General features: G+C 38.1%; 2 protein-coding genes across 2 annotated transcripts; one reads left to right on the top strand and one right to left on the bottom strand.

Moving 5' to 3' along the window:
• Positions 1-29,821: 29,821 nt before the first annotated feature.
• On the top strand, positions 29,822-124,120 carry ZNF292 (zinc finger protein 292). Its single transcript, XM_047101231.1, has 9 exons — positions 29,822-30,372; positions 30,574-30,770; positions 78,470-78,624; positions 78,810-78,888; positions 81,120-81,255; positions 97,258-97,460; positions 103,868-104,004; positions 106,314-106,455; positions 115,102-124,120. Exons 2-9 carry the CDS (start codon positions 30,603-30,605, stop codon positions 122,254-122,256), a joined length of 8,175 nt encoding a protein of 2,724 aa, XP_046957187.1. The 5' UTR covers positions 29,822-30,372; positions 30,574-30,602; the 3' UTR covers positions 122,257-124,120.
• A 16,338-nt stretch (positions 124,121-140,458) lies between these two features.
• GJB7 (gap junction protein beta 7) lies at positions 140,459-141,322 on the bottom strand. The gene has a single exon (XM_047103014.1). It carries the CDS (start codon positions 141,320-141,322, stop codon positions 140,459-140,461), a length of 864 nt encoding a protein of 287 aa, XP_046958970.1.
• Between the last annotated feature and the right edge of the window lie 2,857 nt (positions 141,323-144,179).

The following is a 144,179-nucleotide window of genomic DNA, read 5'->3' as shown; positions in this document are numbered from 1 at the left end:
TAAGAAGCAGTAGTTTATGTTCATCTTAATGCATTCCTGCAGACTAAAAGTCAATAACCACTTGACATTCAGAAAACATCCGTATGCTGGCAAGCCCAATTCTTCTGTCTTAGTTTGTTCAGGCTGTCAAAACAAAATAATTGGTGGGGTTTAAACAACAGAAATTTATTTTCTCACAGTTCTGGAAGCTGGAAGTCTGAGATCAGGGTACCAGCATGGTAGGTTCTAGCAAGAATCCTTTTCCTGGTTTGTAGACAACCACCTTCTCATCATGTCCTCACATGGCAGAAAGAAAGAGCGAGCTGTGGCATCTCTCCTTAAAGGGGCACTAAACCCATCACAAGGGCCTCACTCTGACGACCTCATCTAAACCTAATTACCTCCCCAAAGCCCCATTTCCAAATATCATGACATTGGGAGTTAGGGCTTAACCATTAATTTCAGGGGGACACAATTTAGTCCATAGCAACTTCCTAATAACCTTTCTAAGTAAGCAATGGAATAGTTATGCAGAAGCTGAGCTTTGTGGGAAAACTACCTGGAGAGAATGATGTAGCAGGTACAGGTGCAAGGGCTTTACTGTGAACTACACACACACATACACACACACACACACACACACACACACACACACACATTCCCAATTTTACAACATGGCATCTGAGAAAATCCCGTAAACTGCACTGCTTGGTTCTTAACATGAGCAATAATGGGCCTTCTGGTTTGATGATTCCGTTAAAGAAATTTACATTTCAGAATAATTTTTGGTGTTTTTGACAATTCCACCTGAAGACTAGCCAGAGAAATAAAAATAGGAGGCAATAATTCTCCCCTGGCCCTTTTTCCCGCTGAGGTGATCTCCTTGCATATCCACATGCACCACTGAGCCTTCACAAAGGCACCCTTTGCCCATTACTGGTTTGAACAAGTTGAGAGGAAAGGAGTTGTTGTTTATTACTCATTTTTAATATTTTCAGTTTCCATATGTCCGTGCTTCAGTGATTGGTTTCAGCCTACAGGGATTCCAGGAAGAAAAGATTCTTCTTCTGAAGACCTATTCCTTCCTTGCCTGGTTTTTGTGTTTGGGGTATGTTTTATCTTTACTAAAACCCAGTAAGTTTCCACCTCTCACCCAAGATTTATCTCCTTCATGAATCTTATTTCATTCTACTCTGAATTTTCCCTTTCTCTGCCTCTTAAAACATGGGTTACATGTGTGGGCTGCACAATAACTTTCTCAAAAGTTTTCGAAGGTGGACACATACAACATTCAATAAATATTTGATTTGTTGATATTCCTTATAAATAGCTCTTCATCTATTAATTATGTATCTATTTTGTACAGTTTTTAAAAAGAAAGAAGGAGCAAGGTGAAAGGCAGGTTTTGTGCACTTGGATTTCTTCCTGGAAGCCCCTTTATTGTCTATGCTGCCCAAAGCATATCATCTGACCCTTTGGGCCACCCAGAAGAAAGCAGGACACTAGACACACCCACTCTCAGATACCGAAATTTATCGGAGAGTCTATTAACATCCCTCTCCCAACCCAGAGTGTTGTTTGAAGAGGTGCAGACCTCTTTTCAAGGGAACTCTCACTGACACCTGCCTACTGTTTCTTTCCAATGTTCTCTTCCTCTTCTCATGCAGGATGAGGTTCTAATGGGGGTGTGGTTTGGTTTGGTTGTTTTGTTTTCATTGCTATCAGGCAGGAACAAAGGGAAGTAGGGGCAGAGTGAAACTCATTGATCAAGTATTGTTTCCAATCTTTTCGCGTTATACTTGGTCCTGGAGATTTGAAAGCAAACAAAACAGGAAGTTGCTGCCTTGGTTCTCTGGTTCACTTGTCCTTGGGGCAATGATGACCTATTGTGTGCTATTGGGGAAGAGTTAAGGGAACAAGAACAAAAAAAAAAGGGGGGGGCGCCTGGGTGGCTCAGTCGGTTAAGCGGCCGACTTCAGCTCAGGTCATGATCTCACGGTCCGTGAGTTCGAGCCCCGCGTCGGGCTCTGTGCTGACAGCTCAGAGCCTGGAGCCCTATTCAGATTCTGTGTCTCCCTCTCTCTCTGACCCTCCCCTGCTCATGCTCTGTCTCTCTCTGTCTCAAAAATAAATAAACGTTAAAAAAATTTTTTTTAAATAAAAAAAATTAAAAAAATTAAAAAAAAAAGAAGGGGACCACATCCATCCATATTTTGAAACATCATCTAGTTGCAGATTATGATAATTTGGTTCAATGTCGGTGGTACTGCAATAATTATTGAAGAAGTTATTAAAATAATACTTCCAGGTAGGGCACCTGGGTGGCTCAGTCAGTTAAGCATCTGACTTAGTCTCAGGTCATAATCCTGCAGTTTGTGACTTCGAGCCCTCCTTCGGGCTCTGTGCTGACAACTCAGAGCCTGGAGCCTGCTTGTAATTCTGTGTCTCCCTCTCTTTCTGCCCCTCCGCAGCTCGTGCTCTCTCTCTTTCAAAAATAAATAAACATTTCAAAAAATTTTTCACTAATACTTCTGGGAAGCAGGATTTTATAATAAATTTAAATACTACTTTTAAATGAATCAAAATTAAGTTTATTGAATTTTGTAATAAATTTAAATAATATTTTTAAATGAATCATAAAATTAAGTTTATCCTGGATTCCTTCAGGATTCCCCACGTCTTAGCTCAGGCAACAACTTGACACTATCAACAACCTTTATTCCTATGAAAATCCATGTGCAATTTCTATCTATAAAGTGGGGTTTTGATCTTTGATTGCTGTGAAAGCAGTGGGTTGCTTTCAGCAAAGGTGACATTTTGCCCCTAATCAAGTAAGAGAATAGTTGTGTAAGGCGCTGTTATCTTGGTGTTAAAAAACGGAGACAGTGCATCTCTGACAAGGAATGTATTTGCAAGTTGTTGATCTCGGGGGAGTAAGTTAATATTTTCTTGCTAAAATTTCTATCACCATGAACTGTGAACTAATTGTAAATAATGCAAAAGCTTGTATGAGTGAAAATTATCTGTATACGAAGAGCTGTAGGAAATTAAATTTAGCTGCTGAAGATATATGTTATAAAGACTTTTTATTAAAAAGTGGTTAATATTACATTCTTCTCCCAATAGTTTCTACATTCTTATTACTGCTAGTCAACTATGTTATAAGAGGAATTTATTACATTCATTGAATTCCTATTCATCTTTTTAAAAATAAATATTATAGTGTTTTCCATTTTATCATTTCACAGCTATTGTTTTCCACTAAGCAATGATTTTTACCATATGGCTGGAATCAACAGACATTTCACAAGTAATATACATGGGTATATCATCAATCAAAAACCCCAAGGACCTAACATAACACTTACTAAATTGAGTTTGAATGCACCCTTGCTATTGTGTGCTGTGAAGTCTTTTTTTAAAGGCTCTGATTTGTTTTACTGAGAAAATAATGCGATTCTCAATACTCATTGACAAAAATCAAAGGAAATATAATTCAGAAAAATAATTATTTACTTCACATAGCTGGAATGTGAAAATTTGGAAACGTTTTCCTTCCAAACTTGCTCCGTCTCTGGTAACGCAGTACAGCAGAATATTTTGAGACTACTTGGATTTTCTGCAATTTTTGCATAGAAAACCTTCACTTAGAACAAGGGTTGGAGGTAGAGTCTTTGCTTTCTAAGAAGGCAAAACCAAACTCCTCTCTTTAGGAAAAGCTGTATGAACATGAATTGCTTGTGGTTATTTGATTATACCACCTGCCCCCGAGTCAAGACAAGGTCCAGGGTACCTGGCTGATTCACTCTGTACAGCATACGACTCGATCTCAGGGTTGTGAGTGAAGCCTACTTAAAATAAAAATTAAAAAAACTTAAATATTAAATTATTTAAAGTGATTGTGGCACCTAAATTAGAATATGACACTAATTCATTTGAGAGTAGAAGGGGAAATACATAGCTGCAATTAAGGAGATTTAAAAATGTGGCTATGGGGACACCTGTGTGGCTCAGTCGGTTGAGCGTCCAACTTCAGCTCAGGTCATGGCCTCACAGTCTGTGAGGTCGAGTCCCACATGTTTAAATAAACATTTAAAAAAATTTTTAGGGGCACCTGAGTGGTTCAGTCAGTTGAGCGTCCAACTCCAGCTCAGGTCATGATCTTGTGTTTATGAGTTTGAGCCCCACATAGAGCTCTGTGCTGACAGCTCAGAGCCTGCTTCAGATTCTGTGTCTCACTCTCTCTCTCTGTCCCTCTCCCACTCATGCTCTGTCTCTCTCTCAAAATAAATAAACATTAAAAAATTTTTAATAAATAGACAATTTATGGGGCGCCTGGGTGGCTCAGTCGGTAAAGCGTCCAACTTCAGCTCAGGTCACGATCTCACAGTCCGTGAGTTCGAGCCCCGTGTCTGGCTCTGTGCTGACAGAGCGTGGAGCATGCTTCCGATTCTGTGTCTCCCCCCTCTCTGCCCCTTCCATGCTCATGCTCTGTCTCTGTCTCTCAATAATAAATAAATGTTTAAAAAAAATTTTTTTAATAAAATAAATAGACAATTTAAAAATTAAAAGAAAAGAAAAGAGAATGTGACTGTGGATGGGTCCATATATAAAAGAATCTAAGTATCACTTAGAGGTCCTGGTAATGAAACCCAGACAATTCCAGGTATAGAAAATATGGAGATCACAGAAATCAGCTGTTGCTATGCCAGGACCTCAGACTTTTCATACATCAGTTTCCATGTTTACAGAGTGCCTGGGAATTCCTGATTCCTATATATAGTATAATGCTCCTTAATACGGGTACCTAGTCCTTTATCACAGCCTATCAATCCAATCTGCACTACTGCTTTGGATTCTGGTAATCACCTGCAGGTTTCTCCCACCTGCCAGGAGGAATTTCATGGCTGAGTGTTTACCAGAGAGTAAGTCTCACCTACACTGATATGGCAGAGCATCACCAGTACTATAAGCACTCTTTCTCAATTTAAAGAAACTTGCTGCAAGGCCACCCAGCTGGCTCAGTCAGTGGAGCACGCAACCCTTGATCTTGGGGTTGTGAGTTCAAGCCCCATATTGGGTATAGGGCTTACTTACTCACTTGGTTTAAAGAAACTTGCTACAATGATTTTTACACATTATCCTCATGAAATTGAACTTGGTATTATTTGGAATGGCAGTATGCATGTACATGCACACTTACAGTTCTAAAGGAACTCACTAGGGAATGTTTTGATAGTAGAGAGAAGGAAAGGAAAGGAAGGGAGTAAACACTTGGTACAGAATTAAATTTAACAATTAGCAATAAATCGCTGCAAGATACTGGGAATTTTATAAAATAACCATAAACTCTCTGGGCTCACAAATCATTTTATAATCATTCTGACCTCTCTCCTGCCTTTTGGTATATAAATTAGAATCAGAGGTATTTTGTTGAAAAAGACCAACAAACCAAAGGGGATAAGGATCATTTGAAATTTGCAGTTTGAAGAAAAGTCAAAGCCAGAAACTTCCTGACTTCTCTATGGCTAATCTTATTTTTGCAGAATATGATACAACTTGACTACACAGTAACCCATAAAATGTTAGAAGCATAATTAGGGCAACAATCATCACTTCAAGCTTTAGTTAGTATTCCTTTAGAATAGGGTGATTTTTCAGAAACTTAAATGCTTGCAGCTGAAAACAGCTTTTATGAATAAGAATAAGGTAGATTCTTACCAGATCAATACCTTGTTTTCAAGGAGCCAGGTTCTCATTCCATGTAACTATGGAAATCAGATTACACAGGAAGGCAATCTTCCCCAGAGGGAGCTGGTTACAGGTGAACTTTCTGATACAGCCAGTGAAATTGAAATTCTAAATCCAGCCATGTTAATTGAATTCAACACACTCTAACGGGCATACACATCATTTTAGTAAGTTTTATTCTGGTAAAGGGAAACAAAGCACAAGAAATATAACTGAAAGGCTTACTTATCCTCTAAGTATATGCTACTGAACAAATGTGGAAACATTCTCTGCATCAAAATCTCTTGTCTATTTAACACAGCATCTTTTAACTACTTCCAGCAGTAACACATTAGCAATTGATTTTTATAAATCGTTCTGAGCCAAATTACTAACACCTACCTTAAATATGTCTATTTTAACGTCTACCAAGATGTTGTTCCTAATTATACTAAAATTGACCAGTTTAAATACTATCTTCCTTTTATGACACTAGCACTTGTATTCGTTTCCTATGACTGCTAAAATAAAGTAATCACAGACTTGGTGGCTTAAAACAATGCAAACTTGTTACCCTATAGCTTTGGAGTTTGGAAGTCCTAAATGGGTCTTACTGTGCTGAAATCAAGGTTTGGACAGGTCTGCATTCCTTCTGGAGGCTCTAGAAGAGAATCCATTTTCTGGTCTTTTTCAGTTTCTAGAGGCTGCTACATTCCTTGGCTGGTGGCCCCCTCACATCTTCAAAGCCAGCAATGCTTTGTCAAGCTTTTCTCACATCCTCCTCTTCTGCCTCATTCTTGTACATTTAAGGGACACTTGTGATGACATTAGGTCCCCTCTGAGTAATCACCTATGTTAAAGTCAGATTAGCAACTGTAATCCCGTCTGCAACTCTAAATCTCCCCGGTCTCGTAACCTAACATATTCACAGGTCCTGGGGATTAGGGCATGGACATCTATAGGTGAGAGGGCATTATTCTGACCACCAGCATACTCCAGGGCTTATTGTAATTTATCACATCCTCAAAGACTCATTTTTGGACTAAAATACATTTCAACTTTAAAAGATCTTTGTAGGCATATCAGAGTGGCTCAGTTGGCTAAGCGCCTAATTTCAGCTCAGGTCATGATCTCACGGTTCGTGAGTACAAACAAGCCCTGTCTGGCTCCATGCTAAGTGTGGAGCCTGCTTGAGATTCTGTCTCCCTCTCCCTCTGTACCCACTCCCCCCACCTCACGTGTGTGCGCGTGCTCTCTCTCTCAAAATAAATAACTCAAAAAAAAAAAAAGATCTCTGTAGGTCGTACCCTGTTACAGGTTGGATTGTATCCCCCCAGAAAGTTATGTCAAAGTCCTCACTTCTGTTATCTGTGAATGTGACCTCATTTGGAAATAGGGTCTTTGCAGATGTAATTAAGATGAAGTCATTAAGGTGGGCCCTACTCCAATACGATTGGTGTCCTTAAAAGAAGAGAGAAATTCCTTGTGACACATAGATACATAGACAAACCACCACAGAGACACATGGGGAGAATGGCATGTGATGGCAGAGGTAGAGACTGGAATTGCAAACAAAGCAGTATCAAGGACTTACAGCCACCACCACCAGAACCTAGGAAGAGGCAAAGAAGGATTCTCCCCCACAGCTTCAGAGTGAGCATGGTGCTGCCAACATCTTAATTTTAGAACTCTAGCCTCCAGAACGATGAGACCATACATTTCTGTTGTTTCAGGCCATGTAGCTTGTGTTACAGCAGTCCTAAGAAACTAATGCTTACTCTCGGTTCTTATCACCCTCATTGACTCTGTACAGATTCTTTCTGGTCTATCAGTGTCATTCTTCTAATAGGCTCCAAAGTACACAAAGCTTTACGCAAAATGGAGAGTTTTACCAAAGATGAGTTGAGATGACTTCTTGCATTTCTTCAAAAGTCCCTTGTCTAGACTTGTTCAAGTATTTCCTCCATTTTGTGGCAAAAATTTCCATTGCGTTGTGAGGTCTTCTAACTTCCAATCAAGCCTGTATCATTCACTGCAGATTAAGTTTGTTATAAATTTAACTTCACTTTTGGGGCACCCACCTGAGTGACTTGGTCAGTTAAGCATCTGATTCTTGGTATTGGCTCAGGTCATGATCTCACAGTTTTGTGGGTTCATGCCCCACATCGGGCTCTGCACTGGCAGCTCAGAGCCTGCTTGAGATTCTCTGTCTCTGTCTCTCTCTGCCCCTCCCCTCATGCTGTCTCTGTCTCTTTCAAAATAAATAAATAAACTAAAAAAAAGTGGCTTTATGAGATCAGAAGTGGAAGGGAGGAGCTTGAGCTTCAATTCATGAAGGTCTTTGCCGCAAGTTTCTGGGCATCCTACACGACACACTCGAGGCACATGTATTAATCCACAGTCATCTTTAACAGAACCAGGTGATTTACTGTGCTTTGAAGGGAAAGCATTTGGAGTAACTGTGAAAATTCTTAGTGCAAAAAAAAAATTATACAAGGAAGTGATGGTAATCAGTTATCCTTTTAAAAAGTCTTTTGCTTCCCATATAAATAGTTCAAGTGTAGGGGCATCTGGGTGGCTCAGTTGGCCATGCGTCTGACTTTGGGTCAGGTCATGATCTCGCGGTCTGTGGGTTCAAGCCCCATGTAGGGCTCTGTACTGACAGCTCAGAGCCTGGAGCCTGCTTTGGATTCTGTGGCACTCTCTCTCTCTGCTCACACTCTGCTCCTGCTCACACTCTGTCTCTCTGTGTCTCAAAATTAAATGAATATTTTTTAAAAAAGACTTCAAATGTATGAAAGATGCAAAATACTCCAAAAGACTGAGTTCGTTATAAAACTAGTTTTTATAGTTATATAACCTCAAATAAAAAGTACAGGATAGTTTCTAATACTTCTGTGAGGAGCAATACATATTGATCATTTGGAAGTTAAAAAACCATGCTTTGACTTTAATATTGGAAGTTCCTTTCAACCACATTTGGTTCATTTTTAAGTCCTGGTTCTATGCATTTGACAGGAAACTCAAGGAAAAAGAAAACAAATTTCTCATGGTTCCTCCTTTCAGCTTGACTCCCCTGCTGTGTTGTGCCAGTCAGTGCTCTGCGAGAAATGATTCTTGCTTTCTAAGTGATGAACCAAAGCTGCAGACAGTTGAGTGCTTATACCTGATCTGCTACTTTCTACACTTAAAATAGGGCAGAGCACCAGAGAAGGAAATGCTGCAGCGGAATGGAGGCGATAGCAAGACTCAAGCATCCTGAAGCAAAGGGTAAAGGAAGTAGCTTCCTTCTTTCACATTATATTGTATGCATAAAATCAGTAACTCTTCCTAGAAATCAAGCCATTTATCTTTGTCACATATTCAAAAGAGGAATAATACACCAGAAAGCTATTCAATTGGCAGAAATATTAAATAAGAAAGAAACATTAGCTCCATATCAATATTCCTCTATTGACTTAAGGGTAAATTATTCCTAGGGCGCCTGGGTGGCTCAGTCGGTTAAGCATCCACTTCGGCTCGGCTCGGGTCATGATCTCATGGTTCGTGGGTTCAAGCTTCACGTTGGGCTCTGTGCTGACAGCTCAAAACCTGGAGCCTGCTTCGCCTGCTTCGCCTGCTTCGCCTGCTTCAGATTCTGTGTCTCCCTCTCTTTCTGCTCCTCCCCCATTCGCACTCCGTGTCTCTCTGTCAAAAATAAATAAATGTTAACAAAAATTTTAAAAATGGGTAAGTTATTCCCTTAAGGGTATATTTAAACATGTAACTTAATAAACAATTCCAAGCACACTATATTTATGAAATTTTATATTAATGTTATACAGAGTTAGCAATTGCTTAAAATAGTCTCTGATTTTAATTGATTATATCCTTCAGAAATTAATAGGAGCAATGATCAAGTCAAGAGATACTCAATTCGACCCAAAATTTAGAAATGCTCGTCAAAATAGGATACTATTTTTAAACTATGAAGTTGTTTTAAGAGTTTTACAAAACACAGTTCTACTAAGGATTTAGAGAAAACGGGCTCTCTTCTACTCTGTTGATGGGACTATAAGATGGTCCAACATTTTGGGAGGGCAATTTGGCAATATCTGACTAGACTGAAAGCACACGTTGCTTTTGATCCAATAATTCCTTGTTGGGGAATTTATCCCATAGATATTTACTTGCTCAAATAAGTAGATACATGCACAAGGAAGGTCACTGCAGCATTTTTATAGTAATATAAAAAAGGAAATAACTTAATTGCTCATCAATGATATAAGTAATTAAATTATCTTCATTTATACCATGGAATACCACACAAATACCACAGCAAAGAATGTTGATATGAAAAGATTTCTAAATAAACTATTTTTTTTTAATATTTATTTTTGAGAGAGAGGGTGCACGCACACAAATGCTTACATACGCTGAAGAAAATTCTTAATTATTCGAAATATAAATAAATTCTAAAATTACTTATAAGAATAAATAAACTGTTACTAAGTGAAGTGATAGACTAGAGGTCATGAATGAGGAAGATTTTTTAAAAATTCTATGTCTGTCTTTACTGCTTGAAAAATATATGCAAACATGAATTATGTTTGTAATTTTAAAATAAACAGCACCTAATCGGTAATTATAGAAACTGATGGAACCATGGATATTTGAAATTCATAAATCAAATTTTATTATTAAGAATTTTTTTAATGTTTACTTATTTTTGAAAGAGAGAGAGAGAGCACAAGCAGGGGAGGGATGGGGGTGGGGCAAAGGATGTGAAACAGTCTCTGTGCTGACAGCAGACAGCCCGATGTGGGGCTTGAACTCAAGAACTGTGAAATCTGACCTGAGCCTAAGCTGAATGCTTAACCAACTGAGCAACCCAGGCACCCCCCCAGAAATCAAATTTCAAATTAAGTCTTTCTTCCCTTTCTACTTTCTCTTACATGTATTTAAAAATGCAGGGGCGCCTGGGTGGCGCAGTCGGTTAAGCGTCCGACTTCAGCCAGGTCACGATCTCGCGGTCCGTGAGTTCGAGCCCCGCGTCGGGCTCTGGGCTGATGGCTCAGAGCCTGGAGCCTGTTTCGGATTCTGTGTCTCCCTCTCTCTCTGCCCCTCCCCCGTTCATGCTCTGTCTCTGTCCCAAAAATAAATAAACGTTGAAAAAATAAAAAATAAAAAAAAATAAAAAAATAAAAATGTACTTTAGGGGTGCCTGGGTGGCTCAGTCAGTTGAGTGTCTCTTTTTTTTTTTTTTTAATTTTTTTTTCAACGTTTATTTATTTTTGGGACAGAGAGAGACAGAGCATGAACAGGGGAGGGGCAGAGAGAGAGGGAGACACAGAATCGGAAACAGGCTCCAGGCTCTGAGCCATCAGCCCAGAGCCCGACACGGGGCTCGAACTCCCGGACCACGAGATCGTGACCTGGCTGAAGTCGGACGCTTAACCGACTGCGCCACCCAGGCGCCCCAAGTGTCTAACTCTTGATTTCAGCCCAGGTCATGATCCCAGAGTCATGGGGTCAAGCCCCATGTCAGGCTCCACACTGAATATGGAGGCTGCTTAAGATTCTTTCTCTCTCCCTCTCTCTAAAAGCATAAAATAAAATAAATAAAATAATAAGTATGCATTTTATCTGAGATGCCTGGCTGGCTCAGTTAGTAGAGCATGCAACTCTTGATCTTGGGTTGTAGGTTCAAGTCCCACATTGGGTATAGAGATTACTTTAAAAAATTAAATAGGGGGGCCTGGGTGGCTCAGTCGGTTAAGCCTCCGACTTCGGCTCAGGTCACGACTTCGGCTCAGGTCACGATCTCGCGGTATGTGAGTCCAAGCCCCCTGTCGGGCTCTGTGCTGACAGCTCAGAGCCTGGAACCTGTTTCAGATTCTGTGTCTCCCTCTCTCTCTGACCCTTCCCCTTTCATGCTCTGTCTCTCTCTGTCTCAAAAATAAATAAAAACGTTAAAAAAATTTTTTTTAAATTAAATAAATAAACTAATAAAAATGCATTTTATCATAACAGATAAATACAGGGAAAGTTTTGAACTCTCTTTATTCTATCCCTGCACACCTCTGCTTTTTTTTTTTTTTAAGATTTTTTTTTGAGTAATCTCTACACTAAACACGGGGCTTGAACTTCCAACTCTGAGATCAAGAGTTACAGTCTCCACCAACTGAGCCATCCAGACACCCCTGTACACCCCTGCTTATAGAGCTGTTAAGAAGTAATAAAGTTCTGGGGCACCTGGGTGACTCAGTTGGTTAAGTACCCAAATCTTGATTTTGGCTCAGGTCATGATCCCAGGGTTGTGGAATTGAGCCCTGTGTCAGGCTTCAGGTTCATCATGGAGTTGGCTTCAGAGTCTCTCTCTCCCTCTGCTCCTCTCCCTAGCTTGCACTGTCCCTCTTCAAAAAAAAAAAAAAAAGTAATAAAGTTCTTCTCAACAAGTAACCTCACTAGAGAATGCTTAAGAAACGTGTTGAGAGGTGCCTGGGTGGCTCAGTCGGTTGGGCTTCCGACTTCAGTTCAGGTCACGATCTCACGGTCCATGAGTTCAAGCCCCGAGTCGGGCTCTGGGCTGATGGCCCAGAGCCTGGAGCCTGCTTCCGATTCTGTGTCTCCCTCTCTCTGTGCCCCTCCCCTGTTCATGCTCTGTCTCTCTCTCTCTGTCTCAAAAATAAATAAATGTTAAAAAAAAATTAAAAAAAAAAACGTGTTGAAAAATGCACATTTGTTGAAAGCACAACAATTATGTGCCAAATTGAACTAAGGGCTTAGGATTCAAATGATTCACAACACAAAGGCTTTGGGTAATTAGAATGATCAGAACAAATTATGAAGGTTGGCCATAAGTTTTTAAAAAGTGCTTTGTGCCCATTGGTGGGTGAAGGTAGAAGGAGGATGTTTAGGCATTTTTTACAAAATTGGTAGAGGTGCCTGGCTGGCTCAATTGGTGGAGCATGCAACTCTTGATCTTGGGGTCTTGAGTTTGAGACCCATGTTGGGTGTAGAGTTTACTTAAGAAAGAATTGGTGGGGCACCTGGGTGGCTTGGTCTGTTAAGTGTCTGACTCTTGATTTTGGCTCAGGTCATGACCTCATGGTTCATGAGATTGAGCCCCACAGCAGGCTCTGCACTGACAGCGTGGAGCCTGATTGGTTTTCTATCTCTCCCTCTCTCTCTGCCTCTCTCGCACATTGTCTCTCTCAAAACAAATAAACATTTTTTAAAAATTGGTGCACAGGCCATGAGTTGGAGGAAAGGAAGAAAAGGTGGAAGTAGATAAATATAGGTCTAGAACAGTATGATCTGAAGGCCCTTGAAATTATAGCTAGAAATGTAGGTTTCCAGGGCCCAGCCCCAGTCTATTGAATCAGACTGTCTAGAAGTGTAGTCTGGGAATCTGCATAGAAATTACATTGTCCAAATGATCTTTACCACACTGAAGTTTGAAAGCTTTTCTCTCAGAGAATTCAGATCCTGAAGAATAGGTCCTACCTGGACCCAGAAATAATCTCCTTGCATTTATTTTCCCTTTAGATTTCTAGGAAGATAGTGAGGGCTCCTATTAAGCAGTGCACTGAATATTAGCTGGTAAACTCACAGTGAAGAAATTGCAAAAAGAACCAGTCATGTTAAGAAAACAATTGGATTGGAAATTTAGAATCTCTCAAGAAGGCAATAAAAAAAATCAATATTGTGACAAAATGTAAGAGCAAAGACAAAATTAAATGAGACCTACAGCACAGATTAAGTTTGTGAAAGAGAAGGCTAGAGCCCACGTATTTGCAGTTCATCCATTAAGTTGTAACAGCTCAGTAGATACCTTGTGTTCTTTTGATTCTACTTGAGTTATAACTTTGACTATAGACAATTTTATTGTTAAAGTATAGATCCCCCAAATATTTGAAAGACAGTTGTAAATAAGCTCCTACGTTTGGAGAGCATCTGTTCTCCCTGCAGAGTCTAGGACATTTTGGATAATGAGGGTAAGTATAAATCCATATCCCATATGGCTATAAAATATAAACTGAATTGAGTTTAATTCAATGGGCATTTATCGACAACTTATTGTGCCAAAGGGTATTAGAGAACAGGGGCTGAATGTAAAACACAATCCCTACCCTCAAAGGGCTTACAGCCTCTTGACCAAGGTTCATCTATATATTAACTGTAATAAAAAGCAAAATGACAGATTCCAAACCAAATACAGTAAGGTAGCAAATCAAAGCTATAGGAGTTTTGAAGAGTTGCTACTTCTGTATGGGAAGGGCAGATAAGGGAAAGCAGAACAAATGAGTGAAATCTGCTCTCATGACAGATGTTATGCCTAGACTTCAGCAGACCAAGGAAGACCAAGCAGACCAAGGAAGGCTTCACAGGGGAGGTCTGGTTAGCGAGGAACTCAAGAGGATAGGGATGTGGGGAGAGAAATAGTAAGAGAACAATTTTGTAAAGGTTATGACAGAGGGTAAGTGTTTAGTGGGACCAAACCTGCCCAGTATATGAATACAATACTAAATACTCAAATTGATATTTATTGAATGATTGTTGTTGTTGTATTGAATAATGTCTGTAAGAATCACAGAAATCAGCAAAACTACTTTTTTTTCTTTTTTCTTTAAAGTTTATTTATTTATTTTGAGAGAGAGTGAGAGAGAGAGAGAGAGAGAGCAAGGGAGGGACAGAGAGAAAGGGAAAAAGAGAGAGTGCCGAGCAGGCTCTGTGCTCACAGCACAATCCAAGTGCTCAATCTCACGAGCTATGAGATTATGACCTAAGCAGAGATCAAGAGTTACATGCTGAACCAAATGAGCCACCCAGGTATCCCTAAAATCAGCAAGACTTTTTAAAGCAAACCTTAAAGTTGATGTCCTAAAATGGGAAGAGGGACCTGAGCATTTCCAAGTTCATCACACTTTGACAGTCCTATTTTTATTTTTATTTTTATTTTCATTGAAATAGCAATTAATTTTATTTTTTTTTATTTTTTTTATATGAAGTTTATTGACAAATTGGTTTCCATACAACACCCAGTGCTCATCCCAAAAGGTGCCCTCCTCAATACCCATCACCCACCCGCCCCTCCCTCCCACCCCCCATCAACCCTCAGTTTGTTCTCAGTTTTTAACAGTCTCTTATGCTTTGGCTCTCTCCCACTCTAACGTCCTTTTTTTTTTTTTTTTTTTTCCTTCCCCTCCCCCATGGGTTCCTGTTAAGTTTCTCAGGATCCACATAAGAGTGAAACCATATGGTATCTGTCTTTCTCTGTATGGCTTATTTCACTTAGCATCACACTCTCCAGTTCCATCCACGTTGCTACAAAAGGCCATATTTCATTTTTTCTCATTGCCACGTAGTATTCCATTGTGTATATAAACCACACTTTCTTTATCCATTCATCAGTTGATGGACATTTAGGCTCTTTCCATAATTTGGCTATTGTTGAGAGTGCTGCTATGAACATTGGGGTACAAGTGCCCCTATGCATCAGTACTCCTGTATCCCTTGGGTAGATTCCTAGCAGTGCTATTGCTGGGTCATAGGGTAGGTCTATTTTTAATTTTCTGAGGAACCTCCACACTGCTTTCCAGAGCGGCTGCACCAATTTGCATTCCCACCAACAGTGCAAGAGGGTTCCCGTTTCTCCACATCCTCGCCAGCATCTATAGTCTCCTGATTTGTTCATTTTGGCCACTCTGACTGGCGTGAGGTGATACCTGAGTGTGGTTTTGATTTGTATTTCCCTGATAAGGAGCGACGCTGAACATCTTTTCATGTGCCTGTTGGCCATCTGGATGTCTTCTTTAGAGAAGTGTCTATTCATGTTTTCTGCCCATTTCTTCACTGGGTTATTTGTTTTTCGGGTGTGGAGTTTGGTGAGCTCTTTATAGATTTTAGATACTAGCCCTTTGTCCGATATGTCATTTGCAAATATCTTTTCCCATTCCGTTGGTTGCCTTTTAGTTTTGTTGGTTGTTTCCTTTGCTGTGCAGAAGCTTTTTATCTTCATAAGGTCCCAGTAATTCACTTTTGCTTTTAATTCCCTTGCCTTTGGGGATGTGTCGAGTAAGAGATTGCTACGGCTGAGGTCAGAGAGGTCTTTTCCTGCTTTCTCCTCTAAGGTTCTGATGGTTTCCTGTCTCACATTTAGGTCCTTTATCCATTTTGAGTTTATTTTTGTAAATGGTGTGAGAAAGTGGTCTAGTTTCAACCTTCTGCATGTTGCTGTCCAGTTCTCCCAGCACCATTTGTTAAAGAGGCTGTCTTTTTTCCATTGGATGTTCTTTCCTGCTTTGTCAAAGATGAGTTGGCCATATGTTTGTGGGTCTAGTTCTGGGGTTTCTATTCTATTCCATTGGTCTGTGTGTCTGTTTTTGTGCCAATACCATGCTGTCTTGATGATGACAGCTTTGTAGTAGAGGCTGAAGTCTGGGATTGTGATGCCTCCTGCTTTGGTCTTCTTCTTCAAAATTCCTTTGGCTATTCGGGGCCTTTTGTGGTTCCATATGAATTTTAGGATTGCTTGTTCTAGTTTCGAGAAGAATGCTGGTGCAATTTTGATTGGGATTGCATTGAATGTGTAGATAGCCTTGGGTAGTATTGACATTTTGACAATATTTATTTTTCCAATCCATGAGCAGGGAATGTCTTTCCATTTCTTTAAATCTTCTTCAATTACCTTCATAAGCTTTCTATAGTTTTCAGCATACAGATCCTTTACATCTTTGGTTAGATTTATTCCTAGGTATTTTATGCTTCTTGGTGCAATTGTGAATGGGATCAGTTTCTTTATTTGTCTTTCTGTTGCTTCATTGTTAGTGTATAAGAATGCAACTGATTTCTGTACATTGATTTTGTATCCTGCAACTTTGCTGAATTCATGTATCAGTTCTTGCAGACTTTTGGTGGAGTCTATCGGATTTTCCATGTATAATATCATGTCATCTGCAAAAAGCGAAAGCTTGACTTCATCTTTGCCAATTTTGATGCCTTTGATTTCCTTTTGTTGTCTGATTGCTGATGCTAGAACTTCCAGCACTATGTTAAACAACAACGGTGAGAGTGGGGACAGTCCTATTTTTAAAAATTCAGATACTTATGGGTGAAATTGCTGAAGAGCATTACGAGGCACAAAGTTGTAATGGTAAAATAAATAAGTCATAGAAATGAACAGTGTAGCACAGGGTATATAGTCTATAATATTGTGATAACATTGTATGGTGACACAAGGTGACCACACTTACTGGAATGAGCACTGAGTAATGTATACAATTGTTTAATCAACATGTTGTACCCATGAAAGTAATGTAACACTGTATCTTAATATACTTCAATAAAAGAAAGCATTAAAAAAAATCCAGATGCCTGAAAGGGAACAGAATTTGCCACCCCAAAATATGTCTCCTTAGCATGAAGATTATTTTAAACTGGTTATTCTTACAAACTGGTTAAGAAACAGCAGACATAGGTAAAGCTCTGAAAATTGAGTACAAGTTACTCTTTTGTAAGAGACATTGATATTTACAAAGGAAATCTCTGTAAGGGTGTCTCCCACTCTGTGCCAGGAAGAGGGGAATGACTCAATCATTGGAGAAGACTAGGACTTAAATCTGCATAACAACCACACCTGCTTTGCTGTGCTTTCCTGGTAACCTCCCATAACAGACTCCCCACGACCAACATCTTTTGTCTTTAGCTGAAGATGACACTTAAAGTGATGGCTTTGGCCATTTCGGAGAGTTACACACTTTTCCAGGGTCTCTCCCTTGTATACAGGAAGTATATAGCGGGGAGCAAGAAGCCTTGCCTGTGGAGGCCACTTCTAGGCAACAGGCTCAAGCAATGAAAACCTGAGTAAGGTAAAAGGGACAACGATCAGTGGGCTGCATGCAAACAGGCTCATTAGACAAACCACCCTGAACTAGCCATAGGCTCTAGCTGACCAATGGGCTGCTGACAACCAGGCACAGGTACCAAAAAAGGAAAATTCTATACAGTTCTGTACCTCCTCACCTTCCTCCCTTAACTACAGCACCTCACCACCACCTCCTGGCAGACAGTCTCTCCTTTACTGTCCCTCCCTTGCAGTGTATTCAATAAACCTCTTTCTTGTATGTTTTGCTTTGTGTGAATTCTTTCACCTCCTGTGCTGCCAGTCTCCACCCAATCAGATCACCCCACATTGTCCCCTCAGATTTGAATCTGGACTCAGATTCAAATGGACATAAGACAGATTAACAGGAAAAAATCAAATGTAGTAGGCGTATGCATAGGGAATTCACATAGACATGGAAATTCCAAAGACAGGTAAAATGGGCATACACGTCATTCTGAACTAAGGAAAAGAGGGTAGGGGTCTGGGACTTCCAAGGAAGAAATGCACTCCACAGGGTGATAGGAACAGCAAGCAGATGCCTGGTAATTAGATGTTTGCCGTGCCATACAGATGGGTCACTCAGATGGAGTTTATATCTGCTAACAATTCTTAATTCGGAAAGACCCCCAATTTAGATTCTTCTTTGTGGTTAAGGGAGGGATAAAAGTTTCTCTTGAGCCCACCGGGTCTCAAGTGCCTTCAGCTCAACATAATCCACATGTCAAAGTGGCACATTTGGGGAGGGGACTGTCCTGAACCCCTTCATATACATGTAATTAAACTTTATTTTTTGGGCACCTGGGTGGCTCAGTCAGTTGAGCATCAGACTTCAGCTCAGGTCATGGTCTCAAAGCTCGTGAGTTCGAGCCCCATTTTTGGGCTCTGTGCTGACAGCTCAGTGCCTGTATCCTGCTTCAGAGACTGTGTTTCCCTCTCTGTCTGTCCCTCCTCCACTCACTCTCTGTCTCTCAAAAGTTAATAAACATTAAAAATATATATATTTTTAAAAACTTTATTTTTCTCCTGTTAATCTGTTGTGTATCAATTTAATGATTAGGCCAGCCAAGGAACCTAGAGAGTAAGAAGGGAAAACTTTTCCAACCCTACAGTTTTGGCAATACAGGTGGGACTATCACTCTGGCAGGAGACTGCTTGTTCTGGGACCGCTGCAGCTGAGAGATTCTGGGACTTCTGACAAAAAGCTGGCAGAAGGTAAGAATTTTTACCATGTCAGTCTCCTGATTTCTGCCTCCAGGGTCTGGTGGAAGCAAAAGTGATGAGTCTTTTTTTTTTTTTTCCCTGCTTTTCTAAATTTAGATTAGCAGGAGAAAATATTTGCAGGGCTAATTCCTTAGGTATAGTGACTCTGGTAAAGATTTGTTTTGAGTACTCTTAGTTTTTATTGATCCTTTTCCTCCCAGAGATAGTCAATGTTTTTCTTCGTTCCTGTCTGTTGCATTGTTTGTCATAGAGAAGAAAAGCATAAGGTGGAACACAGGCAGAGAGGCATTCCTCTAAACCTGCTGTTTGATCTGGCCTCAGACTGGGAGTTCATGGTTCTCTACCAGACCAGACAAGTTTAGATAAACTTGGCCGTAGTAGTTAATGTGTGCATGAGGTTGTTGTTAAGGGACATCTTGGAAGCCAAAGCCACTATATCAGTGGACACAAATAGAACACTGAAGAGCTGTTCAAGTACTTGGCACCTAACCCAAAGACTCCCCTGTTAGGATAAGTTGGTCACAGAACAGGTTAGATTGACATTAGGTTACCCACCAACCCCAAGACAATTTCTGTGCAATGAGGGACCACACAGTCCCTCTAAGGTATTAGTTTGACTCCAAGAGATGCAAGGCTTAAAGTTGTTAATGTGCATATAAGAAAAACTGGATGAGGCTTTCCTTTGGTCTTCTTCTATGTCTTGGGTGCTTGGCTTTATGACCAGAGAGAATATTCTCACTGCCAACCATAAGATGCATTGGCAGACAGCAGAATAGGCTGTGGATCCAAAAAGAGAGGGAGTCATGGGAACCTCTGGTTTATGGCCAGATGGTCAGAAGTATAGATAACAACCTGGACTTACAATTGGCATCAACATTCTCTTTGTCCAACACTCAGTTCTCAAGGCAGTTGGTTATTAGGGGTCCTGGTCCATAAGGGACCTTGGTTGTCTCAATCTCTGTTGTCTTGTTAGTGCTGGAAAAGCTTCACTCTAGTAGCTCCTTACCAGTGTCACAGATCAGTGGGTCTGTGACTGGAGGCATCTCACATTCTCCTGGGAAACCGGATACACTTCACTACACAATTCTTACTACTTGTGCCAACGAAGTCTGCTTTCTGAGGCTATCTCTGGGAGTTAACTTTCTGAATCTTGTGAGGGCTGTATCTTTTGCACTTTCCTTTGGGAATGCCTCTTGTGTCCATGGTTAAGCCATAAAAAGGTTTGTCGTTTTGAGTCACTATTGAGATTAAAATAAGTTCCTACTCATTAATGGTCAGATGATGAATCCTTTTAACTGGACAAATTTCTACATGTAATTTTTTTTTTCCTAAAGAGTTCTCATCCTTAACAATTGTCTTATTGCTACCTATGGAAAGACCAAATTGAAAAGCAGATACAAAGGATGATGGCTAGCCTCAGAGACTCCCTTAATAGGATGGAAGAACAGAAATTGAACAAAGCATAAAAATTAGAGCCCACATCAAATGTAAATTCTCCTTCTCCACTCTTAAACACCCCTTTATCCCCACCTCCCTGTCCCTGACCTTCCAGAAGATATTTGTATCTCTGTGACCCTAGTCTAGCCCCCCTCTCAAAATCTAGCCCCAGTGCCCCAGCAAATTCCCTCAGATACCAAAACTCCTCTACCATCCCCAGAAAATCCCTTAAATACCCAGCTGCCTATTTTGACTCACGTTTCTTTAAGAGATTTATGGAGAGCACTCTAGCCTGATTTCCAGCCCCAGTGATAAGGGAGTGTGGGGGCAAGCTGAGGGCAAAATACAGGCTGGCAGACCCCCCCCCCCAGGTGGAATATGTGTGATATTCCTCAGACACTCCTGGCTACCCAAGAACAAAGGAAAGGGGTTTAAGTATTTGCCATGGTAGTGTGAGAAACTAAGGCAAATGAAAAATTAAGTTCCCTTACTGCCTATAGCCTACTGTCAAGTCCTTGAAACTGGCAGAGTGACCTTCCTCTAGGAGCTCAGCGGACTGAAGGATGACACTTTGCTAGGGACAAAAGAAAATCTTGGCTTAACATTATCCTGACCCCCCCCCCCCAGGAACCTGTAAGTCTACTTTAACATATAAAAATTCTTTTGGAAACTTAATTTATCTCAACTGCCCCAAGATATATGCTGGCAATCATACACCAAGCTTATGGCCTCCTGATATACATCTGAAGGGTCTCATGACTGAGGTTTTATTAAATAGTAGTAAATGGCATTTCCCTAGCAACAGTTAGCCCCTCAAGGTCCTGGAGACCTTGCTTCCAAAATACCTTAGAGACTTACTCTATTCCTGACCCCCCCACCCCCGAACCTGAGGGTATATAATCAGTTACCCTCACAACCACAGTGCAACTCTTCCTGCCCATGGGGTCTTGTCCCCATGCTTTAATAAAAATCACATTTTGCAGCAAAGATGTCTTCAAGAATTTTTTCTTGGCTGTGGGCTCTGGACCCCACCATTACCCCAAAAACTTCATCACTAGGGTATATATGTTACTCATGTAAACATTAAAAGTCAGGAAGTGAATTTAGCAGAAGCACCTGAGACTGGTGGTAGAAACTTTGCTGTTTCTTACAATCCGTCCTACTTTCCAGGGCTCTGTAGTCACACTGTGCCAACTTCAAGCCTTCCTATACAATGTTTTTTGTGGATGTATCCTGGACCTCCACCGCAAAAAATTCATGTCCCCTGGACAGTAACAGAACTTTTAAATTATAAAGCCCTTTACCTCCACTTTCAGAAGACTCTACAAAATTTAGAGAGGAGTTGGAAAGATTACTGGTCATTCATAAGCCCACTCACAGGGACCTAGATTAGCTCTTAAGAGGTGTTCTTCCCTCGGGGTGCCTGGGTGGCGCAGTCGGTTAAGCGTCCGACTTCAGCCAGGTCACGATCTTGCGGTCCGTGAGTTCGAGCCCTGTGTCAGGCTCTGGGCTGATGGCTCAGAGCCTGGAGCCTGTTTCCGATTCTGTGTCTCCCTCTCTCTCTGCCCCTCCCCCATTCATGCTCTGTCTCTCTCTGTCTCAAAAATAAATAAACGTTGGGGCGCCTGGGTGGCGCAGTCGGTTAAGCGTCCGACTTCAGCCAGGTCATGATCTCGCGGTCTGTGAGTTCGAGCCCCGCGTCAGGCTCTGGGCGGAGCCTGTTTCCGATTCTGTGTCTCCCTCTCTCTCTGCCCCTCCCCCGTTCATGCTCTGTCTCTCTCTGTCCCAAAAATAAAAATAAAAAAAATACGAAAAAAAATTAAAATAAAATATAAAAATAAATAAATAAACATTGAAAAAAATTTTTTTTTAAAAAAAAGAGGTGTTCTTCCCTCTCAAGATTATACTATAGTTATCAGACAAGCCAGATGGCCCTTTGGGGGGAACTCCCCCCACCCAAAAGAAACAGATGACCAGAATCTCTTCCAGACCCTCCTACAAATGACCAGGAAATAGTTCAGCTGGAGGCTGATAAGGGCTGAGAGGAGTAATATTAGAGGCTTTCCCTCTAAAGTGAATTGGTCAAAGGTTGAATTATGCATTCAGAAAAGAAGAGCATCCAAAGGCCTTTGTTAAATGCTTTAGGCAGACTTTTAATTTATTTTTTAATGTTTATTTATTTTTGAGAGAGAGAGAGAGAGAGAGAGGGAGAGGGAGAGGGAGAGAGAGAAAGCACACAAGCAGGGTAGGGACAGAGAGAGAAAGAGAGAATCTCAAGCAGGCTCCACACGGTCAGCACAGAGCCCGATGCAGGGACTGAACTCACAAACCATGAGATCATGATCTGAGCCTAAATCAAGAGTCAGACACCTAACAACTGAGCCACTGAGGTGCCCCTATGCAAACTTTTTAGACATAATACATTAAACCCTGAAGTTCTAGAACACAGAAAATTTTAAATTCCCATTCTATTTGTAATGGAAGTCTTCCGGATATAAAGAAACAAATTGAAAATAATTTAATTGGATGGGTAGGTCAGATCCTTGATATTCAGGCTGCAATCCAGTTCTTTAAAGGAATTGGAAACAATGGTATTTGTGTTGCAAATCTCTACAAAGCCAGAAATGTGGTTCTAAAAGCAATTCAAAGCTTACCATCCTCACCAATCCCCAAACCCCTATTCATCTTAAAATGCTTGTAGGTATTTGAAAAGATCAGGAAATTGAATACACAAATGTCTTGCACTTAAGGAAAGGAAACATTTTAAATAGTATTAATGTAGGGGTGTCTGGCTGGCTCAGTTGGTAGAGCATGTGACTCTTGATCTCAGGGTCATTAGTTCAAGCCCCACTTTGAGCATAGAGCCTACTTAAACAAAACAAAACAAATAGTAATTAACATAACCCTCTGATAATAGGCAAATACACCCTCAAAACTCCCATTGTATAGGCAGGCCAGGTCCAAGGACCTGAAGGACCAGCCACAAGGGTCCTTGGCTAGATGAAGGATAGAAATCAAACTCCAACCAGCAAAAAGTGAGCCCAGAGTTTACTGATGATATATGAAGAGAGAGCAAAGACAGATGGAGAGTCTGGAAGACTCAGAAAGGAAAAGGAGAACACGTCTCATTTTTTTTGCTTGGGGTCTGGAGTTTGTAGTGAGGACAGTCGTCCTGTGTACGTGTCCTCTCAGGCATCCAGGAATGGGTGTGGAGCAAGGACGAGTGTTCAGGTGTCCTCCATAAGTCACTTATGCCCTAAAACCAAGGGTTTTGGTGTCAAAGTGTCTGGAATTAGTGATCTTGGAAAACGTACATGACAACCTTGCCTGGTCACTCCTTAGGTGTTACCCATTGTGCTAGAAGTCACCAAAAAAAAATCCTTAACTCTGTGACCTTTATAAGGAGGACGTACATTATAGTGGGGGTGCAAGAATGATTCTAGCAAGAATAGAAGCAGGAAAAGGAGCAAAGAAAAAAATATATGTTGTTGTTTTTTCATGGAGTCCCTTCAGTTTCTCTCTCTCACCATCTTTTTTTTTTTTTTTCAACGTTTTTTTTATTTATTTTTGCGACAGAGAGAGACAGAGCATGAACGGGGGAGGGGCAGAGAGAGAGGGAGACACAGAATCGGAAACAGGCTCCAGGCTCTGAGCCATCAGCCCAGAGCCCGACGCGGGGCTCGAACTCACGGACCGCGAGATCGTGACCTGGCTGAAGTCGGACGCTTAACCGACTGCGCCACCCAGGCGCCCCTCTCTCTCACCATCTTTGAGAAAACTAGGATAATTTCTCTGTGACTTTGTATTGTAGATTTTCTACCTCCATCTTCTCTGGGACCCAAGAGCCATTATTTGAAATGCAAACTTAAGGAAAGGTTTCTTATCATAAGAAAAAGAGAGAAGGGTAGGTATTTAGAAAGTGGACTAATAAAAAAATCTTAAATGTATTCTTCACAAATATATTAAAAAAAGCTAAGTAGGTAACCTTAATTTATTCCATCTGCCAGAAACAATTTGGATCCAATTTCTTTTTTATAAACCAATGAGTTTTGCATTATTATACCCATCTCATAGTTAAAATTTTTTTTAATCTTTAAGATCTCTTTGTGTCTGTTTATGTGTGCCTATATATAGAGAGAGACATGTTATAGATGTGTGATATTTTTCTTACTAAAATTAATTTGTAGGAGAGGTCTAATTTAATTGGCTTAAAAACAAATTCTTCTAAACATAATTGTTGGAAACAAATTATTCAGATAGATGTAAGTGGGATAAGAGCTATAAACTTTTTAGCAGTAATTATACTTTAAGGTATGTATACCTAAAAACAGCTTTCCAAATTTCTTGGTAACCTGAAACTTTGCTAAGTTAAAATAAATGATGAGATATTTATTGAATACCTAGATCATTTATAAATAAGAGAAAATAGTGATTGTAGAAAGATATTATGCCTCAGTTGAAACTGTAAAACTTGCGTAGATACCAGATTTTAGTCCTGTTACCTCCAGTCATGTTAATTGTCTTTGACGTTTTGGTATTTCTTGTAAACTGGATGGATCCTAAATTCTTTTAGTTTCCTCATCTAGCTATAATCTCGAAACTAATGTTTCCAGTTTTCTCCCATCCTTGGATTTGGAATCACTGAGAACCAAAACTGTCCTTTGTCCTGAAGTCCTGCAAACTGAAGCTAGACACTGGATATAAATTTCAGAGAAATCGCTACCATAGCTCATATTTAGACAAGCTTCTTTGTGTTTGTTGCTATATGGTCCTTTCAGAAAGTTGACTGGTAGAGTGATGACTTAATCAGAAGCATTCAAAGTGCAACCCAGGAAAATCTCTCAGATGGTCACTGCCTCCCCTCACTCCATCTGAAGATGCTTCAACCCTGACATCTAGAAATCTTTCCTGGTTTACTGGCTAAGAAACTGATTTATAATTTGCTCCAATTATTAACCTTTGTTTTTCTCCCCCCCCCCCCCAAAGATATGGGCTCTTGTTAATTACCTGATTGCTTGCACAATATAGGCCTAACTTTAGGAGCCCACCTAGACTGCCTCCTGAAATAAGACAAGCATTTAGCTGAACTGACCAATTTTCAGGACTAAGAGACAACTTCAGTGAGATGGAGCAACTCATGCCACTTGACTATGAAACTTATTTAAAGTTTCAAAGGTGAGACTGAAGGCCAGCAGTATTTGCTACCCCAAAATGTATCTCTGAGCATGTGGATTATCTTAAGCTGTTTTTTAAAAAATCTTTTTAACGTTTATTTTTGAGAGAGAGAGAGATTGCTAGCTGGGGGAGGGGGGTGGGAAGGGAGGCAGACAGAGACACAGAATCCAAAGCAGGCTCCAGGCTCTGAGCTGTCAGCACAGAGACCCATGTGGGTCTCAAACTCACGAACTGCAAGATCATGACCTGAGCCAAAGTCGGACGCTTAACCGACTGAGCCACCCAGGCGCCCCTTAAGCTGGCTATTTTTAAGAAACAGCAGACACAGGTAAAGCTCTGAGAACTGAGTGGAAGTTACTCTTTTATAAGAAATATTTATATTTAGAAGGTAAATCTCCATTTGTAAAAGTATCTCTCTCCTTCACCGTGTCTGGAAAGGGATGATTCAACCTCTAGAAACTCTTATCAATAGAAAAGACTAGGCCTTAGATTTGCACAACAACCATACCCCCGCTTGCAGTTTTCCTGGGTCTGTCTCTTGTATACAAGAGGTGTTACTAAACTTTGTTTTCTCCTGTTAATCTGTCTTTTAGCAATTTAATCACTAGCACCTAGAAGGGAAGAAGGGAAAACTTTTCTGCCCCTTCATGCCACAAAAGTAATACTTTCTGATCGATCTCCAATGAGGTAAATGAGATACAGTGATTAAAACTCAGAAATATAAGAAAAGAGACGCACTTTGTAGATTTCTCTCTTTGCTTCTTTGCAGAGATACTGGGAACTACTCAAGGATTCTCTATAGAAACAGTGTATCAAACACTTTCATGCTTCCAAGGTTTTATTTTGCTTTATTTAGTGGTTATTTTCACCTTGCTTGATTTCTAAATTTGAATAATTGAGGCTGTATTAAAAGCATTTTCTTAAAGAATTGTTGCCCTTTCTCATTCACACCTGGCTTTTTCTCCTGTGGAAAGAAAAAATTATCCAAATAGGCAATAAGAATACCCCTCCTCATTTAATTACCTGTCCATCTTCTATCTGGGACAACCCAAGGAATAAAATTAATCCACCTAAATGTGGGTCCTATGTGCCCGTGCGTTTGAATCATTTCAGTATTTGGAACAGCACCTGCCCTATGTTTTCAACATGTTATTTGACTCCCTTCACTGTTGCTCTCAAGAAAAATGTCTTCCCTGTCAAAGTGCGGTATGCTTTTAACTGATGCCAATAGAGCTTTAAACCAATGGTCCTTCTTTGTGTCTGTGGGCACCAACGGTGGTTCCCAGACTCTACAGATACTTTCTATTGGACTGAACCCTCGACAGACTCCAGCCCTCACCTCTGAGTTCCAGCAGGCGGCCTGTGTGGGGCCGGCGGCCCAGCTCTTTGGAAGGGAGCGGGTTGAGCCTGCCGGAGACCAAGCAACAGTGCCCGCATCGCGGCCTCCGCAGGACAGACTGGAGCATCCCCGCTCGGTCGGTTTTCGGAGGCCCGGAGCCCCGCCGTGCCCAGGTTAGGCTCCAGCGTTTCTCTACCTGGAGGCCCCCGGCGGCCGCTTCTCCGGGGCCAGGAGGCACAACGCTCTGTGGACTTGATCTGCAGCGCTCGGTGGAAAAGCCGCCGTGGCCAATGCTAGCGCGCAGGCGGCGGGGCGGCCCCGGGACTGAGGACGCAAGCACCCCCGCGGCTGCCGGGCGGGCGAGCCCTGGGCCGCGGTCCGGGAAGCCCAGCATGGTCTCGGCCGACTGGGGACCCGCATACAGGGTCAGCGGAGCGGAGCCAGCCTTAACCCGGCTCTAGTCCTGTGGACCTTCTCGGCCGCCCTTGCCCAGGGAGGAAGCCGGGGAAGGGAGAAACAGCGACTCAAGGGCGGCGCGCTCTCTCCTCCAACTCCTGGCCTCGCGCTCTCTGCCTGCATGCTGAAGCGGGGGCCTGGCTGCGGTGGTTCTCTTGCGCCCGGCGTGGGAAGGACCTGCCGGCCTCAGCCCTAGCTATCCGTTCTCTGCAAACACCGCTCTCGCTCATCCCTAGCACGGCCCTCTGGCTCTGTTAGCTGGCACAACCCAGCTCCTTTCCTGCCCCTAGGCCCTGCTATTTCAAGAATTCTAGGGGGAAAATGTGCACCGGCAAGGTGCGGGCCAGGGCAGGCCGGGCAACTCGCGAAACGGGCAGGCACAGGCCGCCCGGATGCAGATACATCTGTCCCCTAAGGGTTTCCCCAGCTTTATTGATCGCAGAGGTGGGGTGGGGATCTATTACTGTCTCTCAGATTTACTCTGAAATAGAGTCTCTTGGGAGTGAAAGTCCATATGATTATATCATGTCCATAGCAGTCGCGCTGTGTCCAAAATGGGCAGGAGCACTCACTGCGCAGACACTGGGGTCCCCAGAGAGGTGGATTCTCTCCTCCCTAGGGCTTATTCTTGTTTCTCCATGGACCGAATCTCCGAATTCCCCCAGGAACGTCTCAGTAAGTAAGTGTCTGTGTGTGTGTGTGTGTGTGTGTGTGTGTGTGTGTGTGTGTGTGTAAGGATTCCCATGAACTGACCGTTTGGTATTTAAGAACAAATGGACTTAGGTACAAATAAGTGGTGTACTTGTTGATACACATTTTCTATGGATAAGAATGAGATTTCTGGGATATCCAAACAATGTAGACCTGATAAGGGATAGCATTTCCAATCCTCATTTAATTAAAAACTTGCACTTCTGTTGACACTCTATGGACATTCTAGTTAGCACTTCAGTTAGACTTTTGTGTTCTGAGTTGAATCTACATGCATTTTCATAACAGAATACTTGTCATGTGGTATATAATACCTTTGCAGGTGACTCTCCATCACAAGCGTAAGCTTCTTCAAGGCAGGAATAGGTTTTATTCACTTTTGATTTACCCAAACCAAGCAGTGCCTGCACATAAATACTCAGTAACAAATGATTAAGTAATTACACCAATCACCCCTAGTCCTTCCATTTCCTGTAGGCTCTAAATGGAGGAATGGGGAGGTAGAGCTCAAAGATAACATGAAGGACTTAGCCATCCATGCTAAGGGACATTTGCAAGACCTTAGTAGGGCTCAGAATCAATTTGCTAATCAAGTCTTGCTTTTAGGGCTATCCTGGGCAGGAGGAGGGAATGACCATTCTCAGACTATTTTTGTAAAATCAGTATTTGGATATATTTCTCTTTTCATGTATTTTCCTTTCTTTTCTCCCTTTTTCTTTTTATAGACTAGGTGTGGTATAAGCCATTATGCTTGAAGTTGAAAATATGCCTTGCTAACCTTTTGATATTTATCTTTGGATTTACTGATACATTTGGCTAATTTCATATTTCTTTTTAAATTTTCACTGTCATCCTAAAATAATATAAATTGGAGAAATCTAATTTTGGATGTCGAAATACTTCACTTGGGAAAGTGAGCTGCAAATATTAAGATCTATTAGCTGCCTTAATTGTTGCTTTTTCAGCTATCAGTGATACTTTAAAAAATATGCCTGGTCCTTAGCCTTTGAATGTACTCCTCAGATTCTTCCAGAAGTAAATATTTGAAGAACTTGTCTGTTACTATGTAATAAGAGTATACATATGTTATACTAATATTTTAGCTGATACTGTTTTTCATAAGGGGTTCAGTTGTGTCCATTCACCTTATATAATGGCATTTAACAAAGGTTGCCACCACTGATGCTTTACAAAACATTCATTCTAGACAACATACTATCTAGAATATTGTCTGTAGCTACTAGAAATCCCTGGAAGAGGATGCTGCACACAGAAGGGATTCATCTTATTTTGGATTCTTGTACTAGAAAAATATAGTTCACTTGGAATGATAGTGAAAAAAGTAGGTGCCTGATTAGTATTATTGTTTCTGAATTTCTGTAGACCATTCGGTTTTAAGAAAGATAAGCGTCTTGTCTAATTTTCTACTACTAACAAAATATTCATTTTATTATTCTGAACTTCAGGGTTAAGGACTTTTTTGTAGTGCCTCTTCTACTGTTTTGTTCAAGCGTCAGGTATTCATTCCTTCCAGGTTGTAAATAAAATATGGTTGAGAATGTCATGTCTATTTGCAGCATCAGAAAAAAATGCTGTTGAATTTATAATCATTCTTGATAACCTTGTTCTTTTAGCATCATCTTCCCCTCCTCCGTTGTGATTTTTAATGGAGTTATTGCTGGTTTTTTTCTTGACCTACTTTCTTTACAAAAGCTTTCATATAGAGTGTTTTCAGTGATGGTGATTTCTGTAGCGTGTAGGAAAAACTCTTAAATCATAGTGAAACAGATTAGCTGGCTATCACTTATTCTAGGAATGTTTTCGTGATTTAAAAATCGTCTGGTTACAACGTCCACAATTGCACAGAGTGAAATCTTTTAAGCTATGCTTTTCATGAATTCGCTCCGTTCTCCAGAGGGAGGATTTCAACCTCATTCTGTTCTGATCCAATTGTTATTTTTCTTTGTTGCCTCCACCCCCTAGAGAATTGTGTTTCCCGGGGAGAGGCGTCCTTGGGGCTGAAGGGGAGAGTCAAGTGGGGTGAGATTTAGTACCTTAGGCACTAGATCCCTCCTCCGCCCGCCTGGGGAGAAGTCAGAGACAATTTTGACAGTCCATAATCCCACTTTGGCTCTCACGCTTGTGGTCCATGGGTAGGTTTTACCTTCTTGCTTTTCCCCTGCCTCTGGCTTGCCTGCAGGCCAACCGCAAATGCTGCCATTGCCCCAGCCCACCCAGAGCTTTCGCTCACCCGTCCTCTTGGGGAATTAGGACATACGTCCGTAGAAGACTTCGGGGATTGGGGAAAGCCACGCCGGAATCGGGACACTCGAGAGGGCAGCCCCTCCCCAGGGTTCCCCCCCACACCCCGCCACGGTCGCAGCGCCCACGTGACCGACAGAAGGCCTCCACCAGCCCGCCCCTTTCGGCCGCAGCAGCCCACTTCCCGCTCGGGGTAAGTAAACCGCGGTTTTCCGCACCGCCCCAACCCCGCCCTCTTCCTTTTCCCTTCCCTTCACCTCCCTCGGGCTCCCTCGCGCCAATCTCCCCGCTCCCCCATCCTCCCCACCGGGCCCTTTGTACGTGCTCGGCGGCGTGCGAGCGCGCCCGGCACGTGACCCCGCCGAACGTGGCATTGTGTTATCACGTGACCCAGGTGCGTACGCGACGGAGCGGGGTGTGAAGATGGCGGACGAAGAGGCCGAGCAGGAGAGGTTGAGTCGCGGCGGAGGCGGCTGCGTCGCGGAGCTGCAGCGCCTGGGCGAGCGGCTGCAGGAGCTGGAGCGACAGCTGCGGGAGAGCCGCGTGCCGGCCGTGGAAGCGGCCACGGAGTACTGTCAGCAGCTGTGCCAGGTGAGGGCGCCTGGGGGTCCCCTCCCCCTTTTCCCCAGCTAGAGAGGGAAGAGGGCGAGCGAGCGCCTGGCGGCCGAGCGGTGGTCGTCGCTGCTGGGGCATCGTTGGCGCCGCCGCCCAGGCGGGAGCGGAGAGTACGAGGCAGGCGCCTTTGTGTGGCTGCCGTTGTGGCGGTTGTTGTCGGCAGTTCCCAACTGGGGGAAGGGAGTTGTGGTCAGGGCGGAAAATCCCCCCGCCCCTTTCCTTCCCCGAACTCGGGACTGCGCGGTCCCCGAGGCTGAGGAGATGTAGACGGCTGAAGACTGGAGCCCTCTCCGCCGCAGGGAGAGGGTAAGGGAGGAATGGAGTCCAGGTCCCCTTTTTCCTCCTCCTCTTATTGTGCACTGGGGATTACCGCGCCCCCCGCCTCTGCGCCTCTGGTTTCCCACTCCGACGGGCCTCCGCCCCCACTGGTTTGATTCCTTTGCTTCCCCCTGCTTTCATCCGTCCCGCCCCCGGCCCCGTCCTCCCTGTCTCCCGGCCTTTGTTGTTCGAGTTTCGCCTTAGGACTGAAGGGGCCTTTGTTGACGTTCTGGGAACAGTCCCCGCCGACCCCTTGGAGCTAGCCGAGACGTTCGGGGGTGGGGGGCGCAGAGGTTGCCCTTTCCTGCCTTTGCTTGCTTGGTGCACCACTTCCATGGTGTGAAGGTTGCTCTCCTCGGTAGAGGAGAGGAGCTCTCCCTGCTCCTACGGTCGAATGTTTTTGTGGGGCGGCTTTCCAGAGTCCGCTTCTCTTTTGCTTTCACCCTTGGAGGAGTACGGTTTCCTCTGCCCTTCCTCCCGCATCTCCCCGCCACGCTTATTACTTGGATCCTTCCCTATTTGGCCTTCTGGTGAAAAGGAGAGGATTGAGGTTCTTGTGGACCTGTGCTCAGGTCAGTTTCAGACCTTTCCTTCCTTTTCTTGCACAAGGACACTGCTTTCCAGTAACTGCGTTCTAAGCAGGATTTGGAATGCTAGTAACACTGCTTGATAGCAATCGGAGAGTTTGGGTCTACATTTGGATTTGATTAAAAACCCTCCAGTTACGTTTGAAATTTCAAGGTGCTGTTACTGGTTGTGGTGAAGATTTTGGCTAGATTGTCTTGAGGAGGAAAAAGACCATATATGCAGGTCCCATTTAGAGTTTATTTGTGAATGTATCATCATAGAGAAATTGTTTTGGAAACATAGTGAGCTTAAGCCAAACAATGGGAGGACCATTTTAGAATATTCGAATAGATTACGTTTTCACTTAATTTTTCACCTCCAAGTTCTGAAATTTTTTCTTTATAAGATAAGGGATACTTGAACACCTACAAAAAATTCAATATGCACGTTATTGTCACTATTTGGTAGTAGTTCATTATCTAAAAAAAAAAAAAAAAAAACTTTGTCAGATTAGGTGGTGACTTCTCTAGCAGTATATGCAATGTGAAAGCTCCCCACTTAGCGTACTCTAGGTCTGGTGAATACTTATGTGAAACTTAGAGATTCCATCATTCCTTTGAATCCTTGTTTTAAAGAATTGTTGAAATTTGCCAATTTGACCTGCCTGGAACTACCAACTTGTTAATTGGTCTTTTAGATGTATTTATTTTAGATATAAAAGAATACTTAACACCCTTTTAAGGGAAAGTCTTTCTTTATAAGTGAAGTCTGATTTTTAGCCTTTGAAAAGTATTAAAGTCTAGCTTTGCTTAAAGATACTTTTCAGATAGCAGTGTCCACAGATGGGTTTAAGGCTAATTAATGTAAACACACTTGGCCAGCAATATTTTTACGCAGGATTAATAATTCTGGGAAAATGGAATCTCATGCAGGTAGGACTTTTTTGAGTGTATGCCACATCATAAAGTTATCACTTTCAAAAGTATTTTTAATGGATGAAGCAGCATTTCTTTTTATTGATATGAAAAGAATTTCCTGTATTCCTTTTAAGCTATTAGTCTTATAATATGTAAATAGTTTTTATTGACCCATGCTACAGGAAACATAATAAAACAAATACTAGATTTGTGGATTTCAAGAATAATGAAATATTTCATGCATTAAAATCCCACAATAATTTAAATGCATTTAAAAGTAATCTCCATTACTTGAACAGTTAGAGTGTATCTGATATTTGATCCCTCTAGAACATACTCTTTTGTTTTGTTGTTGTTGTTGTTGTTTTTAAGTAACCTGTTACTGTTTAGTGATTTTGTTAAATGGGAGGTAACTTGAAACATAATTGTTTCTTTAAAATTGTATCCCAGCCATTATTACTTAACATTCTGATATGAGTTGAGCAAAGAAGTGGTTAACAAAGAATTTATTAGAGCAATCTAAAAACAGTACTTGAAATGCTAGGGAGCTAGAAATTATGTCCTGATTTCTAGCGTTGAGATTAGCTTTTTCTATGTAAGGGTTTCCCACAAAACTGGGATATTTACATGCTTCAGAAAGACAAAGATAAATATTTGTCAGTGGGCTGCAGAGTTAATATTCTCTATGTGTTAACGCTTAGTGCTTGTGTGATCCTAACTTGCATTTATTTTAAAAAATGAATTAGTTTAAAGAAATGAATTAGTTTATATTTTGAATTTTTACCTCAGCAACAGATGAGTTTCTGGAGAATATGGTGAAACCTACATAAGTAGAAGTTGCTTATACATCCTAGTTAGTAGATTTTTTTTTTAATTAAGTACAATAGATAGCGTTCTGAGAAGTAAAGTAGAAATAAAAGACATTAAATTTTTCTCACTGTTAACAGTATTGTTTTCTTTATATTGAGTTGAAAGTATGCCCCCTTTTTACTTTTATACCTGAACATTTGCTTAAAGCTGAAGTAGGAGGAGGGAAAGGTGGGAAAGGATGAGCGTAAGAGAGTACCTGTCAGAACTCAAAAATTTCCTTAAATCTTTGCAAGCTAGCTTTAATATGGGTAATGTAATTGACTTATTAATTTTATTTTTTTTTTTAAGTTTATTTATTTTGAGAGGAGAGAGAGAGAGAATGCACACTGGGGAGGGTCAGAGAGAATCCCATGCAGGCCCTGTACTGCCAGTGCAGAGCCCATTGCAGGGCTCATACTCCCCAACTGTGAGATCATGACCTGAGCAGAAGTGCAAGGCTTAACCAGCTGAGCCATCCAGGCACCCTGACTTACTAATTTTCTTAAAATCCGCTTAGAATAAGAATATAGGATAGCCAGAAGTAATTTCTTGCACTTATTTGTGTCAGGATAATTACTATATAAAAATTGATTATAGTTGGAACTTCTTGGGCTATTTTTTGTGTTAGACCTGGTCAGTATTCACTCACTCACTCACCATCGTTAATGAATACCTACACTGTGGGCCAGGCAGATGTGGTCCCTGGCTTGCAGGAGCCTACAGTCTTTGAAGGAAGGTAAACAACTAGTTGTAGTAAACTGTGATTTGTATCTTTTATTTCTGAGATCAGTGTAGTAAAATGGAAAGCTACTTATTTGGAAGTTTAAACAAAAGCATTTCAATAGAAGAATTATTCTTAAAGGATTTTAAAATATTACTTAAAAAGTTAAGCCATTGTAATAGTTGGAAGAATGATTTGTTGGGGCATGATGTTGACAGCATTATATACTGGGCTGGATGACTGGTTGATTAATACATGAATTGTGACTGGTTTTGGCCATTTATCTTCTGGTGACCGATAATTGTTTGAAAAGGTTGAATTGATTTGTGGAAATAAGTTTGTATTTTGTATCTGCATGCTTTCATTCATACAAGCAGTGTTTCTCCACTGGCATAGTCCTTTTCTTCCTGAAGCTCTCTCTTTTAAGGCATTTGAAAATAGGTGGGGTCAGTTTGTCATTTGCAGGATCTGTGGATGTGATATTGACATTTAGTGCCCATGGGCCATGGGTGCTAACTTTTGAGGTGATCAGGACAGTTACACCCCACTGAAAAGTATTCCTCTGCCTAAATACCCGGAATGTTCTTTGGAGGAACACAACAGAAAGAAAAATAACGTATTAGGAAGACTTTTAAAAGTTATTATGCTCTTTTCATTTTAAGATAATATAGTTAGCATATTAAGAAATGTGGTTAATCTGGAACAGGTCCAGGTAAATGCTTGGCCATATTTAAATTCACACTGAGCTTGAGAGGTCAAGAAAATTTCTGCTTCCTTAGTAGAAATTGCAAGTAATTACTTAAACAATTACTAAAACAATTCACTTTTACTGGGGTAAGTGGGTAGCAATTCCAGCATCCTTTATTGTCCTGATTAAAGCAGAGGTTTGACCTTTTGATATAATTAAAATTCTGTACTTTTAAGAAAGCATTTAATGCAAAGACTAGATTTAGATGTTAGCAGGGGATATAAGATACAGAAGACTCTAGTATATAAAATAATAAGATTTAAATGAAACTTCAAGATGGTAGTTGAAGAAGTGTCAAAAGACAGTGTATCATTAACAGATTTACTTTATTTTTTTATTTTATTTTTTAAATTGAAAATGTAGTGTACCGAATTTTTTTTTAAATTCAAACAGAGAAAGGGCATACAATAAAAACTTGATCTTCCAACCCCAGACCTCCTGTCACCCTCCACAAAGACAGTTCCCCAATAGTTTTTTATCCATCTTTCCAGAAATACATATTTCTCCTTTTTAAAAAATTAAGTGGACATATTATATACTGCATCTTGCTTTTATTCACCAAAAATATCTCTTCGAGATCATTCCATAGTTGCTCGTGTAAATCTGTTTTTCTTTTTTTTAATTAAAAAAATTTTTTTTAACGTTTATTCATCTTTGAGAGACAGAGAGAGAGACAGAGCATGAGTGAGGAAGGGGTAGAGAGAGGGAGACACAGAATCCGAAGCTCCAGGCTCTGAGCTGTCAGCACAGAGCCCGACGTCAGGCTTGAACTAATGAACTGTGAGATTATGACCTGAGCCAAAGTCGGCTGCTCAACCGACTGAGCCACCATCCAGGCGCCCCATCTTTTTAAAAATTTTTTAATGTTATTTATTTTTGAGAAAGAGAGAAAAAGAGTGTGAGCGGGGCAGGGGCAGAGAGAGAGGGAGACACAAATCTGTAGCAGGCTGCAGGCTCTGAGCTGTCAGCACAGAGCCCGATGTGGGGCTTGAACTCACAAACCATGAGATCATGGCCTGAGCCAAAGTCGGACGCTTTAACCCAGTGAGCCACCCAGGCACTCCATATCAGGCACCCCATATGTTTTTCTATTTTTAATGTTTATTTATTTTTGAGAGAGAGAGGAGGAGACATAGAATCTGAAGCAGGCTCCAGACTCTGAACTGTCAGCACAGAACCTGATGCGGGTCTTGAACCCACGAACCACAAGCTCATGACCTGAGCTGAAGTCCAGTGCTCAACCAACTGAGCCACTCAGGCGCCCCTATGTTTTTCTATTTTTAAACTGCATGGTAATTCCAGTCTGTGGCCATGCTTAGTTAATTATTGGTGGCTATTAGATAAATAAGTTAATTTTTTGCATAATAATTTCAATAAATTGTTCAAAGTAGGAGGTAAGCACTCTGGCTGGGGTATCAGAGAAAGCTTTACTGAGATAGGATTTGAGCTGGGCCTTAGTACTTGTATTAACTAGTGCCTTATTGGTGTAAGAAACAAAAATCAAAACTATTAGAAGAGCTACTGAGTACTTAAATTATATAGTTAAAATATTTTAGTGTATATTTTAGTTTCATCTGTTTGATACAAGTTCATTCTTTTGCTTATCTGCCTGTTTTCTTAGCTTTATTATAGTGGTATTTTGAAAATGCTCGCTTTCTTAAAAAAAGCTAAACTTTATTCTTTTGATTATTAGAGGATATCTTAAGTTAATTTTTAGGACACTTCTAATCAGAAGAAAAGATGGCTTGCTTGTTAATTAGTGATAATTACTTTAGGTATTGAGGGAGTAATAAGTCATTTAAACTTTAAAAGTGTAGGTAATGCTCAGGGGAAATAAATTTTTAAATGTTCATAATTAGTATGATTTCATATTAGAGATACTAAATTCTACTTTCCAGAATATGCTTATGCCAATTTTAGCAAAGGAAAACTTTACCAAATTTTGCTTGCCTCCTTTTTGACACTTTCTGGTCCTAAATTGAAATAGGGCAAGATAAGATGTATTCTGCAATTGCTCTTCATAATATTTTATATCACTAATCTGCAAAACCAAGGATCTTTGAAAATATATGAAATTGTTGGTCTATTTATTTGCCTTGAAATTCTGTCAAAGTTGAGAAATTACCTTGTTTTTTCCAACTCCCACACATAAATCCAGTTCATAAAATTAACCAGTCACCATGAAAGAAGCCTCATTTATAAAATGGAAAGTTTGTTATTAATGTATTTGTTACATACTCCCTGTATTGTTTTCCAGGAGAACCTCTTGATTTGCTATTTCTCTTTCAGCCTTGAGAGTTGCGCAGTGCACCTCAAAAACAAAATTTTTTTTCCTCCCCCCCTTGACTTTACATTACAAAAACTTAACGGTCTGTAAATACATACATTTAGCCAAGAAGATATGTTAAAATTCAATTACATGTATCTTTTCTTAATGTATTTTAGATAATTAAATTCCTCATGTGGGAGTACTAAGGGAGCTATGGAGCATTATGGAGCTCTCTGCCTTCAAAGCTCTTACAAAAATTAAGGCATATATTGAGTTAAGCAATAATATTAGATAGTAAAATAGTCATAAATACAATAAGTGGAGTATGAAGTAAGAGAACTGGTCATTTTGAAATTAATTTAGTAAAAATTAAGCAGGAAAGGAAAACACTATTTACATTGGGTCTTGAATGAATTTAGATAACCAAACAAGTGGGAAGGATGGGAATAAACACCCAGAAAAATGGAACAACTTCAAACTGGCATCTTGGATGAAAATATCAGGAGTTGGTTTGAAAAATAGGTTAGAAAAGTGTTAAGAACCAGACTAAGGGTTTAGGATCCAAACAAAGGAATTTTAATGAATCTTTTAAGTGTAGATAATATATAGTTACATTGACTAAAGACTCTCTTTTCTAAATTTGGGGCATTGAAACAAACAAAAAGAAGTTCACAATGGTAAAACGTTTGGTATTTGTTTCCTAAGTAGGCTCCATGCCCAACATGGGGCTTGAACCCTGAGATTGAGAGTCACATGCTCTACTGACTGAGCCAGCCAGGCACCCCAACTTTGTTTTTTCTTGAAGTATCCTGAGTCAGTTTTATTGCAGTGTGACAAACTACCCAAAAACATAGTGGCTTTGGAAGAAGAGGTGTTTGGGGCTTGGAACTGAGGTTCCAGCTGAGGTCAAGAGTCACATGCTCTAACAATTGAGCCAGCCAGGTGCCCCAGAAGAATAGCTGTTTTTATTACTGTTCTCAAGTCTGTGGGTCTGTTGGGTGGTCTGCAGTCAGCTGGTAGGTTGTGTGGGGCTGAATGTCCCAGATGGTCTCACTAATTTGTCTTGTGGTTGTCAGGTGGGTTGGTCAAGGTTCTTCAGTTGGGTTGGCTCATCCCCATTCTTATCATCTAGTAAGGTAACCTAGGATTTTGTTACATGGCAGGAAGAGAACAAGTTCTACTGCACAACTGCTTTTTAAACCTCTGCATGTGTCGCATTTGCCATGGTCCCTTTGGGTACAACAAGTGATCAAACCCAGCTTCTTTTGGGTTCAGGGAGATGTGATTCTTTAGGGATCATTTATGTAACAATCTACCACATATCTCATTTTCCTTTATTCCCCACTGCAATTTCAGGCACTTTTATAGGTCAAATTAAAATTTTTCCTCTCTATAGCCCTGTCTTTGCTTTTTTTTTTTTTTTTTTTTTTTTTGGTCACCCATATTCAGTAATCAAAGCACAGCTCTCTGTTCCTTTTCTCTTAGTTTGGCAAAAGATATTTTCAGTCTTTTTTTTTTTTTTAAGATTTTTTAAACATTTATTTATTTATTTTGAGAGAGAGCACGTGTGGCATGTGAGGGAGGTGCAGAGAGAGGGAGAAAGAGAGAATCCCAAGCAGGCTACACGCTATGCTGAGATCATGACCTGAGCCGAAATCAAGAGTCAACCACATAACCCAACTGAGCCACCCAGGTGCCCCATCTAGTCTCTTTTACTAATCTTATTCTTTATTTAGAATTTTTTTTTTAATGTTTATTTCTTTTTGACAGAGGGAGAGTGTGTGCGCACGCATGCGAGAAAGAGCCAGTGGGGGAGGGGCAGAAAGAGAGGGAGACACAGAATCTGAAGCAGGCTCCAGGCTCTGAGCTGTCAACACAGAGCCTGATGTGGGTCTCGAACCCACAAACCACGAGCTCATGACCTGAGCCGAAGTCAGACACTTAACCAACTGAGCCACCTACCCGCCCCTAATCTCATTCTTTAAATAGAAGAAGGGTATCCCTACTACATCACTCAAACTTTGGAAAATTTGTAGAACAACCTCTTTATTTACAATAGTTCACCTTAATATTAAATTTGGTCGCAGTTTGGTGTTTTGTGCTGTCTATACATTGTACAGTCCAATAATAGCATCCTAGTTCTTATCTTAATCTTTGGCCCTCTTTTTTTCTTAACTGAAGAACTTGCTTTTAACCTTACTTTCTATTTATGAAATTCCCCAATATCCTGCTTTTATCTTTGTACCTAATTGGCAGTCCAGTACTTACAACAGTGTTTCTCAAATTTGAGTTTGCAGAAACCCAAGAGACTGAGTCTATAGATCTTACAGTTACAAGTTTTGACCTCAGCTCATAGATTAAGATGTAACTTTTTTTTAACTTCAGCACTTAGTTGTCACACTGAACTATCACAAAACCATATATATCCTTACAATGTGTGATGCATTCTATTTTATTATTTATTATTATTTTGAAAAGCTGCTCTTGATTTTATAGTCCACTGATAGTCATAACCAGCAGTTTGAAAAATACTACTTGTAGGGTCATCACTGTGCTCAGTTTAGTAGTTAAGTACAAAGGTAGGCAGTCCTGAGTTTATCAGTTGGCCTTCTAGCTGATTCAGAACATTCTTATATTTTATTTAGGAGGAGCATCAAAATTAAAATACAGTTTTAAGTTTTTTTACAGTGAATGCTGGAGACTGCATTATGACCATGGAACCCAGTTTGAGAAATACTGGTGCATAGCATAACATACAAATTTAAGCCTTAGCCCAGGGCTCTGTTTGCTCTGTTGTTTATTTTTGTCCATCCTTTCACTGTTCAATGGGAACTTTCTGCTCCATCTAAATTGGTCTCTTCATTCCTTACAAGTATACCTGTTCATTTTACTTCCTTTGTGACTTGACTTAGAGGAGCCATGTTATGTAGTAGAAAGCCAGATGGATTTGATTTCAAATATGAGCTCCTCTGCAATCTGGACAAGATCTTTAGCTCATGCTTTCTTTGAAAAAATAAGGCTGGGGTGAGATTGAAGCTTGGAGTTAGAGGCTGGACTAAGCAAATTGAAGAGGAAAGATTTAATGTTCAGAACAAGCACTGTTAGATCCTTTACTAATAGTGAATTGTTTAATCTGAAGACCTGTGAGATCATAGGATTAAATACCATTCAATTTGTTTAAATGTCCCATTTAATCCAAATTGCTTCATAGGATCTCATCATTACTATGTAATACTTGTTTGGTATGACACTGAATCATTAGAAAATATTAAATTTTATTAGGCATTTGTTTAGGAAGACAGATATTTGGTTAAATGGCTAAAATAAAGCAGTTCAAATATCTGGACAGTGTATTCATGTGGAACATTTGGCATCCTTATTGATGCCTGACATAGGCAATGTTATATATTAACTTTATACCTTGTAGATACAGGTTTTATATTTATAAAGAGGTAATCTAAATTTAAAAGTGGTAATTAATAATTGACTTGATTCCTACCCCAACCAGTTTTATGGGGATATATGAAAGTTAGCATATCAGATATGTATGCTGTAGTAATTTTGGTTTACCAAAGTTAATTGAAGCAAATATTTGTGATTTTTAAAAATTTTTTTAATTAAATAAATTTTTAATGTTTATTTTTGAGAGAGAGAGGGTTAGAGTGCAAGCGGGGGAGAGGCAGAGAGAGGGAGACACAGAATCTGAAGCAGGCTTCAGGCTCCTAGCTGTCAGCACAAAGCCCAATGTGGGACTTGAACTCATGAACCGTGAGATCATGACCTGAGCTGAAGTTGGTCAGATGCTTTATTGACTGAGCTACCCAGGTGCCTGTGATTTTTTTTTTTTTTTTTGGAGAGTGAGTGCACATGTATTGGGTGCACAGAGTGGGGGGGAGCAGGTAGAGGGAGAGAGGATTTTATTGTATTTTATTTTTTAAATGTTTATTTATTTTTAAGTTTATTTATTTATTTTGGTGGGGGGGGGGCGGGAAGAGAGCCAGCAGGAGAGTACAAGTTGGGGAGGGGCAAAGAGGGAGACAGAGAATCCCAAGCAGTCTCCATGCTGTCAGCACAGAGCCTGATGCAGGGCTTGAACTCACTAACCATGAGCTCATGCCCTGAGCTGAAATGAAGAGTCAGATGCCTAACTGAGTCTCCCAGGTGTCCGTATTTATTTATTTTTGAGAGAGAGTGGGGGAGGGGCAGAGAGAATTTCAAGCAGGCTGTGCACTGACAGTGCAGGTGTAGGTTCTATGTAGGGCTTGAACTCATGAATTGTGAGATCATGACCTGAGACGAAATCAAGAGTCAGATGGTTAACCAACATAGCCACCCAGGTGCCCTGCAGATATATGTGATTTTTGAAAGACAATTATTTCCTTTAAGTAGCAGTGATTTTACTACCTTTTTTAGGTGAGCTGTTATCATCAAAACCAGGCATTTAGAATCTTATTTTATTCATATTAGAGAGAGAGAAGTGTGCACTTAAGCTGGGGAGAGAAACAGAGGGGCAGAGAGAGAATCTTAAGCAGGCTCCATGCTCAGAGTCCAGTTCCATGACCCTGGGATCATGACCTGATCTGAAATCAGGAGTTGGACACTCAACTGACTGAGCCACCTAGATGCCCCTAGAATTTTGTTAACTCCAAATCAATAGCTTACATTTTGTATTTTCTATATAAGCATTTCTTGATCTTTCCCTAAGTTTTGCAGGTATGGTCTCAGTCAATAAAAAACCTGAAACATTACATGTCTAACTTAAAAGTATTAACATTTTATCAATTCATACTCTGCAAAATACAAATTTTTATTTTAAATATTTTGAAAAAAACTTTCACAAGATTATATATATTTTTTTTTAATTTTTTTTTTTTAACGTTTATTTATGTTTGGGACAGAGAGAGACAGGGCATGAACGGGGGAGAGTCAGAGAGAGAGGGAGACACAGAATCGGAAGCAGGCTCCAGGCTCTGAGCCATCAGCCCAGAGCCCGACGCGGGGCTCGAACTCACGAACCGCGAGATCGTGACCTGAGCTGAAGTCAGACGCTTAACTGACTGAGCCACCCAGGCGCCCCAATTTTTTTTTAACTTTTTTAATGTTTATTTATTTTTGAGAGGGAGAGACAGAGCATGAGCAGAGGAGAGGCAAAGAGAAAGGGAGACACAGAATCTGAAGTAGGATCCAGGCTCTGTTACTGTCAGCACAGAGCCCGATGTGGGGCTCAAACTCACAGACTGTGAGATCATGACCTGAGCTGAAGTTGGATGCTTAACCGACTGACCCACCCAGGTGCCCCTCACAGATTATATTTCTAAAGAATAAAACATAAAGTTTAATAAAATACTTGTTAAAATTGGTACTTAAGTAGTTTGAATCTTGTGATGTGCTGTGATTTGGACTTATCCAAATCATATTTGTATCACTTTATTTTAAAGCTCTATTAGGGAAATTAAAAAAAAATTGTTGCCTGCTTAAATTGGGATATTACACATAATAACTGATATTATGAATAAAACTTACATTCTCAAAGTGATCATGAAGTTCATGGTCAGCATGAAGATATTTTGTAGGAAACAGTTCGGAATGCTTGTATCATAACTAGGTGTTTCTTTAGTAATTAAGAATTCACCCTAGTATGTAAAACTGAGTATGTTGACAAGAAGTGAGTCAGACTTAGTATATACAATATTGTGACCTGTTTATAAAATATTTCTGAAAACGTGACCTGATGTTGTAAATGCTACCTTAAAGAGATTAAAAAAAATTTTTTTTTTTTAACATTTATTCATCTTTGAGAGACAGAGACAGAGTGTGAGCAGGGGAGGGGCAGAGAGAGGGTGACACAGAATTTGAAGCAGGCTCCAGACTCTGAGCTGTCAGCACAGAACCCAATGTGGGGCTTGAACTCCCAGACTGCGAGATCATGACCTGAGCTGAAGTCGAAAGCTGAGCCACCCAGGCGCCCCAAAGAGAAATTATTTTTAACACAAAAAAGACATTTGAGGATTTACCTATCTTCATTGAAACCATTTGTGGTGTTTGACACCCCCCCGCCCCCCCCCCCCGGGGGGGGGGCGAATCTTTTCTAAATCTTGTTTTCCTTGATGAAAGAAACCTGTTCTTTGTATCCTGTCTTTCATATATACTTTTCTTGACAGCCCATTAGATACTGTGAATTAATGGTTTGGGATTCTAAGGACACTGGTTTTAATTTCCACAAAATTGTTTATTGTGACCCTTGGCATGCTTCTTATAATTTTTCTTTGTTTCTTTATCCTTGAAATGGAAATGATACAGACCTTTGCTGTAAGAATTGATAAAAGGCATAGTTATTTTAAATGATTGTTAAAATATAAAAACATTTTCATTTACACTTAGAGACTACTTTGGAACCACCTTTGATGTTTTATATGTGATAATGACCCAGCATAATTTGGAAACTCTGTCATTTTCAATGCCATCTATTATCATCACTTTGAAAAATAACAATTACTGATTTACCAAATTTTTTGAAGTCTATATTCTAGAGAAGGTGGAATTTGATCTTATAATAATTTATAAAAAAAATCTTTTGTGGTGCCTGGGTGGCTCAGTCACTTAAGCATCTGACTTCGGCTCAGGTCATGATCTCATGGTTTGTGAGTTTGAGGCCCGCATCGAGCTCTGTTGACAGCACAGAGCCTGGAGCCTGCTTCAGATTCTGTCTCCCTCTTTCTCTGTCCCTTCCTCGCTCTCTCTGTCTCTCTCTCTCTCTCTTTCTCTCCCTCTCAAAAATAAATAAACATTAAAAAATATTTTTAAAAAAATCTTTTTATTTTGGTGGTGTGAAGGGGAAAGAGATTACTTGTGTGTGGCTTTACCATTGAAACCTTTCCTTCATCCAAAATTTGAAACCTGGGATTTGAGAGGCTGGGGATGAAAGAAGGTGTATTACATTATAACTAAAAGTATAGATTTTGAACTATGGTTTGAATTACAACTCCCTTATTGGACTTCAGGCTTGGTTTTGTGTCTGTGTCCTCATCTATAGACAAGGTAATATCTGTGTTCAAGCTGTTGTGATTAAGGCATAATGTTTGCTGATCACTTTGTATATTATGATGCTGGAAGTACACAGTAAATGCTAGATATTAATACACTTAAGAGGACTAGATCTGAAATTGTCCCTCATGAATATTAATATTAGTAAAATACTGTTTATTGTCATCTAGATAGTGGTTTTGAAACTTAAAAATTTTTTTTTGTTAAGGGAACTCCTTTCCTCTACCCCAAAGTCTTACTTGATATCTTGATGTATAAAACAGCAAAGTTTGACAAGGACTGATCTAACACAAAACAGTACCATGCCAGAGTTATAAAAGGGGTTCAGGCATACTTCTTTTCTGACATTATTTTCTTAAACAACTGGGATTTTTTCCCCTTATTTTTCTTAATTTTACTCCTTTCTTCTTTGTATTCTGGTGAAGATAGTTTATGAATGACATAATAAAGCCATCACTAACAATTTTCATGTATTGTATTTAGTTTTTAAAGAGTTTTAATTGTGCTGCTTACTTTTGTTTTACATACCATGCATGTTAAGTAAACTCATTTTTTTGGCACCTGAGATTTAAAATAAATTTATTTCTCTGGAAGCATGGAGCTGACATGTATGTTGTCTGAATAGAGAAATCATACCTTTTCAGAGGAACAATAAACATTAAATACTAGTGAAACTTAAAACAATTTTTTTTTTTTAATAGTGAAACTTAGGGGCGCCTGGGTGGCTCAGTTGGTTAAGCATCCAACTTCAGCTCAGGTCATGATCTCACGGTTTGTGAATTTGAGCCCCGCATTGGGCTCAGTGCTGACAGCTCAGAGCCTGGGGCCTGCTTTGGATTCTGTGTGTGTCTCTCTCTCTGCCCCTCCTGCCTCTCAAAAATAAATAAACATTAAAGCAATAATAAAAAAATAGTGCAACTCACACACAAATAGTTCTACAGATATACTGAGTGCTAAGGTTTTAATCTTTTTTAAAGTTTATACAGAAGACCTATGCCATCTTTTTTTTTTTTTTTTTTTTTTTTTTTTTATTTATTTATTTTGGGGACAGAGAGAGACAGAGCATGAACGGGGGAGGGGCAGAGAGAGAGGGAGACACAGAATCGGAAACAGGCTCCAGGCTCTGAGCCATCAGCCCAGAGCCTGACGCGGGGCTCGAACTCACGGACCGCAAGATCGTGACCTGGCTGAAGTCGGACGCTTAACCGACTGCGCCACCCAGGCGCCCCGACCTATGCCATCTTACACATTCCCCCAAATCTTCATCTTATTTTCTCTGGAGCTTTCATTTTCTTCCTAGTGTTTCCAGAGTAGTGGCTGTTCCCTGGAAAGTGGATCTTTCCATCAGTGCAGTTGAGATTCTCCACCCCCTCAGAGAACCTTTCCACTTTTCCTGTGTCTTCGTCATTTTTCTTTCCATCATTCCTGACCTTGAACTTGCAGATATGTCTTTTTCATCTTTTTGCTTTGTTGTCATTTATCTTTTTTTTTTTTCCTTTTCTTTTCTCTCTCTGTCTCTTTTAAGTTTATGTATTTTGAGAGAGGGAGAGAGTGCAAGTGGGGAAGGGGCAGAAAGAGGGAGACAGAATCTCAAGCAGGCTCTACACTGTCACCATGGAACCCAATGCAAGGCTCGAAGTCACAAACAGAGAGATCATGACCTAAGCCGAGATTAAGAGTCGGATGCTTAACTGACTGAGCCACCCAGGTGCCCCTGTTGTTCGTTTATATTAGGATTTTTTTTCATTTTCTTTAAGCCCGTCTCTCCACATATGAAACTTCTACCTTAAAAAGGGGCCTTTTAATCTTGTTTTCTAATCTTTACTGCCACACTTCTTGGAAAGTTACCATATTTGTTGTCTTTATTTCTTACGTTCCTTTGCAGTTTGGATTCTACCCATCGTACTAAAGAAAATGTTCTTTTAAAGGTCACTTGCTCAGCATATTTGTAATACATTATTAAGTGTAGACCCAGGTAGCAATCCAGCAGCTCAGATTACTTCACGTGTTTGCATTGTTTGTAAGAAAGTGTAATTGTTCACATTTTAAAAATTATAAGCTTTGGAGTGCCTGGGTGGCTCAGTCAGTTAAGTGTCTGACTTTTTTAATTTTTTTTATTTTTTTTAATGTTTATTTTTGAGAGAAAGAGAGAGACAGAGCGTGAGCGGGAGAGGGGCAGAGAGAGAGGGAAACACAGAATCTGAAGCAGGCTCCTGGCTCTGAGCTGTCATCACAGAGCCCTACATGGGGCTCAGACCACAAGATCATGACCTGAGCTGAAGTCGGACACTCAACTGACTGAGCCACCCAGGCGCTCCTGTGTCTGACTCTTGATTTTGGCTCAGGTCATGATCTCACTGTTTGTGAGTCCAAGCCCTGCATCATGCTCTCTCCTGTCATTGCAGAGCCTGCTTTGGATCCTCTGCCCCCCCACCCATCCTTCCCCTACTCTCACGTGTGCATTTTCCTTCTCAAAAATAAATAAACATTTATTTAAAAAGTTAAAAGCTTTGGGGCCCCTGGGTGGCTGACTTCGGCTGAGGTCATGATCTTGCAGTTTGTGAGTTTGAGCCCCACTTTGGGCTCTGTGCCTACAGCTCAGAGCCTGAAGCCTGCTTCAGATTCTATGTCTCCCTCTCTCTCTGCCCCTCCCCTACTCTCTGTGTCTCTCTCAAAAATAAACATTAAAAAAGTTTATGAAAAGTTATAAGCTTTCATATTGAAATATGGATGTTTGGCTTAATCTTGGAATGTCAGGAATCTGGCAGTATTAGACTCATTCATGGCTACAAGCTGAAGTAGCTTGCCTGCTCAGCCTCTGTTGGCATTTTAAATGTTTGTGATCTTAAGTTCATCTCCCTTCAGATTTATTTACACTGCTCTCCTAATCTTCTGCCTTTTGTGACTGCTCCTTAGTCACCTTCACTGACTCTCCCTTTTACCTGCTGCAGTTCCACAGTAATTATTAGCTACCATTGATTTATTTAAAAGGCTAGATTCAATATTTCAGGATTTTTTTTTTGGTGTCATTTCCTCATATGTTCTTTTCTTCCTTGCACTCTTCATGAGTAACCCTCAACCATTTTTCCCACTTTATCATCGTGTCTGAAATTGGAGTCTCATCAGAAAGAGGCTCATGATGCCCTAGTTGATAATCCATGATTTACATACTAATCTTCAGTTGTCATCCACTCTGACAGCATCCCCTGTCACTCTGGATAGCATTTCCAGTTATCCATTCTTTTATTTATTTATTTTTAAATGTTTGTTTTTTGAGAGAGAGAGCACACGTGTGGGGGAGGTACAGAGAGAGGTGGGGACAGAAGATCTGAAGTGGACTCCATGCTGACAGCAGAGAGCCCGATGTGGGGCTTGAAGTCATGAACCCCAACATCATGACCTGAGCCAAAGTCAGATGCTTAATCGACTGAGCCACCCAGGTGCCCCAGTATCCATTCTTTTAGATCTTACTACTCTTCTTAGCTCTCAGCTCTTATTTCCAGCTCTCTGGAACTCTTCCTCATGGAGTTCAGCAGGTACTTCTAATTAAATATGTTTGAAATTGTACTCATCACTCTCCCTTACATTCTTCCACTCCCACAAAACAGAAAGGTAGTTAGTATTGGTGACATTTCCCCCACTCACACTTAAACTTAGGATTTGAAACCTTGAGCCATTTTTAACTCCTCCTTTCACCTCCACAATCAACTCACCAAGTTCTGTTGATTTTATTCATGCACTGCTTCCTGTAGCCTTCTCTGGCTAGATCTGATATATTAATCAGTGGCCATTTAGTTTCTTGCAGCAAGAAAACTCAAAGATTTTTTTTTCATGAAGGTGCTTTTCTGTCCTCCATTCTCTTCAATCTGTCTTTATATTGTCTCTAAGATAATCAGTTTATCTTTTTAAAGCATATCACATCATATACTTTCCTTAAAGATTTTATTTATTTAATAATTTTTTAACAATCCTCTTTTTAAATTTTTTAATTTATTTTTGAGAGAGAGAGAGAGAGAGAGAGAGAGACAGCATGAGCTGGGGGAGGGGCAAAGAGAGAGAGGAAGACACAGACTACGAAGCAGGCTTCAGGCTCTGAGCTGTTAGAACAGAGCCAGATACAGGGCTTGAACTCACAAGCTGTGAGATCATGACCTGAGCCGAAGTCAGACACTTAACTGACTGAGTCACCCAGGCACTCCTTAAAGATTTTAAAAGGCAGCCCATTGTTGAAGACTTCAGGTTCTGTGTTAGATATCATGAGGTGAAATCTCAGTTCTACCATATAGCAGCTGTGGATTCAGTTCCTTAACCTATTAAATGAGGATAATACTACTTCATAGGATTGTGAGGATTAAATGAGGCATCATCACAGTGCCCATCACATTAGTAAGCACCACATAAGAAGCTGTTCCATGAAAAATAAAATTCAAGTTCACTTGCCTTACGTTCAGATTTATGACCTGGCTCCCAACGCACCAGCTTGGCTAATTGGGAGCCATATTTCTTCTCTGTAACCTTAAGTCTTTATGTTTTGTTCTTATACTATAATTTTCATATCTTCCCTCACCTCTGTGCTTTGGCTTTAGCTTTTTCCTTTAGTGTTTCCTCTTATCAACCCCATATCTCTACATTTCTTTCCCTCAATCTGATAAAATTATTAGGTATTAGATTTCTAATGAGGCTTTCCTACACTCCTAAATGGATTTAATGACATATTTGCCTTATTTATATTAGACTTTTATGTTTTTTCTGGCTTTTATCAAAGTTTCTCTGTATTATGATTGTTAGTCTCTTCAACTTACTCCCAAATTGGTGCTTCTTAAAAACAGGGGCCATTCGCCTGGGTGGCGCAGTCGGTTAAGCGTCCGACTTCAGCCAGGTCATGTTCTCGCGGTCCGTGAGTTCGAGCCCCGCGTCAGGCTCTGGGCTGATGGCTCAGAGCCTGGAGTCTGTTTCCGATTCTGTGTCTCCCTCTCTCTCTGCCCCTCCCCCGTTCATGCTCTGTCTCTCTCTGTCCCAAAAATAAAATTAAAAAAAAAAAAAACCTTGAAAAAAAAAATAAAAAAAAATAAAAAAACAAAACAAAACAAAAAAAAAAAAACAGGGGCCGTGTCTTATTTTACTGAATCATAGGTAATTAAATCTTGTTGAATGTTTTTCTCCTCTTTTTCCCTTGAATAGATGTTTTAATTATTGGAGAGTAGAGTGAATTTTGTGCTCCTAAGAGGCTGTTACTTACTGAAATTAGGTTTCTTTTGACCATTTTTATTTCATCTCAGTTCTCACATTAGGTATCAGTGTTCAGGCAAGGATTGAGTTGGGTCAAATACATATAGTTCTTATGAAGTATACATGAGTATATGATTAATAATAGTCTTCTTAATAGCTTATATTTATTAAATGCTGTGTGCCAGGAACTATTAAAAATGTGTGTATTTGTGGGAGCGAGAGAACATGTGTGTGCGTGTGTGTGTGTGTGTGTGTGTGTGTGTGTGTGTGTTGGGGCAAGAAAGGGAGAGAGATTGAAACTGAGAGATGAACTCAATTCTCAACAACTCTCTGAAGTAGGTAGAGTTACTATTCCTATTTATATGAGATTGCTAAGGCACAGGGAAGTAAATAACTTGGCTAAGTAAGTAACTATGATTTAATGTTTAAAAAACAAAAAGCAAAACGCAAATTAAATAAATTTTTTTTTCCTTTAGGGAGGAATCCGTAGGTGTTGTTTTTTGACATTTCTTTTAGGGTACAGAGGGAATTTGTAATAGTAAACTTGAAGAATTTGATTTCCTTTTTCTTTAAGTTTTATTTATTTATTTTGAGAGAGAAAACACGAGTAGGGGAGGGGCAGAGAGAGAGCAAGAATCCCAAGTAGGCTCTGCACTGTCGGCACAGAGCCCAATTTGGGGCTTGAACTCACGAACCACGAGATCATGACCTGAGCTTAACCGACTGAGCTACTCAGGCACCCCAGGAATTTGAAATTAAACTTTAGGAAAGTGGAATAATGAATGTCAGCCTTTTACTATTGTAGTGGAGATTAATAACTAGCCTTATTTAAGAACGTATTAATTAGGGCTCTTGGTTTAGCAATAGTGGGAATTTTATTAGTTTTGAATTTATTTGAGTAATGTATGAATCTTTAAAGGTAATTGATACAGGAGTGCCTGGGTGGCTCAGTAAGTACATTGGGCGTCTGACTCTTGATTTCGGCACAGGTCATGATCCCGGGGTAGTGGGATTGGCCCATGTCAGTCTCTGCACTGAGCGTGAAGCTTGCTTGGGATTCTCTTTCTCCCTCTGCCCCTCTTCCTTGCTTCCACTCTCTCACTCTCTCTAAAATAAAAAATTTATAAAGGTGATTGATATTTATAAACTATAATGGGAGCAGCTGGTTGAAGAAATCGGTTTCTAAGCTCTGTGTATAACTAAGATAATTTCTTTGTTGGATTAGAAAAAAATCTGCATTTGGAAGGTGTTTTGTCTCTTTATTTGGCACAAAGAAGTACCTAAAAATCATAGGAAAAAATTGGGTCATTGTTTACATCGACGATATTTAAGCTGCTTTTAATTGAGTATTCTATCAGTAAACATTTGAATATGAAGCCTCAGTATAGGAATGTCTAATTATAAATCATATATATTTATATTTATAGACTGTAGTCCCCCCTCTTATCCACTATTTCACTGTTCTTGCAGTTTTGGTTACCCATCATCATGTGTGGTCCAGAGCAGACGATCCTCCTTCTGACATATAGTCAGGTCACTAGTAGCCTAATGCTACATCACAGTACCTATATCGTTCACCTCACTTTGTCTCATCACGTAGGCATTTTATAGTTTTATCCTAAGAAGAAGGGTTAGTACAGTACAGTAAGATATTTTGAGAGAGTATGTATACACACACACACACACTCTCTCTCTCTCTCCACATATACCTATTATTACAGCTTATATACTTATTTCGGTCTGAGTACTGAATTATAAAGTTTATGTTTTAGATATATTCAATAGAAAAAGTCCCCCCACTTTTGTCCTTCACTGTATACTCTCTCTCTCTTTGAAAACCACTGGTTTATAGTGCTATGAGTAGCTGAGGTTTCTGAGATATATTCTTAAATATAATAATATATTTGCTTATTTTTCCCGTTTTCAGATTGTACTGGAGAAATGACAGCAGTGACAGCAAATTTTTTTAATTATTGTCTTTTAGTCACACTTGATGTTGTGTGTATTTCCAGTTTGTTTTTTGTCATGCTTTACCCTTTATGAAGACACCTGAGTATTAAGTGTGCCGGTTATCATATTCCCTCTCAGCTCTGAATCAACTCTGTTACTTGCTCTGTGATATTGGATGCTTTAAGCATTTCTTCTTTGATTGATGTTAAACTTTGTCAGTAGAGGATACTGAGGGGACACTACACAAGGAAGGGGTTTCTGTTTTTGTTTCTTATTCCTTCTGCATGGCTACTAGTGGCACAGGTATGGGGACATCTAGTGGTCCTCTGCCCCAAGAGAATGCCCACAGTAGACACATTCTTGGTAAACTTACAACCCCAGCCCCAACTTAGTGACCACCTCACCAGTTCCTCTGCCATGGACATTGCACACCCCAGATATCATGTCTCCTTCCTGGAGAGCTAGCAGCCAACACCCCAACTCCCCCTGCACATCTGCTTATACCACAGAGGGTTGTTTTCCTATTGCTCTCCTATGCAGCCACTGCTGGGTCAGGCTCCCGGTTTCATCTCCCTTTGTGTGCTCACTAACCAGCTTGTTAGGCCCATACAACCCAACCTGGTGAGCTTCTTTGCCATCCAGTAGGCTGCAACCACACCTTCTCTTTGGTCCATACCCTAGTTCTGGGGAACGGACTTCTACGTTTGTTTCTGCCTTGGGTACTCTCACTGAGTCTTCTGGTATTCTTTAGTATTCTCTCCATGCATTTATATGTGTTACTCCTCTGTTATAATTAATAATTCTTTAAATGAAACTTTTTATTTTCAAATTACTGTGTGATTCCTATTTCTTGGTTGGACCCTATTCGATGCAGTAGGCTAAAATGAAATAAATTACATACTATACTTACACATTAAGCCTGTAGATTAGTACCAATACTTTTCCCCTCATATCCATGGCATATTTGGGTCATCACCTCGTCCATGGAAACTAAATTTAGTATTAATAAAGTCACTATGGTTGTAAAATTCATTTATTCATTCTACTGGGATTGTAATTGTGCAGGAGTCATCCTTAAAAGCCACTGGTGCCAAAAATTGTTAAGGATGAGGGAATGGAATGAATATGTTTTCATGGTTAAATATATCTCTAAACAATCTAAACATCAAGTGAGAACTTTTCAAGTCTATTAAGATATTAGCATATCTGATAGCTCAAAAAATTTCTACCTGGTCATTTCTTTTTGTCTTTGTTTTTTTTTTTTTAATTTTTTTTTAACGTGTATTTATTTTTGAGACAGAGAGAGACAGAGCATGAACGGGGGAGGGTCAGAGAGAGAGAGAGACACAGAGTCTGAAACAGGCTCCAGGCTCTGTGCTGACAGCTCAGATGCGGGGCTCAAACTCATGGACCATGAGATCATGACCTGAGCTGAAGTCGGCCGCTCAACCGACTGAGCCACCCAGGCGCCCCTGGTCATTTCTTTTTGAATATTAACAAATGACAGTCATGTGAATTATCTTTTAAAAAGTTACCCAAGGGGCGCCTGGGTGGCTCAGTCGGTTAAGTGCCTGGCTTCGGCTCAGGTCATGATCTCATGGTTTGTGAGTTTGAGCCCCACATCAGGCTCTATGCTGATAGCTTGGAGCCTGGAGCCTGCTTCGGATTCTGTGTCTCCCTCTCTCTCTCTATCCCTCCTCGACTAGTACTCTGTCTCTCTCTGTCTCTCAAAAATAAATAAATGTTAAAAAAAATTAAAAAATAAATAAAATAAAAAGTTACCCAAATAGGAGGTTGGATTAAAAGAAAAGCACACCCCATACTCCCAGAGGATGTGGGACTGGTAAGGCAAAGGAGACACAGAAGTGCTGTTGTGACTGATTTCTTAGTAGTGCTGACTTGTTAAATGTTTTACTTGCAGACCTCTAAATTTGATTGTTCATCATTTTCATATTTGAGTTTTTGTGTGAGGTTTTAAAATCAGTAGCTTTGCTAATTTTAAGATCTCTTCATATTTTTCATAACATTTGCCACATATCTGCAGTTATTTCTGTGCATTTGATTAGTGTTCTGTTAATACTGCCTTCAGTTCCCAGGAATTCTTCTCAATTCAGTGGATACTGGATTTCTGACTTCTGTGTTAGCTTTTGTGCACCCTAGTTCTAGCTTTCTCTTTGAAGGTGTGATATGTATTTAAAATAAATGATGATGTCTCAAGATATTGAAGGAGGAAAGAATAAAATTGATTGTTGATTTTATAGCAACATTTGTTAAATCTATATCCAATAGCCTATATACTGGTACAGAAGTAATGAATCTGTATGTTGCAATAAATAAATTATGTTATTATGTTATTTATAGTAAAATCAGTAAAACAGTAGGATACCAGAATCTTGTTTGAGGGGGTTCCTACCTCCTGGTCCTACTGCTTTAACTTCACTGTTTGTGACAACTTAGTGTAGAGATATAATTGAAGATGAAACTGATGTCCCTGGCTCTGTAGATGATGATCTTACCAATGGAACATTTATCTAGTTAGTATTTTAAGTAAATTTATATTTATTCTTATATTTTAAAAAGTTTATTTTTATTTTTTTAATATTTATTTTTTTTTTCAGAGACAAAGCATGAGCGGGGGAGGGGCAGAGAGACAGAGACAGAGACAGAGACACACACACACAGAATCCAAAGCAAGCTCCAGCCTCTGAACTGTCAGCACAGAGCCCGATGCAAGGCTCGAACCCACCAACTGCGAGATCATGACCTGAGCCGCCCAGGTGCCCCTAAAAGTTAATTTTGAGAGAGCACAAGTGGGGGAGGGGCAGAGAGAGAGAGAGAGAGAGAGAGAGAGAGAGAGAGAGAGAGAATCCCAAGCAGACTCTGTGCTTACTTTGGGCTCAGTTGCTGGGTTCGTGAGATTATGACCTGAGCCTAGATCAAGAGTTGGATGCTTGGGACACTTGGGTGGCTCAGTCATTTGGGAGTCCCACTCTTGTTTTCGGCTCAGGTCATGATCTTGTAGTTTGTGGGTTTGAGCGTCACATTAGGCTCTTCACTAACAGTGCAGTGCCTACTTGGGATTCTCTCTCTCCCCTGTCTCTCTGCCCCTACTCAGTTCGTGCTCTCTCTCTCTCAAAATAAACTTTATTTTTTTCCAAAATAAATAAACTTGAAAAAAATTGAAAAAAAAGAAAGAATTGGACACTTAACCGATTGAGTCACCAAAGCGTCCCTAAAAGCAAATGATCTTTTCTGTAGAGGAGCCTAAGTTTTTAAAACTTGGGATATAATTGCTATGTGTACAGTGAATGTTTTTGAAAGGGAAAAAAAATACTTCTCAAAAAAGTTACACAAAGAGAGTGCCTGGGTGGCTCCGTTGGTTGAGCATCTGACTTTGGCTCAGGTCATGATCTTATACTTTCTAGGTTTGAGCCCCGCGTCTGTGCTGATAGCTCAGAGCCTTGAGCCTGCTTCGGATTCTGTGTCTCCCTCTTTCTGCTTCTCCCCCTGCTTGTGCATGCACATGCTCTCTCTTCCTCTGTCTCTCTCCCTCTCAAAAGTAAATAAATAAACGTTAAGAAAAAAAAATTTTTTTAAGTTACAAATACAAATTCCGCCCCCTCACTTGCAATGGAAACAGTGGTATTTTATTTTCTTTGACATGTGAAATTTTGTGAGGGTGTAATGTGCTAGATAAAGATAATTATAGGGGAATGAACCTGATCATCTTAAAGGAAAATAGGATTTTTGCAACAGTAAGAATAATAGAGAAGAAAATAATTCATATGTTGCTGTCAAATATGTATTTTTTGTTTCAGGGTAGCTCCTGCAAGAAAATACAACATGAAATTCATATGGCATGTATTGTATCTTACTAAGAAGTTACTTAAAAAAAAAGCCTCCTTCAATTAACACAATATGCCAATTTAAGTAACAGTAATAATTTTAAGGGGCACCTTGGTGGCTCTGTCAGTTAAGTGTCTTGATTTCAGCTCAGGCCATGATCTCAGGGTTGTGAGATCAAGCCTGGAGTCAGACTCTGAGCTGAGTGTGGAGCCTGCATAAGATTCTCTCTGCCCCTCCCCGTGCATGCTGTCTCTCTTTAAAAAAATTTTTTTTAATGTTTGTTTTTGAGAGATAGAACATGAGCAGGGGATGGACAGAGAGAGAAAGGGAGACACAGATTCCAAAGCAGACTCAAAACTACTTCATTCTTTTTAAATGAAACATTTCATAGTATGGACATACCATAAATTATTTTTTTAAGTTTATTTATTTATTTTGAGAGAGCACCCACACCATTGGGGGACGGGCAGAGAGAGGAGAGAGAGCATGGAGCCTGACATGGGGCTTGATCTAACAACCCTGAGAGCCTGAGCTGAAATCAGAGCCAGACGCTTAACTAAGTTACCTAGGCACCCCTCATTATGGTTTTGATTTGTATTTTCCTGATGAATGATACTGAGCACCTATTCCTATATATACCTTTTGGCCATTTGTATGTCTCCTTTGGGAAAATGTCTCCATCCTTTGCCCATTTTTTAGTTGGATTTTTTTTTTTTTTGTTCTTAAGTCATGAGTTCCTTACACATTTCAGATATGAACCCCTTATTGGTATATAGTTTGCAAATATTTTCTCCCATATCATAGGCTTCCTTTTAATTTTGTTGATTGTTTCCTTTGCTACCGAAGCTTTCTAGTTTGATGTAGTCCCACTTGTCTATTTTTGCTTTTGTTGCCTGCGCTTTTGGTATCATATTCCAAAAAAAATCATTGCTAAGAGCAATGATTGCTAAGGAGCTTTTTTCTGTTTTCTTCTAGGAGTTTTATGGTTTCTGGTCTTATTTACATTTTTGTCTTCAATATATTTCAAGTTAATTTTTATAAGTGGTATGAGATGGGGGTCCAGTTTCATTCTTTTGTATATGAATATTCAGTTTTCCAAAGAGCATTTATTGAAGAGACTTTCTCCATTGTGTGTTCTTGGCAACCTTGTCAAAAGATTAGTTGTCCATATACATATGGGTTTATTTCCAGGCTCTCTGTTATATTCCACTGATCTATATATCTCTTTTTATGACAGTGTCATCCTGTTTTGATTACTGTAGCTTTGTAATACAGTTTGGAAACCAGGAAGTGTTGATGCATCCATCCTTGTTCTTTCTTAGGATTGCTTTGGTAATTTGGGGTCTTTTGCGGTTCCATACAAATTTTAGGATTGTTTATTCTATTTCTGTGGCAAATGTCATTGGACTTTTGATAGAATTGCATTGAATATGTGGATTGGTAGTTACAGACATTTTAACAATATTCTTCCAATCCATGAGCATGGAATATTTTTCCATTTACAGGTTTCTCCCACTAGCCTAAAGTAGAGCGTTACTGTGAAACTTCACAAGCCAAAATTGTGTAAAGTGAAGCAGGTATTTCATAAAAGCAAAAATCCTCTTTAGATTTCTCTCAGGTACTAATGTAGGTCTTTAGTAAAAGACCTTAAAACAGGTACTAATGTAGGTCTTTAGTAAAAGCAAACCCATAAAGTGAACTTTCAGATAGTGAGGGAAACCTGTATCTTCTGTGGGGGTTTTTTTTTTTTCATTGATGTCTTAGAGTTTTTAGGGTATAGGTCACCTCCTTGGTTGAATTTGTTCGTATTTTATTGGTTTTGATGGTATTGTCAGTGGGATTATCTTCTTTATTGTTTTTTCAGATAGCTTGTTATTAGTTAGAAATTCATGATAGAAATAGAAATAATATTATTAGAAATGCAAATGATTTTTGTATTTTGGTTTCATACCTTGCAAGTTTACTGAATTTGTGTCTTTTCATTTAAAAAAAATTTTAACATTTATTTATTTTTGAGAGAGAGAGAGAGAGACAGAGTGGGAGCAGGGGAGGGGCAGAGAGAAAGGCAGACACAGAATCCGAAGCAGGCTCCAGGCTCTGAGCTGTCAGCACAGAGCCTGACGCGGGGCTCAAACTCAGGAACTGCAAAATCATGACCTGAGCTGAAGTCGGACACTTAACCGACTGAGCCTCCCAGGCGCCCCATGTGTCTTTTCATTTCTCAATGGAGTTTTTTGAAGTGTAAAATTTTTAACTTTGATGAAGTTCAATTCATCAACTGTTTCTTTTTAGACATTATGCTTTTATTTTTTTTATAAAATTTTTTTAATCAAATGTTTATTTTTGAGAGTGAGAGAGAGCATGAGCGTGGGAGGGCAGAGAGAGAGAGAGAGAGGGAGACACTGAAACTGAAGCAGACTCCAGCCTCTTAGGTGTCAGTACAGAGCCTAATGCGGGGCTTGAACTCACAGACTGCGAGATCATGACCTGAGCTGAAGTTGGATGCTTAACCAACCGAGCCACTCAGGCACCCCTAGATCATGCTTTTTAGTGTTGTATCTAAGAACTCTTTTCCTAACCCAGTGTCACTAAGATTTCATCCTGTGTTTTTTTCTAGAAGTTTTACAGGTTTGGCTCTTCATTTAAGTATGGCCCATTTTGAGTTAGTTTTTATATATGATGTAAATGTCTCATTTCTCTTTTATGAATGTGGATATCCAGTTGTCCCCCTACCATTTGTTATGTTGAGAATGGATCACATCTCCTTATAGTTCAGTTTATGTTGATTAACATTTTTCCTAGGAAAAAGAGGTAACTTATTTATTTGTCTTTAATCAAAGCTCTCTATGGATCAGTGAGCATAAATATAAGTAGGGAAAAACTGGATTTTTTTTTTTAGTTTTTTAATTTTGAGAGAGAGAAAGTGCAAACAGGGGAAGGGCAGAGAGAGAGGGAAAGAGAATTTCAAGGAGGCTCTGCACAGTCAGCACAGTCCCATGCAGGGAGGGCTTGAACTCCCAAATCGGGAGATCATGACCTGAGGCAAAGTCAGAAACTTAACTAACTGAGCCACACAGGTGCCCCAGAAAAAACTGGATTCTAATGAATTTTGTTACCATCCAGGATAGTTACTAAAAGTTCTAGAGGCACCTGTCTTTGCTGACAGCTCAGAGCCTGCTTTGGATTCTGTGTCTCCTCTTTCTGCCCCTCCCCTGCTTGCTCTTGCACACACGTGTATTTTCTCTCTTTCTCTCTCAGAATAAATAAATAAACATTAAAAAAAATAACATAAACTGGATGGCTTAAAAACAACAGAAATTCATTTCTCACAGTTTTGGAGACTGGAGAGTCCAGAATCAAGGCACTGGCAGATTCATTGTCTGGTGAGAGCCTACTTTGCAGTTCATAGATGGCACCTTCTTGATGTGTGGAAAAGCTAAAGGAGCTTTCTCGAATCTCTCTTGTAATGGCTGTACTCATATTCATGAGGGCTCTATCCTTCTGACCTAATCACTTGTCAAAAGCCCCACCTCCTAATACCATCTTCTTGGTTAGTACTTCAGCATATGAATTTTGAGAGTGGGGATGTCATATATGTGGCATTTGGCCCATGATAGACGTACTCAGTAGACTCTGGTACCTTTTCTGGCTAAGCCCCAGCAACTTCAGATTGAAACTCATGCTGCTATTATGGCATCTTGATTCTGCTGCTTTGAATATGGTTATGTGCATATGTAAGTTCCTGGACACATTAAGGTTAATTTCTGCCTAGAGGATTATTTTCTGTAGGATTTTGGACTTCCCATATGGTATTTAGCTGTATATTAGAATAAAGTCATCCCTGTAGACTTGACATGTGCTTCCCTTTGCTGTGACTGTTTGACTATTGGAGTCATGATATAAAGGTACAGGTCAATCAGACATATGCTGTTGTGGTACTTGAAAAATAAATACAGAGTTAGAAATGTTGTGGAGATTAAATCCCATGGTCAGAATTGTACAGAAACAGTTATATAGCTGTTCATTTAAATTCCACGGTCAGGGACACCTGGGTGGCTCAGTCGGTTAAGTGCCCGACTTCTGCTCAGGTCATGATCTCACAGTTCGTGAATTTGAGCCCCACGTCGGGCTTTGTGCTGACAGCTCAAAGCCTGGAGACTGCTTCGAATTCTGTGTCTCCCTCTCTGTTTTTCTCTCTGCCCCTCCCCCACTCGTGCTTTGTCTCTCTCTCTCTCTCTCAAAAATAAGCAAACGTTAAAAAAAAAAAAATCCACAGTCAGAATTGTACAGAAACCATTACATAGCTGTTCATTGGATGAGAGAATTATGTTCATTATGAAAATTAGTTCATTGGATGGAATCTAAAAACATTCCCTTTCTAGGTTATGTACTAGGCATTTAAAAAAAATTTTTTAACGTTTATTTATTATTGAGAGACAGAGCATGAGCAGGGGAGGGGCAGAGAGAGGAGACACAGAATCTGAAGCAGGCGCCAGCCTCCGAGCTGTCAGCACAGAGCCCGATGTGGGGCTCGACCTCACAAACCGCGAGATCATGACCTGAGCTGAAGTCGGACGCTTAACCGACTGAGCCACCCAGGCACCCCTAGACATTTTTCTTTTTTTAACCACAACTTCCATTACATCGAGTTTCATAGGAAATTAGAGTCCCTTGTGAGCATTGCGAATCGTCTGATTCAGTATTGACACCCTCTACACCAAGAAACTGATCTGGTTGCATCTGTAACCAGATACTTGCTTATAGCAAAGTATATACTTTACAAGAACTAGAATTTAATGAGCTATGTCAGGGTAAGAAATAGGAAATTTGGGGGTCCTGATGTTCATGCCACGTTTCAAACTGCTACGAAGAAACTAGGCCTTCTCTGAGAAGCTCTGGAGAGGATAGCATACATATTGGAGATTATTTAGGATTGAAAGCTACCAGAAGCTCAGTTTCTGAGTGATACCTCACTCCCTAGAAATAGTGTATGGGAGTGTGAATTATGTTATTCATAATTGACTTTTGTCATAGTAAAACATGTATTTTTAAAGTGATACAGGTTATCCAAGATTCTAGCCTTTTAAATCATGGATGGCAGTGTAACACAGATTAATGCAGAACTTGATACAAGTGTAGGCTTTTTTCTTTATTTGGAAAAAAAAATACTTGTAGGGCAGAAGAAAAACAATTGATTTTAAAAGGGGATGAACCATGGTCTAATGGAGCCAGTTCTGCTGGCATCAGAGACTTCTGCTTTGGCTCCTGTGGACAATTTCTTCAGGACATTAGTTCAACAATTAGCCTTTGTGAATTGAAACATATTTGAACTTTATCCAATAAAAATATCAGTGGCAACTTTTTTTTCAAGAGAGAATGGTGCTCTTCCGATTAACTCCAGCCTTTCTGGAGCCTGAAGTGTTCCTCACTGCTATGAAAGAGCACCATGCCTGGCTGCTTCAGAAGATGAATGGGGAGAAAGCAATCCCAGAAGCAGATTCTGAGGATGGTGTTAAGAAGAAAGGGTGCTCAGCTACTACATATCTTCCCAACACCTGAATGGTTTATTTTAAAAGAATATAACTTAGGAATAGCCAGATGGAAGAGATGCATAGGGCAAGGCCAGGGGAAAGGGCACAGAGCTAGCTTCTATGACCTCTCCAGGGACGCCACTCTCCCAGCACCTCCTTGTGTTCAACCCGGAAGCTCCCATAATTGATATTCTTTGAAAATCCTGAAGTGCTCCTGAAATAGCTATGATGTTGGCCATTTGCCAAGGACAGTAGACAAAGAAGTGGGGCAAAAGTATTAGGGCCAGAATGGTATAAGAAGTAAGATGATGAAATAATGTTGGATTTCATTGTAAGTAAGAGACTTTCCTGAATTCTCACTATTGGAAGAAAGTGTGTAAAAGTAGCACCCCCAGAAGAAAATATAGTGATGGAAAGCTCAAAACTCAGATACAGAGGCAGATTTGGGAGCTGGAAGTGATGTAGATGAACATCAGTTCTTTAAGTCAGACTTCTGAAAAGCTTCTTAGTAGTTGGAATTCTCTTAGACTTCTTATGTATGCATTGTCCACCATAATGACATTACTATTTTTCCTTTTCAGCCTTTATTACTTTCGTTTCTTTTTCTAATTGCACTGATTAGCCCTATTCAACCAACTATTGAATAGAAGCAGTGATAGCAGGCATTTTCATTTTGTTTCTGACTTTAAAGGGAAATGCTTTTAAGATTTCACTTGCCCCGATTCTAGTCAGAGGCATCTTTTACCCCAAAGTCAACTCAGGATTTTAGTTGATCACAATTTTGTCTTTATACTTGATTAGCCATTTAGATAATTGTTTCTATCCTTGGCCCATTTCAATTGGATTGCGTATGTGTTTCTTTCTTTCTTTCTTTCTTTCTTTCTTTCTTTCTTTCTTTCTTTCTTTTAACTGATTTGGAAGAGTTATTTTTATATTATGAATATATTAAGCATTTTGGGGGAGTATGGGTTGCAAATATTTCTCCCCAATTTGTGGCTTTTCGTTTGATGATTTTTGTGGGATTTTGATCAACACAGGTTTAAATTCTAATGTTGCTGCAGTTGTCATTGTCTTCCTTTATGGTTGTGTGTTTTGTGTCTTGTTTGAGAAGTCCTTCGTTGTCCCTTGAGATATTCCTCTCTTGTATTTTCTTCTTATAAAGTTTTAAAGTATTGCTTTTCATATTTTTGTATTTAGTCCATATGGGATATCATTTTGCTGTATGCTGGGAATAGTTGTAATTTTTTCCCCTGGAAAGCTGGTCGTTTCAGCAGTAGTTAAGGAATATTCTATACTTAAGTCACTGATTTCTAATGGCACTGATTTCTAGTGCTGTTTTAAAGCTTGAATTCTCTTCTATCATCTGTGCCTGTACTAATATTTCATTGTCTTGGTTTCCCTTTGGGATAAGTTTTGCTAGCTGATAGGGCAAATACTGCCACCTGGCTCTTCAAAATTGGTTTTTCCTTTTGTATGAATTTTACAGTCAACTTATCAAGTTATGAAAACTCCATGGGGAATTTCATTGGCATTGGCTTTGATTTTATAGATTAAATTTAGGTCATATTGTGATCTTTAAATTTTGTCTTACTACTGCAAATGTGGTATTTCCATTTATGCAGGCCTTTTATGTCTTTAAGTGAAGTTTCATAATTTTTTTCTGACAAGATCTTAAAAATGTTTTGTTAAATTTTTTAGTTATTGTGAATGGTATTTTTGAACAATTCTATTCTCTACTTATTGTGAACAGAATTGATTTTTTTCTGTTGCTGTGATACACTGCAACTATATGACATTCCCTTCAGCTTCTTTTTTTTTTTTTAATGTTCTATTTATTTTTTTAGAGTGAAAGCATGAGCAGGTGAGGGGCAGAGAGGGGGGACTCTGTTCTGACAGCAGCGAACCCAGTACAGGGCTTGAATTCACGAACCGTGATATCATGACCTGAGCCATAGTTGGACAATCAAAGTCGGACATTCAACCAACTGAGCCACCCAGGTGCCGCACCCCCTTCAGCTTCATATGCGTCCATTGTCTAACAATAATGACATTTTTATTTTTCCTTTCCAGACTTTATTACTTTCACTTTTTTTCTAAGTGCACTGATTATTGTAAATACAGTATTGAATAGAAGCAGGCATTTTTGTTTTGTTTCTGATTTTAAAGGGAAATATTTTTAACCTTACACCCTTAAGTATGACATTTTCCTGTGGGTTTTACTGAATACCCTCAAGTATGTTAAGGAGATATCCTTTTATTTATTGTTGCAAAGGTTTTGTTTTTTTCTTTACCTTGAATGGGTTGTATTTTTATATGTCCTTTTTTTTGAGTAAATATTGAGATAATCACATAGTTCTTCATTTAAATTTATTGCTATGGTAAATCAGTAAATAGATTTTTCTAATTTTAAACCACCCTCTTATTGCTAGGATGAATCCTACTGAGTCCAACATCATTTTAAAAATACATTGTAGCCATTCTTCTTCCCTTCGCAAATAATTCAGTCCTTATCTTTAATCGATTATGTAAGGTGAAGTGGGTATCTGGGGATGGGAGTAGGGGTGCTGCATTGACCCAGAGGGAGTGTCAAAGCTCAGATTGGGAGAAGAGGTATCTGCACAGAGTAGCAGTTCAGCGGGTCTGGAGTCAGAGCCCATTTAAGGTGAGGAATGCTCTGTAGGGAGGTGGTTCACATGGCTGTGTGTGGGGATTTAGAGCCCAAGTGTAGTAAGTAGAGCATCCTTGAAGGGGGAAGGGAGCAGCTTGAGGTGGGGCTTCAGGGTGAGGGGGGCATTTCTGCAGAGGGGCAACCTTGGCATAGGATGTCAGATCCTAAGCAGGAGGAGAAGGGTGAGGAGTGGAATTACTTAGAGAGACAGCCAGTTCCAGCATGCTGAGTCAGAGCCAAAAGGGAGTGAGGAGGGCAGACCCTCCTTTAACCAGGTGATCAAAATGAGCATCATAATGGGACACATTGAAATCAGGCACCACTTAATAGGATACAATAAGAAGAAATCGCTCACTGTCACTTCTGCCAGGTTCCTGCTGAAATGCATAACATGAATATAATTATGAGAAAACATCAAACCCAAATTAAGGGACATTGTACAAAATAACTGGCCCATAATTTTTGATAGTGTAAGGATCCTAAGTGGGTCTTAAGAGACTGAAGGGGCATGATACTAAATACATTGCATGGTTCTGAACTGTATCCTTTTCTATATAAGGGGTCGTTGGGATAATTGGCACACTTGAATGGTGTCTGAGGATTAAATGGCATTAACATATCAGTATTTCCAGATTCTCATGGTCATATTCTGTTATGTCATAGGAAGTCCTTGTTTGTAGGAAATACACACTAAAAATATTTAAAGGCAGTGGAGGCATCAGGTTGGCAACTAACTTCCAAATGGTTCAGGAAAGTTTTTTTTCTCTATATTGTATTTCCAACTTTTCTGTAAGTGTGCGATTGTTTCAAAAGTAGGCTTCATGCCCAGCTTGGATCTCAACAAGGGGCTTAAACTTACAATCCTGAGGTCAAGAGTCAGATGGCTTAACTGACTGAGCCACCTAAGGCATCCCATGTTTCAAAGTATTTTTAAATTTTTTAAAGTGTTTATTGCAGGATTTGATTTGGTAATACTTAGGACTTTTAAATCTCTGTTTAATGTTTGTGTATTTTTGAGAGAGAGAGAGAGAGCATGCAAGCAGGGGAGGGGCAGAGAGAGAGGAAGACACAGAATCTGAAGCAGGCTCTAGGCTCTGAGCTGTCAGCACAGAGCCTCATGTGGGGCTCAAACCCACGAAACGTGAGATCATGACCTGAGCTGAAGTCGGATGCCCAACGGACTGAGCCACCCAGACACCCCTAAATTTGTGTTTATAAGTGAGAATGGCCTATGATTTTTCTTTTATCATACTACATATGCCCAGTTTTCAAGTTTATGGTAGCCTCGAACAATGAATTGGGAGAGTTTTCCATCCCTCCCTTTTTTCTTTCCTTTTTTCCAAAAGTTTCTATAATAAAGAAATCTGTTTTCTAACAGATTGTTTCCTGGATTTTCCTATAAAAATCATGTGGTGATTTTTAAAAATTGGATTTAGTTTCTTCAGTGAGTAAATGACTCTGCTTCTTTTTGAGACAGTTTTAGTAGCTTTTCTAAAATACTTCTATTCAGATTTTTAAGCTATTTCAAATAAGGAATAAAGTTATTTAATGTATTATCTTAAGAGTTAAAAAAAAACTGTATTGTTTCTGTAGTGGTGTCCCTTTGTCATTCCTAATTTTGTTTATTTGTGCTTTCTCTTTTTTCTTGATATATTTTGTCAAAAGGTTTTTCAGTCTTTCAAATGACCAGTGTTTGGGTTTGTTGATCCTTTCTCTTGTGTCTTTATTTTGTTTCATATATTTCTTCTCTTATTTTTACTTTTAAAATTTTTAGATGCTTATTTATTTATCTATTTTTGAGAGAGGGAGTGAGCAGGAGAGGGGCAAAGCAGGGCGGGGCAGAGATGGGGAAGCGGAGGATCCCAAGCAGGTTCCACGCTGTCAGCAAGGGCTGACTCGGGGCTCAATGTGCAAACTGTAAGATCATGAGCTGAGCCAAAATCAGGAATTGGATGTTTACCTGACTGAGCCACCCAGGCGCCCCTTAATTTTAATTTTTAAAAAATTTTGTACTTCAAGTGTATTCTCTTCTTTGTCTAAGTTGACATAAGTTGACTACCTCATTGTTTTCACAAAATTCTGAATAACCACAAAAATCTTAATGATGTGTAACAGTAAGCATGTATTGCTCACTTCTGGAGGTCAGGAGACAGTTGGCTAGGCAGTCTGCTGGTCTTGGCTGGACTCATGCACAGGTCTGAAGTTGGCTGGGTGTTGACTGACACAGGTTGGCCTCAACTGGAGCAACAGGATGCCATCTACTTCTCATCCTCCTGATCAGGGTGGTCTGGATATATCTTCTCATGTTGATAGTAGAAGCTGAAGACAGAGCAACAGTTTTAAACTTAGAGCTGGACTTCCATTACTCCTGCCCCATTCTTTTGGTTAAAACAGGTTGCAAGGGATAGGAAAATATTCTCTATCAGTATGGGAAGTATTCCAAAGTTATCTAAAAGAAGGGTCTGGGGGTGTCTGGGTGACTCAGTCAGTTGAGCATCCGACTTTTGGTTTTGGCTCAGGTCATGATCTCGAGGTTCGTGAGTTCGAGCCTTGCACTGGGCTCTGTACTGCCAGTGGAGAGCCTGTTTGGGATTCTCTTTCTCTGCCCCTTCACACTCAGGAAATTTAACATTGACACAATAATACTGTCTAATTACAGTATATGTTTAGACTTCTCTGTCCCAATAATATCCTCTGTAAGTTTTTCATTTTATCTTTTCTAATGCAGCCAGTTTTGCTTTATCACAACATATGTATTCCTAGCAATTACCTTGCTGTGGAGAATTGCACAACAAAAATCATGGGGCTTATGGAGAAAATGGGGTTAGAGGCATAACATTCAAAAACTTCATGTCTCTCCATTCCTTCCTCCCTTTCCCTCCCTCCCTCCTACCTCCTGCCCTCCCCCCTCAGAACCTTCTAAAAACAGTAGTACTGTTTTATACACATTTAGTGGTTAAGACATACATAACTACTAAAATGAATGTGGTACTTGACCCAAGAACTGAAGTTTGCTTGTGGAAGTGGGTATCAGGAGGGATACAGCTTGTGACTTATTGTGAGGTGGTGGAAGGAGAGTTATTTGACATTGGACAGGAAGTATAATACCATGGGGCACCTGGGTGGCTCAGTTGGTTAAACGTCTGCTCTTGATTTTCAGCTCAGGTCATGATCTCACAGTTCATGAGTTTGAGCCCTGCATTGGGCTCTGCACTGGCAGTGTGGGATTTTCTGTCTCTGTCTCTCTCTTCTCCTCCCCTGCTCGTTCTCTCTCTCTCTCTCTCTCTCTCTCTCTCTCTGTCTCACACTCAATTTCTCTCTCAAAATAAGTAAACTTAAAAAAAAAAAAAAAAAAAGAGGGGCACCTGGGTGGCTCAGTCGGTTAAGCATCCAACTTCAGCTCAGGTCATGATCTCACAGTTCATGAGTTCGAGCCCCTCATCGGGCTCTGTGCTGACAGCTCAGAGCCTGGAGACTGCTTCCAGTTCTGTGTCTCCCTCTCTTTCTGCCCTTCCCCTGTTCGTACTTTGACTCTCTCTCAAAATAAGTAAACATTAGAAAAAAAAATGTGAAAAGGAAAAAAAGAAAGTGTAATACCATCTGTGTAGGTATGGCTCATAACACACCTGGTGAACTGAGATAGATGGTACATGTTTTTAGTTGTATGTATTTTGCATATTCCTACACAGCTCACTTCAGCTGAGTTCAGTTTTCTGCTTTTACGTGATGTTTCTCACCAAAAAAAATCACACATAAGCAAGTGGGAAATTCATGTCTTGCTCAAACTGTGTTAGAACAAATTTGTGGGTTTTTTAAAAGAAAAAACTATAGCAGAAGTTGGAGTATAAACATATACATCTATAAATTTCCCTTTTAAGATTGTGTTAGTTGCATCCTACAAATTTTGATATGTTGTATTTCTGATGTAGTTCAAGTCTAAGTATTATTCTCTGATTTCTGTTATGATTTCTTCCAGCCATGATTTAGAGGTACATTTAAACGTTTCAAGTTTGTAGTTTTCTTTGTAGGGGTATTCTTTGGTTAATAGTTTCTAATTTTATTTCATTGTGTTCAAAGAATAAAATGTATGATATTAATTTTTTCTTGTGACTGTCTAGTTTGTGTTTTATTTGTGTTGGTGAAGAATGTTCATTCTCTAATTGTTCAATTGCTATTTTCTGTAGACTTACCTTATTTTCTTAGCTAAATTTTCTATGTATGTATTAAATTCAATCCAGAGTCTTCCTTAGTTGTATAAATCTCCTCTCAGCTTATTCAGGCACATTAGGTAGTCTATCAGGTTCATCTTCAAGAAATGCCTCCTAGAGCTGTCTGTTGTGTTGCAGTTATTCTTCAGGCCTGTTAACACAGCTTTCTTCTTGGATCTTCATTGCCTCTCTTTGTTAGATACTCCTTTTTCCTAGATATTACTCATACTCCTTTCCTGGTTTATTCTCTCATTTTGGTGAAATTCCCCCTATAGTAGCATCCTGAAAAAAGGTGCTTAGAAGGTAAAATTTTTAGGAACTTGCATGTCTGAGATGACTTTTCTTTTCTTTTCTTTTTTTTTTTTTTTTTTTAAGTTTTGAGAGAGAGTATGAATGGGGGAGAGGCAGAGAGAGGGGGAGACAGGATCCCAAGCAGGCTCCACACTTGTCAGTGCAGAGCCCCATGTGGGGCCTGAACCAAAATTAAGAGTCAGATGCTTAACCAGCTGAGCCACCCAGACACCCCTGACTTTTCTGTCTTAATACTTTTGATGGCTGGATGGAAATAATTTCCCCTCAGTTTTTTTTTTAATTATTAAAAGTTATTTTATTTTACAGAGAGAAAGCAGGAGTGGGGGAGAGAGACAGGGGAGGGGAGAAAGAGAGAATCTTGAGCAGGCTCTATCCTTGCTCAGCAAGAAGCCGGATGTGGGACTCGATCCCACAACTCTGGGATCACGACCTGAGCCAAAAATCAGAGTCAGGCTCTTAACCTACTGAGCCACCCAGACACCCTTCCCCTCTGTTTTTTTGTTTTTTTTTTTTTAATTATTTTTTACGTGTATTCATTTTTGAGAGACAGAGCACGAGCAGGGGGAGGGGCAGAGAGAGAGGGAGACACAGAATCCGAAGCAGGCTCCAGGCTCCCAGCTGTCAGCACAGAGCCCACTGCCGGGCTCGAACTCACAAACCAGGAGACCATGACCTGAGCCGAAGTTGGATGCTTAACCGACTGAGCCACCCAGATGCCCCCCTTCCCCTCTGTTTTTAATGCAGTGCTTTATTTTCCTTTGGTTCCAGTGCTGCTGTTGAGAAGTCTGCTGTTTCCCCCTCCTGAAGCTTATTTTGATCCTCTCTTTGTCTTTGAGCTCTGAAATTTTATGAAAAAGTACCTTGGTATAGGACTACATTCACGAATTGTGATGGGCACTTATTGGGTCTTTTCATTAAAATTCACGTCCTTAGGTTAGGAAATTTACTTTCTTCTCCCTACGTTTCTCTGTTTTGACTTTATGGAATACCTGTTTTTAATTACGGGACCTGGAGCACTGTCCTCCACATTTTCTTATCCCTTTTACTTGTTGGGGAAATTTCCTCAAGGTATCTTCCAGTTCTTTGAGAATTTCATTTCTGCTATTATTATTTTTTAAATGTTTATTTATTTTGAGAGAGTAGAGAGTGCAAGGGGAGAGGGGCAGAGAGAGAGAGAGGAAATGAATCCCAAGCAGGCTCTGTGCTGTCAGCATGGCTTGAGCTCACAAACCATGGGATCTTGACCCGAGCTGAAATCAAGAGTTGGTCACTTAACTGACTGAGTCACCCAGGCGCTCCTGGATACTAACTCTTCATTGGATATGTCATTTACAGATATCTTCTCCCATTCCTAAGGCTGCCTTTTAGTTGATTGTTCCTTTGCTGTGCAGAAGCCTTTTATTCTGATGAAGTCCCAGTAGTTCATGTTAACTTTTTTCCCTTGTCACCAGAACACGTCAAGCAAGAAGTTGCTATGGCTGAAGTCAAAGAGGTTTCTGTATGTGTTCTTCTCTAGGATTTCGATGGTTTCCTGTTTCACATTTAGGTCTTTTATCATTTTGAGTTTATTTTTTTTATATGATATAAGAAAGTGGTCCAGTTTAATTCTTCGTTGTCCAGTTTTCCCAACACCATTTCTGGAAGAGACTTTGTTCCATTGGATATTCTTTCCTGCTTTGTTGATTAGTTGACCATATAGTGTGGGTCCTTTTCTGGGTTGTCTGTGCTGTTCCATTGATCTGTGTGTCTGTTTTTGTGCCAATACCATACTGTCTTGATGACTACAGCTTTGTAATATAGCTTGAAGTCCAGAATCATGATGCCTCCGGCTTTGCTTTTTTTTTTTTTTTTTTTTTTAAATACTTTGGCTGTTCGGAGTCTTTTGTGGTTCCATACAAATTTTAAGATTGTTCGTTCTAGCTCTGTGAAAAATGCTATTTGTGTTTTGATAAAGATTGCATTAAATGTGTAGATTGCTTTGGATGGGATGCTATTGCTGCATCATTACTGTTTTTGGTGTAATGATAATTTTTTGGATTGTCTTCTCTCATAGTCTCTGCTTACTCCAAGTTTCTTTTTTGTTTTTTGGGCTTTTTGTTTTGTTTTGTTTTACTGTTTGTTTTGATCTCTCGCTATTAGATGCTTTCCTTAAATGTCTAGTGGTCCTTCACTGTCCATATTTAAAGGTAGACTACTTAAAAACTGATTCAGAGTTTCAAGCCTGTGAGTAGGGTGTGTTGTGGTCTTTACTGTAAGGAGCTTATTTCTTTTCCTGGGAAAGGCCTGGCAGAATCTTTGGGTCTTTTCTCTTGAGTTCCCAGAAAAGGACTCCACTAAGGCCTCTGGAGGCTCTGGCTACGAGTTGTGGAAAAGGGCTTGAAAAGGGGACCTTTTTGTATAGTCATTGTGTAAAGTTGACTTCGATGCCTTGTTATGAAAGTAAGATATCTCCCCTCAATTGTGCACTGACACCTTCAAACAAACAAACAAACAAACATACGCTTATCTACAGAATAAGCTACTGCTGGCAATAGAGAGGAACAGTTCCTAGCTTGGGTCACCCAGCTGTGGAGAGGGACTAGGAGATCAGAGAGGCTTAGCCCCTTAAATAGACTTTCAACCAATCCTCTTCCTAGACCCATCCTCACTCCCATTTCCAGAGGCACCTAATGCTCCCAATTCCTGAGCCCTTTGGTGATCCTGCAGTTAGTGTCTTTATGTAAAGGCTCCTTAGCAGTCACTTTTCTTAAGAGTGCCACTCTTCCATATGCTTTTCAGTGTTTAAAATTTTGTTTCTTTCCTCCATTTCTATTTTCTTAGTTTTTGTGGGTTTATGCTACTTTAAAACAATTACTGAAGTTTGGAGAGAGCATGGTGCAAAAATGTATGTATCCAGGCCAACAATTTTTCACACAAATTTTAATAACTTTGAAATTGAAAAAGTATTACACAGCAAATGCTCAGGGGATCCAAAAGGTCAAAACTATAAGATGTTATTTGTCTTCATTCACTTGTATACAGTGGAGTCTTCCAGAGGTTACGTGCTGTGTGATATTGCAACAGATTAAATGCAGAAATAGATAGGAGAATCCTGGTTTTTTTCTAAGTCAAACAATGAAGAAGTTTGAAAAATGTAAAATAATGACATTCTTTTACTAATTTTTTGAAAAGCTTTTTTTCACTACAAATGCCTTATTTGTAGTAATGTGCAATAGGTTTATTATTTTTTAAAATCCACTCAAATGTATAGTTTAAAAACCTAAGTTTTTATTCCTAATATGGTTAAGTATCAATGGTTGTAACTCACATAAAAAACAATCTTTGGTATCCTCAGTAATTCTTAAGAGTAAAGAGTCATGAGATCAAAACTTTTGAGAGCTTCTATTCTAGACAGTCCTAGATATAAATTGGAGCTGAATATGACAGTATAAACATATCCAACACTCCATTAGTCTTAGCTCTACATAAGACATTTAATCCTTTTAATCTTCATAAGGAATTTAATCCTTATGTTCATTAAATTTAACACTCCTGTGGTTTTATTCAAACCTTTTTTTGTTTTCTCTCTTGATAATCCTTAGAGGAACAAAAAGAAGCTGCTGGAAATGTATAATGTCTGTCTACCTAGTGTATATATGTTCCAGTCTCTGCTGACTGACCCCTCCCTTACTTTCCTAATAGAACCCTGATTTTATTCATAGTTTCCTTCCTCCACATGGCTTTGTGTGAGAATCAAGCCCTATCTCCAGCGTTAGAGAGTGAGTTCTGATTGGTTTAAAACTCAACCATAGGGTTCCATTGTGGCTGGGGGATTTTCTACATGGGTGTGTGATGCCATTGTGGCCATTGAGACCTGAGGAGAAATCTGATGGGAATTGGGTTTGGGTTTTTTTGGGAACGCTTTCCTTGTTCCTAAATGAGATATACATGAAGAGATGATCTCATCTTTCTGGTAACTGCTGAATCTGGTTAAGAAACCTGTTTCACTCTCTTAAGGACTGGAGGTTGAGGGTGGGTACCACCTGAGGATGGTAGAGTGAAGGCATATGTGCGTTCTTGAAGGCATTGTGTTTTATTTTTATTGTTTGTTTGTATTTTATTTTTCTTTCAAGTTTTTATTTAAATTCCAGTTAGTTAGCATACAGTGTCATATTCATCTCAGGTGTAGGCTTTAGTGATTCATTACTTACATGTGACACTCAGTGCTTGTCATACATAGTCTTGAAGACATTGTTGAGCTACTATGCTGACCAGTGCAGGAACTTCCTCTTAATTTCTTGTTATGTGAGAAGCCTTTCTTAGTGTATGCTGCTTTGAGTTGAATTTCCTTACTTCCAACTAAAATAAGCTTAATTCGGGGTGCCTGGGTGGCTCAGTCAGTTAAGCGTCTGACTTTGGCTCAGGTCATGATCTCATGGTCCATGAATTTGAGCCCCGCATCAGGCTCTGTGCTAACAGCTCAGAGCCTGGAGCCTGCTTCAGATTCTGTGTTTCCCTCTCTCTCCGCCCCTCCCCCACTCATTTTCTGTCTCTGTCTCAAAAATAAAATAAACATTAAAAAATGAAATAAAATAAGCTTAATTGATAAAGAAGTTACTTAATCCTAGTATGGCTGGCAAATTGGATAAGTAGTATTTCCTCTCATTGTTATGAGGCATAATTGAAGCAATACAGGTAAAAGGTACTTGTAATTATAAAGTAACACCACAGATTTGTAGTTCTCTTAACATTACCACAAACCATATTTGTTTGTAGCGGACAGAATGTTTCACAGAGAGTAAGGGTGCCTGGCTTTGCTAATTACCAGTTCTATTCATAGTGTGCAGGTCACTGGACCCTTTAATTACTACTCTGTAAAACAGAATTAAATGATCTTTAAAGTCTTTTCTGATTCTCTGAAAAGAATATGAGTCTGATCAGTCTGAGATTCCCACCTAAAAGCCCTTGTATAAAGTAGATATAAATAAGTAACTCTTTTTTAATTGAAGAAATATAATTTACTAACCAGTTATGTTGGGGATTTTTTCAGTTTCACAGTGGTTCTGCTGATCTTAGTGTCTTGAGAAACAAGGGAACCTCTACTATTAATATACTTCTATGAATACCAACGCTCAAAGCCTTATACACATTTGCACATATTTGCTTTTTTTTTTTTTTACATATTTGCTTTTTAACCAACTTTTTAACTTATGCTCTTATATGTAATCCTTATGAGCAAGCATGTCATCACTTTTTTCATAACATCTCAGTATGTTGTCATCTTTCTACCCTCTCCCTACTTAAGTTTTTCCCACACTATTAAATAAATAGCCACCTAAATGGTCTCCTTTTCACCAGAGTCTGCTTCCTCTCCCTCTTTTCTCATCTGTAAAATGAGGTTAAAAAAAAAAAAAAAAAAAAAAAAGATGGTTTTTAAGGTACTTTCTGGATCTAACATTCTGTAATTTGTCAGTTATATTTCTTTTTTTTTTAAATTTTTTTTTCAACGTTTATTTATTTTTGGGACAGAGAGAGACAGAGCATGAACGGGGGAGGGGCAGAGAGAGAGGGAGACACAGAATCCAAAACAGGCTCCAGGCTCTGAGCTGTCAGCCCAGAGCCTGACGCGGGGCTCGAACTCACGGACCGCGAGATCGTGACCTGGCTGAAGTCGGACGCTTAACCGACTACGCCACCCAGACGCCCCTATCAGTTATATTTCTCATCAATTCAGTCAGACTCTGTTAAACCCAAAAGAACTCATCTTTGGTTACATATTAGAATTAAGCTTAAAAACTTCTTTCATCTGAGGACAGGAGAACAGAATTCATAAACCCTTTGCAGAGCTAGACATATTCAAAACTTTAGGTCTTGGGGAAAATGTAGATACAAGCATACCTCAAAGATATTGGAGGTTCAATTCCAGACCACTACAAAAAGCAAATATCAGTAAAGTGAGTTCAATAAATTTTTTGGTTTTGGGGAGCCTGGGTGGCTCAGTTAGTTAAGCGTCTGACTTCGGCTTAGGTCATGATCCCACAGTTTGTGGGTTTGAGCCCTGCGTCAGTTTCTGTGCTGACAGCTCAGAGCCTGGAGCCTGCTTTGGATTCTGTCTCTCCTTCTCTCTGCCCCTGTTCTGCTAATGCTCTGTGTCTTTCTGTCTCTCAGAAATAAATGTTAAAAAAATTTTTTTTTAAATAATTTCTTTGGTTTCCCAGTGCTTATAAAATTATACTATACTGCAGTCTATTTAGTGTGCAGTAGTATTCAGTCTAAAAAATATGTACTTAGTTTAAAAAATTGCTAGAACATGCTAACCATCATCTGAGCTTTTAGCGAGTCATAATCTTTTTGCAAGTGGAGAGTTTTGTTTTGATGGTAGCTGCTGACTGATCAGAATAACAGTTGCTAAAGTTTGGGGTGGCAGTGACATTTTCTTAAAATAAGAATGTTTGTTTATTTTGAGAGAGAGAGCAAGTATACGTACATGCAGGTGGGGTAGGAACGAGGGGATGGGGGTGGAGAATCCCAAGCAGGCTCTGTGCTGCCAGCATGGAGCCTGACTCAACAGGGCTCCATCTCACAGACTATGAGATCATGACCTGAGCCTAAATCAGGAGTTGGACACTTAACCAACTGAGCCATCCAGGTGCCCCGAAACTCCTTTTAATGTTGATATTTTGATATCTTTTCATGAATCACAAATGTCCTTAATGGCATCTTGAATAGTTAATCCTTTCCAGAATGTTTTCAATTTATGTTGCTCAGATCCATCAGAAGAATCACTATTTAGGGCAGTTAGTTCTAGCCTTATGAAATGTATTTCTTAAATAATTAAAAGTTGAAGTAACTCTTTGATTCATGGGCTGCAGAACAGATGTTGTGTTAGGTATGAAAACAACATGAATCTTGTACATCTCTGACATAGCTCTTGGGTGACCAGGTGCATTGTCAGTGAGTGATAAGATTTTGAAAGGAATCTTTTTCTCAACAGTGGGCTTAAAATATTCAGTAAACCATGTTGTAAACAGATATGTTATCCCTTAAGCTTTGTTCCATTTGTAGAGCTCAAGCAGTGTAGTTTTAGCATAATTCTTAAGGGCCCTAGAATCTTCAGCATGGGCTTCAGCTTAGTCACCAGCTGTATTAGGCCCTGACAAGAGAATTGGCCTGTCCCTTGAAGCTTTGAAACCAGGCATTGACTTCTCCCTTCTAGCTAAGAAAGTCTTACATGGCATCTTCTTGAAATAGAAGGCTGTTTTGCCTACACTGAAAATCTGTTGTTTACTGTGGCCACTTTCATTAATGATCTTAACTAGATCTTCTGGATAACTTGCTGTAGCTTCTCTATCAGCACTTGTTGCTTCACCTTACACTTTTATGTTACAGAGATGGCTTCTTTTCTTTAAATCTTTTCTTGAACCAACCTCTGCTGGCTTCAAACATTTCTTCTGCAGTTTACCCACCTCTCTGTCATGGATTGAGGAGAGTTAGGGTCTTTGGTTTAGGGAATGTTGTGGCTGGTGACCTTCTATTCAGACCACTAAAACTTTCTGCGTTATCAGTAATAAGACTGTTTCACTTTATTAGCATGCTTACTTTATTAGCATGAATACTTCCATGAATACATGGAAGCAACACTTTTCATTTCCTTCAAGAACTTTAACTTTGCATTCATAATTTGGCTGTTTGGCACAGGAGGCCTAGCTTTAAGCTTGTCTTGGCTGTCGACATGCCTTCCTCATTAAGCTTAGTCATTTCTAGCTTTTGATGTAAAGAGAGAGACATGTGACTCTTCTTTCTCTTGAATACTTAGACGCCACAGCGGGGTTAATTGCCCTAATTTCAATATTGTTATGTTTCTGAGAATAGGGAGGCCCAAGGAGAAGGAGAGAAATGGTTGGTGGAGCAGTCAGAACACATGCAGCGTTTATAGATTAAGTTCACTGTCCTATGAATACAGTTTGTGGTGCCCTAACAATTCCAGTAGTGACATCAAAGATCACTGAGCACCGTAACAAACAAAAGAATAATGATGAAAAATTTTGAAGTATTGCAAGAATTACCAAAATGTGACAAAGACACAAAGTAAGTAAATACTGTTGGAAAAATTGTGCTGATAGACTTGCTCAATGCAAAGTTGCCAAAACCTTCAATTTGTAAAACAAACAAACAAACAAACCAAAAAACAATACCTTTGAACCATAATAAAGTGAAGTGCGGTAAAATGAGGTATGCCTGGATATGTATATATATGTAGAAATATATCACCTTCTTTAGGGTTTTTTTTGGGGAGGTTAGGAGATAATTTTAAAAAGGAAGCTTACAATTTCAGAACTATTGGGAAATTGGTATGATATATTTTCTTTTCTAGCAAAAGCTATTATTATTATGGAAATTGATTCATTATTGCAAGAGGCCTAAGTGTTCAATCTAATCTATGTTAGATTAGGAACATTTGCCAGGCATGAAATTCCCTAGACATCCAAACATGTTTTTCCAGAAAAAGGAAAATGATACTTAATAACTTTTTGTAGAAAAACAAGTGCTAGCTGAAGTAAGAATTGTATGCATCGTTGGTGTTACTTCTGAAATTCTTGAAATGTGAGTAAGGTCATCCTCTGTCACATCATCATAAAATGTCCAAGGAAAACATTAAAACCAACCTTGCCATCATTTGCATGTGTGAAACACAGAATATTATACTCCATTTCATTCCTAGAAATAGACAGATAATCACAGAAGAACCTCTAAATGCACATCTTTCCATTCAGTTGGTAGCTTTTGTTTAGATTTTTAAAAGTTTTGTTGCAGGAATTTTTTTTTTTTTTTTTTACTGCTAACATGAAATACATGGTTTTTCCCAATACTATTTCTCTAACTCTCCAAAACCAAGTAGGTGTTCTACAATTAAAGCCTGACACTAACTACCTGAACTTAGCATCAGATTCCATAGGTTAAAGGATTCAGTCCCTCAAGATTGTCCTCACTTCTGATATCAGTGGCCAAGTGAGTGCTTGGGTCTCCAGGTTACCTGCACTTCTGTCCAACTTGGAGAGGGTCAGGGTCTGTGGATATATGTATGACTGCTCATAAAGTGAGTTGTTGCTGCATTGCTCTTAAATTTACCAGATTACCCTTTCTAGTCCTTTCTTCCTTCCTTATCCTCTCTGATCACTTAACTACTATTAGAGGTAGTAGAGAAGACAAGGCAGTGTTTTGAGTGTTTAATGGTAGAATGTAATTTCTTCCTTCCTCCTTCCTAACTTCCTTCCTACCTTCTTACCTATCTACATATTGTTTTTACTTTTTTTTTTTTTTTTTAACATTTATTCATCTTTGAGAGGCAGAGAGAGACAGAGCATGAGCAGGGAAGGGGCAGAGAGAGGGAGACACAGAATCGGAAGCAGGCTCCAGGCTCCGAGCTGTCAGCACAGAGCCCACCGTGGGGCTTGACCTCATGAACTGCGAGATCATCACCTTGAACGAAGTCAGATGCTCAACCAACTGAGCCACCCAGGCGCCCCTGCATATTTTTTTAAAAACTGCTTCTGTAGGCCAAAAAATATAAGCCCTCATGGAGTTTTCATTCAAGATACCCTCTTTTCTAGGAAAGGACACTGAATTTACACAAGTGATGAGACGAGTCTTAAATCTTGAAGTGTGAAGAGGACCAATTATGGCAGTTTTCTATATTATAAAAACAATTAGAGTCCTTTATTTAGCATACTTATAGAACCTTTTAGATAATACTTTTTAGTAACCCACGATTTTAATAGTTGTAGAATCTTAAATGTGGGTGTTTGCTTAAATGCTGCTGCCAGTTTATTCCATCTCTTCTTTCTATAGAATAAACAGGGTTTTTTCCTTTTAGTAATTCTGATATGGTGCATTTGAAATATTTACTTCATTAAGGGATGAGGAGTAGTTTCTATTTAAAAAAAATAAGCACTTTATTATACAAGTTATTTGACTTTATATTTTTTGAAGTTCTTTAGATGATTTTTTTAAAATGATAAAACTTGTCATAAAAAATAGCAATATGTTGTACCGTTATTTTTTGTTAACTGAAAAGTTAATTTCTTCTGACCATATATGCAATTTATTTATTTTAGGTGTTCAATTTTATGCTCCCTATATGAAAAATAGAAGTGTAAATATTTGAAATTCTTTACTACATGCCTCCTGGTCAAGCTGGTCTAGGTATCTTGTTTTTAAAACAACTTTTAAATCTTAGAAGTTTGGGGGTGAAAGGTGACATTTTGACTAAGGAAGTCATCCTTCATGAAATGATGCTGTTGTTGGATGAATTAACACTAATCTTTTCTCCTCTAGAGAGCTGCTAGAAATAAGACTATGGCTTTATTACTTTTAATAATTTAATTGGTATAAGCTACTTTTTGTTTTCATAGATAAAGCATGTTATTTTTCAGAATTTCTCAGGGAGGAGAGAAAAACTGATTAGCCAGTATGTATTTTGATTTACGTTGAATATTTTTTATTATTCCTTCCAAAACAGACACTCCTTGAATATGCAGAGAAATGGAAAACTTCAGAAGATCCTTTACCTTTATTGGAGGTATACACAGTGGCTATCCAAAGTTATGTTAAAGCCCGACCTTATCTTACCTCTGAATGTGAAAATGTAGCATTGGTTCTGGAACGCTTGGCATTGTGAGTAGACCTTTGAGTAAATAAAAAATCAGATACAGCTCTTTTGTTTTAATTCTTTATTTCAGTCTTTTATGATAGTTTAAATAGAATAGTTTTGGGGTACCTACTGATACTAGAATTATTTGTTTTATTTTACTTTGAATCTTAATAATTATTTCTATCGTTACCAATTTTTTGTTTTTTAGAAGCTGTGTTGAACTTTTATTGTGCCTACCTGTCGAGTTATCAGATAAACAGTGGGAACAGTTTCAGACACTGGTGCAGGTGAGAATATCTACCTATTAGATTTCATATAGGCATATCTTATGTCTGTTTTCTTTACTCTATATAAATTTTTTGGTTACACTTTAAAACATCTAACTAATAACAAGCATTAATTGCAGCTCTTGTTAACACTAATGTCATGCATATAGTAGATGTTCAATAAATGTGTGCTAAATGAATATATACATTTAGATAGATTGGTTGAATATTGCACTGTTCTTTAAGATCAGTTTAGGACTTTGCCAGACCAGTAAGGGAAAACAAAAGAAAATGCTCTAATTTGTATTTAGAAACAGTTTAATTGCTGAACATCTGCAATATTTTTATAAGAATTTAATATATCATATAATCCTTTGTGGGGGTAGGTATATTTTTCCCATTTTAAAGGTGAGGAAACTGAGGCTCATACTTTAAAATATTTATTTGCCCAAATTTGTACAGTTGATTTTGCAGAGTAGTCATTTGAATCAAGGTTCTTTATTCCAGAGTTCATGCTTTTCTCCTATAACTGAAAACACATGCTTTGTCTTTTTTATTTAGTGCTATTATTCTGCCTTACGTAGTACTACACAATTTAGTACTTAGTTGTCTTGGAATATTTTCAAGAATGTTAAATTTTGTTTCAAGCACTAGATTGTGCTGGATATACTATAGCTTCAAGTACGTTTTGATTAATTGATTAATTAAAAAGAACGTTTCTGCTAGCTAGTTTCACAAAGTATACTTGTCTCTTTCTCTAACCAGAGTTCTTAAAATATGTTTTGGCTTGATGTTTTTCTGTAGGAGATACAGTAAAGAGAATTTTATTCTCAAATTTTAGAAGCATGTGAAATAAACTATATTTAGGTAGAGAAATCAGCTTTCCTATTTCAATATTAACCATTAAAATCTTCATCAGTTGCAAAATTCTTGAAGGTAGGATTCATATCTTAATATTATAGGATTTCACATAGTATCTTACACATAATACTTAATTGTTTGTGGCAATGAAGGTGTCTTGTCTTGTTTGTCACGTTGCAAATAACTTTTTGATCATGTAGTTTCTACTTCAGCATATCAGTACCTCATGTCTTAGGTTATTTCCCCAGCAAGTATTTATTTTTAGGTAAATAATTATTGTAGAACTTTTCATTGTTTGGCACTCTATCCCTGAATTAAGTTGTTTATATGCAAATATAATACTGAATTTCTCATTATTTTGTTTGTTGACATAAGATAAACTTTTAAACTTTCCTTTTTGAAACAGAAGCACTAGTTGATATTTTCCATATGGGTTAATGAGAAGGAAATAACTCTTTAAATCCTTATATGGTAGCTTTCAGCAATTACTTAAAGAAAATTTCTTCAAGCCCTGGAACTTGTTGCAGTGGGAAGATTCTATGGTTCTGAGGAATAGACTTTTTGTATAAACATAGTATGTAGCTTTAAGAGTTTCCATAACACTTTGCTCTTATTTCAGAGCTTCCTTGGGGTTATTTTATACCTGCTTAACAGCATTTGTTTCGTTTAGCCTGTGCTTCCCCTTTCTTTACCCCAGTAGAGGATAAGCCCCATAAATACAGGACCAGTTGCTCTCTTCCCTAGTCCTTTGCCCATAGACATTCCCAATAAACAGTTTCTGAATTGGGTAAAAACTATTGGTCCTTTTGTGTTTCGAAGAATACACTAAATGCATGAACACTTGGAAACAACTAGTAAGCAAGTTTTAGTGTCGTAGCTTTAAATAGAATATTGCCATGGCTATGTAATAAATAAATGAAAAATCATGCATTTAGTTGTTTTCAAAAGTCCCTTTTATTGGGATATGTATATGTTGTCACTTAGGCCTTGATGCAGATCTGTCACTTATTAATGGTAGTTTTTTGGGAAAAGTTTTGTTTTTGTTTTTTTTTTTTTTACTAACACAGGATATAAAATGTGTAAGGTCTTTTATGCTATGGATATTCTGATAGCTTCCTTGAGAAATAACTTTGCTCTTGGTTTAGATTTTGGAGGAAAAATAAGTTTGACTTATTTCTAGAAATACATTGTATTTATTAAAATTTATAATTGATACAATTCTTGAGATTCATCTTGAAAAAATCAGAAGTAAAGGAATTCAGCACTTTGTAATGTGATGTGAAAATTTTAAGATAAAAGTCTTTTCAAAAGTTAGTATTATATTTAGAGCCTGATAAGCTTGCTTTTAAAAATCTGTTGTAATTCTTTGGATGTTTATTTAATATTTATAGGTAGCTCATGAAAAGCTGATGGAGAATGGCAGCTGTGAATTGCATTTTTTAGCTACTCTAGCTCAAGAGACTGGGGTGTGGAAAAACCCGGTACTGTGCACTATTCTTTCCCAGGAACCATTGGATAAGGATAAAGGTAAATTTTCTAGAGAGAGAGAAAATAAAAATCACTAGACTAGAAAAAAAATGAGTACTTAAAAAATTGTTTTGATAAGTATAATTCATCTCAAGATTTCCCAGAGAAGGACCATTTAATTAAATTTTACCTGAGGTGCTTCAGGCCCTTCACCTTTATTTTATTTGGGGGAAGATGTATTTATAGGATATTACACAATCTTAGAGTAACAGAAAAACTAAAAATTTTCCCAGCATCTTTTCAGTAGAGGAATTCACTCTGCAACATCCTGACAGGTGGCAGTCTAGCTTATATTTGATAACTTACTTGACAGATGGAGAAGCAGAAGTAGGGTAGTTAAATGATTTTCCTCAAAACAGAGACAGAAATTCATGCTAGAACTCTCAAGTCTTTGCCTTTAAGATTAGTACTCTTTCTCAGCTTGTTGCTCCATCTTATTTTATTCTGTTTTGTTGTTATTGGATGAGCTTGGGCAATAAAGATTCCAGTTAAACTGGCAGATATCCTGTTGAAGTAGGTGGCTAAATCACTAATAATATGTATAACACTTAATGTTCAAAAGAGTTCAAAAATTATATACACCATGAAGAAGACCACAGTTACAGTCTTTGGTACTTTTCTTGAAATTGTTTAGGAAAGTACCCAGATTTCATCCAGACCTTTCCCAGGGTATTTAACTGAAGAAGTAAATAAACTACTTCTGTTGTTTATTGCTGCTTTGCTTGTTGATTGATGGCGAACCCTAGGTATTTTGCTATGTAATAGCAAATTGTGAAGGCCCTGAGAAAGTGTTGTTAGGGCCATTGCTTGTGAATTCTTCTGGTATTTTGATATTTACCAAACAGTCTTCCCAGCCAGTCTCCAAACTTCTCTTCAAGCTGGTTTTTTTCTACCTGGCTCCCCTCTTAACCATTTCTCCATGCTTTTCTGATAGTTCTAGCAATGTTATCTGTTTCTTAATTTTCATAAGCCAGATGATTTTTAGTACCGCCTTCCATCATGGATACCTACAGATTAGCCACAGTGTTCTCAAGACCTTGGAGAAATGGGGAGTGGACTCTCATTACTTAAATTAATAATAACAACATTTAAAAGTTGAGAATCTTAGATTTTTTTGCCTTTGGCATATTAGTTTTATCCTAGTATACTAACACCACTGTGATTTTGTTCTTATAATCAAATTATACTTTCTGATCTATCCAGCTTTTGGAAATATTGGATGTAATATATTAACAATAATATCAAATTGCATTGTATAGTTCCTAACGGTTTGAAATGTGCTTTTAGAAGTACTGGTTTCATTTAACCCTCACAATGATCCTGTGAAAAAGGCAGGATCTTTATTGTCCCTGTTTTACAGATGAGAAATGGAGGCTCAGGAAGATTGGTTGTCTTTTCTATATCACATTGCCAGTGATGTGAGGCAGAGCCAGGAATTGAAGTCAGGACTTCTCTCCTTTTTATATCATGCCTGTTGGCACCTAGCCTAAAACCTGTAAATAAAATTGCACCTAGTTTAAATTAAAGAATTAACTCCTCTTCTCTGTTGTTAGTTTCTGAATAGCATTTTTGCCAAGCTTACACATTACGCTAAACAGGAAAATGGAATCTTTACCTTAGCAGAGATTTAAGATTTATTTTAAAAGAGCATGTGCTCAGTTTCCTTACTTGCTTAAACGTGCTTAACATTGTTTCTATTAACAAAGTCTCTGCCCGTTTCTGTGCTGCTCTATTTCTTGTTCTTTGCCTGACATAGCTACTAGAGTAATTTGTGGACTATTTAGCCGAGAGGAGTTTCTTACAGTACAGTGGGTTATAGGTAGCCAGACTTTAATACAACTCAGATGTGAAATGACAGAGATTTTGCATCCATAGTCTTCACTTGGTCCTCTTTTACTTAGAATGTCTCTTTGATGGGAGTTATTTTATGGCTAATCACACACATAAACTAGAAGTGTATGTTTATTACCTGCTTTGGAAAACTTGAAGGAATTAACATTTTACACAAAAATACGAATTGATTTACGTTTTCAAACTTGATGGTTGAAAAGGATGGGGAGCTTTTAGTTTTACCTCTCTAGCCCCTTAGTTTAACTTAATCTAGCCTACAGCAAGTGTGAAGTGAAGAGCTAGAGCTGAGAGAATGAGTACACCTCAGTAGGTTGTGCTCATTAGTTTATAGTAAAGCCTCTAGAGTTTTCATGCATTTGAACAGTAATCTACTTAATTCTGAATTTTTTTTTTTAATTGACTAAGTTTGGACCCACTACAACCCAGCTAAACCAAGAAATGCTCTTTGATTTGGGGGATTGAGCGTGGGTGGAACTCAAAATTTTAAATGCTGGTTTCACTTTAAGGTTTTAGCATCCTAGAATAAAGTAACTGTAATAACTAAATCAACATATTCAGGTAGATGGCCTTTGAATATCACAGGAACTTGAAGCTTACATGTTACTTGAGTCTTTCTTTGGTCATAATCTCAAGATTGGAAAGACTGAATGTTTTTGTTTTTTTTTTTTAAAGCCCACTTTTAACTCCCGTTTAAAACATCACTGATAATAAATTGGCCTTTGCTTGAACACTTCTAGAGAATGGTTTGCTAGGTAGTTCAGTCCATTCTTTTTTTTTTTTTTTTAATTTTTTTTTTTTTCTACGTTTATTTATTTTTGGGACAGAGAGAGACAGAGCATGAACGGGGGAGGGGCAGAGAGAGAGGGAGACACAGAATCGGAAACAGGCTCCAGGCTCTGAGCCATCAGCCCAGAGCCTGACGCGGGGCTCGAACTCCCGGACCGCGAGATCGTGACCTGGCTGAAGTCGGATGCTTAACTGACTGCGCCACCCAGGCGCCCCGATTCAGTCCATTCTTAACCTATGATTAGAAAATCCTCACTGTGAAAATTGCGAAAACTACATTCTTAGAATTCCATCTTTTGGATCTAGTGCTACCCCTAAAGCCATGCCAAAGTATAAATCCCTCTTTCATGCCATAGCAGTTGAGATTTTTAAAGATGTTAAATCTACATTCATGATTCCTGGTTTTTGTTTTGTTTTTAATGTTTATTTTTGAGACAGAGAGAGAAAGAGTGCAAGCAGGAGAGGGGCAGAGAGAGAGGGAGACACAGAATCTGAAGCAGGCTCCAGACTCCAGACTCCGAGCTGTCAGCACAGAGCCCGACGCAGGGCTCGAACTCACAAACTGCAAAATCATGACTTGAGCTGAAGTCACACTTAACTGACTGAGCTACCCAGGCGTCCCCCTGATTCCTGTTTTTCAGTGCATTTTGTTGTTCTCTTTAATGTATAATTCTTAGAACTTCATGTGTACACTAAATATGATCTGGCCAGCTTTGAAGTCATTGGTGCTCTCATATTTTTCATCCTAACATTTTATACATGTTAGTGTGACTTGAGATGACATTAACCGTTTTGGGTAGTCATATCATACAACTTGATGACATTACTAAAATCACACAAAATTTTTAAAAAACAAATGCTACCCTTAAATTATCAACTACATTTTTTAAGCTTATTTATTTATTTATTTTGAGAGAGAGAGAGAGAGAGAGAGAGAGAGAGAGAGAGGGCATGAGCAGGGGAGGGGCAGAGAGAGGGAGAGAGAGAATCCCATGCAGGCTCTGTGCTGTCAATACAGAGCCCGACAGCTCAGAGTCCAGTGTGGGGCTTAAACTCCAGAATTGTGAGATCATGACCTGAGCCAAAATCAAGAGTTGGACACTCAACTGACTGAGCCACCCAAGCACCCCTCAACTACATTTTTATACTTTGTCTTTTGGCACACAAGGCATTGCCTTTTTTTCCCCGTTCTGCTTAATTTCACTGTTAGATTTATTCTGTCTTGGCAACTTGTCAATATTCTTTTAAGTCTTGATTTTGTTATTCAAGGTTTTTGTCCTTACCAGTTTCCTCTTATTAACATATATTCTGTTGACATCCACGTCCTTGATAATAACCATAAAATGGTCGTGTCCAGAAACCTAGCCCCTGAGATATTTCTAGAAATCTTCCTTCTTGCTTTTAGTCCTTTAATCAGTACTGTTTGATTATGGTTGTTTGATCAAATATTCCTATTTTTCTTTTTGTCTGCTCCATGGTTCTCCTTTTTTGTATATAAGGATTGGGTGAAAGACCATAACAAGTACTTGGCTAGAGTTCTTTTAAGTAGTGTTGTTTAATACTGAGGTTACTATGACCTAATTTATTATTTTTAAAAATGAACTTCTTATTTTTAGAATAGTTTTAGAATTGTGAAAAGTCCCCATATACCCCACAGCCAATTTTCCTTACTCTTCATATCTTAAATTAGTATGCTACATTTGTCACAATTAATAAACCAATATTTATACTTTGTTATTAACTAACTTCCATACTTTATTCAGATTTCCTTAGTTTTTACCTAATGTCCTTTTTCTGTTCCAGGATCCCACCCAGGATACCACATTACATTTAGTCGTCATGTCTTCTTAGGCTCCTCTTGGCTGTGACAATTTTTCAGACTTTCCTTGTTTTTGATGACCTTGACAGTTTTGAGGAATACTGGTCAGGTATTTTGTAGAATGTCCCTTAACTGGGAGTTATCTGATGTTGCTCTCATGATTAGAACTGGGCTTATGGATTTGGGGAGGAAGATCACAGAGGTAAAATGTCATTGTTATCACATCATATCAAGGGTACATACTCTCCGCATGACTTCTCATTGTTGATATTAACATTACTTGATTACCTGGATGAGGTAATGTGTTTATCAAGTTTCTCCACTTCAAAGTTATTCTTTTCCTCCCTTTCCATACAGTACTCTTTGGAAGGAAGTTACTACATACAGACCACATTTCAGAGGTGGAAATTTAAGCTCCACTTTCTTGAGGGGGCAGTATCTATACAGATTATTTGGAATTCTACACAGATTTGTCTTTTAACCCTTTTATTCAGTCATTTATTTATATCAGTATGGACTAATGGATATTCATTGTCTACTTTGGTGATAATCCAATACTACTTTATTTTAATTGCTCAAATTGTCCCAGCTTTGGCCATTGGGAACTCTTTGATTTAACTTCTGCATCCCTTTTACATACCCCCTTCATTGTGGGTTATGTTTTTCATTTGAGTACTTCCTTGCTTTCTGACACTGTAAGGTACTCCAGCTTATTTTGCATATTTTCTACCCCAGTCCTAGAATCAGCTATTTTTCCAAAGAGCCCTTGTTCTTTTTCTTAGAGACTAGTATTAGAAACTAAGATCTGATAACTGGGTGTGTTCATTGCTGTGGAGGTGTCATTGCTTCTAGGACCTTTCAACAGACAAAGCAAGAAAATATATGTAGGTATGCTAAGCCGTGTATATACACATCTGTAAATATTTCTATATGTAACCAGCTGTATGTGTATTAAACTAAATATGAGTGTGTTCATGCTGATGTATTTCACTCAAATCCATACCACAAGGATCATTCTAGCCTTCTCTTGCTTATCTATAACCTCTCACATAAACAGAATGTCATATAATTGGAGTCATGCAATAATGTAGCCTTTTCAGACTGACCTCCTACACCATTGGCCATCTGTGTACTTAATTAATCAGTCTTAGTGTACATGTTTTCTACCTCTGTGGAAAACGGCTTTATTGATTAGAGTACAATGCTTGTGTACAGTATCTTGCCATTTTTCTGATAGGCTCCACTCATCCAAAGTTAGATGAGTATTTCCCCACCTCTTCCAGTAAAGTTCTTTCGCAACACTTGTAGTACAGTTAGATTTTTTTTTTTTTTTTTTTTTGCCGTATTCTGCATTTCATCCTGGGTGTCCCCAACCTCCTAAATAATTTTTTAATTTGCATGTCTTAAGATTCCTTCTTTGTTCTGTAAAGTTCTATAGGCTTTGACAAATGCATGGTGGCCATGTATCCACCATTATGGTATCATACAGAATAGTTTCACTGCCGTGAAAATATCTACTATCTTCACCCATTTAACCCTCTCCTGAACACCTGACAACTACTGATTATTTACCATCTCTATAGTTTTGCCTTTTTGAGATTTTCGTAATTATAGGCTTTTGGTCTAGCTTCTTTTACTTGGCAGTATGCATTTAACATTCATCTATGTCTCTGATACCTTAACAGCTCATTCTGTTTTATTGCTGAATATTTTTTATTGCTTATTAAAGACCTCTATGTTTTTAATACCTTAACAGCTCATTGCTGTTTTTTTTGCTGATTAGCAATAAAAAAGATTCTTCATCCCGTTTCTTTATCCATTCACCTGTTAAAAGATATCTTGTTTGCTACAAGTTGCTGTTTATGAACAAAGCTACTATAAACATTTGCATGCAAGTTTCTGTGTGGACACAAGTTTCACATCAGTTGGGTAAATACTAGGAGTAAGATTGCTAAATCTTATGGTAAGACTATGTTTTGCTTTGTAAGAATCTGCCAGACTTTTTCTAAAGTGACTATACCATTTGTATTCTCACCAGCAATGAATGAGAATTCTTATTGCTCTAGACCCCCACTGGCAATTGGTATTACCTATTTGGGGGAATTTAGCATTCTAATAGGTGTATAGTAATACCACATTTTTGTTTCAGTTAACAATTTCTGTAATGACATAAGATCCTGAAGATCTTCTCATATGCATGCTTGCCATCTGTATATCTTCTTTGATGAGGCATCCCTTTAGAATTCTTGCCTGTTTTTTAATCAGATCATTTGTTTTCTTATTGTTAAGTTTTAACAGTTCTTTGTATATTTTGGATACAAGTCCTTTATAAGTTTTGCAAATATGTTCTTTCAGTCTGTGGCTTATCCTTTTCCTTAACAGTGCAGAAATTTTAAATTTTAAGGAAGTCCAACTTAGGAATTTTTTCTATTGTGGATCATGCTTTTGGTGTTTTATCTAAAAACTCATTACCACTGTGTTAACTATACTGAAATAAAATAAAATAGAGTAACAGTACATGCATACATAAATACATACATCCTCACTACCAAACCGAGAGTTCTATAGATTTTTTCTCATAGAAGTTTTGCATTTTATATTTGGGTCTCTGATACATTTGGGGACATTTTGGGATAATTTGACAGGTATAACCTAATTTGTGTTCAGTGAATCTGTCTTGTCACTTAACACTCACATACCTTCTTCTGAACAATCACAAGCCATGTTTTTAATATAATTAATTTTGAGACTCTTATTTAGGATTATTTCTATTGCTCAGCCCCATTTTGAAAATTACATTTTCCTATCTATCCCTATTTAAAAGGATAGATTATTAGATTATTAGATTAGATTAGATTATTAGATTAATATAGTTTATTATTATCAGAACCACCATAAGAAAAGAGGAAGTCTCCCTTTTCTCTGTCATTATAAATAATACATAGTCAAACCCAAGCAGCAGACTTTTCTCGAGAAGGTACCCACCTTTGCCAGTTTGATTGTTCTCAACATTTTTGGTGAGCTAGGGGCCATCTTGGGTTCTAGCTTTAATAACAATTCACACAGATTAGTACCAGGTCTATAACACTCAGGGTGTGTGTATCCTTGGTCCTGAGCCTGCTTCCCCTTCTTTTGTATATGTCATCATTTTACAATCTAGACTCTGAGAGAGCTCCCTATTACAGTCACACTGAATCCCTTCAGCCTTTCCCCTTATTCTGATATATTGGGATAATTTGCAGTTGCACAGATTAAATTTTTATCATCTTTCCAGTCCTTTCTTGAATTTGAAGCCCAGCAGTGTCTTTCCCCCCAGAACCCATTCTTTTTCAAAGGAAATTTCTAAAGCTTAAGCTTTACCACAGTACTTATAAATCCTTAAGAGTTTTGTGAGAAAATAAGTCTTTATTTTAGTAATAAACTTTGCATTTAAAAGTGAAGGTAGAGAATTGTTCCTTGGTTTATCAGGTATTAGTATACATAAGATATAATAATATTTTGAAGGGAGGGGAGATGGGAGGAGAGAGCAGGTGATAACTCATACTTTCCAGGTAAATAGGATGAGGCCAGATATGATTACAGCTGCATTTACTTTTGGATAAGAAATCTGTAGTTCCTTCACTCTTTTGGTACATTTTTGGTGTATTTTTTTTGTATAAAGATATATACAATATATATTTTTTTATAAAGATATATATAATATATATATTTTCGTATAAAGAGATACATATATATCTTTACCTGTCTATACAGAGAATGCCAGAAGAGGTGACTCTGAAACCTAGACTTAAATCTACTGACACTTTTTTTGTGTTAGGACATTTCTTACAGAAAGTTACTAAAAAGAAAACCTTAAAGACTGTATTAAGTACTTTTAGGAATACAGTTGACCTAACTTGTTTCTCTTTGGTTGTCCCTCCCTCCCTTCCTCTGTTTGTTTAATTTCCTTTTTCCATTGCTTTGTGTCCCCTTCTCTTCTTTGCCCTTAACTGACCTTGTCTTGGTATACAAAATAACTGAAGGGAACATTTTAGATTTTATTTTTAAAAATCACTACTAAATTAGATTGCCTTTTACTTGTTTATAACCCTTAGATCCTTGAGGATCAGTGACGGGATAAAATTAAGCTGACAGAATTGAACTACAGTAAGCTTATAAAAGTATTCACTCACAGTTTTGGGCTGATGACATATTTGTATTTATACTCTACTATTATGTAATTAAATATAAACATAGTGACCCCCATATTTTCATTTTCACTAAAAATGATTTTTTTTTTTTTTAATTTTTTTTTTTTCAACGTTTATTTATTTTTGGGACAGAGAGAGACAGAGCATGAACGGGGGAGGGGCAGAGAGAGAGGAAGACACAGAATCGGAAACAGGCTCCAGGCTCTGAGCCATCAGCCCAGAGCCCGACGCGGGGCTCGAACTCACGGACCGCGAGATCGTGACCTGGCTGAAGTCGGACGCTCAACCGACTGCGCCACCCAGGCGCCCCTAAAAATGATTTTAAAATACACTCACTGGTTTCTTGAAACATTAATGAGTGTATTTTATAATAATGTTATGTGGATAAATATGTCAGAACTTAAACATAAAACTCATAATGAGACCTTACTTGACACAAAAATTTTAATGTTGCATACTAACTAGGTTCATCTATTATGTGGATTTTTATTAAATAAAAAATTCTTTTTAAATGTTTATTTTTGAGACAGAGACAGCACAAGTTGGGGAGGGGCAGAGAGAGAGAGGGGAGACAGAGAATCCCAAGCATGGCTGGTGTCGCCAGCGCAAAGCCCGACACAGGGATTGAACCCACAAGTTGTGAGATCATGACCTGAGCTGAAACCAAGACCCTGACCCTTAACCGACTGAGCCACCCAGGTGCTCTGACAGAATTTTTTTTTTAATTTCTAAAAATTCTGTTTCATATCAATCATGTCAAAAATTCAGTTATAAATTTTTACTATAATCCATTATGACCATAAAGTTTCAGATTAATGAAAAAGGAAGCAAGACTGAAATCTTTTAAGTAAAAATTCTATTTCTTACAAATGTAATATATTCCCTCAAGAAAGGATGAGGGGTGGGGTGACTATTAAGACTATCCCTAATTGGTAATTTGGGCACTGAAATCTAGATACCTACAGCAGTGGTACTCAATCCTGGCTGTGCCTAAATCACCTGGACAGTTTTCAGACATTTCAGTGCTTAAGAGGCCTACCTCAGACCATAGTCTCTGGGTCTGAGCCCCAGGCATCAGTAGTTTTTTGTAAGATCAAGATAATTGTACAGCCAGGGTTAAGAGCCACTTATCCAGAGCTTGATGTGTTGTGTTTTTATTAAATTTCTAAATTTGGATTTTTGTGACTAACAATGCCTCATTGATTTTTTAATTTTTTTTATTGTGGTTAAAAACATGTAACATAAAATATACCATTTAATCATTTTTAAGTGTATAGTTCAGTGTTAAGTATATTCATATTGTTGTAAAACAGGTCTCCAGAACTTTTTCATTTGCAAAACTAAAATTCTGTAATAATAGCAACTCCTTCTACCCTACCCACTTCTACCAGCCAGTAGTTAAGCACCATTTTACTTTTGGTTTCTATGATTTGATTACTTTAATACCATATTTACCTTTTTGTGACTAGCTTATTTCACTTAACATAATGTTTTCAAGGATAATCCATGTTGTAGCATGTGACAGGATTTCCTTTCTTTTTAAGGCACCTGTGTGCATCAGTCAGTTGAGTGTCTGACTCTTGATTCCAGCTCAGGTCATGATCCCAGGGTTGTGGGATTGAGCCCTGTGTTGGGCTCTGCTCTGAGTGTGGAGACTGCTTAAGATTCTGTCTCTCTTCCTTGCTCGCATGCTCTCTCTCAAAAATAAAAAAAAGTGAATAATATTCCACTGCATGTATATACCACATTTTGTTTATTCATTTATTGGTGGACATTGGGATTGCTTCCACTTCTTGGCTGTTATGAGTAATATTGCTGTAAACATGGGGGTGCATGTGCATATCACTTTAAGACCCTCCTTTCAGTTCTTATGTGTATATACCCATAAGTGGGATAGCTGGATCGTATGGTAGCTAGTTCTATTTTAACTTTTTGGGGAACTTCCATATTGTTTTCCATAGAAGTTGCTCCGTTTTACAGTCCCATCAACAGTGCACAAAGGTTCCAATTTCTCCATATCCTCACCAGCATTTATTTTCTGGGTTTTTTTGTTTGTTTGTTTGTTTTTGATAATAACTATTCTAATGGTGTGAGGTAATATCTCATTGTAGTTTTGATTTGCATTTCTCTGATGATTAGTTGGGTATCTTCTCATGTGTTAGACTTTTGTATATCCTCTTTGCAGAAATGTCTGTTAAAGTCATTTGTCCACTTTATAATAGGATTATTTGATATTTTATTGTTCTAAACATTTTTTATATATCCTGGATATCAACTCCTTATCAGGTATATGATTTGCAAATACTTCCTCCCATTATGTAGGCTGCCTTTTCACCCCATTGATTCTGTCCTTTGATGCATAAAAATTAGGTTTGATGTAGTTCCAGTTGTCCGTGTTTGGGTTTTTTGTATGTACCTTGGTGTCATATCCAATAAATCCTTGCCAAGTCTAGTGTCTTCAAGCTTATCCTCTTTGTTTTCTCCTAGGAGTTTTATGGTTTTTGTCTTAAATTTAGATCTTCAATCCATTTTGAGTTAAATTCTTATATGGTATACAGTAAGTGTCCCACTTCATTTTTTTACATGTGGATGTGAGTTTTCCCAGCACCATTTGCTGAAAAGATTGTCCATTTCTCATTGAGTGATTTTGGCAGTCTTGTTGAAGATCATTTGACTATATATGTGAGGGTTTATTTTTGGACTTTCTGTTCTACAGCATTGCCTATATATCTTTGTTATTAGGCCAGTACCACACTGTTTTGAAAATGTAGCTTTATAAATTATTTTGAAGTGAGGAAGTGTGACACCTCAGACTTCGATCTTTTTCAAAATTATTTTGGCTATTTGGAATCCCTTGAGATTTCATATGAATGTTAGGCTAAATTTTTCTATCTCTGCAAAAAATGCCATTGAAATTTTGACAGGAATTGTATTGAATTCTTAAATTGTTTTGATAGGTGGACATTTTGACAATTATTAAGTCTTTCAATCTATGAACACAGGAATCTTTCCACTTACTTGTGTCTTTAATTTCTTTCAGCCATGTTTTATAGATTTCAGGGACAAGTATTTCACCTTCTTGGTTAGGTTTATTTCTTTTTTTTTTTTAATTTGTTTTCATGTTTGTTTATTTTTGAGAGAGAAAGAGAGAGAACACAAGCAGGGGAGGGGCAGAGAGAGAGGGAGACACAGAATCTGAAGCAGGCTCCAGGCTCCGAGCTGTCAGCAGAGTGCAGGGTCGAACTCACAACCTGAGCCAAAGTCGAACGCTCAACCGACTGAGCCACCCAGGTGCCCCAGTTAGGTTTATTTCTAAGTATTTTATTCTTTTTGTTAATATGGTAAAATAGAATTGTTTTCTTAATTTCCTTTTCAGGTTGTTCATTGCTAGTGTATAAAAATGCAATTTATTTTTGTATCCTGTAACTTTTTGCTAAAGTCATTTACTCTAATTGTTTTTTTGTGTGTGTGGAATCTTTAGGGTTTTCTATATGTAAGATCATGTCATCTGCAGTCCGATTATTTTACTTCTTTCCAATTTGAATGCATTTTCTTTTTTTTTCTCTCATCTAAATGCTAAACTGTTTTTATGATAAAATACAAATTGTATTTTTTAAAAAGGAATAGGTAATGCAGATTCGGGTAGGCCATGATGAAGATTTTAGAATTTACTCTGAAGGCAAAGGGACCATTGGAGGATTTTAAACTGGGAGAAGACAATCAAGTGTGTACTTTAAAAAAAAAAAGAAAAGAAAAGAAAAATAAATTTAAAAAAAGAAAAGAAAAGAAGACGCAAGTCCTAGTGGAGATGATGGCTTAAGAGTGGATGCAGGAGACTAACAAAGTGCAACAAAGTGGTCTGGTAGATTAAAGACTGGGCTGGGAGGAGTGGGTGAATGGCAGGAGTAGAGATGGGGAAGAGTGAATGGATTGAGTATTTAGGAATTATAAGTGACAGAATTAGGTGGTGGATTGGATGTGTGGGTGAGAAGCAAGTATGAGAGAGCATTTTTAAGGCCAACTCTTAGATTCCTGGCTTTGAGTACAACTAAGTGGATTGAGATGACATATGCTGTGGTATGGAGGTTTTCCCCCCAAATGTTTATCTATTTATTTTGAGAGAGAGAGAGAATAGAATCCCAAGCAGGCTCTGCACTGTCTGCACAGAGCCCAGTGAGGGCTCCATCTCACAAACTGTGAGACCACGACCTGAGCTAAAATCAAGAGTCGGATGCTTAACCAACTGAGACACCCAGGCATCCCAGTATAGAGATTTTTGTATGCAGAGTTTGAGATGGTTGTTAAATAGCTAGTTCAGAGATGCTACAGAGGAAATCGTTTGCAGATCTTGGCATGGAGATACACATCCAATTAATAAGTTCATTCCACTTTGAGGAGAATTCAGGACCTAGTCTGAATTAAGTTTTTGTGCATAGGACATGCTCGTTTGGTATTTGTGGAATGATTTATCACAAAAATCCAACATATATATTGTAATATATTTAAAGTTAATTATCTTTAATGTAGGAACTAGTATTTTTAAATATTATGTATGTGGCATTCTATGAGAAGATGCCATTTCTTACTTTCTCAATTGAACTGGCTAAACATTCATTTACATTGTCATTTTATGTAATCCAGCTCTCTTGACAGGCTCAAATGTGGTAAAACCTGCTTTTCTGTTCAAGTCCATAAATACAGGTAAAATAGATTAAAAGGTTACACACCAGTAAAATTCAGGATATTTTTACTTTTCTAGAATGGGAATGGGAAAAGCAAGGTGAGGAATGAGATGTGCTATGACTAGCTATTCAAGGATAAATATAAAACTTTTTTTCGTAAGTCTGGCAAGCACTAAAACAGGTAGTCTTTGAGGTGATGTTGTAACATCTGTGATGTCTGGATTGGAGAGGAATAGAGAAAGATACAGAGGAATGGGAAAAAGGAAAGCAGTGAGGAAGAAATGGAGAAAGGCGGGGGAGAGTGAGCATTTATTAGGTTCTGAAATGGGTATTAAGATATAATCTACTTTTGATCCATTTGAACCCCGTGCTTCAGAATTATTTTCCCTTAAAAGTTAATGCCACCTCACAGCTCTTTACTGCTATACAGTGCCACTCTAATGAGAAGTAGACACACTAGGGGCATCCTAGTCAGTTAAGCATCTGACTCTTGATCTCAGCTCGGGTCTTAATCTCAGTGTCGTGAGTTCAAGTCCCCTGTTGGAGCCTATTTAAAAAATGCCCAGCGTGGAGCCTACTTTAAAAAAAAAAAAAAAAAAAAGCAGACACACTAGTCAAATGTGAATTTTGTTTTCTAATGCCACCACTGTATTAAGCTGGAAGTCAGAGGACCCATTTTTTCTTTCTGGTCCTGGTTCTGTCATTAACTGGCTGTATGACCTTAGGACGTTACTTACCTTCTGTGAGCCTCAGTTTACTCATCTGCCAAATGATGGAGCTGGACAAAATGATTTGTAAAGTCCCTTCTGCTCTAATACTCTGTATTTCTTTGGAATCAATTTTGCCCTAAGCGTGGCAGTGGTTTCTTATCATTAAAAAAAAAAAAAAAAAAATCCACGTGCAACTATGTTTTTGACATTTTACAGTATTAACATATATCCTCCTATACATTGAACTAGCACAGAAATTATTTTGTACAATCTGTCATTCTAATTTATATGTTGCTATTTGAGATTTTAGGGACGATTTGAGTTTCTATTCAGAGTGTCATCAGTTTTGTTAAATACTTGCCACCTTTAAATAATTTCTTTGCCACAGTCCTCAGAATTTGTTGATTTTGAATTTTAATAGGAATATTTTAAGTAATTCCCAGACTTTGTATTGCTGGCTTTTTCCTTTTGAAAGAATGACCAGGAAAGTAAAACTTTTTTAAGTCTGTGACTTATTTATAGCCAGAACAACTTTATTTTCACTTTTTTTTTTTAAGTTCTCATTTAAAATCTTTACTGATTTTGGTTTGGCAGTGAACTAAACTGTTAAAAGATATTTGCAATATAATTGTCCCCAGTAGAATCATGTGATATTAAAAAAAAAAAAGTAATGCTCCATATATGTAAGACATATAGTCAGAGGCACTGTAAAGTTATGTTTAGTTTTATTTCTCTCTGTTCAGTCTTTATACTTTTTGATTTAGTTTAATGTGGCAGAGAGTAGAATAGAAAGTGGCAAGTACAAAGGTCTAGACTTCAAGAAAAGGATGGGATTTGGGTTTCTGTGTTAAAATGCTTATACGCTCATGGTTTTAATACTGAGGAGCCATGATTATACTTTCTTATAGGAGAGTCTTTTTACAGTGGAATACAGGAATATAGTACAGTTATACCTAAAAAATAAAGGTACTAGTGGGTAGCAAAGGATGTTTAAAAAAGGAAGAAAATGTCTCACTTTCCATCTTTTAACTTACAAATTGCTTACTAGACGTATCTTCCAGTCTGTTCATAAAGAGAGAAATTGTGTGTTTTATTTGGAGTATTAAAATTGTATTCCCAAAAGCCTTCCAAAGGTTTCAGGCTAGCCATCACCCAGTAGATTTTTAAACATGATTTTCTCAATGTGATAAAGAAAACAGGGAAGAGTTTAAATTTGCACTGTTAAAATTTAGACTCTCCCTCACAAATACAAAAAGTAAAGATTCTTATTTGTAGTTCATCAAACAGGCAGTAGGAAATTCAAAGACTTGAACAGAGTAGAAGTGTATTATGCTTAAGTGGGTCGTGAGGAAATGTTGAGGTTTATCGGTTAATGTTTTAAAAGTTACAAACCTATGAAGTTTCAGCAGACTTCACCCACTCCCTTAATTTTTCTATAGATACTTAATTTGTTTTAGAACACCTATTAAAGCAAAATAGACCTCACCTTTGTAAAATAAAAAATACATCATCAGTACTGAACACAGTTATTGGTTGAATCTCATCCTCTAGCGTATCCAAGTATCTTTTGTGGTTACCAGTATGAGTGTGTAATGCTCCAGTACTGCAAACTTCTAGGGATGCTACTTTCTGGTATTCAAGAATAAATGTGAGGAAAAGAATTTACTATAATTTTAATAGCAATGGCTATTAGAATTCAATACAAAATTATTTTTAAGTTAATTCACTTCATTCTAAATGGTACTCTCAGGTAAAAATATTTAATGCAACTTTTAAAAGTTAGTGTAATCTCCTTTTGCTTATTAAGGTCAAGTATTTTGTAACAGTGTGACAGTAATAGAAAATTGCAAAGAAAAAAGAGTAGTAGTTCCTGTGCTTAAAAATATATATATATTCCTGATAAGTATTTGTATTGCAAATGAATTTTCAAATGTTAATAATCTATTATGTCTTGTTTTTTAAAGTGAATGAATTTTTAGCTTTTGAGGGTCCCATCTTGTTGGATATGAGAATTAAACATCTAATCAAAACCAATCAGTTAAGTCAAGCAACTGCTCTAGCAAAGCTGTGTTCTGACCATCCAGAGATTGGTACAAAAGGTAGTTTTAAGCAAACTTACCTTGTTTGTCTTTGTACATCATCACCAAATGAAAAGTTAATGGAAGAGGTGAGTATATTTTCTTTTGTTAGTAATTAATTTTAAAAATGAAGAAGTTAATTTTCAATTAGAATGTCTTTGACTTCTCTTTCTTTTAGATAGTGAGGGACTATTGTCAGTCTTAACTTTTCAGTATGCTCTTGGGTAGTGATTCTAAGCAGCTTTCAGAATTATATGTAAACTGATTTCATCTAGCTTCTGTTTTAAATAATTCGAATCTTTTTACTGCTTTGGTTAAATTATGGGAAAGATGGAGGTGGCTTAACAATTTAGTAGGATGTTTATATTTGTCAGCAGTTGGGCCTTAACTTTAGTTTTACCTGATACTTGTAGGATACTTGTAGATCTTTCTAACTGGCTAATTTAAGTAACTATTGGAATTTATTTGACTTCTTACTAAGAATATGTTTTCTGTTTTACACACACACACACACACACACTCATGCACGCACACATAATGTATTCAAAAACATAATGTATCCTAGGAAAAAGTTATAAATACAGATAGATAAATGTCTATATATAGGTCACAATTTTACTTGTATATTTAATGTAAAGCTTTATTTTCTCTGTGTGACATACGATATTTTTACTTCTAGTTTGACATAAAACATAGTATTCATGTATTTGTTTTATACTACAGAATTCTGAGGTAGAATCATGGTCCAAATGGGAATTTGCATAATATAGCCTCAGAAACCTGAACGCCTACATGAGGTTACAGGTTGTAATTGTAGAGGTAATTGTGTGATTTTTTTTCTTTTTTTTTTTTTTTTTTTAAAGACTAGAAAATGAAGAGGAAGATGGTAGCCTTGGACCAAGATTAGGTCCAATAAGGTTGTTGTGGATGGTGAGGATAATGAGGATACTGGGAAGAGTGATGTCTGGCATTTTCTAGGCTGGATAGAATAGCTCCCAGTGCTGTAGCCTAGGGAATTATATCATTAGTTTAGACATTGGCTAATCCATAGATTTTTTTTCTTTATTTCTCTTTTATCTCAGATAATTGGCTTTTTAGTCTCTATATCAGAGCAAAGTAGGAGACTGAAGTTTTCTTATTAGTTCAGAATAGCTATGCAGACAGTTAATTGGCAGATATATAGTTTCTTAAGATAGCTTTTGAAATGTATTGAACAGTTTTTCTAAAATTCTTAAATTAACTATTGTGCTGCTGCTACATCTTAGATTTTTTTCAACTCAAATAAAGCTTTCATTATCAGTTCAGCTCTTGTCCTTATGTCAATCTGTCCATCCATCCATCCTCCCTTCGGCAAATTTTTATTAAGCACCGTGGGGTTAAATGTGAGTTAAGGCATAAGCCTTGGCCTAAAGAATCTTTAACTTCTAATAGAAAACTTTCTAAACATAGGGTCATTGGATTAGCTTTGAAGTCCTGTTTGAAGTTGAAGAGTATGAATTTGTAATTTCCAGGAAGAATCTGTATTTCTAACTCTCTTGAATAATCAAAAGATCTTGCAATACTGAACCTAAGTTTCCTTTTGGTTTAGTTGAGTAGTAGCAACCCAGCTTGCTCTGGGACGTCCTCAGGAAAATTCTCTATGAGGACCCCAAGTATCTCTGATATCCTATGAAATGATTTTTTTCCTTCTTACATTAAGCAGATAGAATTAAGGCATTCCATGTTCTTTTTGTTTGTTTGTTTAATGTTTATTTCTTTTTGAGAGAGAGAAAGGGAGTGGCAGAGAGATAGGGACAGAGGATCGAAAGCAGGCTCCATGCTGACAGCAGAGGGCCTGATGCGGGGTTCAAATGCACAAGCTGTGAGACTATGACCTGAGCTGAATTCTGACGCTTAACCGACTGAGCCATCCAGGCACCCCAAGTCTACACATTCTTGCTAAAAGTCTCCCTTTGCTTAGAGATGGTTTGGTTATTCTTTTATGTTCCTATTACAAACATATAGAAACTTTTTCTTCATTTCCCATGTGAAGTGGGTTAAGATTGGCTGTCACCAAGGTCTATTTTATTTCTGCCCCAGGGAAAAGTAGTCACTTTGGAACAATTGCCCAAAGACAGAGGTGGTATTCTCTCTTTCTCTTTCTCTCTCTCACACACATTCATTTACCTTTACTTGTCTGGTTCTTATAAGCATTTGAGGTTTTTACCCATTCCTTATAGTTTGGTGGGAATAGATACTGGAAAGAGTCAACCATAGGCTGGATTCTCTGGTCCTTTTGAGGAAATCCTTGTCCAAGTGAGCCAGTAGGCAAGGGATTGACTATTCCCCCAGGATCCTTTCATTGTAATAGAATTAGCAGCTAGCCCTGGTAGATGGCTGAAGAATGGGGCTGAGAGAGTGGAGTGTCTGTCTGGCTTCTCTGGAATTACTAGCTTGGTCTGTAATCTTGATAGAGGTATAAAACGAAGTGAGCATTGTTTATTTTAGATCCAGTATTTCTGTTGGTTTTGTCATTAAAATAAACATAGAATTTAAAAAGTAAAATTTTCTTTCTCTCTAACCATCACTTCTCAATTTAATACTCCCCCAAGTAATCATTCAGTTTGAAATTTGATATATAACCTTTCTGATAGTTATATATATATTTTTTCTGTATATTTTTCTATATATGTATGCACCCTGGCAGCTAATTACTTTTTCCCCATTTATTATGAACATCTTTCCATATTGTTCCATATAGATCAACCTCATTCTTATGGCTGCATAATTCCATAGTATGTATTTGTAATAACTTTAGTCAGACTAGGGGGCATTTGAACTATTGTCTTGTATATATATCCTTTCATTCCTGTCAGAGGCACACTGGTGGGACAGATTTCTGGAAGTGGACTTCCTGGATCAAGGAATTTTTAAATTAATAGATAGGGACTTACTACCAGCCAAAAAAGATTATGCCAATTTATATTCCCATAAACAGCATATGAAATTTCCTCTTCCCTAACACTGGAGATAATTTGTCTTTTAAATTTTTGCTAGCCTGAGAGTTTAAAAAAAAAAAAAAAAAAAAGCTCGTTATTTGCTTTTATGTTTTATTAGTATGAGAGGTTTACCATTTAAATTATTTTATAGAAGGAAAGCAATTTTATCTTGGTAAGCAAAAAAGACTTCTTAAAATGTGATTAGCGCCAATACATTTTAAAAGTATACTCAGTAAATGTATATAAATACTGGTGAAATGTTCTATATTTTTTGAATACCTGGCATAAAGAGCCATATTAAAACCTAAAAGTCATCTTTCATGTTTTGTTTTTTTTTTTAATTTTTTTAATGTTTATATCTGCGTGCATGAGCAGGGTAGGGGCAGAGAGAGAGGGAGACACAGAATCCAAAGCAGGCTCCAGGCTCTGTGCTATCAGCACAGAGCCTGATGTGGGGCTCGAACCTAAGAACCACGAGATCGTGACCTGAGCTGAAGTTGGACGCTTAACCAACTGAGCCACCCAGGCACCCCTCATCTTTCATGTTTTTGAAATGGTTTTTCTGTTTTACAGAGAGTTTAGCATAATACGTCTTTAACAGATCATTCTGATTTTAAAAATTTATTCAGTTCTAAATTTTCTGGTACTTAAATTTTTGCTCATTTTTCAAAGCAATAGAGAAAAGATATCCATATTATATAAATAGTCCCTATTTAGGTAAACACTGGTAATTGCTACTTTATGCTGCCTTGGATTTAAAAAAATAATAATTCTTGTTCATTGATAGCTATATTTGACTTGTATTTCACTTTCATAGTTTGAATAGAGCCATTCATTAGTCTAAATACAGTTTCATTTTCCCTGCCATTCTCTTTAGTGTCCTGTTTTTTTGAGAGGACTCTCTAGTGGCAAATCAGGGAAATGAAAGACAGTGAAAATTGTTTTCTTAGTATACCTATAAAAAGTGAGGTTTTCTGTATTATTGAATATGGCAAATGTTTCAGTTGATATGTTGTATATGTATGAAATAAGTATGTAGAGGCTACCTAACATACAAATATATATTTCTAATGATTAACTGTAAGCTAATGTAAGTAATGGCATTGGGAAAATAGGTTTCCTTATATATAATATACACATTTTACATCATTGGAGCAAGAAGAGTGGCTTAGGTTTTAGAAGAACCGGACAACATGGGCGCCTGGGTGGCACAGTTGGTTAAGTGTCCGACTTCGACTTCAGCTCAGGTCATGATCTCACAGTTCGTGAGTTTGAGCCTCACGTCGGGCTCTATGGACATCTCGGAGCATGAAGCCTGCTTTGGATTCTCTGTCTCCCTCTCTCTGTTGCTCCCCCACTCACGCTCTGTCTCTCTCTCTCTCTCTCAAAAATGAATAAACATTAAAAAAAAAATAGTGTAGAAGAATGACAACAAAAGATCGGTTTCAAAACAAATTAGATTTTCAGGATATAAGATTTTTTTATTAAACCTGAACATGTGAAAATCAATATTTAGCAATAAAGGGCCTCAACTTGCTTGTGCATGGAGAATTCTGAAAAGAATACAGACTTTGAAGCTACATCTGGGTTGAAATCTTGACTACCACTAATTAAGCATGTGACTGAGCAAGTAACCTCTCTGAACCTTATCTCTAAAAAGTTAATAGTAATATCTACCAGGCAAGATATTGTGCAGATTTAGCAATACTATTTCTGAAGAAGCTGGCACAAATAAATAGAAGCTGCTATTATTGTTATTATTAACATGAAAAAGTAAACAAAACTCATAGGTCGACTTCTCATAATTGTCTGTATGTGTGTACCAGGATAATTGTTTAAAATTAACACAGTTTGCAGTAAAAGATAATGTGATTAAATGGAAAGAATGTGAGTATTTGATGTCAGTCAGACAAAATTTGATTTATAGTTCTACCACTTAATTAACTTTTGCAACTTGGGCAAATAATTTGTTTGAACACCACATTCATTATGTAAAAAATGTTAATTATAATGCCTACCTAGTAGAAAATTTCTGATTAAATAATAAAATATGTCTGACAGTGCACTTAATGTGATACAGATATTTGAAAATATTGTATGATTACATATTGTTCAGCCCCTTTTTAATTTTTTTAAATGAGCTCACTTAAAGATTTGTTAGAAGGAGTTAGATAGAGGCATAGTGGAAAGAGCACTGCACCAGGGAGTTGGAATTCCAAGACTCCAGTTTCACTCTTAACGCTGCCACTAACTTCATAATTCCTTTCAGAAGTCATTGTTGTTAAACATACAAACTCAGAGCTGTGTCTTCTCTTGTTTTAGTGTTTTCTAGCACAGCTTAAGGTATAGAATGGGACCTCTGAATCTATTCTCATGCAACCTTTGTTCTCAAAGATAAGCCTCAAAGTTATCCTCATTTAGATACTTATTCAGTCCTAAACACATATTTTACACACACACACACACACACACACACACACTCACTCACACTCTTTCTCACACTGACATACTCAGAAGTTGATGAGGAGAGACATAAGATCAATAAGGAGGGGCATGGTTACCTCTGGGGTGCATGGGTGCGAGTGCTCTGTATCGTCTTCAATTTTTTTTGGCCATTTGTCATTTATAACATGTTGGAATTAATCTTTTTATTTTGTGGAACACTGGTGATTTGTGATTATGTGATGTTTGCCATATTCTTGTTTTACAGCAAATGCTTGTAGAGATCATATGTAAGTTCTGTTTATGTAGTAAATCATTGTAATATGATAGTAAATTTTAACTTTTCAAAAAATAAGCAATAAGATGTGTGTAATTAAATAAAGTTGCCTTCATCTAGGTTATACTTATGTATGCATGGCTGTTGACAGGCTTTGAGATGAAATGAATTGATATGAAAAGAAAAATAATGGAGATTTATAGAAAGCTGAGATGAGTTTAAAGGTAGTATAACTACAGTATAAAATGTTTCATATTATACCTTTTTCCCTCAGATGAATAGACACTTTATTAGTTTATATCCAGTAGATCTCTGTGTCTTTCTGCTGATTCTAATGCTTTTTAAATTACCAGATGAAAAAGGGGAAAAATACAGCTTTTCTTTTCAGTATCATAGACTTGATTAATGGGTAGAGGGTACTTACAATGAGCATTAGTTTTTTACATATAGATATTTGTAAAGTTCTTGAAAATAGTTGGTTTTTGACTTGAAAAAAGATTTCTTTTTTTTTTTATATATATATATGAAATTTATCGACAAATTGGTTTCCATACAACACCCAGTGCTCATCCCAAAAGGTGCCCTCCTCAATACCCATCACCCACCCTCCCCTCCCTCCCACCCCCCGAAAAAAGATTTCTTTATTGCAGCCTAGTGATGACAAACTATGAATTGATAGTATATATGAGGTTTTACTGATAAAAATGATCTGTAAATATCTAGTGAAGATTTTAACATGTATTGCTATATATCCTAATACAAACCATTTTATGGCATATTTCTGTGTCCTTTTCTGTAGATCTCAGAAGTTGATTGCAAAGATGCACTAGAAATGATCTGTAACTTAGAATCTGAGGGTGATGAAAAAAGTGCTCTTGTCTTATGTACTGCATTTCTATCACGTCAGCTCCAACAAGGAGATATGTACTGTGCTTGGTGAGTTGATTTTATTTTGTAAGGAAAACTTTGTTAAACAAAAAAACAAGATAGGTTGTGAGAGTGCAGAGAGCTCAAGAACATATTTTTAATCTTTTAAAGTCTTAACAAGACAAAAAGCTTATTTGCAGTTATTACATGCTATGTAAACTGTCAACTAATTCATATTATAACTTAAAAATTTTTTTCTATTAAGGACCACACAACTCCTTAGTATACCAGTAATGATTGTATAATAATTAATAGATATTAGAAGATGAAAGAAAGGTTTATTTTATCTGATGCCACAATAACAATTTTTTCAGATATGTAAGCCATCTATGATTGAATGTCTGTATTTTTTCACTCTGCATATTATATACTTTCAATTACATAATTAGCTGCTAATCATTCGTGTATAGAAATATAGTTCATTTTCTGTCTGTGAGATATTTTACTTCACTAACTTATTCACTGCACATTACTTTATATGATACATTTTCAATTCTGCAAAGCCTGTTCTATAGAATCTTTTGGGAGCTTGCAACTAATGGAGCTGTTGACCTCAGCTGATTCAAAAATCTTAAGGTCAGCTGTCTTAATGTGTTAGCTAAAGCTGACAATCTGTTCAGTGAACAGCATTATTAGTCTTCAGTGTTGTATTGGTAATATGGGAACACAAAATTTAGTTTACAATATTCTAACATTTAAGAATTTTTACCAAGTGACTAACACATTACATACAAATGAATATGGAACAGGCAAGCTAAATAAATGTGTAATTAAAGAAGAATAAAGTTTATAAAGGTTTTCTGAGCAGCTGTGAGTTTTGTTATGAAGGGAAAATCATAAATGCAGGACAGAGAGGATTGATATAAAAGGCAGGTAGGAAGATTCTGAAGGGAGAATAAATAACATGCATATACTACTGAGGACAAGTATATTTTCTATGTAACATAAATAGTAGTGACTAAGAAATTAAGTGTGCTATTGCTTTAAAAAAGGCATCAAAGTCTGGATTTCATATGACCAACACAGGCAATCTATTATAAGGTCTTAAGAAGGAAGGCAAAGTAGAAGTTTATGTGTAAGAAATGCTGTTTAATACAAGTAATGGAGAAAAATGGGTTGGGGGCTGAATGGTGAGGGTAGAGTTGGGATGAAGAAGTGGCAGGACAGAGCTGAGATAGGAAAATCAACTAGAAAACCAGTACAACAGTCCATCTGGGAAGTTACGAAGGCTTCCTTATGGATGTTGGATGGGGCGAAAAAAAATGACGATAGCTGTGTTTAGGATAGTAAAAAGCAGGGGCTGTTAGGGTCAGTGATAATGATGCATTGAATTAGAAAGATGGTGAACTGGAAAGAATGTTAATCATCTTTTTCATATATTAAGTTTCAGGTTTCAGAAGAGATCAAAGTGGAGAAGTCTTATAAAGAACTAGAAAGGTGAAAGTGGTCAAGACTGGAGAGACACATTTTTGAAGTCCTCCATATATAGGTTAAAATCCAGTAAATGAGCAAGTTGTTCAATTGGGTGGTGAAAGAGCAGAGTTCCTAGAAGTGCAGACTGAGGAAATAATAATAGGAAAGGCATGTATTGAGGAGAATACTTGGTGAAAAAATTTGAAACAAGGAAGAAGATTTTTGTGTAAATTAACCACAGAGGACAGAAGAGAAATAGGACAATAGGTAAAAGGGAGGAAAATTCATCATTTCAGTAGGATTATTTTCTATGAAAGATACATTCTAATTGCATTTGAAATCAATTTTAAAGTCCATTTTCAAAAATTTCTTTATTTTACCAATTTGACAGAAATTAGTTAAATTACTTTCTTTTGGGTTCTGTGTGATCATTGATTGTTAACATTTAATAATATTAAATTTAAAATTTTAAATTTAATTGACCAGTTGGTCAATTTTAAATTTAAGGTAGAAGATAAAATGAAATGCTTTTTAAAATATGCCATTGATATATATGTATATGCATTTTATGTATACATATATTTTGTACTTTATTATATAAAGTCACAGATGTGACTCAGAGTTACCATTTGTATACTTTTAGTTTAAATGAGAGGTGCTTCATTAGTGACAGGCAGTGCTTCTCCCTGAGATTGAAAAATATCAGTCAATAAAGTGATAAATCATATCCTGATTTTATTTAGTCTCTAAAAAATTGAGATCTATTTTATATTTTATTTAAACTTAATTTCACATGTAGAATTGGAATCTAAAACCAGCTTTAATTTCAGATGTAATGACTGGACTGACATAGTCCATGATTGTTACATTATTGTTCCAACTTATTTTTTTTTTCTTTTTTTTAGGGAACTCACTCTCTTTTGGAGTAAATTACAGCAAAGAGTAGAACCATCTATACAAGTGTACCTAGAAAGATGTCGTCAGCTTTCTCTGTTAACCAAGACGGTATATCACATTTTCTTCCTGATTAAAGTTATTAATTCTGAGGTAAGAATAATCAAGCTATTTTTTCTTAATTTAAAATACATAAATAATCTTTAATAAAAGACATTATTTTGGCACTTCTTCCAGTGATTTTTGTTTATTTCACTTAGAGTTTTCAACATTGCTTTCCTTATTAGTCTAATAATAATAGAGATTTGCTATAGAGAAACTTAAAAATGCAAATGAGAGCCAGAGTCTTGCTCTTGGCCTGAAGAAAAGTAATATTCTAGTATTTTATCATTCTATAATTTTTACTCCTATGTGTTCTGCTGTTTTGATAGTTTGACTCTGTAGAGATTTAGAAAGTGTGAAGAGAAATGGAGAGATAGCTTCCTTTGTTGGTAGTTTGGCAGATTACATTGTCTAAAAATCCTTTTTCTACAAAATGCCCCAAAATACTTGATGACATAAACATTTCTATTGATGTATAGCATTTGAGATTGCATGAATGTTAGGGAGGGGAAATCCTTAGGCTCAAAATGAAGAAGAATCTAAAAACTGGAGCAGAAAGCTTGAGTTGATGCTGGGCCCCTCCTGGCTTGGGTGGGGATTAGGGTATGTTACTACTTGTGGTAACTAAGGGGTTTGAGTTTTAATATGTACATGGGGGTAGGAGATAGCTTTATGGGGATAGGAGGTAAGATCTTGGGCTCGGCCCTCTCCTGTTAGGGAGCTGAAAGTGAGTTCCCCTGTCCCCCTTCCCCTCCCCAACCTTGAAGTCCTATAATTTCACTGAAAAAGTAGACTAGAAAAATACTACTTTTTATTTAACACAGATAGATGATAGGAAACTTTGTGCATGTCCAACTGGGCTGTGGGTCACAGAAGGAAAAAAGTTTTCTTTAAGCAGTTGTACCCATAGGTCTATCCTTACACAGATTTGGGGTCCAGATTTACCCTGTCTGTATAGTCCAGAAATCCCCATGCTGAATAAGTAATGTTGAAGAAGGTAAGCGTGGAACTGGGCTGGTAACAGCTGGGATACCTGGCAGAAGCAAATGCAGAACTTTGGAGGGACATACCCTCAATGTAGGATTCTTAGATAAAGCCCTGCTTAAGATGAGTTTGTGATCAAGATTTACAGAACATGAAGCAGTTTGTCATGAGGGAATTCTGTCAGAGAGAAGTAACAATAGGATTAAACATGAAAGGATAGAAACTATAAATTACATATATTTGAAGACATAAGTAAATTTAACCACCAAGATTTATAAAGCATGTGAAACAACATGACATGACTAAATTTCGGTAGACAAAAAGAACAGAATTATTTGCCTAGTAGTTTAACACAATTATGGAAAATTCTATAAAATACATGTATTTAAAGACATAAAATAAGGGATTGAAGTATAAGAAAGACACTATCAAAATGATCAGATTTTAAAGAGTCAGAAGAACTTTTGTAAATAAAACACAAGTCATTGAAATGAAAACATTTAATAAGTAGATTAAACAAATTAAATACAACTGAAGAGGCATGTAATAATCAGAGGTTGCCTATGTGTTTCCATTTATTTATTTAAATTGGAATCCAAGTTTTATAAGATTAATTTATTTTCTTATAGCATAACCCTTGCAGTAATGCAGTTGGTTCCCGTTTTAAATGTACACAGAAGACACTTTCCATAGTTGCTACATTGCATAGAATGGGATGCCAAACAGTGTTTAGGAATCCTTACAATCTGGTGTGCAGCATGACAAGAAGTATTTTTTAATTCATGTGTAGTTTTGTTTTTTTTTTTTGAAAGGAGGGACCGAAAGATACTCTTCTGTCCCCCTTTAAAAGTAACTTTTTAAACCTGTAGTTGGTCCATAAATTTTACATATATCTTCACTTTTTCTCCTGAAATAATTTCTTTTCAGGAGAAAAGAATTTCTCTCAAAGTAAAGGACAGGAATGAGTCCTGCTTTCCAGTTTTTCCTCTGTCAGCCTTGTTAATTGATTCTGATTTTCCATTTTCTATATTGTAGTGTTGCAGTTAAAAGAAAATGAACTTACAATAGTAAGTTTCTTAAAAAATTAATGTGCAATTTTAAAACATAGGTTGTGCCACTAGTGGCTTTATGTCTCACTTAAAGAACAGTGTAGCAAAGTAGAAGGAGCTTGAAATCAGAAGCCAGACAAATTGGGTATGAAACTTGGTGTTCTGTTGACCACCTGTTAACTCTAACCACTTTGTGTTACATTTTTTAAAATTTTATTTTCATTTTTATTTATTTTGACAGAGAGGAGAGAGAATCTTAAGCAGGCGCCATGCTGAGCATGGAGCTCGATCCCATGATCATATGATCATGACCTGAAATCAAGAGTCAGATGCTCAGCTGACTGAGCGACCCAAGCGCCCCTCATTCCTTAATTAGATTAATTAAGGACGTTAAGTAAAAGTGACTCTCCTCCGTCAAACTTACACCCCACTTAGAAGGACATTGTGTTGGAGAGGGGAAGAACTTGGACAAGAGCTACACTGTGCATTGTCATAGCCAGTAGCCACATTTTAGGGGCTCAGTAGCTCCATGTGGCTAGTGACTACCATATTGAATAGTATAAAAAAGACTTCCAGGGGCGCCTGGGTGGCGCAGTCAGTTAAGCGTCCGACTTCAGCCGGGTCACGATCTCGCGGTCCGTGAGTTCGAGCCCCGCGTCAGGCTCTGGCTGATGGCTCAGAGCCTGGAGCCTGTTTCCGATTCTGTGTCTCCCTCTCTCTGACCCTTCCCCGTTCATGCTCTGTCTCTCTCTGTCCCAAAAATAAATAAACGTTGAAAAAAAAAAAAAAAAAAAGACTTCCATCATCACAGTTCTGTTGAGTAGTGCCTTTCTGGAGAGACTTTGGATTCAGAAGTAAAGCACCTATATAAAACACTTAAAAGCATGAATAATAGCTTAGAGAGTTGGTCAGGGGAGCACACCTACTGACAAGAATAACTTGCAACTTGCTAATTACTCTGCCCCAAAAATCTTGTTTCCCATTCCATAAAAATTTTTTCCCTTTGTTTTTTACTTTTTGAAATCTGATCAAGCAGAGGTTTTATCTTAAAACTAGAATCCTAGATTATTATTAAGGACCAAAAGAGACCTTAAAATTAATGCTATAGTGACTAGGTTCTAGTAAAACTTCTCAGTTTTCACATGATGCAATTTAGTCTCAAGGTCAGTGATTTGGGTTACCTGGTGGCCCTTTTTAAAAATTCCAGGAGTGGGGCGCCTGGGTGGCTCAGTCGGTTAAGCGTCCAACTTCAGCTCAGGTCACAATCTCGCAGTCCGTGAGTTCGAGCCCCGCGTCGGGCTCTGGGCTGACAGCTCAGAGCCTGGAGCCTGTTTCAGATTCTGTGTCTCCCTCTCTCTGACCCTCCCCCGTCCATGCTCTGTCTCTCTCTGTCTCAAAAATAAATAAACTTTAAAAAAAAAAAAATCCAAGAGTTAGGGGCACCTGGGTAGCTCAGTTGGTTGAGCATCTGACTCTTGATTTTGACTCAGGTCATGATCCTGGGGACATGGGAGCCTGCTTAAGATTCATTCTCATTCTCTCTTTCTCTCTCTCTCTGCCTCTGTTCCCCGCTTGTACACACTCTCTGTCTCTAAAATAAATTTAAAAATAAATAAATGAATTTAAAAAACACAATTCCAGGGTTTGTTGAAGACTGTTGGCCAGTTTATTCATGCTTTTTCCTAGACCCTTGAAATTAAAAGGTTGAAAAATATAGCACTATTGCACTATAGCACTCAGTCTATTGATGGAGACACACAAACATGTGAGCCATCCAACCCACTTGTCTGTTTTGACTGAGTGATAGCCAGACAGAATGGGAGGGGAAAGTGTCCCTAGTATTAGAAAAAGCATGTAAAGTAGTGTGAAGAAAAAACTTCTCTTTTCTTCACTACTCACTGAATACTTCTGTTCATCAAATGTGTGGGGGTTTTCTTCACATCAAACAATTCTCTGGACACCAGCTGGGTATCCTACAACTTAATTCTGACACTATTTACCTGGAGGTAGCACAGATCTCACAGATCAAGTGCCCAGTCCCACAAGACACACACACACACACACACACACACACACACACACACACACACCCTTTCAGATGCTAATCACAGGTCCAGTTTGTCACTTGTGCTTCTGACCAACTGGCTGAAATCAGAAGTTCCTACAATATCTTTCCCTAGATTTGATTAGTTTGCTAGAGTGGCTCACAGAATTCAGGAAGACAATTTACCTACTAGCTTACTGGTTTGTTGTAAAAGGGTACAACTTAGAAAGTGCAAGATGAAAGAGATGCTCAGGGCAAAGTATGGGGGAAAGGGCAAGCTGCCTCCCCAGATCTCTGCATATTTACCAGTGCAGAAGGTCCCTGAACCCTGTTCTTTTTGGGTTTTTACAGAGGCTTCATTACATAAGCACAGTTGATTAAATCATTGGCCAGCGTTGGTGATTGATTCAGAACCCAGCATCTCTCCCTCCCTTGGAGGTGGGGGTGGGGGCAAGACCTGAAAGTTCCAACCCTCTAATTACAAGTTTGTTCCCCTGACTACCAGACACCATCCGGTGGTTATCTGGGGGCTCTCCAAAAATCCCCTCATTAACAAACTCCTTTGTGGTTAAAAGGGCCTTATTAATAGCTACACCTGTTTCATGGTTTAAGGCTCTGGAGCTATTTTAGGAGCTGGGAACAAAAGGTTCCCTTATAGCTCTTATCATTTAGGAAATTACCAAGGTTTTAGGACTATGTGCTGGGAGCCCTGGATGAAAAAATATATATGTATTTCTTATATCACAGTATCACAAGTGGTATCAAGCAAATGAGAGAATGGCATATTTTGGGATCTACAGTTAGCTTAGTTTACCTGCAGTATAGGCTATTTGGGTGTAGGGCAAAAGATAAAAGATGAGTCTAGACCAGATGAGGCATAGGTAGGATTGTTAAGACCTTTTTGTATTACCAATTAAGAATATATATTTAATTCTGAAATACAAAGGTAACCATTTAAGAATTTTAAAGCAGGGTAAGACATGGTATGCACAGATCGAGAAGAGCTGAATAGGATTTTCATGGGGAAACTAACCAGTTTGTAAGCCTTAAGTAGCTTTGGGTCAAGGACACTAGGCAGTCAGAGGAGAGGAACAGAGAAGTGGAGGCAGGGGTGTGGATACCAAATATAAAACCTTGTCTTTTTCAGAAAGTTGCCTGGTGCTGGACCACTGTCTGGGGGCGGCGGGAAGGGGGTGGGTCTCTATTCCTCCCTCTGAGTTTTTAGCACTTAGCTTTCTTCTGTTCCTGTGACTCTTAAATTCAGGCTGGTGCTATCAGTACTTTTATTAACTAATGTTATTGATTAAGTACATTATTATAGGCTAATTACTTGTTTAATCACATATTTATGGAAAATTGTGAATTCAGACTCATCTTTAAAAACCCTTATTGGGGCGCCTGGGTGGCGCAGTCGGTTAAGCATCCGACTTCAGCCAGGTCACGATCTCGCGGTCTGTGAGTTCGAGCCCCGCGTCAGGCTCTGGGCTGATGGCTCAGAGCCTGGAGCCTGTTTCTGATTCTGTGTCTCCCTCTCTCTCTGCCCCTCCCCCGTTCATGCTCTGTCTCTCTCTGTCCCAAAAATAAAAAAAATAAAATAAATAAATAAATAAAAACCCTTATTATAGGTGGCTCAGTCAGTTAAGTGACTTTGGCTCAGGTCACGATCTTGTGGTCCATGAGTTCAAGCCCTGCGTTGGGCTCTGTGCTGACAGTTCAGAGCCTGGAGCCTGCTTGGGATTCTGTGTCTCCCTCTCTTTCTGTTCCTTTCCCACTTGCATTCTGTCTCTCTCTCTCTCTCTCTCTCAAAAAAAAAAAAAGATTTAAAAAAAATTAAAAAATAGTAAATATAAAATAAAATTAATAAAAAAAAAACCACCGTTATAAGGACACCTGGATGGCTCAGTCGGCTAGGCAACAGACATTTGATCTCAGCTCAGGTCTTGATTTCAGGGTTGGGAGTTAAAGCCCTGCATTGGGCTCCATGTTGGGTATGGAGCCTACTTAAAAAATAAATAAAATTTAAAAATTAATAAAAAATAAAAACACTTGTTATATAACAAGTTTATGATTTGAATATTGCCTGTAAACTTAATTTTCAATCACACACACACGCAAATATGAAAACTCAAAAGAGTAAAAATTTTGTTGTACTTCTGTTGGCATCATTTAAGGTTTCACATTTAATTACACAACATTAAGATGTTTTTAAAGCAAATTTATTCAAAGCCATTTGCTCTTAACGAGTTGAAATGAACCCTTGAATCCAGGAGCCGACTGTATTAGGATAGAACTGTCAGTTGAGTTTCTCTCTGAAATAATTTTAGTTGCATTTTCTAAGCAATAAGTAAAATTTTTGAATCCACTTTTGTCATTTATAGAGAAAGAGATCAACATTCACGTGACGGAATAGTTACAGTCAGCTTCATCAGAGTAGGTGTCCTTCATCCACAAAACCCCTATATCCTGAATCCTTTCTTAAAGTACTTTCTTTCTCTACCATTTCCTGAATTTTCTAAATAATTACAACCTTTTTCAGAATTCTCATCCCCTACATATTTACTAGTCCTTTTGATATGTGCCTTCATCATCACTTGTGCATTATTAGAAGTAGCCCCTAAGTCATGTAACAGAGGTGCAAATGTTTTTTACTACAAAAGTTTTCTGGCTCAGATTTATCTCGGAATAGTATAAAATAACTATACAGGTTTGATATGAAAGCTAGAGACAACCATATGGTCCCAGTTCTTTCCTAGTTGTCCTTTCTTCACTGTCACTTTTAAGAATATAGGTCTCAGGCACCTGGGTGGCTCAGTCACTTGAGCATCTGACTTCGGTTCAGGTCATGATCTTGCAGTCAGTGAGTTCAAGACCCATGTTGGGCTCTGTGCTGACAGCTCAGAGCCTGGAGCCTGCTTCAGATTCTTTATCTCCCTCTCTCTTTGCCCCTTCCCTGCTCATCCTCTGTCTCTCTCTCAAAAATAAACAAACATTAAAAAAAAATTTAATAGGTCTCATATCTATTTTTGTCCATTTTCTTCTTGGTCTTTGTGTCCTTGCTTTTCCTAAAGTCAAGACCAATTTATCTTCCCCTCACTTTCCTTTTGGCTCACGAATCTAAGCTTCTGTTTTATTTATTTTTTTTTTTCAACGTTTATTTATTTTTGGGACAGAGAGAGAGACAGAGCATGAACGGGGAGGGGCAGAGAGAGAGGGAGACACAGAATCGGAAACAGGCTCCAGGCTCCGAGCCATCAGCCCAGAGCCCGACGCGGGGCTCGAACTCACGGACCGCGAGATCGTGACCTGGCTGAAGTCGGACGCTTAACCGACTGCGCCACCCAGGCGCCCCCTAAGCTTCTGTTTTAGTAAAAAAACAAAAAACTTTATTTCCTTCTTAGTCTGTGAAAATACAGACCCTATCAGCTTTTTTTTACTTATTTTTTTTCTTGCCTTTTGATCCTATATAACATATATTCCATTCCCATGAACGTGGCCACACCTTATAGCTGGCTTATTTCTTATTTATGTTCTCCTTAGTCTTTAAAAACCCATTTTTTTTATCTCTTCACTTCATATATCTTCAAATAACTTTTACCTTCATTACTGCTGTCTTGTAATAATAGTTCAGGATGCTAATTCAGGGACTCCTAGGTGGCCCAGTCAGTTCAGCATCCAACTCTTGATTTCAGCTCAGGTTATGTGATTTCAGTTTGTGAGTTTGAGCCCCATGTCGGGCTGTACGCTGACAGCGTGGAGCCTGCTTAGGATTCTCTCTCTTCCTCTCTCTCTGTCCCTCCCCTGCGCGAGCACTCTCTCTCTCTCTCTCTCTCTCTCTCTCTCTCTCTCACACACACACTCTCTCTCTCTCAAAATAAATAAACTTTAAAAATGCTAATTCAAAAGGAAAAACATTTATTGTGTCTCCTTCTACTCATTTTTAAGATGGTTCAGCAGCAAGGTAGGTGATTTGGCATTCAGCCAATGTATGATAGAACTACAACCCCTTCCCCCATGAAGGATCAGATTATTCTGTTAAAAGTGAAAATCTCCTTTCATAACTAGTAAGTTAGGAAATAGGGGGATATTCTCAGTTCTGTAATTGGATTAAGAGTTTTTTTTATTTCAGAAGGACTGTAAATACAAAGTTAAGAAATGAAATTTGTGATAGAGTTGACATTTATCGATCACTTCTTATGTGCCAGACGTTATAGTATAGCAGATACTTTAAATACATAATATTCACTAATACAGCAGTTTTATGAAGTTTGTGTTGTTTTGATCTTTTATAAGTGGTCTATGAACGGTTAGAGATGGTAATAACTTCCAAGTTTACCTAGCTGTATTAGATGATTTTATACCCAGGTCTTGTCTTAGTTCCCAGTGCTTATCCATTTTCTGCTATTCTTTATAATTCATTTTACACACACACACACACACACACACACACACACACACACACACACGGCTAAGCTATGATGCTTTAGAAGAGGCAGTTTTTCATATGTTGCTATTTGCAAAATTTGAGAAAAGCAAACCTCAATTTAAAAATAACCAAATTCACTTATAAGGGTTCGTTAAGTATAAATTGACATTTGACATTTCTTGTTTGCTCTTTCACAGACTGAAGGGGCTGGACTTGCCACCTGTATAGAACTATGTGTAAAAGCCCTTCGTTTGGAATCTACAGAAAATACTGAAGTGAAAATATCTATTTGCAAGACCATTTCCTGCTTGTTGCCTGATGATCTGGAAGTTAAACGTGCTTGTCAACTGAGTGAATTTCTTCTTGAGCCTACAGTAGATGCATATTATGCTGTGGAAATGTTGTATAACCAGCCAGATCAGAAATATGATGAAGAAAATCTTCCAATACCAAATTCTCTACGCTGTGAGCTCTTACTGGTATTGAAAACTCAGTGGCCCTTTGATCCAGAATTCTGGGATTGGAAAACCTTAAAACGACAATGTCTTGCATTAATGGGGGAAGAAGCATCCATTGTGTCTTCAATAGATGAACTAAACGACAGTGAAGTTTATGAGAAAGCAGTAGACTACCAGGAAGAGATAAAAGAAACTTCTATGAATGGACTTTCTGGTGGAGTTGGTGCTAATTCTGGCCTTCTCAAAGACATCTGTGATGAAAAGCAGAAGAAGAGAGAGATAAAACAATTAAGAGAGAGAGGATTTATATCTGCTAGGTTTAGGAATTGGCAAGCCTACATGCAGTATTGTGTGTTGTGTGACAAAGAATTCCTTGGTCATAGAATAGTACGACATGCTCAAAAACATTACAAAGATGGGATTTACAGTTGCCCTATATGTGCAAAGAACTTCAATTCTAAAGAAACTTTTGTCCCTCATGTCACATTGCATGTTAAACAATCTAGTAAAGAGAGACTAGCAGCTATGAAACCATTAAGAAGATTGGGGAGGCCACCTAAGATCACAACTACCAATGAGAATCAAAAGACTAATGCTGTGACCAAGCAGGAACAGCGGCCTATAAAAAAGAATAGTCTCTATTCAACAGATTTCATAGTATTTAATGACAATGATGGTTCAGATGATGAGAATGATGACAAAGATAAATCTTACGAGCCAGAAGTGATCCCAGTCCAGAAACCAGTACCTGTTAATGAATTTAATTGCCCTGTAACTTTTTGTAAAAAGGGCTTTAAGTACTTTAAAAATTTAATCGCTCATGTAAAGGGACATAAGGATAATGAAGATGCCAAGCGCTTTCTTGAAATGCAAAGCAAAAAAGTTATTTGCCAATACTGTAGACGGCATTTTGTAAGTGTTACTCATCTTAATGATCACCTACAAATGCACTGTGGCAGTAAACCATATATCTGTATACAGATGAAATGTAAGGCTGGTTTTAATAGTTACGCAGAGCTCTTAACACACCGAAAGGAACATCAAGTCTTTAGAGCGAAATGTATGTTTCCTAAATGCGGCAGAATTTTTTCAGAAGCTTACTTACTATATGATCATGAAGCACAGCATTATAATACCTATACTTGTAAGTTCACAGGTTGCGGTAAAGTTTATCGTTCTCAGAGTGAGCTAGAAAAGCATCTGGATGATCACAGTACTCCTGAAAAAGTGCTGCCTCCTGAAGACCAACTTAATTCATCTGGAGATTGTGTTCAGCCTTCTAAAGTGAATCAGAACACAGAAGTGAGCATTGAGAAAGAGAGGTCTATGCTTCCTTCAGAAAATAACATTGAAAACGCCTTACCAGCAGAGAGAAGTGATGCTTGGGATAAAAGCAAAACAGAATCAGCTGTGACCAAACAAGACCAGATTTCTGCATCAGAGCTCAGGCAAGCTGATGGACCATTGTCAAATGGTTTGGAAAACCCAGTGACTACTCCTCTGCTTCAGGCCAGTGAAGTGGCTGTGTCCATTAAAGTGTCCCTCAATCAGGGGATCGAGGATAACTTTGGAAAGCAAGAAAACTCAACTGTGGAAGGCACTGGTGAATCATTGGTCACAAACTTACATACACCGGTTGAAGATACTTGTAATGATTTGTGTCGTCCAGGTTTTCAAGAAAGAAAAGAACAGGATTGCTTTAATGAAGCCCAGATAACTCAGAATCCTTTAGTAAATTCAGAAACCCTTAAAATAGGTGACCTTACCCCACAAAACTTAGAAAGGCAAGTGAACAACCTGATGACCTTTTCTGTGCAAAACCAGGCAGGATTTCAAAACAGTTTACCAGCTTCTAAGTTTGAATGTGGAGGTAATGTTAAAACATCATCCAGTCTTTATAATTTACCTCTTAAGACATTGGAAAGTATCACATTTGTTCCATCACAGCCCAACCCAAGTAGTTCTTTAGGAACTCCATCAGTGCCTCCAAAAGCGCCAGGTCAGAAATTCAGTTGCCAGGTTGAGGGATGTACTCGAACCTATAATTCTTCACAGAGTATTGGGAAACACATGAAGACAGCACACCCTGACCAGTATGCGGCATTTAAAATGCAGCGCAAAAGTAAAAAAGGTCAAAAATCGAACAACTTAAATACACCAAATAATGGCAAGTTTGTTTATTTTTTGCCATCACAGGTGAGCAGCTCTAACAATGCATTTTTTACACCACAGACCAAAGCCAATGGGAATCCTACTTGTTCAAATCAGTTGCAGCATGTCTCGCCTTCCATTTTTCCAGCTCATTTAGCAAGTGTGTCAGCTCCACTGTTGCCCTCAGTGGAAAGTGTCATAAATCCAAATATACCTTCTCAGGATAAAAATGAACAAGGTGGTGGTATTATATGTTCCCAAATGGAAAATTTATCTACTACTGCCTTGCCAGCACAAATGGAAGATCTAACCAAAACAGTTTTGCCTTTGAATATTGACAGTGGCTCGGATCCTTTCCTTCCTTTACCTGCAGAAAGTAGTTCAATGTCTCTTTTCCCTTCACCAGCAGATAATGGGGCTAATTCTGTTTTTTCCCAGCTGGAAAATAATACAAATCATTTTTCCTCACAGATTGAAGGAAACACCAATTCCTCCTTTCTAAAGGGAGGCAATGGTGAAAATGCAGTTTTTCCTTCGCAAGTCAATGTTGCAAATGACTTTAATAGCACCAGTGCCCAACAGTCTGCCCCTGAAAAAGTTAAAAAAGACCGTGGGCGGGGCCCAAATGGGAAGGAAAGAAAACCCAAGCACAACAAAAGGGCCAAATGGCCTGCAATTATCAGAGATGGGAAATTTATCTGTAGCAGGTGTTACAGGGCTTTTACTAATCCCAGATCTCTGGGTGGACACTTGTCTAAGCGATCTTACTGTAAACCACTGGATGGAGCAGAAATTGCTCAAGAACTTCTACAGAATAATGGACAGCCTTCTCTTCTTGCCAGCATGATTCTCTCCACAAATGCAGTAAATTTGCAGCAGCCTCAACAGTCTACCTTCAACCCAGAAGCGTGTTTTAAAGATCCATCATTCCTGCAACTTCTTGCTGCTGAAAATCGCTCATCAACATTTTTACCAAATACATTTCCCCGGACTGGTGTGACTAGCTTTAGTACCAGTGTTAGTCAAGAAGGAAGTGAAATTATTAAACAGGCTTTGGAAACTGCTGGCATTCCCAGTACGTTTGAGGGTGCTGAAATGCTTTCTCATGTTCCAGCAGGTTGTGTTTCAGATGCAGCACAAGTAAATGCAACAGTGATGCCAAACCCAGCTGTGCCACCCCTGTTGCAGACTGTATGCCACCCAAACGCCCTGCTGACAAACCAGAATAGGACACCAAACTCCAAAACTTCCTCCATTGAGGAATGCAGCAGTTTACCTGTTTTCCCAACAAATGACTTACTACTGAAGACTGTTGAAAATGGTTTGTGTTCTAGTTCATTCCCTAATTCTAGTGGGCCATCACAAAATTTTACCAGTAACAGTTCACGTGTTTCAGTTATAAGTGGTCCTCAGAACACAAGGTCTAGTCATTTAAATAAAAAGGGAAACAGTGCTTCGAAGAGAAGAAAGAAAGTTGCCCCTCCCCTAATTGCACCCAGTGCTTCCCAAAACTTGGTAACAAGTGACTTGACAGCAATGGGACTTATAGCAAAGAGTATTGAGATACCAACCACTAACCTCCATTCAAATGTAATTCCAAATTGTGAGCCTCAGGGTTTGGTGGAAAACCTAGCACAGAAATTAAATAATGTTGACAATCAGTTATTTATTACTGATGTGAAAGAAAACTTTAAAACCAATCTTGAGTCCCATACGGTGTTAGCTCCTTTAACATTAAAAACTGAAAATGGGGATTCCCAAATGATGGCTTTGAATTCATGCACAACTTCAATAAATTCGGATTTGCAGATTTCTGAAGACAATGTTATACAAAACTTCGAAAAGACTCTTGAAATTATTAAAAGTGCTATGAATTCTCAGATACTAGAGGTAAAAAGTGGATCTCAGGGTGTTGGTGAAACATCACAGAATGCTCAAATAAATTACAACATTCAGCTTCCTTCAGTAAACACTGTACAAAATAGCAAGTTACCTGATTCTTCTCAGTTTTCCTCCTTCATAGGTGTATTGCCAGCAAAAAGTAACATTCCTCAGTCTGAAGTATTACATAAGGAGGATCAAATACAGGAAATTTTAGAAGGCTTACAGAAATTAAAATTAGAAAATGACCTGTCCACTCCAGCATCTCAGTGTGTACTAATAAATACATCAGTGACACTGACTCCCACTCCCATTAAACCAATCCCAAATGTCACAGTGGTTCAGCCAGTTTCTGAAATGATAAGCAACATTCAGTTTAGTGACAAAGTTAATAAACCCTTTGTGTGTCAAAACCAAGGGTGTAATTATAGCGCTATGACAAAGGATGCTTTATTTAAGCACTATGGTAAGATTCATCAATACACTCCAGAGATGATTCTTGAAATTAAGAAGAATCAGTTGAAATTTGCTCCATTTAAATGTGTAGTGCCTACCTGCACAAAAACATTTACAAGAAATTCTAATCTCCGAGCACACTGCCAGTTGGTCCATCATTTTACAACAGAAGAAATGGTAAAGTTAAAAATAAAAAGGCCTTATGGAAGAAAATCTCAGAGTGAAAATTTGTCAGCTCCACGAATTGCACAAGTAAAAAGACAGCTAACTATGACAGAGGAAAATAAAAGGGAGTTCCAGCCTGCTTTAGAATTGGGAGCAATGAAGGAAAATGCCCTCAGTAATACAGCAGTGATCCCAGAAAAACAACTTGTAGAAAAAAAAAGTCCTGAAAAAACAGAAAGTTCTTTGCAAGTGATTACAGTTACTTCAGAACAATGTAATACAAATTCTCTCACAAACATACAAACCAAAGGGCGGAAAATTAGGAGACATAAAAAAGAAAAGGAGGAGAAAAAACGCAAGAAGCCAGTTTCCCACTCCCATGAGTTTCCAACAAGATACAGTCCCTACAGACCTTATCGATGTGTTCACCAAGGTTGCTTTGCCGCTTTCACTATACAGCAAAACTTAATTCTGCATTACCAGGCTGTCCACAAATCAGATCTACCTGCATTTTCTGCAGAGATTGAAGAGGAAAGTGAAGCTGGTAAAGAAAGTGAAGAGATTGAAACTAAACAAACTGTGAAAGAATTTCGATGTCAGGTGAGTGACTGTTCTCGAATCTTCCAAGCAATTACTGGCCTGATCCAGCACTACATGAAACTTCATGAAATGACTCCTGAGGAAATTGAAAGTATGACTGCTTCTGTGGATGTTGGGAAATTTCCATGTGACCAGTTAGAGTGTAAATCTTCATTTACTACATATTTGAACTATGTTGTTCATCTTGAGGCAGATCATGGAATTGGGATAAAGGGAAATAAAACTGAAGAAGATGGCATATACAAGTGTGACTGTGAAGGCTGTGACCGTATATATGCAACTCGGTCAAATCTCCTCCGACACATTTTTAATAAGCATAATGACAAACATAAAGCTCATTTGATTCGGCCAAGAAGATTAACACCTGGTCAGGAAAATATATCAAGCAAGGCAAACCAAGAAAAGACAAAGTCTAAACATCGGGGTACAAAACACAGATCTGGAAAGGAAGGAATAAAAATGCCTAAGACTAAACGAAAGAAAAAAAATAATTTAGAAAACAAGACTGCGAAAATTGTGCAGATTGAAGAAAATAAACCTTATTCTCTGAAACGTGGAAAGCATGTATATTCTATAAAGGCTAGGAACGATGCCTTGTCTGAGTGTACAAGCAGATTTGTAACCCAGTATCCATGTATGATAAAGGGGTGTACATCAGTTGTTACAAGTGAAAGCAATATAATTAGACATTATAAATGCCATAAATTATCAAAAGCATTTACATCACAGCACCGTAATCTTCTCATTGTCTTCAAACGGTGTTGCAACTCACAATTAAAGGAAACTTCTGAGCAAGAAGTTGATAAGAGTGATGTGAAAAATTCTGACACATGTGTACCAGAGAGCAGTGATAACTCCAGAACAGCTACAGTTCCACAGAGGGAAACTGAAAAAAATGAAAAAGACGAAATGGATGAGCTAACAGAATTATTTATTACAAAATTAATAAACGAAGACAATGCAAGTGTGGAGACCCAAGCTCATACCTCTTCAAATGTAAGTAATAATTTTCAGGAAAGTAACCCCTGCCAGTCAGAAAAACAAAAAACAAGTAATTTGAAGAGAGTTAATAAAGAAAAAAATGTCTCCCAAAATAAAAAGAGGAAAGTTGAGAAAGCTGAGCCAACATCGGCAGTTGAGTTAAGTAGCACACATAAAGAAGAAGAAACTGCTGTTGCAATTCAGACTACGGAGGAGCATCCTGCATCTTTTGACTGGAGCTCGTTTAAACCAATGGGATTTGAAGTATCATTTCTGAAGTTTCTTGAAGAGTCTGCAGTGAAGCAGAAGAAAAATTCTGACAAAGACCATCCAAATAGTGGAAATAAGAAAGGGTCCCATTCAAATTCAAGAAAAAATATTGACAAGACTGCTGTGACTAGTGGAAATCATGTATGTTCTTGTAAAGAAAGTGAAACCTTTGTACAGTTTGCCAATCCATCACAGCTTCAGTGCAGTGATAATGTAAAAATTGTTTTAGACAAGACTCTTAAAGATTGCACTGAACTTGTGTTAAAACAGCTTCAGGAAATGAAACCTACCGTCAGTCTGAAAAAACTTGAAGTACATTCAAATGATCCAGATGTGTCTGTTATGAAAGAAATTAGTTTGGGTAAAGCAACAGGGAGAGGGCAGTACTGATACCTAATGTAATATAAATACATCATTTACGGTTTTATTTTAAATAGGAAGTCATCACGCATGCTAGAATTGTGACACTTCTTCATTAATTTTTGTTGTTGACATGAATTAACCTGGCCGAAAAAAGGAAAAAAAAAAAACATGACATTTGTCATGTAAAACTTTTTTTTTTTATCCCTATGGGACTTGAGGAACAGAATCAATACTTCAGTTATTGTAAATAGTTGAGCTACACCTCAGATTTCTATCAGCCAGTTGCCCTTTCCATGAACTAATCTGAATTATCTGTGTGATTGATATGTTTCACCAGGTCACTGCTCATGTAGAACAGTACTCTGTAGATATCTTTTTTGTATATATTTATTATTGTAAATCATTTGCTGCCACCAGCAGTGTGTAAGTCTAAACTATTAAATGACACATTTATATTTGGAATTTTAATTTTTAACTAAGTGATCAAGTTTTTAAAACTGTTCTTTTATTGTTTTAAATTAAGAATTTTTCAAACTAAAAGTAGAAACTCTGCCATAGTTCATTGATTTTTACATAAAACATTTATTTACAAGATCTCAAAATTACTTTTCACAAAGTAGGCACATTGTATCAACACCTTGCTCTGCTTTGTAAATTTATCCTCTAGGATTTGGGGATGGTATTCATGTGAAATTATAGCAGATTCTTTAGCAGTTTCCTATAGCGACAGTTTTTTTCATTGCTTCTAATTGGATATAGTTATTATGGTTCCATGAAATATAATGGAAATGTGAATAAAGAATTTACTACATCAAAGATTTTAAACATTTGGTATTAAAAAAAAATCCGTTGTGAATGTGATAGAAACTAGTAGTGTGGAGCAGTGTAAATATTTGAGGTGGTGATTTGTGAAGTAGCCCAGTATTGCCTTAAATAAAATCACATTTCATTTCTTGTTTTATACATGTGATCTTATAAAGTTTTTTTTTTTCCATTTTCTGAGATTTATAGATTGGTGTATAGCTTTAAACTGTATAAACTTTTGTGGAAAGATTTTTTTAAACATTTTTATAAATCTTAAAATTGGTATCATCAAAGTGAGCCCATCTTGTGTTTATAAAATGCAAGAGTCCTTAACATTTATAATTACATAGATGAAACACTTTCTATAAGGAAGTTGGATGTTTTGATTTTACTGTTTATAGATGTTAGATTGTACAGATTTGTATTTTCCCACCATATCTAATGATACTTTTTTCATTAGATTGGTCTTCCAGAGCAGTATTAGTTGTCATAATTGATTATTTTGGTTATTCAGTATATAGTTAGCTCGTATAGGTTAGCTCTATTCACCATATTTATACTGTGGATTCACGGCCAGAGATAGAGGTTATTTCAGGAGAGTTTAGGACCTTCATTTGAAGTCCAACTAAGTCAGTACTGGAAACAAAACATCTTCTCAGATTTACTTTGTTTCTGTTTGCCATATATAGTAGCATTGATTTTTGACTTTGTGTTTGTTATAAACTAGTTGCATTCACAATATTATTAGCCTGAGATATTGATGATGTGATAATATGAAAATGTGTATATTCCCTGTGCAACATCAGATTTGCAGGACAAATGAAGCACTTAACTGAAATTGCTGGTACTCTGAATAAATAAGCATGGTCAAGGAGTGAATTATTTTCTTTTGGAAAATATTTTTTTAAGTTTTATTGAAGTATTGTAGTTTTATTTTTAGGGCCTAATGGGTTATATTGAATAGTTGGTTTCACCTCCTTAAAGTTTATTACCAATATGCATAAAACTTGACACATTAAAATCCCTTCCCTTTGGCAAGCCCACTGTTATTTATTAAAATAAAAGTTGTTCTTATGGGTGATTAATACATGTTTTTTTTTTCTAAATTAACAATAACTTAACTCTGAATGATTTTAAAATTAAATTTTTGTTAACAACTGAATGTTTCTGTACAGTTTTCTTGGAAGTTGACCTAGCTCTTAAAGATAGGCCTTGGGCAAAACTGCCCTAAATAGTGCAGTAGCAAGTAGTTTTATTTCTGATAAATGTAGTGATGAGCCACAGTTACGTGAAAATACCAGTGGATTGGGGCTTTTCTTTTGCTCATTAGCTTAACTAGACATTTCTGTAATTGTTCTCCTACGTATCAGGAGAAAGTTTGCCAACACTGAGTTATTTTTTTTTATATTCCAGGTACTGTATGCTAAAAGTAATTATGGAAGAGTGGGCTTTTTAGCATGGAACAGAAAACTCAAATTATGGTATAAAATATGAATTTATAAAACAGCATGTTGGTAAAATTTGATATGGAATGTAATGCCTAAGTATTAAAAAGGAATCATAAAGTATATATTTTTCATGGTATACTTTTCCTCAGTCTATTGTCTTGGGGTATTTTCTTCCTGTAATCTCAGTTTACCTAAGCTTTTATCATTTAAAAAATGGATTTTTTCCCTCTTTTAAATCCAAAGAATTTGAATCTTACAGAACAGATTATTCAGAATACATCGTGTTAAGTGAAATGGTAACAGTTGGGAATTTTTCAGCAGTGTTAAATTCAGCATAGCTAAATTATTTTAAAGGGCTAGACAGAGATCAAGTTTTAGCAAGGCAATTTTTTGACTATCAGGTAAGCAAACACAGTTGCTATAGCTGTTAAGACTACTCAAATACTACAGCTAGAGATATCAAAGAGGGAATGCTCTATTTGGGGGAGGGTATTAATGAAAGTTTTTGTAGAAAAGATCAGTCTTGAGAGAGGAATGAATGAAGAGTCCTTGGATGGTCGTAGGGGAAATGGGAATTCTACGTATGGAGAAATGATGAAGCAACATAGTGCATTTGCAGTATTGCAAGTGGTCTATGTGGGAAGATAGGGGGTTGGAGAAGCTGAAGAGGCAAATGGGCCAGATCATGAAGGTTCTTGTATGCCATAAAGTTTTCAGTTTTGATTAAGTGGTTACTGAATGTGTTTAAGTTGAACAGTTTGATCAGGTACCAATTTTAGACAATTGGCATTGTATAGAGGGTAGATTGGATAAGTTGAGACTAAAAGCAGAGAGACTTGAGGCAAAAAAAAAAAAAAAAAAAATTGTGGAGGCCAGAAGAAAAAATGTTAACAGTTGAGAAAGAGTAGAGCAGTAAGACAACCTTTTTCAAAATGTTTATTGTAGTGAAATACCAGCGGGTTGGAAGGTGAAGTCTGTAGTCAAAGTTTTCTAAACTGCATGTTATAGCTCCCTCTTAATCCAGTGAACATTAGTATATTCAAGTTCTGTACAGAAAACATGTTAACTGTTTAAAGTGGGAGTTTTTCAGGCTTAACTGACAAAATATTTTTCATTTTAAATATTAATACTTAGGTGTATCCTACTGACTTAGTGTTCTAAGGAACACACTTTAGGAACTGCTCCTCTAAAATGGCATTTTATTAAACCAGGGCTGAAAATCAGCAGGTGTGTGCACCAAAGCAGCTGTATTGGCTGTTTACAAATGGTGATTTTTTTTCCAATTGGCCAATTTAACTGTTCTAATTGATAAGTTTCACATGTCTTTTTATAGCTTTTTAATTTTTTTTTATTTTAAGTAGGCCTCACTCCCAGCTTGGAGCCCATTGCAGGGCTTGAACTCACGATCCTGAGATCAAGATCTGAGCTGAGATCAAGAGTCAGACACTTAACCGACTGAGCCACCCAGTGCTCCTAGTGTTTTTAATTTTTATATTATTATCTGTGCCTCCCAACACTACCTCTTAATGAACAAAATGATAGTGTCTGTTTTATTTCTCAGTGATTTTGCTTATTAGAGGTGCTTCATTTCAGTGATCTCCCCATAAGTGGGATCCCTATACCTTGCTGTAATCAAAACATGTATCACTTAACTGGAATTAAGATTCTCTTTGTCCAGCCACAAACTTCTAGTTCACCTGCTCGAGATATCTCCACTAAAAAATACTTCTACCTCATTACAGTTAATCAGTTAATCCTACCACCTGCTCACTATTCATGAGCTCACTCTGTCCTCAACTTGTCCTACTTAGATTAGATCCCATTGTTACATGAATTCCTTTGCACATATTCTCACACCATGCCCCACTCTGTCATGATTTGGAACAATTTCAGAAACCTGTCTGCTCTTGAGCAGTTGGATGGGGAGAAATTATTACAGTAGGCAAGTTTATAATCTCAAAGAGGCTCAAAACTGGCAGTTTTTATGCATTTTTATTGTAATAACTTGCTTCCACAAACTTAAATGATTTATACGCTTTTTTGCCCCAGTTTTCCTATTCCCCTCATCTTTGACCTTTTAATCATATTTTACCAAGAAGGTACAAAAATTTGACAGGAATTTTCTCCACTTTTCACCACCAAATTTATAAACCCAATCTGTATCTGCACTGTTATCAAAAATCCTTCCTTCCTCACCCCAAAAACTTTCAGTTAACTACTCTGTTTTCATCAGACTTTCTCTTACTAGATCATTTTCAACAATTTATACTTGTGCCCTCGTAGCTACTATTCTTACAAGTAGGGGGTGGGGAGGGTGATCACTTGATTCCATCTAATGATAACCCATTTTATTTGGTTTATATCTAATCTGAGTTGTCTCTTCAAACCTTTCATTCTCATTTACTACCACATTATGTATCCCCACAACTGCTCTGAAGTTGCTGTCCTCAGGATCACCATTCTCCATGCTGCCCTATCCTTTTCTGCTCTCACCCACTGTCTCAGGAGCATCCAGCAGGGTTGATGACGTACTCCTGAAATACTCATTCTTGGTTTTCTCTCTACCTCTTCTGGCTGCTCCATCACTGACTCCAACCCTAACTCCTCTCTCAATACCTAAACTTGGCTTAGTGTGTGTGTGTGTGTGTGTGTGTGTGTTTCCACTCTCTAGATTTAGTCCATTCTCTGGAGTTCAGTATGAATGTACCTGTCACACCGCATTTATACCTCTAACACCAAACTTCATAGTTCCAGGCTTGTGTTTTCAACTGCCTACCTCATAGTTAAACATATTACCTCCAAATCATTATTTCTTTCCCCACCTCACCTTCAATCTACTCCTCTCCCAGTATTCCTTATCTGGATAAGTGAAATCACTACCTAGGTTTCTCAAGCTAAGTTCTTTAATGCTGTTATAATAGCCAATTCATGCCCTTTCCCTATGTTTTTGGTCACAAGTATAGTCATTTTTACCTCAAGCAAAAAGGAACTCTTCCACTTCACCATCACTTCTTCCCTACCCACCATAATATCGTTCTTAAGAGCTTTCTTCCAGAATATTACCCACCAAACAAGTTAAAATTTTAAAGTAATTTTAGTGGGTCTGGGGGTGAGTGGGTGGAGAAGGGACATTCTTTTTCTTCACACTGCCCTTTGAATTAAAAAAAATTGTTTTACTATGATGCCTGCCTGTCTTTTTCTAAGTACATCGTTTTGCTCTCCTTTTGCCCATTGTGTTCTAGCCACATAGGTTACTTTTGAGTTCCTCAAACCAGCCCTTGTACTCACATCGCAAGGCCCTTGTACTAGCTGTTCCTTCTGCTTGGGATACTGTAATTTACTGTGTACTGACTTACTCCTTCAAGTTTTAGGCCTCTACCCCCGTTACTGGTTACTACATTATAGCATTTACCTTCCTTGATAGCGTTTATCAGGTTGGTGTTACTACTTTTTACTCTATGCCATGGATCTAATCTGGTACCTTTAACATAGTACGTACTTAGCAGTAGTAAAAATTTCTTGGATGCTTAAATGGGAGATGAAGAGAACTTGATTCTGGCTCTACTGGAGGTCAGAGTCTCCACAATTAATCATTAGTGCTAAGGGCATTATAAAAATATATAATATGGCGAGAATTTGGTACTATATAGTCTGTGATGAGGGAAAGCAGTTTAGAGACTTTTCTAGAGAGAGAGGGGGAGGGAAGTTAAAGAAAATTCCAGGCTTTTTTTTTTTTTTTTAATTCTGGTGAGGAAGTATTCCTGTGGAAAATTCAAGACCAGTTACGGAAGCTGTCCAAATTGTCCAGAAAGAGAGAATATTGTCTTGAAGAGTGATGATGGCTGAAGGAGGAAAGTGGACAGACTTGAGAGGTCTAGAATACCTGACAAAACTTGATCATGGATTATGGGAAGAGAGGAAGAGGACATAAGTTGAGAAAAATTTCAGGTTTTTGGTTTCAATAAGTGGTTGAAGAAATCTATTTAGGTAGGTGAGGATAAAAGCAGTTTTGTGAATTGATGATTGCCTAGGGGAGTGTATAGAAAAAGACTCAGGGCTTACCTCTGAGAAACTCAGTCTTTCAAAGTAGATTAAAGGAGAAATAGGAAAAATCCTGAGACTAGTAGGATGGAACTATTTAATGGGTGTGCAGTTGTGTCACATTCTGCTAAGGAGATTGTAGTGTCCTTTGTGGATTTAGTGGTAAGAAAATCAGTAACCTTTGCCATTACTTAGAGTGGAAGTCAGTTTGAGGACTGTAGAGAGCAAGTGGAAACACCTATTTTTGGAAAGTTTGGTTGTGAAGGAGAGGAAATGATAGAATGGCAGCCGAAGGGTGCCATGGAGTCCAACCGGTTTTTCAAATAATAGGCAAATTTGAGCATATTCAGGTTCCAATGAGAAAGATTATTTAAGATTTGAAAAACAGCATGTAAAATTCTTAAGTTTCCCGCCTGAGTAATGTGACTGGTGATGCTGTTTACCAAGATACATGGAAGGAATAGGGTTGGAAGAAAGGTTAATACTGAGTTTGAGGTTCTTACAGGTCGTTAAGGCAGAGAAGAATAGTGATCAATTATAGGGGTCTGAAGCTACAGATGTAGACTTTAATCCTTTGAGGATAAGTATGTTGGCTTCTGTCTCATGAACATTTTGCTCCGAATCTGAGCTACAGTGAGCACTTACTACATTTTACTAGAATTGAAACAAATAGCAAGCATGTAGGAAAAGCTAGATCACCAAGGAGAGAGCCCTGAGGAACACCAACACTTAATGGGCAGAAGAAAAGAAACTAGCAAAGATGTCTTGGGAAGGGAGGTTTGTTTAGGTTAGGTGAGGTACAGAAATAGAGGTAAGGTTATGGGGCATTATGGAAGCTGGAGGAGAATGATGAAGAGTAGCTGGTCCTGCCATGTGTCACTGGGTGATCGTTAAGAATAAAAAGGATACTAGAATTAACCTTTGGTGGTCATTGATCTTGAAGTTTTAGTGGATGCTAAGTAATAAATGTCTAGTCATACTCAATTGAATGGTGAATGAGCTAAGGAAGTGAAGACAATGAATTAAGTATCTTGCTTGAAAGAAATGGAATTGGCCAGTGCTTGCCCTTATTTGCAGGATTTTAGGATGAGTCTTGAGTATGTGTGGATTCTGGGGAGGTACCCATTAAAGAGGTAGAAGTTTGAGTAGAAGATGGAACCTGGTCCCAAGAACGCAGGTTAGAAGTACTAGCTTTACAAAATAGAAAGGACATCTCTTAGACTCCTATTAAGTAGAAATGTTGAGCTCTTTGTCATGAAGAAAGGAAACAGAAATGTGCAGAATAGCAATCCTTGGAAAAGTAGGAAACCAAGGTTTAAATAGTGAAAGTTTGAGGTGAAGAATGGGAGAAGGAGCTAAGTAGCAGGTTTTTTATAAGGATTACTGATCAGCATTCAGGCATAGCTGAGTTAGGAGAGCATGATCGTGTAGTGGCACCGTCTGCATGATTATGTAGTATGTTCCTTGGTGTGAATGGAGGAGGAACAAGGAAGAGGTTGGATAATCCTGGCAGAAGTAATACATCAATGAGTTGAGCCCAATTAGGGAAGAAAACAAAGCCAAAAGAACCGAAGAAAAGAGAGCAGTCAAGGGACTGGAAGTCTTGATGGCACCAAAGAGAGAGTATAGTGGGAAAGAAGCCAAGAATTAAGTATGAAAGACCAGGGCATTGAAATTTAAAATTTTAGGAGTAATACAGCTTGCAGTGTCTGGAAATGGCAATAGTAGATTGCTGAATTAGAATGTAGATGAAAGTTGTTGGAGTTGAGAAATTTAAAGAATTTTTGGTCTAAATTATTTGGTGGACTATGCACAGAAGATGCCCTTAGTAGGAACTGGGTGTAAGGAGATTGACTCAAGTGTTGAAGTCCTTTAGAGGTTTTGTCAGGGAGAGTGCCTCCAGGCTATGTGGTACATGTAAGGAGTTTAGGGAAGTAGCTTCTTGTATACTCTTGGCCCAGAAGTCTTAGGAGATCCATATTCAGTTAAAGTTACAGAATATAAATTTGTGAAGCAGCAAAGAACAGTTTTAAAGAAAACTCTTTAAAGAGCATAATGAATAGAATTGAAAGGCATAGACAAGTCAGGGAGAGAAAGTAAAATAGTAAGGATGGTAGTGAAGGTTGTAGGGGGAGGCATCTTTAGGCTACAGTCTAACAAGAATCTGCTGTTTCTAGCTTTCCCAAGCCTAGGGTCCCATGTGTCAGGTCTGCTAATAAAGTAACAGTTAATATTTGGAAAGTCTATGTCTCGCCTAAGGGTTAACAGCTAGTGTGTGGCAGAACTGGGTGTTGAAACCACGCACACTGACATCAGAGCTTGTACATGGCTTTGTTTGGAAGACGTAGGCAGCCAAATGAGGTAGCAGGTTGCTCACTGTCTATTTGGAATGATGCTGTAAAAACTGTGGTAGCTGAAGAGAATTCTCTCCCAGGCAATTAGGAGATAATTCATATATATATATATATATATATATATATATATATATATATATATATATTGTTTACAGTTCATTTATAATGATTCCAAAGGAAAAAAAAAGATGAACTTCTAGAATCAAGTCTGGAGCCATGAAGCATATAGCTGTGTTGATAAAGGTAGGGAGTACAGTAGAACAAAGGGCTTGCTACTAGAGGTCTTCATTGCAGCTGTGTACTCTTAAACCAAAGAAGCGAAGAGAGAAGGAAATAAGCAGTTGTGGAGGGGTCAAATGGTTTCTGACCAGCTCCTTTCACTTTATAGTCCGTGTGTACTGGGAGCCCTACAATCGAAACTAGTAGTCAGAGGTTTTGTTTGCTGCCGTCTCAGCTTCTAGGTTCTTGTGTTCTCCAAAATAACTATGGGCATGGCAAAAAAAAAAAAAAAAAATGTTCACTAGGTAAGCTGCACTTAAATAGCCTTTAGTATGACCATCCCTAGATCCTGTAAATACCCCCGTCACCCAGGGTAGGTTGGAGAAGAGGAATGGGGCATCAGGTTGATAATGATAGCCCTCCTGTGCTACAGTCCCTCAATAGCAGTGAAGTGTTTAAGTCACTGGGCTTTTGAGGACAATGGGTAGGTTTCAACCTGTTAAGGAGCAGGTCACACCAGGAAATTCTTATTGGAAATAGGTACCAGGAGTCACTCCTACAAGGAGAGTGCCACCCCCCTTGCCAAGCCAAAGTAACCCCTTTTATGTGGAGGCTTCAAGATGTTTACCAACACCTAAACACTTACAGATGGGAAGGAGGATGGGATATACAGAGAATCTCTTACATACTAGCAAAACAGTTTTGCAATCAATACAGTCCAAATATTCTAATAAGTCATTTTGCCAATTGTCCCTGGTAATCTCATTTATCATAAACACAGTTAGCTGGTAAACTCATTATCATACTTATTTGAAAATTTTAAAACAATCCTTATTTACTAAACCTACTTATGGCTTCTTAAAGCTAGAGCATTACAAAGTTTTTCTCAAGTGTATATGCCACTAGAATTTTCTCATCCCATGATGACAGTTGGGTGGTTGTCTAAATCGTATTTAGGCAGTTTAAAATGGAATTCTCAAATGAGCCTTGCCCCATGAGAGGAATAGAAAAAGTAGCAATCCCATTTTATAGATGAGGACAGTGATGTATGGGGAAATGTAATGACTTGTAACAGCCAACCTATAAAATAGGTCTGACCCCTCTCTTAGAATGCTTTCTCTACTGTCCTGATGCTGAAAGTATTGCCATTTCAAAGCAGAAGGATGAATGTGGAGAAGGTCAGGATTTTATAGTGAAAAATTTTACTGCAAATGTGGAAGGCAGTGCAATATACTTATGAGTAAATAAGGCAGAATTAAAAGTTCTGTCACATGTCGTGGCATATGTTGATGTCTTACACTTTAAAAATAGTTTTTGTTTAAATGTAGTCTATATGTTACCAGTATAAAATGAGAAACTGAAGCAATTCTAGTTTATTCCAGTAAAATCTTGATCCTACACCAGCTCCCCAACCAAAGTTGATGAGCCAGAAGTATGAAAGGCAACAGCTGTTCTGCTAGAAGTGAAAAGACCAGAAACATCCAGAATGTTCTATATGAATATCCAGAAAAGACCAGAAACATCCAGAATGGTGTGAATCTTTCCACCACAAAATGTGGTGGGTTGTGTGTAATCATTCAGATTTTAGTTGTCCGTATTCCTGACAATGAGAGAAAATCTGAATTTGTATTTTAAAACTGTAGGCAGGAGCCCAGTATCCTATGGCCAGGATACATTTTTTTATTTTCTTTCCCTTTTCACTGGCCAAGCTATAGCATCTGTGTAGGCAGCTTTTCTCAGAAATACAACACTGAAGCAAAGGACAGAGACGTGCTCCATCTGGCAGAGTCTTCAGGTCTTTGGTACATTGAATTGGGCAGTCAGTAGAGCAACAGTTGGAGTGCTGAGCAGGGAGGGAGGCTTGGGAAGCCAAAGACTGAAGTCTGGCTTTATCTATCTCGTAAGGGCAATAGATCATATATGTGTCAGACCTCTGAGTTCATTATATGTCAATTCATTTAATCACAACCATAGAAAGGAAGTAGCTGGTATTGGAGATAACTGTCACGGTTTTTATTCGTAACCCCACCTGATTCCTCTATTCCGAGAGACCTGTGTGTTCTGAGATTAAACCTAGAATACTGCTTGAAGGAGGATTTAAATCGTAGTCACTATGGAATATATGTGCATACACACACACATATGTATACCTTCAACGGGGAAAGCAAACATTGGAGATTGTATAGTTCTGTCAGAGTGGAAAGAAAGACCATGTCACCATTCTGATTTGGTAAAATCTACATTTAAATCCTGTTACTACCTTGCTTCTACATCTTTATCAGAGGCCGTGTTCATACTGATTTCACCAAAAAAGTTACATACACCCCTTTTCAGCAAACGTATGCATGTTCTATTCAATAAATATTCAGATGTTTTTTAAGTACTTGTCTCTCAGAGCATATTTTTTTGATTAGGTGATTCACTTTACTTGTAGCTGTCAGCATTTGTCTTTCTGACTATAGGTTTGTCAGCTTTTGCTGGAATGAAATTGGTCTGGGAGTGAAATCGGATGTGCACCTGACTTATGTGCTGCATATAAGACAAGTTAAAAAGTGGATGTGTGAGTGTGTGGTGGTCTGATACTGAGTTGCACAGGAGTAAGAGGCCACAAGATGGCAAGCTAACATAGGAGATGTGGTATAGAGCTGAGGTCTGGAAATGGAACCAAAAATTACTTTTCCATTACTTTTTATTTGTTACAAGCTAACACATGGGCTAAGATGTGGTGTGTCATTTATATTTTTGAATATTTATGATAAATTGAACAGTTAACTGAAGTCTAAAAATTGGGAAGTAACTATGATGTGTACGTTTTAATAGACCACCATTTATAATGGAAACAGGCTACAGTAATATTGCATGTATTATACATATTTTTAACTTTCCCCAAAGCATGAGAAAATCTTGTTTTGACAAGGTAGTCGTGCTGCTACCTCTACATGCAAAGGAGACTTGGAAATGTACATTTTTTTTTAGCTGGGCACATTGTCACTCCCAACCAAATCAGAATTTAGTTGACTAATAAGGTAAAAATACAACAAAAAACAACTGAGTGTAATGCAGTTGGTTATTATGTGGGATACCAATATTCCAAATATCTTTTTTTTTTTTTATTTTGGTGCCAAAAACTGGGACTTTGGAACAATTTTGTACAGAAAACTTGTGGAAGACTAGATTTGGAGTAAAAAAACAAAACAAACAAACAAACAAAAAAACCTGAATTCTTGGGGCACCTGGATGGTTCAGTGGCTTAAGCTCAGGTCATGCATGATCTTACAGTTCATGAGTTCAAGCCTTGCATTGGGCTCTCTGATGTCAATGCATAGCCTACTTTGGTTCCTCTGTCTCCCTCTCTCTCTGCCCCTCCTCTGCTTGCTCGCATGCACTCTCTCTCAAAAGTAAACATTAAAAAAAAAAAAACCCTGAATTCTTACTCCATCACTTCATGTAACATTAGGCAAGTCACTTTATCATTGTGAGTTATAGTCTCCTTATAAGCATTTTAAGGATTTCTTAAATCTTGGTATTCCAGAATACCATGATTGTTCAGTTCATACAACATAGTTAGGCTGTAAGATTCATGGATACTTTAATCTTTGCTGAGCAGCTACTGTGGATTAAACCTCAAGGATATAATGGTAAAGGACATGGTTCTTGCCCACATTTAATATGCTCATAATTTAGAGGGAGGTACAAATACACAAGCAAATTATATAGGAATAAGTGATAATAAAGCCATGTAATGTTAATTATAATATCTAAAATTGAAAAAAATAACCTCCATGTATCAGTGCTTTGCAAGGATCCTCTCATTTAATCTGGTCAACAAGCTATGGCATAGGTATTATTTATCCCCATTTTACATTTTAAAAAATGCTCTCCGATAGAAATATTTGATCCAAGCCTTGAAATGAAATTAGACTTTTCAAGATGGAGAAAATAATGAAACTACAGAAAATATTAAGTACTTTACATGTCACATGATTGTAAAGAAAATAAATCTTGTTATAATCAGTTCTTTGGAACTGCCTAAATTGTTTAATGAGTTGTCTTATTGTACATGAAATTTGTATTTTAAAGATGATTGTTAATCAGAGATTTTTCTATGGTATCAAGTTTATATAGTGAGATAACCAATACAAAGTCTCATTTTGCCATTACCCAGTATATGTTCTAAGTCTGAGAACTATAGAATCTTGGAGAGAGAAAAGGAAATTTGGAGGTCATCTAGCTATTACACCTGCCATACAATCCAGGAATATTTTTGATCATCTCTTTCAATGTTAAGGTTTTCACTACTTTATTGGGCAATCATTTCATTTTGAGGCAGTTCAAATTAATAGAATACTTCTATATTAGGTAAAAATCTTAATCTCTTTGATGTTTACCAATTAGTCCTGGTTCTGAAACATTGGGACATATAATAAGCTATTTCTCTATCAAGCATTGGGAAGATCATTCCCTATAGTCTGGACACATTTCCAACACAAGATTAACTTTTTTTCAATAGTCTAAAACTACACATTGCTCATTTGTAAGGTGTAAGCTTAAATTCCAAGGACTTTATGTCGTGAACTAAATCTTTGTCTCATATTAAAATTTTAAATCGATGCAGAATGACTACTTGTTCCATTTCAACTGACTCGTTCTGAAAAAAATTCTGAGATTTTTAATCATGTTTTATTTCTGCCATTCAATATCCAGGTCATCTCTTTTGTCTTCAGTAGATACAAGCACACCTTCTGTGTTTTCATCCTAATCACTCACATGAAAGTAGTCAGGAACTATTTTTGGCTATAAGTAAAGAAGCCCAACAAGGCAATAGCTTACATCAGGTAGGAGTTATCTCTCACATAACAACAACGAAAACAAAAGCATGGAGATAGGCAGTTCAGAGCTGATACAGCAATTCCCTGATGGTGTCAAAGTTCCAGGAGCTGTCTTTCTGCTCCTTCATCCATAAGGTTATACTTCCATCTTGAAAGTATCTCATGGTAGAAAGATGTTTACTGCAGCTCTAAGCCATGATGTCTCAGGCAGGAAGGGGTTGGGGGGCAAAAAGATGCATGCAAGCCAGGTCAGGCCCACTTTTTAACTTTCCCCAAAGCATCAGTCAAAAATCTTGTCTTGACAAGATTTCACACTGCTACGTTTACATGCAAAGGAGACCTGGAAATGTGACTTTTTAGCTGGGGACATTGCCACCTCCAACAAAGTCAGAATTCTTTTAGGTGAAGAAGGGTAAATGTTGGGTAGGCAAAAGAAGGAAGAAGAAGAGGAACAGATATTTTTCCAAGAAACTGAGCTCCTAAATGCCAGAGACCTAAACTGTGGGGATACAGGATATGGAAAGATTAGTAAGACAATCTTTCATTTTAACCACAGTAAGTTTTTAATGTCATCATCAAATGTGATTAGAAGGCATTTTCTCCAGAAGATCAGTTTATCATATTTGCTAATCTTCTGTAGAAAGTCAAATCTCAAGTTACTGCACTGACTCTCCTTTGCAATAAATGCTTTATAAATGAAAGCACTTGGTTCACCTAATGACTAATACAGGGGACTCATGATCAAATTTAGTTACTGACATTTTTATAGCAAGAAAGTGAAAATGGGATCATTTAATATTTGTCTCTTCTGGACCCAATCTACTGCGCAGAGTCCAATAGTGATCTTTTTAAAGGATAGAAAACTGGAGTCTACTTCTTCAATTTCCTGTTACTCTGTACAGACAATTCTATACCACAGCCATCTGTCCACCTCTGACAGAAAGCATTAATGTCTGAAAAATTTTCGAGACAAAAATAAATTAACAGAAGTTCCAAATACTGTTTTCTCTGAACAACATTTTTCCTTTTCCTTTTTAGAAGAAAATTAAATCTCCATAGTTGGGGAAGGATCAGATACTTCAACTATAAGTAGGTGGGAATGTTGACCTATTTGGGTAACATCCAGAACTCATTTTACTTTCAAACAGAATATATGGATACATTACAGCATTTTTAAAGATAATCTTTATCATCTTAGAATAGAATTGTTTATTAAGACTTTCTGACATAGTAGAAACAGGATAGGTCTGTGGAAAATTTTCAAAACTCCCCACAAACCATTGTCTTTTACAGCTGAAGGAAGATTTGCTCTGTGAGAAAAAACTTAAAGAGACAGCTTCTGGTAAGTTTCTCCCAGAACATATCTGTCCCTTCAGACTTTGTCATAAAATTCAAAGGAATGCTAACACTTTTTGCCTTTACATGCCCCACCACTGGTTCTTTCTTTCCTCGCCATTTTTTTTTTTTTTTTACAGAATTGTGACATGCCCTCTCTTTTGTACTCTGTGCAGTATTAAATATACAAACAAAATAAAATGTAAACTAGGAATAAATTGGCATCAATATCTAAGGAAAGTGTTCTATGCATATGATGGAATGTGAGATAGAAAAAGGAGGGACAGGGCAGTTTGGGCTTTTAATTGACTTCTTTATTAAAATTTTAAGAACAAAAATAACATGAAACAATGAAAAGATTTATAAAGAAAAAATTCACTCTCCTCTTATTGTAACCAATGTTGAGATCCTTCCACATCTCTCCCCCTACTCACACATTCTGTACGTAGCCACGTGTAAAAGTTAGGATACTCAATGCCTAACCTAAAAAAGAAAGAGTAAGTACAAGAGAAGTGTCCTCCCATCCCCCACCCCCCGCCTTTTTACACTGTACTGGAAAGAAACATATGAAAAACATGGTGTTATCAGGATTCTTTCAGTTGCAAGATACAGAAACCCTATTTAAGCCAGTTTAAGCAAAAATGGGGAATTTATCATTCATGTAACTAAACTACAGAAAGGATAGGGGGGAGCCTGTGTCAGAGACAGCAGGAATTAAAAATTCAAACATTCTCGGGTCTTTGCCTTTTCCCCCTTCTCTTAACTTTGCAGTCTTTCTGTCTTAAGCTATCTTTGTTAAATTTCTTTGGGAAGACTGGAACCATAGCTACTTGCAACCCTAGGCATTCTTTCATACAATACTGAAAAAAATTTCCTTCCAGCTCCATTGAGACGAAACCTTGTGACCACAGACAGTGTCTTAACAGGAAAGATTTGGGGGATGAGTCCTAGAGAGCCAACTGCCGGCCAGGAATGGCTTGAATGAAATTAAGAAGACACCTGTTCAGTGATCCGGGAAGCCCGATGAGGTGAGGAAGGTTTAAGAAAGAACTATGGTTGATTGGTAACTCGGCTCTTACTGGATGAATATCCCTGAAAAAAGGGACTGAATTTTTGGGTCTTACCTTCTTCATCTCTAAGGTTAATGTCTGCTCTCTGAGCACCAATGTTGTGTGGGGGAGTCAGGTCAAGTGAGGTGACCAGTGAGGACCAGTGCAAGATACTCCACCCCATCTTAACATCCGTGCTCCCGCATGAAAGTGGAAATTTTCTTACAGCCGGAATTATATATCTCTGAAGGTGCATAATGCAGTGTCTTGTTCCTGCTGATCATAGCTCAATAAAAATTAATTTATTGATAGACTAAAGATGCCAAATTTAAATGCCAGTTTCTCTCAATCAAATGCTTTGGGTCCTCACTGATGCCAAGACAACCTCCAGAGTGTTCTTACAGGAAACTCATTTTATAAACTAAGCTTAAAGGGGAAAAAATCATTCCCCTTCCTGTCTAAACAACTTCATTCACAGCTCTTGCTCCCATTACCTCGTCACTTCCTCTTAATGCAAAGTGGAAAGAGCAAAAAATGCACATGTCCCACCAACCCTTTTCCCTACAGCAGCACTGGTCATAACTGATGTGAAGTCTGAGCTCCTCAAAAATATTTTTGGCTACAAACTTAAAGGGAAAAATCATCTTGCCTCCATTTCACTTCTGTGTACTAAAACCCTATTTTCTAGATTTTATGCCATGATGAGGGCCTCAAAAATCTCAAACCTCTTTAACCCCCATCACTGTCAAAAACATGTGTTTATATTCCTTTAAATCCTTTAGTGGTTACCTGCATTTGCAAAGATTGGCTGTTTTCATGTCAAATGAATGTAAGCTCAGGAGTGTAGCAGTGAGGGATCTGGGATATAAATTGAAAGAAGGGGAAAACCTGCATGAATTGTAGTGACTTTATGCTGAAGAGGGCAGGGCCATGGAAGACATGACATAATCAGTTTCAGTTAAAATTACATTTTTATGCACTGATTTCTCATTAAAAAAATTCCCAGTGGACAAGAATGATTTCTGAACTATTTTTATCAAGCAGGGCTGCAAGTCCTGCTCTAAAATTGTCAGAAAAGTTTTATTTCACAGAATAATTGTACCCGTGCAGTCAAGTAACAATATCAAGGACAGCCAAATAACACAACAAAACCACTGAATTTTTATTCTGGAGAAATGCACGTCTGTTAGAGTGTTAAATACAAAGATAATATATGATTTTTTAAAAAATAAGAAAGATCTAGGCTCCAAATAAAGTAATAATAAGCATCCTTTTTTTTTTTTTTACATTTTTCAAACCAATGTAACAGCATAGTACACATTTTATCATCCATTCTAGAGAGAGATGTACTAGTAAATTGTAGGCAAACTATGACATATTGTATAACACACTGTGAATTCCTGATCATAAAAAGGTCCAATAAATACAGAAATTTACAAAGTATTCAATGTTCAGTGGTTAAAAGAGAAGGGTTAAGTAATTATCAAGTGGGTATGTTCCTTTTCTGGATCCTACCTGCTCCCTGTCTGTGTAGTTGGTGGGACCTGCCTTCTGGTATGACTGGAGTGACCCTTTCAGGTATCTGCTAGGTTCAGGCTTAAGTGGGACATGTCCCCAGTAATATTTGTATTAACTTGGAAACCACAAATTATGGCTTTCTTCCCTCTCCCCTAGTCCATTTATATCCAGGGAGACCTAAACTGCAGAGGCCTGGGCTCTGTGGTCATTTCCCCAGGCCAGGCCTTCTCACTGAGTGTGCTTCTGTTTGCCTTGGCTACCTGCTACTGTGCCCTCACCATGCTCTTTCTCTGCAAAGATTGTGTAGAGCTGAGTGAGGGGAGCCTTGGCTGCCACTTTGGAAAGATTGCCAATGCCTCAACCTCAGCTTGGAAGCCATCACGTTTGTCAGAAATGTCACTTTCTATATTTTCCAGGTGACAGATCTAAGCGTTTAAGAGAATGCCGTTCACTGGATTTTTTCAGACTAATTTGCAATTAACTATACTATTCAAACACAACTCACATATCCACTTGAACCCTATGACAATGAGATCTCTGTCTAGTGTGTACAACTGAGCACATACTGAAAATTTTTTTAAAAATTTTCCCAAATGACATTAAGGCTGACACCCTTTGTTTTCCAACACAGCTTAAGTCTTGCTTAGGAAGGATGCAGATTCTCCTTGCCAACCCTCTTGTGTATCACAAAGCAGTTTTGTTTTACCTCGGGAGGGAGGGGGTTCAGGGGTGTGCAGTGTGCTTATGGCTGAGTCTGAGTGGCAATTCTGGAGCAGGGGAGGAGCCCCTATCCCACCACATTCAATGTATCTGAGGTTGTGGCACTCACACACTGAAGACTTGAGTGTCTTAGAGTGTTTTTGGAGATAGCACTTAATAAGGCACTTGAGAACCAAAAAGCTCAGTTCAATGAAATTCAACACAATGCACAGGCATGAGGTAATAACCAATAAGAAGATGAAGATCGTTTTCTCGGTGGGTTTGGATATGAAGCAGTCCACAGTGTTGGGACAAGGCTTCAAATCACACTTCATAAGGTACGGAACACTAAAGCCATCATACAGCTTGTAAAATAAAACCAGGAAGCCAATTTCAAAACCAGTTTTAACAATGAGACTGATCAGGTAAGTGTACCACAGACCCCCATCCATCACACCTAGGCTGACATAGAGTTTCTTTCTGTGCCTTTTCTCTCTACTGTCACAACAGGCTACATGTAGAACCACAAGAAGTGAAGGCATAGAGACCATGATCAGCTGTAAGGCCCAAAGTCTGACCTGGGAAATGGGGAAGAAGTGATCAAAACACACATTTTCGCAACCAGGCTGTTTAATGTTGCACTCAAACTCTTTCTGCTCATCTTTCCACACATGCTCTGCTGCCACCATGTAGACCAGCAAACGGAAGATGAACACAACAGCCAGCCAAATCCGCCCAATTCCGGTTGAGTATTTATTTACTCCAGTTAGGAGGTCTCTGAGGAACATCCAACTCATGACTTAGGCTCAAAAGAAGGTAAGATTCTGCAAAAGAAAACAATTTCATCAAGATTCATTTATTTTCATTTTATTGATCATTTCCACTGTCTTACTTGATTATGAATTATGGACGATAAAGTTGAATTTCAACTCTGGTTGTTGAGGACTCACATTCATACAAGGAGATGACACAGTTGGTCCACAGACGTAATTGATTCCTTGCCCAGTTAAGTTTGGAATTTAGTTGGTGATCCCACACACGCTATCTCATTTTCAAACAAATCCTTCCAGCTTATTGCTTCTAAGGATGGATGGGTTCTGTTAGTGATCTAGAAAAAAAAAAATAGATACGAATCCCAAGGTGACATTGGCACCTTGAAATACCCCTCACATACCAGCTTCTTGAAATCGTAATCTCTACTCACTTTCTCTAGTTTGTTAATGCCCCTCCCCAATCCTTAAAGGTTATTTCCTTCCCCTAGCTCCTCTCATGTCCTGTGTCCCATATCCCATACCAACAACTGAGCTCACCTACAGTCCCATAGTGAAAAGTGAGGGTCTCCAATATGAACTTCTTCAAACTCATGTTTCCTCACCCCTGCAGGTCTACTTACATCAATGCCCAACTTAACATGCTCTACACAGTTTAGAGGGAGGGGTCAGCCTCATCTTGCCTCAAAATGATCATTCCAACTCTACACCCCACTCTTGATTTATCCATTTTCCCTGCTTCTGTATCTTCAACCTTCACTGGTTCCTTCATCTCAGCATATAAATGTGCTTAAGTTTTATCCCTTATTTCTACTATCACAACTATCATTTACTCTTCAACTCACTGAGTCTAGTTTTTCTGCTCATCATTGCATGCTAAAATTAGCACTACCACTGACCTGCCAAATCTTCTGGACACTCTGGATCTCACTTAATTTTTCTATGATACTGTTGCCTGCTCTTGTGTTCTTGAAACTCTTTGAGCCTTGACATCCAGGATCATCTTCTTTCTATTGTTTCTATCTTCTCTTTCTATTGTTCTGATTCTCTTGATTGTACCACCTTAGTTTTCTTTGTCTAATTCGTAAAAGCTCTGTCCTCTGCTCTTTTCTTACTCCATATGCTCTCCCTAGAAAATCTCATTCACTCCCAGGGATTCATCTACCATTTTCAGATTTCTGACTCTCAAATATTTGGCTTCTCACCAGATTTCCATATCTCACTGCCTCTTGGTTATCATTTAAATATGCCACAGGCCTCTCAAACTTGAAGTATCTGTAGATGAATTTATTATCTGCTCTGCTTTTTGATTTTATTGCTTAATGGCATCACCAATACCCAAGCACCCAAGTTGGAAATCTCATATTCATCCTGGACCTCTCTCTTATGACCCTTTAAAAATTTTTTTAAATATTTATTTACTTATTTTGAGAGAGGGGGGTGAGGAGAGTACAAGCAGGGGAGCAGCAGAGAGAGGGGGAGAGAGAGAAGGAGAGAGACAGAGAGAGAGAGAGAGAGAATTCCAAGAAGATTCCATGCTGCCAGTACAGAGCCCAACACGGGGCTCAAACTCAGGAATGGTGAGCTCATGACCTGAGCCAAAACCAAGAGTCAGACACTTAATCGAGTCACACAGGTGCCCCTTTTATGACCCTTCTTAATTACTCACAAAATTCTTCTGGTTCCTCCCTCCAAATATCTCTCAAATTCATCTCCAGGTCACTGCTAAAATCTCTCTCACCTGTACAGCCTTCTCACAGCTTTCTATTCCCAGTCTTACCATCTCTTCCCCTCTCCTCCTAATATGTCCTTGATGCCGTTTAATTATCTTGTACCTCTCTCCATCTCTTTTGCCCTTTTCTATATAAAAGTTGAAAGGAAACTAGGGAGCCTTCTTTTTCATTTCAGTGATGTCTTTCTGGCACACTCCGCTTCCATCTTTTCTTATAATTGGATTCCCTGATTTATGTTTGTTGGGTCCATTATATACACAGCATACTCTGTTCAGTGCTTTTGAATTGATCTCTCCCAACTACCCTGGAAAGTGGGGGTTTTGTTTGTTTAGTTGGTCAGTTGGTTGGTTTGGTTTGTTTGTTTATGGTGGTGGATGTTTTGTTCTTTCAGATGAGAAAGCACATTCTGAAAAATGAAGCCACTTTCCCAAGGTCACAAAATAAGATGCAGAGGGTTCAAATCTAATTTCCATCACTCTAAAACAGAGCTTCTCAACGGTGGTACCATTGATATTTGGGGCTGGATAATTGTTTGTTGGAGCAGCTATCCTATGCCTTGTAGGTTGTTTAGCAGAATTTCTCGCCTCTACCAGCTAGATGCCAGTAGCACCACCTCCCCATTTTGGACAACTAAAAATGTCTCCAGACATTTCCAAATGTACCCTGTGGAGATGAGACAGAATCTCTCCAAGTGAAAACCACTTCTCATAACTCTCTGCTATAATCAGAAGATGTGGGCTAGAGCTCCAGGTCTGCCACTAATATACTTTGTGATTTCTTAGGTGAAATTCTTGCCATTTTAGTTCTTGTTTTCTATTACAAAAATTAATTACCTTTTGCTTTCTCTCTAACTCAGCTGAAAGAGTATCATGGAAATGATCATGTGAGAGGAATGAGGAGGTTAAGAAAATTGGGATATTGTTAATAGCAGCACACCTGTTGGAGCATGGCACATTACCTCTTACAGGGGAAACAATATGTAGCAAGCCCACACACAAAAGCCCTGAGGAGATGTATGAAGGTTAAGAGATGTTTTCAGAGAAAACAAACATACATGTACACAGTGATCTATTGAGCAGGGAATAAATACTTCAATGTCCTTGGGTTTTCAGAACACAAACAAAATTGTATTAAATAAAAAGGAGTTTCAA

Source organism: Lynx rufus, unplaced genomic scaffold (assembly GCF_022079265.1).
Source record: "Lynx rufus isolate CCGP_SWC_20201006 ecotype Redwood Valley unplaced genomic scaffold, mLynRuf1.p SCAF_6, whole genome shotgun sequence".
Lineage (NCBI taxonomy): Eukaryota > Metazoa > Chordata > Mammalia > Carnivora > Felidae > Lynx > Lynx rufus.
This window is presented reverse-complemented; position numbering and strand designations above follow the sequence as displayed.

Excerpts from the sequence above, each read along its gene's own strand:
- ZNF292 (XM_047101231.1), top strand. The coding sequence starts at position 30,603 with ATGGCGGACGAAGAGGCCGAGCAGGAGAGGTTGAGTCGCGGCGGAGGC. Across the intron at positions 78,625-78,809 it reads GTTCTGGAACGCTTGGCATT|AAGCTGTGTTGAACTTTTAT; the intron begins GTGAGTAGACCT and ends TTTGTTTTTTAG. Across the intron at positions 104,005-106,313 it reads GGAGATATGTACTGTGCTTG|GGAACTCACTCTCTTTTGGA; the intron begins GTGAGTTGATTT and ends TCTTTTTTTTAG.
- GJB7 (XM_047103014.1), bottom strand. The coding sequence starts at position 141,322 with ATGAGTTGGATGTTCCTCAGAGACCTCCTAACTGGAGTAAATAAATAC.